We start from the raw sequence: 144179 nt of genomic DNA on the forward strand, positions 1-144179 counted from the left end.
TCCGGGTCTTCTGTGTCCGCCGGGGATTGTACTCTAGAGTTCCCGCTTTCTGGGAACCGGTTTTGCCTCCGCCCACTCCTACTTCCACTAGCTTGGGACTTGGTAATCTCCTCCCCTCGCCTCCTTTCCCCACCCCAGCGATAGTGTGCACTTTAATAAATAATATGGTCTTAAAAGAAAAAGAGAGAAAGAAAAAAGCTGAAAACTTCCCAGGGTTGGTCTTCGAATTGGTCAGTGGAGACAGACCCGTTCCACCACTAAATCCTTGTGAACTGTAGGCTTTCATTTGCCCCGAAGCTTGCCTCTCACCCTTGACCATCCGGGAACCACTCCCTGCTTCCTAGCTGGGGTTTCATGACATAAGCAACTTTCGCTCCCCCCCCCGCTCGTCTTGGTATGGCCTGTCCGGCGTAAGGCGTCCCCCCCCCCTTTCCTTTCAGGTTGGTTCAGCCCCCGTCTACTCCGGGGTGGTGCTTAGCCGGCGCCAGACCGACCCTCGACTTCGGAGAGGCAGTGCTGTTCCGCTGGGTGCTTCCTCTTCGCCTTCTTCGGCTTCTTCAGCCTCCTCGGCCTCCTTACCGTCCGCGGGGACCCGAGACTCTGGTGTATGCCCCACCCCTGACCCTGCTAGAGATATGTCTACACCGGCTCGGCGGCGCCTCATGCGGGACTTCAAGAGGTAAACCGTCAGGGACAGCGGAGGCCGGGGGCTGCCCGCCGGGGCACAGGGCGGGTCCTGAGGCGGACCGGGTGGGGTGGAGTGAAGGTAGCGGAGGGCGGATGCGAGTGCCGGACTCGGGGGCCCTGTCTCTCTAAAGGTTGCAGGAGGATCCTCCGGCTGGAGTCAGTGGGGCTCCGTCCGAGAACAACATAATGGTTTGGAACGCGGTCATTTTTGGGTGAGTCTGCGTTCCCGGCGCTGGCGAGGGATGGGGGGACACCAACCGCCTCAGTGTGCTCTCTGGGTCAGGCCCCTTAAGAAGGCGGGGGTGAAAGGGAAAATGTTTGGGTTTGGTCGGGCCTAGGCGCCTCCCCGGAGCCTGTGCCTCGATTAGTTTGGTTCCCGCTGCCGGGGGAACCGTTTGGAGTTCTAGGGGGGCGGGGTGGGCAGGTGGTGGTTAGGCGCGGCGGCCTGTACTGTGTTTCTGAGCCCCAAATGTGTACTTGTAGTGGTTTTTCAACCTAGGCAGCGGCGGTTGGCCAGAGGTAGGGGTGGCAGACCTTGGATGGCCAACCCCTTAAAATGAACCGGAGAAGGGAACCCTTTAAGCGGGAACTGACTGGTTTTCTCTGTGTTGCAGGCCCGAAGGGACCCCATTTGAGGATGGTAAGAGAGAGTTTCTTTACCCACCTTTCAGGAGCCTGATCAGCTGGGGAAGGGGTTCCCAATCGTCCTGCAAGTGCCTCCTACTTAGGAACCTGCTTCTGCCTAGCCTCTGTCTACTAAAGGCTTGAGTGGAATCCAGTGGGTGGCAGGTTGTTCTGGAACTTGTCCGCTTAACTAGAATTGCACCTTTTCTCTTGCTTTCTTCTTTTAAGAATAATCTGGGTAAGGTGATCACTTGTTAAAAGGAGCATCATATCCCTGGTACTAAGAATTTTGAGGTTTGGGCTGTGATCCTGACAAATTCAGCCCTTCACATTAGAAATACTGAGTTAATATGAAACCAACCAGTTACTGACAATCAGCAAAGACCCCAAAGGTCATCTGGTTCAGAATTCTATCCCAAGAACAGGAGTTGTGTTCAGCAGGTGCTTAAAATGTATTTGTTGGATGCTGACTGGATGCAAAAATCCCTTGCACATAATAATCTGTTCTCTGCAATCTGATATTGAATGCCTGTCAACCTCACTACTCTATGATCGTCTTAAATGCCTAATTTCAGTATAATATTTTCTCTTGATTTTAAATGAATTTGTGGTGTGTTCTTTCATCAAGACTTTATGATCACTACTCAAGCCAGCTTCAGAATTGTGGTTAGCCTTAATTGTACACTTTCGACCAGTGTCCGACCTATTTGAAGGTTCTACATATACCAATAGGTACATATTTTTTAAAGTTGTTTAGGTTTAATGTTCAAAAACACAAATGTTAATTGCTCTTTAAAAACTCTTTGAGGACTGGGGATGTGGCTCAGTGGTAGATTGCTTGCCTGTTATATGTGAGGCCCTGGGTTCAATCCTCAGCAATGCAAAAAATTTAAAACTTTCTATTTTGAGATACAGATTCCTATGCAGTTGCAAGAAATATTCCATACAGACCCTGTATATCCTTCACTTATCCCCCCAAACAAACCTCTGTTTGGTAACATCTTGAATGACTATATACAATATCACAATCAGGAAATAGTGATGATTATACTTGTGCTCAATTGTGTATGTGTGTTTGTGTGTTGTTGTTTTTGAAAGTTTAATACATTTAAAAGATGGGTAAGATTAAAAATATTTGAGCTCATGCAATTCTTTAATATCTTACATATTTTAAAAAGAGAAGAATCGTTTATTATTTTTTCCTCAATACTTTATCTTCCTTTGGCCACATAGCATTGTGCATGCACATGCAAACACAGACACACACCCTTCACTTTGAAAGTGGGAACAAAAACATTTCTGCAAACAGTACGTAATATAAACTTATGTTGTGGAGTCAGATTGCTTTTTGATGCTGCCAATCCCCAGAATGCTGTGAGGTAAGTAGAGATCAACCAGTTTGATAATTTGTCTCAAATACTGAGATTTCCTTAGGAAACTGTGGACAGTCATCTGAATACTTTTAGCTTCTGTTCTACCTTACCCCCAGGGTAAATTGCACTGTTCTAAAGTAGAACGATAAAAGATATGACAGGAGAGGGTGAGCCTAAGGACATATTTGGTGAAGCTAATCATTTGAACTGATTGATGCGAGAACTAGCTAGATTTAATTTTTCTTTACTAGATTAGTGCTTGTTTTGTTCGATTTTGTGCTGAGGTTTGAACCCAGGGCACTTAATCACTGAACTACATCCCCCACTTTTTTTAAATTTTGAGACAGGGTCTTGCAGGTGAGACAGGTGAGGTTTAGAACCTCACTTGAGTTGCTGAAGCTGGCCTTGAAGTTGTGATCCTCCTGCCTTAGCCTCTGGAGTCATTGGGGTTATAGGCATGCGCCACCACTCCCGGCTGGTGCTGATTTTTAACACCTAAGCTTTGCGTGAAGATTAACTGTGTATTTGCTTCAGGTCTAGTAGGCTGTGTTTTCATTGTCTTTTTTCCTCATTTTATTCAGACTGTTTTACGCTAGGCACAGCTTTATTAATTGTACATCACTTTGCTGGATGTTGGGTACTTAAAATTTCAAGGGTGCTTCTCTTGTTTTAAGTGGTATGAATTGAAAAGGTACTTATGGAATCCATTATCTACCTGGACTGCCCCTTTTGACATTACTGACTCTATTTTTGATGTTTTGTATCTCCATTATGGCATTACTGAAAGGAATTACTCAGGCTAAATGACAGTACCCTTCTCAGATTCATTCTGTCAAAGTGTCTGATCTCCACAGATGCCTAGAACTTGGTACAAAAAATGTTTGACCTGTATTAATAGTTGGGGAATTTATAGTTAGGGAAAAGACTGATTAGGGATAAGTGACATAGTTGACTTTACTATTTCCAATGTGTTATACATATTAAGAACTCTCAAACTACTTTTGCTTCTTCCTTGTAAATCATTCATGGTAGAAGTTTCTAGGAGAGCCAGGCCCTAAATAGAGGAAATCTTAAGGAATTCTTAAAGGTAATTTGACTTGACTTCACATAATTAAAGTAAGATGAATATGTTCTGAAGAACTTATACAGCCAAAACATTGAGTTGAAATACTTCCTTGTCAAAACATCTTGGTATATATTAATGAATACAAATCTCAAAATATAATATTCATCATCTAAAAATTGTTAATAGACATGGTATGGTACTGGATTTCCTTTCATAATAGATGTGTTCTTAAGAAGTTAAGTGTAAATCTTTATTTTTTATGGAGAGTTCACTCAGGGTATTCTTTAAATAAATCTTATAATGAAAGATTTTGGGGTATTATCTTAAAAATCACAATTTTCAGTCATCAAAAAAATTTTAAATTACATGTGCTTTACTTTCTCCTTAGAGGTCACAAAGTATTAGCCAAATGGCAGGAAATACCTGCAGAGGGGTTTTCTTTGGCCAAACATGGTATTTTCAAAATTTTGAATTTGTGTATGTCTTTGTGCAAAACATACATTCTCCAGTTCAATCCTCTCAGTCCTTATTGCCGTACACCAGTCATTTAACACATTTATACAGTTTTCCTGGTCTTTATGTATACATGGATTGTTACTTTCCCTAAACTGTTTTGACTTCCTCAGGGAGATGAACAAAACCAGTAGAAATTGGGTACAACAGTAGCAAGGGCTAAGTTTTCAGTTATTTTAAAGCCTAACCTTCTAAATATTCTGAGGGTAAGCTCTAGTCTCAAATTGTATGGTATTAATTCTGTGAGTCTTAATTTTTATGACATTTGTTTAGATCTTAGGAATTGCATTGAGGGTTGTACTAAAGAGGTTATGACATTAAACAATGTGACTAAGAATATGAAATACCTCCCTTTAATGTGTACACTGAATAAAAGTTTGGTCTTAATTTATATCCAGGTAGACACAAACAGGTTGCTTTACTTCTCAATATTAAAAGCTGCTTTAACAGATGTTTGATTAACTTTGGTAGCTAGGTAATCATCTTGTTGAACTTCTGGGCAAGTGTTAGGCAGAAAGCTCAAGTCAAGGAATTTGTGAGCCAACAACATATATACTCAACTCGAATTTAACTGAGTGTTTGATACGTGCCAGAAAGCAAGCACCATTTAATATCTGAATTCATTAGCTGTATATTTCTCCTGATTACTGGGCGAGCGCTCTCCAAGAGGAGCCAAGGCTTCATACCTTAGCTGTATATTTCTTACTGACAGTTAAGTTTGCATTTTTTATTTTTGTCTCCTTTAGTAAGGTCTACAGAAGTTAAGACTTTAGAATTCTAGTTAAACTAATTTCCCATATTTATGGAGCGCTTAATTTTGTGGCACTATGCATATTTGCCTTATTTAAAGTAAACCTCAATAATGCTGTGGTAAGTAGTGAGTACTACTATTAACCTCACTTTACATATGAAGAACTTCCAGTTTATTCTTTTTTTTCCAGTTTATTCTTATTTACTTTGGGGTACTGGAGATTGAACCCAGGGCCTTGTACATGCTAGGCAAGCACTCTACCTCTGAGTTCCATACCCAGTCCAAGGAACTTGAGGTTTAGTCAAGTTGAGTACCTTCCCTGAGGTTTCACAGCAAGTTAGTAGCAAGGCAAGGATTTGTGCCCAGGACTGTCTGACCACACATTTTGTACACTTATCCAACTGTGCTCTTCTATTGATTTTGCTTTTACTTTCTAATGTATTGTTTTACCACCTTTAGAGATTATATTGAATGATGGTCTGGATTTAAGGTATGCTGTGAAGGCTGTCCAGTTTTAGAGCAATTTCATGGTGATCAGTCACTTACCTATACTTTAATCAGATTTCAGCATTGATCCTGATGTCTTTACACTTGAGGTACAAAAGGAAGCTGAAAGTTTTGAACTCTCTGCCACTCCCACTTTTTCCTGCTTGTTATATTTTCAATACCACTGAAAAGGAAGGATTGTTTTCTTCCTCAAAAGGAAGAAGATTTATGACCAGGTGGTGATAAAGGTGGAGTATATATATTCTGATGGTCTATGGTATGTTTGTCCATTTCATAATATTTTACTTTCTAGCCTTAGTTATAGTACATAGTGTCTTCAGATCTGGCTTCCAAACTCAAATATTTTTTGAAATGATAACAGTTTGGGGAATATAACATGTCTCTATATATTTTATTTTACTTTATTTGCAGTGCTGAGGGTGGAACTCAGGGCCTTGTGCAGACATGCTAGGCAAGCACTGTTCCACTGAGCTACACCCCCAACACTAAGTTGCAGTTTGAAGTATTCTGAATTTTGGGAAAGGTGTTCATACCAAGTGTAACTTTGTTAGCAAATTGTTTCCTTATGAACTAAGTAATGAAAAACAAACTTTTTGGGATTGTTATGTAATAGATACAGCAGTAGAATGATGGTAATATTCTCTATTTTTTCTTAAACAGTAAACACTTATTAATGGGAGCAAGGAGAAAATAAATTGCTAACTCTGAAGGAACCAGTAATAAATTATGCTGTCTAAAGTAGGTCCATTGTATTATAATAAATAATTTATTAAATGGACCAGAGTGACATAGTAGAATATGAATTCCCTTATACCAGATAATAACTTGATTCTTTTTGTAAGTATACTTGAAGAGATTTTAGTTGGGTTGTCCAATTGTGTTCTTGAATTTATTTAACAAACACAATTTAACATTTTGAAGGACATGATCTCCCCAGATCAAAACATCATACAATTTTTGAATGAGATCCAGTTTGTCTATAACTTAGTATGCTTTAGAACCTTAGGGAGACACATATTCAAGAAAAGTAATTTATTTTCAATTTAGTAAACAAACATCACAAGAAAAACAGTTTTGTAGAAGTTATGAATGTGATATAAAGAAAATGTGATTTTTAAATGGTTTCTATCATTAATTCCCTACATTATTGTGAATAATTGAGTTGATTTTATAGTGAAGTACTTTGAGTCTTACTGAAGAGTTTTTGAGAGGGGCTATGAAGTCTGTTCTGACTAGATTCAATCAAATTTTCATTATATAGTCACTATTACATGAAAAAGGGACCAGTGAACATTTTTATACTTATTCCCTTTAATTTTAAAAGCATCTTGTTTTGCATTTCTAGCATTAGTTTTTGACTCTTTCTGCTTTTATTTTCCAAGTATATTTGAAATCACTGGAGAGTTAAAGATGGCAGCTGAATTTCTAAAGGAAAAAGGCAAAATTTGAGGGCCAGTTTTTTTTTTTTATCATTTCATTTAGGCATATTTTCAAAATGTGGTGATCAAAATTATCCTGCAGGCAGTAATTTTGAATTCATGATGGATGTGTTTTAGTTTGGGAGAGAATAATGGCAAAACAAAAAACTAACCACCTTTGGGTGGTGGTTTTTAGAATATCTGTCCTTCTGTAGAGCAATTACTAGAGATGTATTTCCTACCTAATCTGTCCTTCCTCTTTACATCTTTGCATCATTTCAATTAATACTTAAAAAAAACTCACACAGTATTAAATAAAGTACTATTGAACAAAGTGATAAATACATTTTTCTTAACCCTTTCTTTTCTAACTACAGGAACATTTAAACTTACAATAGAATTCACTGAAGAGTATCCGAATAAACCACCTACTGTTAGATTTGTCTCTAAGATGTTTCATCCAAATGGCAAGTATTGCTTTTGATAGTGTTTTAAATTACTGCAATGTTTATTATGGTGGTATTCTACATTTCCTGTTTATTTATCTATAGTACTTGGGTATTTGCTTAGGCATCTTGCTATTTTCTGAAATTTGAACTTGGTCCCTTGCCATCTTGATCTGTAGTCATAGAATTGGAGCAGTGAAGGCACTTTCCCTTGTTTAGAGGCTAAGCACCTCCTGATTTGGATGCTCTTTTGTCATTTACTTATTTAAAAAAAAATAAGGATGCTATTGAGGTTGCCTTTTAATGCTAGGCCAGGATGAGGTAACCATGTGTTGTAATTATCATTACTAGCATGTAGAACATTAATTTTCAACTTTGGATGCATGTCAGAATTACCATGGATTTTTTTTTTACCATGGATTTAAAAAATACAAATTCTCCAGTCCCCCTGCAGACCTATTGAATGTTAGATCCTATTATTGAAATATTGTTGGAAAAGTACTACAGTACTATAGGATTCCAACTTTGGCTTTTTTCCCCTAGTAGTAAGTTTAGAATAGCTTGCCTTTTAATTCAGACTAATAAAATATTTTTCATGGTATCAGATGTTTTTTATCTTTAAGACAAGATGAAATCTTGTGAACTCTGAGCTATCTTTTACGATTCACACAGGAGATGTAGTTTACTCTCACTGGAAAGTTAAAGATGGCAGCTGACTTAAATAGGCCTTTGAGGAATGAATGAATAGAATGAATTTCCTGCAGTTGTATGGCTGGCTATATAGGGACCCTTTTAGAAAATACGTATGATTTCCTGGATAATAGGGCAGTCTCCAGAAGAAGAAACATGAAGTTTCTTTCATCTTTGTACCAATCACTTTTGACATCCCCTGATCATCCATCTTTTTAGGCAGTTAGTTGGGAAGAAGCCTAGAAATCTTTTTTAAGCTTCAAAAGCAAAGTATTCTTGACTATTTTTGTCATGACAATAATGTTAAAACTTTAGTGGTCTTATGTTTACCATTCCTTTTTCTGTGCTTAGTCTATGCAGATGGTAGTATATGTCTGGATATACTTCAGAACCGCTGGAGTCCAACCTATGATGTGTCTTCCATTTTAACATCCATACAGGTGAATTTTTTTCTTAATATGACTGTGACCTTCGATGTGTTTACATTACAAGTTGTTTTTTGAAAGTTGTAACTTAAGACCTTTTTACTTATATTTGGTCAAAGTTTATTTTATAGATAAAAGGTAGGCTTTTTAAGACCCCAAACCACCAGAAACCACCCATGCGCGCACACGCATGCATATATTTGCCTAGCTACTCGTGTATTTGCTTAACTGTTCACAATTAATGTAATTCTAGGTTAGTATGGTTATGTTAAAAAGAAAAGCAAATTTAGGACAGTTCCAGTGTTATTACTTGATAAAATAGCTGTTTGTCCTGAACACATAACTGTTTGCATTAAGGAACTGACATTTAAATTTCTTTTCTCCATAGTCTCTATTGGATGAACCGAATCCCAATAGTCCTGCAAACAGCCAGGCTGCTCAGCTGTACCAGGAGAACAAGCGGGAATATGAAAAGCGTGTTTCTGCCATAGTAGAACAGAGCTGGCGCGACTGTTGACTGCAGATGGAGTACAAGAGGAGGCTGGGCATAAGAAAAATATATATTGATGTGTTTATCACCTTCTTATTCCTCAATGTCATTACATTTACTTTATAAAAGCAAAATAGCTGTTCTGCTGTTTCCATCTTCCCTTGCCAAGCTTTTCCTACCCCTTCTACTCTCTTGTTAAAACATCAGAAAACACCCTCTATGAAATCAAATGTACTGTACCTGGGTTACTTGCAAAAATTACTAACGCTTAATTCTTTTTTTTGTTGTTGTATCTCATCTCCAGCCTTCGGGCAGTTATTTGTGTTACTGTACTTTACACTAAGCTTTTAAGATGCATTGTTATACAAGTGGTTCTTATGAAGAGTTTGAAGGCCAGGATGTTATTTTTGACAGAATGATTGCCAAAGTGTTTCATACTGGCTGGTCCTTCCCTTGTGTTGAACTCAGATGTCAATGTGTTTAGAATATGGCCTGTAGAAAACAGGGAAACAAATCCATGTAAACAGTTTTGAAAGGGGAACAGATGCTACAAATTATTTGATACTAATATCTTGTAATAAGAATTACAAGACAGTGTTTACTGGTAGGAAAGAAAATGTTGGAAGGACTCAGCCAAGGGAGTGCAGCAATTGCAGGAACTGACACATCTACTCCTAGCAAGATACTGACAGGTTAGGTTACAGAATATTGGTCTTCTAAGGTTTGTTTTGGTATTTTTTTAGAGGTGTAGGAGCAAAGGAATGGAAACAATCAACAGTTTTTGAGCTAGGGAAAGTTGAAAATCCTTTCATCTTTTTAAAGGAGAAGCATTGCCCTAGAAAAACAAACTTACAATCCTCCATCTTGTTTTTTAGTTTTAATTCAAGGGCACATATATCTGTGGCAAACTATTTTCCACTCAAATCTTGAGTTATTGCTGCATGCTTTAGTTTCTTCTCTTTCAGTGTTACGGGAACCTGAAAGCCTATGTCTACAATCTTTCTTTGGATATTTACACTTTTAGATATACAAAGCTTATAAGTGATTTGTCTAATGTTTCATTGTTACCTTTTATGAATTTATTGCTCTTTGAAGTCTAATGTTGCACAAGTAACCCATGTAAAAAATGTACATTTTTCAAAAGTTGTAAATAAAAATAATCTTAAAATTTTGTTGTTGAGGTGTATTTTAGCTTAGTATGAACTTCTGGTATTAATTTCTTTTGGGATCTCATATATACTCATTTCCCCCTTTAAAATAAATATTATGGTATTACAGTATATTATTTCTGGGAGTGGGAAAAAGACAGTAGACACCATTGGAGAAAACCTTTTTTCAGTCATATTAATGCTTTTTAAAAACATTTTCACAGAATAGAAAATTATTCAGAAAGTTTCTTCAGTGTATATTACGGCCAACCAAGGAAACATAATTGTCATAAGGGAAAAGAATACACAAACCTGGGCATTTACCAGTGTCCTCAAGAGACTAAGATCTAACTTGTTGATTTTGACATTCCATCTCTTAAAAAGTCCTAGCTTAAAAACAAATAGTACCAAACTGTTATTTAAAATGGTGTTTTCAAACTTGTGTTAAGTGTCCTCTGTCATCATGTTTTAACGTAAATGCTTGTCTGAGCAACCCATTTCATTTTAAAGAGACAATGACTTCCTGAAAATACCATGTCTTAGTACTTCTTGGAGAGGTAAATGAAATTAAGTCTTTATGATGTATGTACCCCATTCATCACTTAAGACATGCATACTTAAAGCCTTAATATGGGGCAGTTCCATCTGCACTGAACACACTAATTGGACTAGTTCATCTAGGAGCAAATGTCCTTATATGTGCTTAATATTTTCCCTCAGGTTCATTTCTCATGTCTAATCCCCACCCAATTAGACTTTTATTTGGTGGACAGTTCAACATTTAATTAACTTTGGCATCCTGCTGTGGCTGGGTACCTTAAATACTACAGTTAATAATACTGGAAAAAATTTAGTATGAGACTGGGAATGGGCAGATTTGGTAACTATTTTGTACATCAGAGAAACACTATTCTCAATCTCTTTCATGAGATAATAATCCTTTTAGAACCTTACAACAGAGCCAACAACCTGACCTCCCAAAATATCATATCTGTGGTCAAAGGCATCATTACTACTCATTTGAACATTAATGCTAATTGCCTTTTTTCCTCTTTTCAATTGTTAGCACTAGAGGCTGCCTGTATGTAATATTATAACAAAGTTAACTAAAACAGACATGTGAGGTCCCTTATCAAACTGCAGTCAGATTTGAACTTGTCTTCCATTCTGCACCTGCTGATGTGGGGAAGTAAGCATAATGAAGAACCAAAGTTGTAATTAGAGTCACTTAGGACTCATTTTGAGCTTCAGGGGTTACTCATGGTAGTGAATACATTGTATACTACTAAAAAAAAAAAACCCCAATGAAATGAATGGTATTTCCACTCATTCTGCAGTCAGAGGTGGGGGGACCCAAAAAAGTAGATGTGAGACTCAGTGCTAAATGTATAAAACTGAAACTAGTTAGTTCTTCAGTACAACATATCTAAGCTATCCAAAATAAAACTGCTCATGTATTGTACATGTTTTATTTCAAGGTTAGTGGGTTAAAAATGACTGCTATTTCAAAGAAAGAGAAAATAAGGGTACTAACTAAAGGGACAAAATGGAACAGCAAGCTTGTCAGCTGCCCATTCCTGCCAACCCCATTTCTCAACATTACTTTATTCTCAAGCACAATTAAGTAACTTTGTTCTACTTCTGCATCAGCACCAAAGCTGATCTCAAAGTTAGGAAAGCTGGCCTCTCTAAATCAGGCATGAAATTCATAAATATTTGACCCCATTACTTGGAAGGCTTAACTGTAACTGCATTAATCTTCTGATCTGTTAAGGTTCATCTAAAGAAATTTGACTTATATGTAACATTTCCCTACCTTTTTCCTCTTAAAAAAAATCATTCTGGGAAGAAGAAAAGTGAAAAGAGAAGTTTTCACATCTTGTAATTTACAAAGCTTCTCTCACTCAGAGAATTGAACAGAGGGTTTTCTAACTTACTAACTGAACTACAGTTTTCCTAGGTTGGCATGAATCTTGGAGGTAAAATCTATAAAGATTTTTAGCTTAGTTCCCTTTGCCATTGTTAAAATATTAAATACCAAAATAAAATGCACACCTCATTTCTCCTACCAACGTTAGAAAAGGAAGACAGTGGAAAAGCAAATATCACATACTGTATTAGTCATGGTAGGTGCCTACAAGTTAGATCTAGGTGTAAAGTCTAATTTATATTTGATAACAGTCATTTAACTGAAGTCTCTTAGTGCAAAAAAATGCAAAAGGAAATTACTGTTTATTATAGGTCAATTACATGTCAAGCACAGTGCTAAAAGTTTTGAGACACTGTAAACAACCTAATCATCCTCAACATCATTTAACTGGAGGTGTTTAACTATCAATATTCATCTGTGTTGTTATAGGTGAGGTTATACTCGATGTATCTGAGATGCAAAAACAAAAATCTCATAAAAAGTGAACAGCTGGGGCTGGGGATGTAGCTCAGTTGGTAGAGTGCTTGCCTTGCAAGCACAAGGACCTGGGTTCAATCCCCAGCACCACACACACACACACACACACACACACAAAAGTGAACAGCTTATAATCTGGATGAAGCTAGCATGTCAGTACATAGGAATGTGATGAGTGACCGATTCCTATCAGTTCCCATCTGCTAAATCATTACATTCATCCATAAGTGCTCTGGGGTTGAAATATTTTGTGCAAACACCACTTCCCTTCTCCAAAGACCCAAAGTGTCGTATTAGGCTGCTGCCCAGAAATAAGTGCACCACCACTTTGACCAACTTTGGCTCCTTTTTATTCAGGAAGCATACACTAATTCTTTTTATACATTTTCTTTTTTTTACATTCCAGAAATAAGCGAAAATAGCAGTTTTAAATATGTTACAAAGTTGGCTTTGGGGGCTTAATAAGCTTTTTGAGAGAGGGACCAGCCAACTGACCTTTTCATCAAAGCACCAATGTATCTTCAGTCGTTTACCAAGTTCTACCACAGCTGTGGCTGCTCTGGATGTGTGGTACATCCAAACCGTGTGAAAGCTACAATGGAGGGTTGCTGTGAGTCTCTCTGCAAGGCACCAAGAACAAACAGTTCAAGCTTCCTTTCTTCAGACTGGATCAAAGTTTTTGAACCTTTTCAACTGCTCTCTCAAGTAGTGCTCTCTCAGCATGAAGACTAGAATTTGTTAAAACCCATATATCACAAGATACAGTAAATCACTTCCAATATTTTGGAAATCACATGATAGAAGTTATAAATAAATGAACACTAAAATTACTTTAAGAAAGTTTTACATCATTTAGTTGATAAGTACATTTACACATACAGCACAATTTACTATTAAACATTCTATAACTGGCTTCACACAAAGATGAAAATAGATAATACAAAATGATCTGACATTTCCAGTATGTCTGGAATTAAAACTGTAGTTTTACTGGAGTCAATATCGACTTTACATATTGTTGCAGATTGCTGTGCTATGCCCTTTAAAATGTGAATTTCTTTCTTAGGGTGAAATTCCATTTGGATATGTGTACTTGCTTGTATAAGCTACTAAAATCGGAGGGACACAGCAATATCAAAGACACAAACAGTAACTGCACAATATCATCAGCTGGAGTAAGCTACTGCAAGTGGACAGAATTCTTCAGATTCCAATATCTAATAAAGCACTATATGAAATGAACGAGATGAAACGTGTTAAGAATGAATATACTCTGCAAGGAGAACAAGTAGCATTTCTTTTAATTGATAAATCAGCCTCATTTGGCATTTACAAAATGAGTAAGATCTCAATTTGCCTGAGGCATAACAAGCTCATAATGCCCCACTTGGCCTTCCTGTTTGAGCTGGTCTAGTAGGTCTTCCTTCCGTCTTTTTCTACCTACCACCAGGTACCTATCATGGCCCACCCCATGAGACTTACTCTTCAGGCCGTACTTCTGAGCAATCTGATGTATTTGCTTCCGTTCATCATTAGTCAGCTCCGTAGAGAAAGTCAAGTCCGTGTGGCTCTCCGAGCGGGCGTAGTTTCTGATGATCTGTTCGATATCTCTCTTGGCAATTTTATTGACCCTCTCTACATCAAGACCAAGCCCTTCCCGCTTATGCTGCTCTTTGACTGAAATAGGCTCCCGGATGCCCTCACCAGATTTACCTAAACCACCACCCGTCCAGCCCATCTTTCTCAGCAGCTGATTTCCTATGTTATCTTCTTTGATTTGTTGTTTGTAAGCCTCTTCTGCCGAGCGGCCCTGAATTTCATTTCTTGAAATCACGTCTTCGACAGTTCCTTTCTTCAAGTTGTTGATGACGGTTGGCTGGGTCTTTTTGAGGGTTTTCACAGCTTCACCAGCAGCTTCGTATTTGACAGTTTTCTTCACCCCAACAGCTTCTGCAATAACTTCACTCTCGAGGATCACCTTGCATTTCCAGCGGAGGCCTGTCATCCTTTCATAGACGTACTCGACTGTCATTCGGTTAAACTGCGCCGTGTCATTCAAGGTGCACACAGGATTTGAAGAATTCTCATAAACCACAAGATCCTTTATATCTTTCTTCTTTCCAGATCCTCTGGGTGAAGAGCCCGAATGGCACTGAGAACTTTTGACAGATGGGTAAGTGGGCTGTGTTTTCTGAAGAATTTTTAGAGCCTCATCAGCAGCTGCATGCTTACTTGTTTTCTTGGTTCCATAACCTTCAGCTAAACAGTGGTCTTGCAAAAACACTCGACAACGCCAGGTGCGATTTGGCATCATCTCATATTTGTACTCAACTGACATTTTGTTGAAAGAGGCAGAATTGTTAAGGATGCCAATGGCATCGTTTGCATTTTCCGTAATGACAAAATTGGTCCAGTGTTTGGCAGAAGAATTAAAATGGTCTGCCCAGAAGCATCTTTACCTAGCACCACCAGGTCTTCCGGTGGTTTCAGAGCTGGAGGAAATTCATAGGAAAGCATGCCAATCTGACACACCACAAGGTCCTCTCCAATTGTGTGCTTGAATTTCCGCCGGACAACTCTAACCTCAATACGCTTCTGCAAGAGTTTTACCGCTAGCTCAGTAGCTCGATCCCTGGACCCATTCTTGCTGCCAGCATAACCTGTGGTTAGGTAGATATTTTGGCATCTAACTTCACAAGCGTAACCATCTGTTAGAAGTTTTTTATTTTTGGGGATATCAGCAGGAGGGATTTCTTTTAAAGGAGCATATATATACTCAGGATTTGTCTTACATGCTTGAATACAACGTGTTAACATGTATGTATAATTAATTTTATCTGATCCAGAAGTCATCTCTGGATTAGAAAGGTTCTTCCAGATAGTTGCTGTTAATTTTTCAATAAAATACTGCTTCTCAGCTACCACTGACTCAGGGTATGTCTGTGAAGGTGAAGGTGAAGGCTCGGGAGCTGACTGAGAGTTTGCCTGCTGTGATGTGCTGCTTGGGGCAGGGTTCCCACTGTCAAAATACATGTTGGTTGTTACAGGCTGGTCTTTTGTGAAAATAAATCCTGATGAATCGCAATACTGAGAATTCCCATCTTGTACACTGAAAGAGTCTTGAGTATAATCTTGGTAGATGTTTCTTGGCATGCTGGCAAAACGTGTTTGCTCATTTGCCTCTTTTGTTTGAGGGCCATAAGGATCTTCCTGTCTTTCATCTTTTGAACTACTAGCTACAAAATGGACAGGCTCAAAACGAGGTCTCGCATGGAATTTGGAACCGGCTTGCTTTTTAGTAGGATTTTGACCTATAGAATGAGTGAAATTTACAATTCATTAAAATGGGAATATTTCAAAAGAACCAAGCAGGAAAATAGTACCAACCATATTAGGTGCAAGCTGAACTGTTGGTACCAGATTCGTCCCATCACAAAAACTTCAAGTCAAGTCATTTGGGTGAAGGGACTTCTATCAATGTAAGATTCCACCACAAGAAGGAAGGCTCCCTGTCCTTCCACGTGTAAGGGAGGACTCTTGATAGGAAATATACATTGAGTCAAGTATGCAGGTCACCATGAGGCATGACTGGTAGATGATTCTGTATCAAATGAGCTAAAGCATAGGTGAGATGTACTTTTTACCTCTATTAAAAGGTGGAGGGTCCTGAAAGGGTGTTCTGGTACAAACTCTTACCACCTGTGTCAAAAAGCTCACTGAGGGACGGCAAATGGAATAGATAGCTCCAATGCAACAGAGATGATGACCAGAGGCATTTACAAAACCTTTCTCTTCTGTATCAGAGGTGAGTGACTGTGATGGTGCTTTACATAGTTGTGACCAAAATCAGAGAAAAAAAGTTATCAAAAAATTCCAAGGTTTCAATGTCAAAACTTTAGTTCTGCTGAGTGCGGTGGTGCATGCCTATAATCCCAGTGGCTCAGGAGGCTGAATCAGGAGGATTGTGCTAAGCAACTTAGTGAGACCCTGTCTCAAAATAAAAAAATAAGAAGGGCTGGGGCTGTGGCTCAGTGGTAAAGCCCCTCTGGGTTCAATCCCCAGTACAAAAACAAAAAAACAAATGAACCTTTAGTTCTGACCTGTTCTGTTCAACCATGTTTGCTATATTTTATTCCTAGAGCAAGCAACAGCTAGAAACTAATGATTTACTGGGGACACGAAACTGAAAGCTATGGAAGAACTGTGTTGAGGTCACAACCAGACCTAGTGCTTCCTCAGTAGAAAAGAGGTAGAAAGAGGTGCCCATCCTGGACCCATCCAAGAGGATTCAGTTACTCAGATGCTCAAATGATCACAGTATAAGGTTGTTCTATTTGGAGGGAGGTTCCATGGCATAGACTTCAAGGATAGCATTGTAGCGTAACTAGAATATGCTTAGTTTTCAGTTGTCTTTAGCATACTAAAAAACTGTACATACCAAGTTGAAAATATTTTACCTGAATGTAATTATCAGCGTTATTTAAAACCAGATACCACACTCACGTCATTAAAAAAAGAAGCCAGTGTGTTTCTTCAAATTCCACCTTCCGGAAACAGTATACTCACCATCATATGTTGAGAGGTGGCGTTTTTGACCTTTGGAAGGTTTGGACAGCATCAGATCATATGAAGGCATCTCTCCGATATCAATACCTTCGGCCATTTGAAGAATTTTTTCCATCAAGCGAGGGCTGTACCTATTTAAGTTAATATACCCTACAGTTAAAACAGGTAAGGATGTAATTTCTAAATTTTTAAAAAAGATTTTTATTAGTGGAATATAATTATACATAATAGTGGGATATAATCTGATATAATCATATATAGAATAGAATATAATCTGTTCCATTTCAGTCCCCAGTACTTCCTCTTTCCCGCTCCTCTTTGCTTCCCCTGTGCCCTTTCCTCTACTGGCCTTCCTTCTGTTTATTTGTTGTTTTAAAAATTGGTACTTTATAGATATACATAAAGGTGAAATTCACTGTTACATGAATGTAGTTTATTTAAAACTTGTAAATGAGTCAGTCTTATTGTTACTCCCACAAAACTTTACCGACAAGGTATCTTGGTTATAAAACCAGAGAATCAGCTCTAAAATATTTACCTATCAAATGAGTAACTATGTTACTTTTAGGAATCAAAATTTTTCAGCAAAAGACATATAAATATTAAATTGAGAAAGTTTAGCCAAGATTTTATCTGTAATGTGAATTGGAAATCATGAGTATAAACTCATGATTAAATGAGTTAAATCATGAGTATAAACTCATGATTTACTTTCCATTCTTAAATGTATTATATGTAAGTAATTATATTTATATATTTATAGATGTACTAACAGTGTTAAGAGATGTTGGGTGACTAACACCCAGATTGTGGTCACTGTTATTTCTCATGGAAAAAATCAGGATTCTTAGAGAAATGGCTGTTTCCAAGTCTGGAGCAGGAAATATCTAAGATGAGCCTAGGAGACCTTCTTGCACTTAAAAACAAGGAAGCTGTCAGAGACCACAGAGAGTTGTGTCAAATGGACTCAGAAGCCAAAATGAATAGATTCCTGCTGGTAACGTGAGCCAACTTGAGTATCATAAGAATAACAACTGATCGGGCGCGGTGGGGCACACCTGTAATCCCAGCGATTCAGGAGGCTGAGGCAGGAGGATCACAAGTTCGAGGCCAGCCTCAGCAACTTAGCAAGACCCTCAGCAACTTAGTGAGACCCTGTCTCAAAATAAAAATAAGAAGGGCTGGGGATGTAACTCAGTGGTAAAGTACCCTTGGGTTCAATCCCCAGTACAAGGGGAAAAAAAGAATAATAACTGCAATGAATTAAAATATATCAGATAGATTGGAAATCTACTAAGTTCATAATACTTACAAACCCATTATTGGTCACCTTTTGAGGATGGAGGGAATCAAGTCATTATTCTGCAAACAAGTAAATATTAAAGGAAGAAAGCAAGCATTTTTCCTGTATTTTCCTATACAAATTATATCTCAAAACAACCAAAGAGCTGAGGAGAATCTCTTTTATAGAAGTATTCCAGCTAATAAATGAAGGGAATGACAACTACTACCATTTCACAAGTCATAATAAAATAATAAATGACCATCAATAGCTATTAAATCTATTGATAAAAAGTTGATGGGAGAGAACCCAGAAAAAGACCCATACAAACATTCTAAAAGTAATGATTGACAAAGGTACCAAACAATTTAATGGAAGAAGGCTAGACTAAGCCACATAGGGTGCTGGAACAAGTAGGTATCTGTAGGCAAAAACAAAACAAAATAAACCCCAACCTAACCTTCACATCTTATGCAAAATTAACTTAAAATGCATTATGCACTTATATGTGAAACTTAAAACTTTTATAAAAAACATAGGAGAAAAATCTTTAGGATCTATGGCTAAGCAAGCAGTTCTTAGAACTCCTCTAAAATCATGATTTATAAAAAGGAAATAGTGGTAAAATGGATCTCAAAAGAACTTAAAACTTTTGCTCTTTCTGACAGATCCTGTAAAAAGACAAACTACAGACTGGGAGAAAATATTTGTAAGCCCACTTGAAAACAATCTGGTTTCCTCAAAGTTTGACAGAAACAAAAAGAAATTTTGAAATGAACAAAAGACATTAACAGAACATCTCAACCAAAGAGTACAGACAGATTACAAATAAACATATGAAACAATGTTGAACATCATTAGCCACCGGGGACATGTGATTTAAAACCATCATAAACCAACTGGAATGGTCAAAGTAAAACAGTGACAACACCAAATGCTGGCAAAGATGCAGAGAAACTGGATCCCTCAGACACAGCTGGTATAAATATAAAATGGATAGTCACTCTGGAAAATAATTTGGAGGTTTCATATAAAATTAAACATCGATCACCACACCACCCAGCAATTGCACTGTTGCACTGTTGGACATTTATTTCATAGAAATGAAAATATACACTCACACAGAATGTGTCCATGAATGTTCATAATAGCTTTATTTGTAACAGGTGTAACTGTGATCAACCCAAACATCCTTCAACAGCTAAATGATTAAAACTCTGATACAGACACACCATGGAACACTACTCAGCAACAAAAAAAATATGTGATACATGCAACAAGGTATATGGATAGGGAGATGGATGTGGTTATAACAGGACAACTCCAGAGATCCTTGTGGTACTGGGAACATGCAGTATCTTGACTGTAGAGGTGGTACAAAAGCCTACACATGGGTTGGGGGTGTAGTTCCGTGGTAGAGCACTTGCCCAGTATGCACGAGGTCCTGGGTTCCATCCCAAGCACGACAAAAACAACAGCAACAAAACACACCTAAAACTTACACATGATAAATTGAATAGAACTAAATACACACATATACTAATAAATCTCAGGGAATATGAGTATGATCCATTGATTATGACAATGTAATTATCCTAGTTGTGATATTACACAACAATTTTGCAAAACGTTACCACTGTGGGAAACTGGGTAAAGAGTACTGGGCATTACACAGCCAGTGTGATTCTACATCATGTACAACCAGAAGAATGAGAAGTTATACTCCATTTATATATGATGTGTCAAAATGCATTCTACTGGCATGTATAACTAATGAGAATAATTTTTTTAAAGTACTAGGCATATCCTTATATCTGCACATGAATCTACAATTATGTCAATAAAAACTGTGTCAATTAGAAATTTGGAAATTCCATAATGTTGAAAAGTTGAAAAAGTCATCTTAATATCACTGTGGGACAATCAAACATATGTTCCCTGATATGATACAGTGGGACATACACTCCTGTGTGTGTGCGGGGGGTACTAGGGATTGAATACAGAGGCCCTCTATACCTAACTATACCCCCAGCCCTTTTTAAAATTTTATTTGGAGACAGGGTCTCACTAAGTTGTCCGGGTTGGTCTCCAACTTGATGTCCTCCTGCCTCAGCCACCCAAATAGCTGGAATTACAGGCATGTGACATTATACCTGGCTCCTAGCACTATTTATGAAGTACTTTTGCCCTACAAATAATTGAACCTGAACTTAATCAGGTCCCTAACTCCCAGGAACACACTTAACACCATCACAAGAATATAACCAACCAAATCCGGAATGAGGGAACACTACATAACAACCCAATTTCCTCGAGTAAATAGTATGAAAATAAAGTGAGGGGCAAAATGATCATAGGTTAAGAAAACAGATCAATCAAATACATTGGCAGTCCTTATTTGGATCATGAATTGAACTGTAGAAGACATCTGAGATAAATGGACTGAATACAAACTAGGCATTGGATGATTTTAAATTACTATTAATTTTGGTGAGTATGAATAATGGTATTTTGATTCTATATTTAAAAAGCTTATCTGATTCAGATACATACTGAAGTATTTACAGGTAAAATGACATCAGAACTTTTGAGATATACTTCAGAGTATCATCCATAAAAAACTGGGGGTTAACAGATGAAATAAGAAGGGTAGAATGAATGACAAGGCTGTTCATCATTGCTCACTAAAGGGTACACGGGGATTCATTAAAGTCTTTTCTACTTTTGTGTGTATTTGAAATTTACCTTAATAAAAAACTTTAAATAATGTTTTTAAATTTTAAAAACAGCTCCTTATGAAGTAGCTTGGTTTTCTGACAATAACACTTTACGGCAGAGAAACAAACCCATGGGCTCAAGTGAAATTTTTGTTATCATGGGTACTAAAAAAGAGAATCCTGGCAGCATTTGGGAAGAAAGTTCTGAAAATGAATAACTATCATAGCTTTAGATGGGCAGGTAACATTCGTTTTGTTTTTTTTGTTTTTTGGTGCTGGGGATCGAACTCAGGGCCTTGTGCTTACAAGGCAAGCACTCTACCGACTGAGCTATCTCCCCAGCCCTAAATTCTTCTTTTTTTTTTTTTTTTTGGTGCTGGGGATTGAACCCAGGGCCTTGTGCTTAGGAAGCAATAACATTCGTTGAGAGGTAGAGATTTTTCTGTTTGTTGGTGCTAGGGATCAAACCCAGAGCCTCGAGCATTCTAGGCATGTGCTCTACCACTGAGCCACACCCCCAACCCAAGAGAGGTGGTGTTTTTGAAGAAGGATAACATTTTCCATTTTCAGCACAATAGGTTCCACACCCATTACATGTCTTTCCTCACAAAGTAGAAGTCAAGACATAGTGGACTTTGTAGACAGGTTACTAGAAATGAGCTGAGTAATAACCTGCACTTCCTACTGGTAACTGCTACTGCTAACATCAGTATTTAAATATTAACAGCAATTTTGTTTTTATTTTCTCTTATCTGAACATAAGAAAATATAGTCTAAAACACCATACATTCTACATATATCATTCCCATTCAGATGTGGGGGTCCAGTTTCCAAGGTATGCAATGAAATAAGACTATGAAAATGAGAGGAAGACTACAACTCTTAAAACTGGTAGTCTCACATTGCTACCAAATCTGGTAGTACATCCAAGCCACTCACCTTGAATTCCAGTTAAAATTCTCCAGGCCTTCAATTAGAACTTGAATCCAAGTATGTTGTATAACTGAAAATGGTATCCTGGTCATACAGTGCACATGAGCAATGCATTGGGGCTTACTCTATTCACACTTTTCTCTCAAGCTTCTTCCAGCACTGGTAATTATTCTACCTATTTATTGTTCCCTATTCATTAAAATTGTCACAAAATTCAACATTTCTCATAGGCTATAAAAATAAGACTTCATGTAGGCTGCCAACAGTCAGATTCTGTCCTTTACTAGTAAATGATGACACCAAATAAGCCTGGCTATCTTGAACAAGAATGAAAAGATCATACAGTATCTAACACCTGACTATTCAAAGAACAATGCAAATATTAACCTAGAATCTCTAATAAAATGACCATCAGGATTTCATCTCTATTTCTAAAATTATCCTGAGAATAGTTATCCCAAAGATAAAGAAGCTCTTCAAATCTGAAATAAGCCAAGACAATAAAGCTTCCATTACCCAGTCTTCCAGTGTTTTTTCACAGCATATTAGAAGTTACATCTTTATTCCAAAAATTTTAGAAAATCCTCCAAGAAAAGCACCTACAATTTCAACTACTAATACTTTTGATAACATTTTGGGGCTTATTTTTTTGTTTGTCTGTTTTTCTGTATTTTCCATACCCTTCCCAATCACTAACTGATCATCATCTATTTTGATTTGCAATCTGGTGGGGATTTTTGTTCTTAATCTACTATATCATAAGCTGTTTCTCCATATCACTACCATGTAAATTTTTTTTGTTTTGGCAGTATTGGGGATTGTACTCAAGGACTTGGGCATGCTAGGTAAGTACTCTACCACTGAGCTACACCCCCGCCCCACTACCACATGAGTTTTAAAGGCTATAGGGTATTCTACATTTTGAGATATGATGTAAAGTGTCATTAAGAAAATTTTAATGTAGTAATTTTAATGTTCATGCATACTATGTATTTACATCTGTTAGATCACCCATTTGGTTTTAAGTACTTAAAAAGAAAACCAAAGAACCTCAACAGGTTTTATGGTTCTCAAAGGAAGTTTTAATATACCAAGGTTTGGGAATTCAGGATACAAAAAGATGATTTATAGTGGACAGAAACACCTGTCTTCATGAAGAACATAAACCATTATAATTTACACAGTGGCACCTGTAATTTAACAAATATTCAGTAACGGATGCTTGTAAAATATTTAACAAATATATTAAACTGCTGTACTTAGTCTAAACCAAAAAGATGAGACCTGAAAATTAAGCAAAGATTAGGGTTTCACAAGTATAAAATTATTTATTCTAAACTATAAGACTCCTAATATTATGTTAATAACATACAATCAGATGACTGATAAATATTTCAAGTGCTCCCATTCCCACTTCATTAGCCAGTGATTCCTGTACTCTACCTACTATGTTCAAAGTTAGTTTCATAACGTAAATCCAGTTGATAGCTACCTTCCACATACCAGTCTCATTCCATATCAATGAGGAAGTAAAAAAAAGAATCAAGGGAGCACATTTGGTTTCATTCTAAGACATATTTATTTATGAATTAATGTCTCATATCAAAGATGAAGAGGCCAGGAATCTGCTTCTAGTCCTATTGATCAGGAGAGACTGAAAAACTAAATGTTCCAGGTAACCAAACATGCTGCCCTATTAAATATACATATGTAAGGCTGAGAGTGTAACTCAGTGGAAGAGCACTTGCCTAGAATACACAAGGCCATGGACTGGATCTCTAGCACTGTGAAATAAACAAACACTCTACAATTTATAAATTAAAATCGCACAGATCCATAGGCATTTATATGAACAATTAAGGGTCATATATGTAGTTGATTAGAAGACTGTACTAATGTTTTATTAGCCACAAAACATTATCTTAGAAATTGAAGAAAAAATATCTTGATGTAGTAGGTATAAAGTCATCTGTTACTTTGCACTTACATCAGTTCAGTCAATAGAAGAACTGCCATAAGATTATCAATTAGCTTAACTGAAAAGTAATGTTTGCATTATCTGATAACTTAAGATAGAGAAGAAAGGGAAGGGCACCTACAATCTCAACCAGATACCTTTGACAACATTTTGAGATTGATTTTTTTAAAGTCCCTTTTCTGTGTTGTTTACTTTCATGAAACAGACAAACAACAAAAGAGAAATAATTTCAGCTATTTGAGCTTCCTGGTTGCCTGGAGAATAAGAGAAAAATGATTAAGTGCAGACTGGAAAGCATATCTGCTTTATGTTATCTTACAAAGCAGCAGTTCTCAGTGTTTCTGGGGCCCTGGATCAGCAACATCAGCATCACCTTGGTAGAAATGTAAATTCTCGGGTAACCTCCTCAGCTCTACTGAATCAGAAACCCTGGGATGGGCCCTAGCAACCTGAGGTTTAACAAGATTAACAGGTGATTTTGATATACTCTTAAAAGTGAGAAGCACAATTAATATACAAACTTATTCCATGGAAACTGCCACTATCGCCAAAAGGAATGAAATATGGTCTGCCTCCCTGCACATCTGATTTTCTCTTCTCTTGTTCTTATAATAAAGGATTTTTCAAAGATATCCTTAAACTAGAACCATTTCAATCCCAAATCAAACGAAACCAACAGTGCTACCAAAGGAGAAAAAGGGCAAAGAGTTCCTATTTTGCTACTCTTCATCATGTATTCTAGACATCATATCACGAACCTTGAATAACAAATTAACAACTTAGGCTTAGGAAAGGTTATTTCGCTATGTGTTCTGCAGTCAGTTCACTTGACAGAAGAGTATTCTAACCCAGAAAATAAGAGCTCTGCCAACATCAACATCAAGTACTAGTATAGAGATTTTACTCACATGGAGAAAAGAGCTAATAAAAAGTCTGTCTATTGCACTGGGTCCCCAGTTTCCAAGATTATCTATTGGCCCTTTCATCTATTATCTAAAGTTATCAGATATAATGCAAATATTACTTTTCAGTTAAGCTATTTGATAATGCTATGGCAATTCTTCTAATGACTGAACTGACTTAACTACAACATTAACATGACTTTATACATACTATACATAGGTGCACACACAAAACATCCTGGATGTTTGAGCTTTTAATGCCAAGAACCACTGGTTTGGTTTGTTAATGCCCAGGTTATGTATAAGGCTGCTGTTTCTTGGAATGAAATCCTGAGATAAGCGATATGGCTTATGTCAGTTACTTGGTTTCATCTCTGGTACATCCTTCCCAAATATGACAGCTGTTTCTCAGTGGAAAGAGTATCATCCTCGACAACAGAATATCCCCAATTGTGGGATCTTAGAGAAGTCATTTAACTTCTTGGCCTCCATCAATTTAGCTGTAAAAATGAGACAACACCTAACCCCCAAGGTTGTTGTTAAATGAAATATTTAAAATGTGTTGTAAATTAAAAGCTGTATACATCCATTCACTCCCCACACAATTATTGAACACGTATTATGTTGCAGGCATTCTTATAGGCACTGAAGATAAGCTGTGAATAAGAAAGCAAAATCTCTTTCCCCAAAAAAGCTTACATTCTAGTGGGAAGGTAAGCTTTATAATTAACACGAAGAATGGTTATTCTCCTCCCCTACTTAAATTTTTGAAAAGATTCAGATTCCCCAGGTCTTCTGTGATATTGAGGATTATATGATAAAGATACATTTTCAACTGCAAGAACACTGTTCAAGGTGAAGGTCAATTGGGTTTATCTTACTTGCTTAATTACCAAGGTTTCCCAGTAGTAACCAGTTCCTCCAGTGAAATAATCATTATCTCTGGAGGTAGAAATTGAGAAGACGGAAAATATAAATTTCTGTGACAAGAGCAAGGTATCATGGTTGATTGCCATGTTCAACAATTAAGGGTAGGACTGGACAATCCTATTTTTCAAGCATGTTTTCCAGTCATTCCTAGAACTGAATTTGCTCTGATCGTTTTCCAGAATTTCTCTTCTAATAAAATATTGACTGTTAGGCAAGAATGTCAAAAAAAGAAGCTTCCCAGTCTATCAAAGGAATGATTAGTCAAGTATAAGGCTAATTTGGGGGTTCTGAAGAACAGAGGTCAAAATAGCCCGTTTCCAAGAGAAAAAAAACAACTGCGTTGGTACCATACTGCAGTCTCCATTGAATGCAAAGAGCTATCAAAGAGGCCTGTGCAGAAGCCACCAGGTACTGGGCAGAGGGAAACATACACAGACACACAAACTGCCCTTAAACCTCACCCAGAAGCCGAACATTAATCCTTCTTATGATACTTAAAGTAAAAGAGGGCAATCCATTTTTACAGCAGATATATCCATTTCTTTGTTTGAGTCCAGACACATTATGCGCAAATCTACAAGCAAAGCTGACGCTGCGTCTCAAAGACCTAATACATACCGCCTCCCCAGAAGACAGTAAGACCCAGGTGGGGGACTGCAAGTAGAGGGGGATGTATCTAATGGAGATGGAAGAAGAGAGTGGTCAGGAGGTGACTAGGATTAGAACCGCAGGGTCCCCTCCCCTCCCCTCCCCCCCGCAGCCCCATCGAATATTCTCTGCGGATACCGCATCCTTGGACAGCCCTACGCAGGTCCAAGATTCTGCTATTCAACATTTCCCACGTCCTCCAACATCATCATCAACCACAACGACCACCTCTCAATAATACTCCTCCAGATCCTACATTATCTTCATCCCTGGTCCTGGAGGGGCTGCTGATCTCTGCACCCCTGTTAGGTCATTCCCTGCCACCACGGTAGCCCACCCCCCCCAGACCAATAATTAAGCCTCTGGTATCCTCCCGCACCTCCAAATCTCCAGCCTCCAAATCATCATCCGCATCCCGCCCTCATTCCTATCCCACCATCACCGATTCTCCACCACCGCTGACCCTAACCCAACCTCCATCACCAATCTCTCACCCTCGTCCTTAATCCAACCCCTCATCACCCATTTCTTACTCGTCCTGGTCCCTCACCCAACCTTCCACACCTTTCTCACCTGCAGCCCAGGAAAACGTGGTTGGTCCAGGCAGCGGAGAGCGCGAGGAGCTGGTCGAGGGCAGCCCCAGGATAGCTGTGCAGGTGACGACAGATGAAGCTACGCCGCAGAGCCCACTGCCAGTCACTTTCGTGGCTATAGCGCCACTGCTCTAGCACTGGCTCAGGCGGGGGCGGCGGGAGGGGCGGCAGTGGCGGCGGCGGGAGGGGGGGCAGCGGCGGCGGCGACAGGAAGTCGCCCCCCAACAGCAGACGTCCTCCAGCCATCTTCTCCGCCTCCAAGCAGGGACCCTAGGGACGCAGCCGACCACTGTTCGCGAGCAAGCTAGCCCGCAGGAACAGGGGTCGGTGGGAGGGGCCGGGTGAGAAGGGGTGCGTTCAGGCAGGAAGACCAACTCTAGGGGCACTGGAGTGTGTGCGTGGGGGCTACCGTTAAAAAGAAAAGGGGAGCACGAGCTCCCTTCCCGACGCCGGGGCGCACGCCAGCTGCACTCCAACTCGTGGAGCAGAATTACCTCCGCACTCACACGCGCACTGTGGAGGTCCAGTGAGTCCGAGTGCTCCGCACCTCCTCGGACCCGCAGACCCACGCACTGCGCGAGGAGCGGAAAAACACACCAGCACGTTCTGCTCCCCCTCCTCTGGACTCTAGCCTACCTACCCGCGTGCCGCCCGGGGTTGTGAGGCCAGTGCGCAAGCGCCGCGGCTGTTCCCTAACTTCGAAATCTCGCCGCAGAATATCGCGCGATGTTTTTTTTTTTTTTTTTTTTTTTTTTTTTTTTTTTTTTTTTTTTACCCTTCCTATGACGACTACGGGCCTTTGACGCACTGTGGTGACAAGTAGAGGGCGGGGACTCCGGGAAGGGAGTTATGAAGGCTCTCTGAGGTTGGAGAATCTGGTTCCGTTAAGTCTCTGGAAGGTGCATTCAGGTGATTGTTGGTAACAATGGCTCACTTGATGCTTTCCCCCTGGATTTCTAAGCGATACGACAGTGAGACCATGTCTTTTGGAAGGGATTTTATACCTTTTTTTTGGTTAACGTTAGCTCTCTAAAGGGCCTCTTCTTAGGCAATAGCTTGAAAAAAATCTGTGCGTGGTACGTCATTAACTTTGTGAAAAGGTAGTGAAAATGAAACACTTGCAAAGAAAATTACTCACATACCACTTCTCCAGTCAACCCTTTTTATCGTCCTTACTCCATTCCAATTGTTAGGGTTCTAATCATGATTGCAAATAATTATGTATGCATCAATTTAAAACCTGGGGGCTGGGGATGTAGGCAAGCGATAGAACACTTGCTAGTGGGCAGAAGACCTTGGGTTCCATCCCCAACACCGCAAAAAATGTGCAAAATATTACAAAATAGAAAAGTGGTCCAAAGATGAGTGTTAAAAGTTGCACAGCAGTAAATAGCCAAATCACTGTGCAGATTATGATCTTGGTGGGAAAAAAATAGTCTGGCGTAAAATTAAGTGATACAGCAGCAGCAGGATTAGTGGATAAGGTAGTTTTTGCCCATTATCTTCTTAAACCCTTTAATGTCATATTTCTAACTGTACGCCACATGTGGGAGTGTATTGGACTGAGAAAAGCAGAGGATGCCAGCACTGTTCACACCATTTCATAATTATTTCCATGTCTATTTCTCTATGGTAAACATTCATGTTTATTGATCTGACAGCTCCTGAACCATCAAGTCAAAGAATACCATACTAGGAAGCAAGTTTAGATACAAAGTCAAGTCTTCATTGTATGAGTGGGGAAAATAAAGGCCAGAGAGGTAAGTTGCTGAAGGCTGTAGATAGTTCTTAATAATGATGAGATCAGAGTTTAGATCACCTGACTTCTTGTCATTGTATTGACCTGTTTTGTTCTCATGTGTCACCTTCTGGATTTAATTGAAAAAAGTTTGACTGCCTTTCTTACAATAGAGTGTCAGCTCTAGGAGAGCAGGGAACTCACTTATTTTGCTGTTAGCATCTACACGTGGCTCCCGTAGGCACTCCATAGATATTTGTTGCATTGAATAAATGAATGTTTCCTCCATTATCCCAATCTACGGAAATACATTTTCTTGGGGCCCACACTTTTAAGGTGACTTGTTATCTTATAATTAGATTAATTTCATTTTGCTCTGGTTATGTTCCCTGCAAAACTGAGGTGTTGAAACTTAATGGCTAAGGTAATGGTAGTAAGAGGTAGGGCCTTTAGCTAGGCACAGTGGCACATACCTATAATCTCAGCGACTCAGGAGGCTGAAGCAGGAGGATTGAAATTTCAAGGCCAGTCTCCGAAATTTAGCAATGCCTTAAGCAAGCTAGGAAGACCCTGTCTCAAAATAAAAGGGCTGGGGACTTATCTCCGTGGTTAGGCACTCCCGGATCCAATCCCTGGTACCAAAAAAAAGAAAAGAAAAGAAAAGAAAAAGAGATAGGGCCTAAAGACTTGAGGGCTACTCCCTCCCTGAATGGGATTAAGGGACTTATAAAACATGTTTCATGCAACATTTGGCCAAATGCCCTTTCACCTTCTACCATATGAGGACACAGTGTTCCTCTCCTCCAAAGTAAGCAGCAACAAGAAATCATCTTGGGGACAGACAGCAGTCCATACCAGACAAACCTGATGATGCTTTGATCTTGAACTTGCCAGCCTCCAGAACTCTGCGAAATAAAATTATATTCTTCCCCACACCCAGGGCCCAAAACTGAACTCAGGGCCTTGCACCGCTAGGCAAGAGCTCTGCCACTGAGCTAAATCCCCAGCCCCAAATTCTGTTTTTTATAAGTTACCCAGACTCAGATATGGATAAAGCACAAATGGACTAAAACACAGATTTAACCTGCCAGTCCTCAACCAAGCCAGAACTGTAATGAAATCACATCCTTCTGCTGGGTGTGGCGGCACACACCTGTAATTCCAGCAACTCAGGAAGCCAGAGGTAAGAGGATAGCAAGTTCAAAGCCAGCTTCAGCAACTTAGTGAGGCCTTAAGCAACTCAGTGAGACCCTGTCTCTAAATAAAAAATAAAAAGGGCTGGGGATGTGGCTTGGTAGTTAAGCACCCCTGGGTTCAATCTCTGGTACCAAAAAAAAAAAAAAAATCATCCCAAGAAAACAATCTGAGAAAAAGAAAACTACCTCCTCTCAGGTTGGATTAAAACTTTCCTATCATATAGAAACAACTAATTGCAATTCAACTTTTGGGCCTGGATTATAAAATGAAACATAATGAAACTGATATGAGGCCATCTGCTCTAGAACAGCCATACTGGATTCCATCTGTGATTCCCACTATGGAATAAACAGTTTCATCTATAGAAAACAAAGCAGAACAAAAATTTGTATGATTCTTCATGACCTTATCTCTCTGGTAATCCTTCTGATAGAAAAAAAAATTCTTTGACCAAGTTATTTCAGCCCATTCCTTTTTCACAAGCCACAGATGATTTCTCAGTGAGCAGGAGCTGAGGACACTCCCCACACAAACAGAAATAGATCATCTGAATAAAGATTGAAGAGATGTGCAGGAGAGAGAGATAACAAAGGCAGTCACTGCAATCCTAAACCAACCCAGGAAACTATCATCATTCAGCCTCCTCCCCTCCATCCTCCTTGCCTAACACAGGATCCTGCCACTGTCTTTATACTATACACACAACCCCTCTGGCTGCCCCCAGCTTCCTTCCCTGCTGTTTCCTGTGGGGGAGTCAGTAAGTAATGAAGAGAGGGAAACCTGGAGCCTGACCAAGCACCACTCCCACAAACTATCCCAGAAATTGGATCACCCAGAGTTCTTGACTATTCTGTACCACAGATGCTCTTGAGGAATGTTTACTCATGGATAAACAATAACTAGGAGCTCACACTGGCCAAACCTGGGTAACCTGAGCATGCAAATAATTAAGGACAGTAATGAATTAGAAATCATTGGAAAAATAGGAAGCCTTAAGTGCCACAGTGATACTAAGTAGATAAAGAAGTGAGAGTGGGGCATTGTGGTGTACGCCTGAAAGTCCCAGGGACTTGGGAGGCTGAGGCAAGATCCCAAGTTCAAAGCCAACTTCAGCAACTTAGCAAGAACCTCTCTCAAAATAGAAAATAAAAAAGAGCTGGGGATGTGGTTAAGTGCCCCTGGCTTAAATCCCCAGTACCAAATAAATAAATGAGAGAGGGCTGAGGATAAGGCTCAGTGGTAGGCTGCTTGTCTCGCATGCATGAGGCCCTGAGTTCTATCCCCAGCAACGCAAAAATAAGTGAGAGAGAAGGGAGGACCTTGTGGTAGATATGGAAGAAGTGCTAGAGTTGGAAAATCACCATTTCATAGATAGATTCAGGCAAGAATTATGAATAGATGCCAAATCTAGGGGGGGATTTTGATGAGGAGTAAGATATTTGTATGGATTTATAATTCTCCCCACAGGTTGTTTATTAGTAATAAGGAAGTAGAAGAAAGGCTAGTAACTATAAAATAGAGAAACTGAGCAACACCTTGACCCAAAACAAGAAGTCTGTATTTTTTAAATAGGGCTTCAAAAAGATCAATGTCATAAAAGACAGTTATATTCCAAATTGAAGAAGACTAAAAAGTCAGGATACGATGCCTGATCCTAGACTAGATCCTGTACTGTAAGAAAAAATGCCATACAAAGTGTTATTAACACATTAAAATATTATAACAAAGTGAAATTTACCAAAGTTGATAACTAGCTGTGGTTATGTCAAAGAAAATCCTTATTATCTGTATGTATGTGGAAGGCACAAACAAATGAGAAATGAATTGGGGCCAAATGTTATCAATTGGTTAATCTGGGTGGAAAGAATGGGAGTATACTTTGTGCTGTTCTTGTAACTTACTTTCAAAATAAATTGTTTGCAAATCACAAAAGTTCCCTGGGCTGGTAAAGAACATAAACCAAGCTGCCTCTTAATCACATTCTATTCAACACTTTAATAGGAACTCTGGAAGGCTATAAATCATGCCCCTACTCTTACTAAGTTTACCATCTCTCAAAGAGGGAAGTCCTTCAAACAAGAAGCAGAGAGAGTATACAAGATCAACCAGGAAGTTTAAAAATGGAGAAGAAATCACGATAGGTGTATGGGATTAAGAAAGATTTCATGGAGAGGTAGGGCATGAATCTTGAAGGGAGGATTTAAATCAGTAGAGCATAATTCATACAGAGACAACAATTTGTATAATTCTGGGAGAGGCTTGTGCAGAGATTAAATGGCCTGGAATGGAGAACAGGGGTTAGAAACTATTGGAAAATATGACTGAGTAGGCAGGAGGCGGCCAGTCTGTAAAATTCCTCAAGGGCAGTGTTTAACTAGATCTCATACCAAAGATTTGATTGAGACCCAGACCAAGGTAAGGAATTTGTCCCCAATTCTATGTGTTATAGTTGCCATGATTTTCTGTAGGTATTGTGCCTAGGGCAAGGACTTTTTCTTTTCTTTTTTTGTACCAGGGATTAAACCCAGGGGCACTCAACCAGTGAGCCATATCCCCAGCCCCTTGTTTATTTTCTTTTTATTTTGAGACAGTGTCTTCTAAGTTTCATAGGGCCTTGCTAAGTTGCTGAGGCTGGCTTTGAACTTGTGATCCTCCTGCCTCAGCCTCCAGAGCCACTGGGATTACAGGTGTGCACCACCATACCTGACTAGGGCAAGGACTTTCTAAAGCTCAAGTCAAACATGCTAAGAGGTAGTTCAAGACTTAAATGGAGGGGTTGGAGTTCTGGCTTAGTGGTAGAGTGCTTGCCTAACATGTGTTGAGGCACTGCATAAAAGTAAATAAATTAAAAAATAAAGGTCTATCAACATCTAAAAATTTTTTTCCAAAAAGACTTAGATACTGATGGAAAGTGGCAAAAATCACTTGAGATACTATTGTCCCTAATGTATAACTACATAAAGGAGTGCCCACATTTTAAAAGAATGGCCTTGCAAGAAAGCTATCCTTTTAGCAAAGGATAAATCTTCCTAATTAGGGACTTTCCAACAGGACACCTCAACATTTACTACTGGAGTCCTGGTTAGCCTTTTTGAGGGTTATTAGAGATTCAGTTTTCTCCTTAGAAATGAATAATGGCATTCTCAGCTGCTCGGCAACTTTCCACCCCAGGAGCCTGTTCTGGTCACCACAAGAGACCCATGCCCCCCGCCCCCTGCCGCCATCTACACAGTAGCAAAATTTTAGAAAAAATTTAGTAAATTCAAACAGAAAATACCTACAGAAAATCATGGCAACTATAACACATAGAATTGGGGACAAATTCCTTACCTTGGTCTGGGTCTCATTTCCCCCACCACCTTTTATTAAAACCCCAGTCATCTGTCTTCATTTCCAATTTCTTTTGGGAGGCTAGTTGCTTCCAACATTTTTAGGGTCAATGATGCACAAACTACAGCCCACAGGTCAACTCTGGCCCCATTGCCTGTATTTATCTGTATGACCCTTATGCTTACAAAGATTTTTACATTTTTAAAGGTTGAAAAACATCTAAGTAATTCAGGCTATGTGAAAAATATAAGAAATTCAAATTTCACCATCTAAGTAATAGTAAGATTTTACTGGAGCACAGCCAGGTTCATCATTTTACACAGTATCAATGGCTATTTTCCTGCCTCAGTGACAGGAGAATGGTTGCAGAGGTCATATGGTCTACAAAGCCCAAAGTATTTACCAACTGGCCCTTCACACAAAAAAAGTTTGCTGACCCTCAGACTAGAGTAATGGTTCTCAACACGGGATGATTCTTGGAAGCTTTTTTGATTGTCACAACTGTGTATGTGTGGCAAGGGTAAGGAGTAGATAGAGGCCAGGGATACTGCTAAATATCTTACCATGCAAAGGGGAGCCCCACACAATTAACTGCTCCCAAATGTCCATAGTGCTGAGATTGAGAAACCCTGGATCAGAGGACCCTAAAGTGAATACTTTCTACTACAGGGAAAACACCATCCTTAATAAGGGATCACATTTATTGAACACCTAAGTCTTTAACTTACGTTAGACCAGGTAGTCTTCATAACGACTCTACAAGGGAGTCACTGATATACTTCATTTTAGAGAATTTGCTAAAACAACTTGCCACTGAGCGTACAGCAAGTCTGTGTTTTTCCACACTTCAGGGCGTGACTCTGCTCTGTGACGTCACATGCGATTATGGCCTCACTCGGCTGCCCCCTAGTGTGCGAAATGCGCAGTCAGGCCAATGTCGTTTCTTCTGGTACCCTGCAGAGGCCTCCAGGCTTCCGTAACAAAGGATGAGAACCGCTAGTCCACTCTTCAGCATCTGGCTGTTAGGGAAAAAAGGCCTGAGGGAAATAAACCTCATCTAGCCTGCAACCAAATTCTGAAAAGTGGTCACTCTCCCTCTTGCCCACTTTAATGCCTGGGGGGGCGATGGGAGGCTTCCCTCTCTGGTAGACCTACAATACTACCTATTATCTATAGAATGCTTTCTAGGTCATAAAGAACAGTCGTATCCCTGAATTTGGGGAAATGTTCATATCACAAGACTAAATGCGTGAAAACATGCAGAGTTCTTTTCTTGTTGGAATTAAAACTCACCTGAATCTTGTTCTGTAGGATCAGGCACTCCACTTTCTTCATCTGTTATCCCGGGTGATAATTAGCTCAACTGATTAGTTAAACTCATGCTAATAAAGTAGCCAACTCCCTGCTCACATCCACCCAGTCCCTGGGAATTTGAGGCTCAGATGGAGGAAAGGAGATGGTGTGGTAGCCCACCTAGGAAGAGTTCATGGGTTCCTGGCTCCCCTGAGTCCCTCAAATCATCCATTTCGGAGGCAGCCACCCCACTCTTCCTAAGGCAAACTGTGGTGAGCCCCATCACCTAATAATTTAGGATCAGATCACAGAGCCATTTAGCATTTCTTTGAATTTTATTGAAAATTGACATGGACATTAGAAAGGTATCAAGCTAAACAGTGCTGGTTCTGGGATGTTTCTCTTGGAAAATGAAAGCCCCAGAGGGGTAGTGACTGGTCACACCTTTGAGCAAAAAGAACAAAGAAGAAAGGAAAAACACAGATTCTGGAAAACATGCAAAGAGGCTCTCTCAAGAGACACTGGACAGTGGGACAGTAGTGATGGTGGTAGGGATATATGGGAATGAGCACACTCACATGGTATTTTGATGCAAATTAAGCCAATGAATTCAAGGCAGATTTATCAACATCAAAGCTCTCCTTCCAGACCCCAGGTTGAACAGAAACCTCTTGCAAAGGCTGCAAAGGCTGCAAAGGCCCCAATAGCCTCAGAAGTTTGAATGGAGTAGTTCTGCCCCTACTAAGTTTAAACCTCCCTCTCTCCTTTCTCCACCTGAATATTAGATAGTGGATCCATTTTTCCCCCTTGCTGGGGTCTGCAGAAGACCTGTGAATGCTGGAGAAGATGCAAATGTCACTCAACTTTCTCTTCCATGTTCAGAAATGTTTAATAAGAGCCAAAGACAGTTAACCCATTGAACCAGAGGATTGTTTAAAAAGAAAAACATAAAACTCAAAGCCTTGTGAACAGCACTTCCGCACCCACAGCTGAGGTCTCCTGCCCCAGTCACTTACACTTGGGTGAGTGGTCCTGTAGTTGTCTCTCTGAGGTTACATTTGGTCCATTTTCCAGCTCTGATGAGTCTTTTCCTGCCTTGTTAGTTTAGGACAAGACACTTCCAATTTAAAATACCATGTAAGTCAAAAGAGAGCTTCTTGCCTGGACACAGGGACACATGTACACTTGTTGAGTGGTATGTGTGTGTGTGCATGTGTGCATGTGTGCACACAGTTTAGGGGAGAGGGAATTGGCCGATTTCTGGTTTGAGACAATATGGAACCCTAACTCTTCTATAATGGCAGTCTTCTCCTTTAGACTTAGTGCAGCTGCTGAAGACAAGATTAAAAAAAGCTGGAGAGGGAGAGAGAAAGAGAAAGAAAACATGAAATTAGCCAAAGAAAAAGGGCATTCAAAGTAAGATGGGGAGGGGAGTGGGCAGTGTGAGGTAGCACAGATTACACTTTGAGAAGACAGGTTAGAAATGGGGTCAGTGAGGGGCCATCACCATGGGGCAATCGGTGAAGAAGGGTTGAAGAACACCACACACCAGTTTAAAGCTTCTTGTTTTAATTAAAAACAAGCACATATTAACAGCCACATGTGAATGCTAAATGATGAAAACAAACAACAACAACATAAAACAAAAGCAAAAACCGTGATCCAACCTGCAGCTGGGGAAAGCAACCTTCTTGGGTTATAAGAAATGAAGTAAGTGCGTGTGTGTGCGTGTGTGTGTGTGTGTGTGTGTGTGTGTGTGTGTGTTTCAGGAAAGCCATTCCATTCCAATCTGGGAAAATAAAAGCACAGGCCATTTCTAATGACTGGTTTTGTTTCACCAGAAGTAAACAGAGAACTTAGGGTATTTTTAAAAAATAGGAACAATGGTACTAATTAACAAGCCTTTTCAGTAGAGAGGGGGAAAATATCTACAGTGAGAAAAGCTACCCAATGAAACAAGCACTTGGATGCTTTTAATAGGCCTGACTAACTTTCTAAAGGTCTTATATTCGCTCATAGGTTAGACTTTGGTGTACCAAACTTCCCTGATTATAAGGATCGTCCAGGGCACCTGTTAAATATACAGTCCCCTGGGCCCAGTTCCAGACTTACAGGAAAGCTGATGGGCTAACAGGCACCAGGAGGACACCTCTTGGCAGTAGCACCCAGTCCATGCCAGCCCCCACCTGCCCCATCCTCAGATGCTTTTCTATGGGGGAAAGAACCCTCCAGAACTGGGGTTGTGGCTCAGCAGTAGAGTGCTTGCCTGACATTTGTGAAGTACTGGGATTGAATCTCAGCACCACATATGAATATGAATAAATGAATAAAATAAAGGTCCATCAGCATCTTAAAAAAAAACTCCAGGTCTTCTAACACTGACTATTCAGTTTCTCTGAACATCAAAAGACCTTGTCTCCAGGAACACATATAAACAGACTGAATCCCTTGGCGAAATGAATGACAAGAAATTTAGCCTGATTTCTGCCAAGAAACAGCAGCAGGACTTTGGGTAAGTCCCTTTGCTTCTCTGGGTCTCAATTTCCTCTTACACGAACAAGTGGGTTATATCTGTCTTACCTAAATTTCTTCCTTTTATATAAAATTCCTGCTTACTTTCTAAAAGTCTCACAAAGGCAATGTGGCTTTAATACTTTTAAAGTATTTTGAGATCCTCAAGCTTCAAGTGGTCAATCTGTAAACAAATGCAAATGAGGGGGCCTCCTGTTCATAATGCTAGTAATTATCCAGGAGGATGGTGATTCTGGTTGGTAACCTCTAAAGGTGGATTTTGGAACATCAAAGCTGTAAATAAGGAGTCTCTCGCAAGGCGACCTGACATCCTTAACTCTGAGTTACTGCTGATGATTTTTTTGGTTTTGGCTTATGAGGGTTTTGATGGTGGTGGTTCGTTTTACCAACCAGCATAGGGTCTCCTAAAATGCTCTACTGTGACTTGAATTTTCCCAAGAAACTAGTGTGTGCTTTGGCAGCATTACCATCTCGCTGGCCTCTGACCACTAACCAATCCTTGAATCACCAACCAATATGTATCAGAAGTGAGTTCTTGCTTTGTCAACAAGACAAAGTCTGTGCCTTTGTCTGCTTTTCAGTTTTTCTACTTTCTGCTGTTTTTTTTTTTGTGTGCTTCCTACTATTATCTGTTATTGAATAAAGAAACCCCTTCCCCTTTCTTGACACTTCAAAAAGGCCTAGAAATTTGGCATAGCCTTCTTGACTGTGTTTTGAAAGGAAGTGATCACAAAACAATCCCACCCAAAAAAAAATGAAAAAGAAGAAGGTCACTGTCGGTGCCAGTGGGACTGGGAGGCAGGAGGAAGTTGCAGAAATCAAAAAGAAGTGGGGCTTGAAGTACACAGCAGGGGTGGGAGGCCCGGTTGCCTGACACCCCAAAAGAAAGCTGTCAATTAAAATAGGAACCTTCGCTTAAAAGGCTAAGTGGAGTCCAGTCCAGCTGTAGCAGGGGATACTATTCAGTACACAGCCATGGATTACTGCAAAGGAAGGGCAGAGAGACGGCATATTAGCCACAGATCGTTGCTAGGTCGCCTCCAGCACTCACTTTGTCACTGCCCAAACACCAAAGGTCATTGTGCCTCATGGCCCTGACAAGAGAGAGCTCCCTATTTCAGAGGGATTCCCAAAGCCACTATTAGATGGAACTCATTATAAAAATTAGGGCAGAAATATTCTTAAAATATCAAATTCTTGGACATAAAGTTAAGGACCTTTTGAGGCACAACAACTCTTTTCTTCCCTCCAGCTGACAGGCTTGCCTCTTTGTACTGGGGATGTGTACAAAACGTGCATTACAATCATCCTCATACGTACCAAAGAGACTAGAAGACTCATCGAAGCTCTTGAGTCTTTGACCAGTCAGCTTGCCAGTTTATGAAATGCAAATATTATCCCTGCTGCTTGCCCTACCATATTGGGATGGCACAGAGTTCCTGGGAAATGACCAAGGAGATGCTAGTATCCCTCAGAAGAGTCCTGTAAGTCTATTATTCAAGACTCTATGCTGGTAATAATATTCAGGTTTGTCCTCCCTTCTGCATTTGTGGTGTACCCAGAGTTGGAGAGGGGAAATTTATGCTATTTACTTCAGAAGTTGTGTTTTATGCTTCCAGGTTTGATGTAAATAAACTCATGGCTGACTTTTAACGTAGTAACTGCAGTTACTTTGAGTGAATGAAAACTGCCAAGGACTGGGCTAAGGGACCAGAAAAAAAGACATTAAAGCATCTCCTTTTGGAGCTCTCTGCAAGGGGACTGTGACTTCTCAGGTTAGTGGAGGGGGCAGGGAAGACAATGACTGGGACACAGGAGACTAAGGGGACAGTTTTGCTGACTGGTGCTTACCCAGTCATGGTGGATGCAAATACCTAAGGGAAACAAGGAGCGATGAGGGCTTGAACGGGAGAGCTGGTGGCAAAGAGTAGCAGATGGGACCTCTGAATGGGTCATAGTCTGGAGAGATGGGGATGTGGAGGGGGCATTGGGAAGAATGGATGTCTGGGGGTCCTAGGAGGGGGAACTGGATACAGCTCTGAGTCACATGAATGCTGGTTTTTTGACCAGATGCCAGAAACCACCCTGTGACTCTCAGGCTTCTAAAAACTTTCACAGAAGAGATGGGTGGACATGGTTCATATGCCCCGCCCCCAGACATGTTAAAGGGAAATTAGAGAAAGGAAGTCTCAGTTCTGTTGTATGGGAAAGGGTGCATCTATGGGAAGCCCAAACTGAAAATGAAAAGAGAAGCTGTATTAATGAATGGATGGATTAATGTACCAAAAAGGGGGGAAGGGGAGTCAGAAGAAAACTGTCATGATGACTAGTGGATACATTCAAATATAGCTATGTTAGAGTGTCTTGAGGTCTTAATGCACTGGCTCCCGGGAACACGCTTTCTCTCTCATACACCCACATGCCGCGGGATGGCAGCAGTAGTGGCATCAGATAGCAAAATAAGGATCAACAACCAGAAAAATATTTTTAAAAATCTCTTCTTAATTAGGTCCTAACCTAGTAATTATGGGCTTCCCACCACCCAGATACCTTCAGCCCTCAGACACTTTGCTAGGCACCAAGGGAGAGCTGCTGTTTAATTCTGGTCACCTAGCATAGGCTCTGAGACTTGCCTTTAAGACAGACAGTAAATCATTTCATTGCTTTTGTTGTTGCTGTTTTTAGATATACATGACATATTTCTTTCTCTTTTTTTTTAAGGTCATTTTGTTTGGCCTGGTTTCATGGGCCTTATGTTTCAGAAGCCTCTATGGACTTTCTCTTTGGGATTTCCTTGAAACTAGGATGTTTTGCCAGCTGCTTGAAGTTGCCAGACGAATAGCTACAGCAGTCAGTTTGGTGACTAACAGCAGGCTCTCCATCTAAAATCATAAACTGCATGGGTGAGCAGGGAGAAATCTTCTCAATATTTTATATTCCCCAATCCAAACAGACCAAACATACAAGGGCCTTTATGAGACAACCAGGGTACTTCAAACACCAAAGAGACATTTTATGTTAACTAATTATTGTTAATTTTGTAGGTGTGATAATGGTGGGAGTGTGGCTATTTTATTTTATTTTTTTGGAGTCATTATCTTTTAGACATACATACTAGAGTATGTACACATAAAATGACATAGGTTATGCCTTACAATAATCCAGCAGGTCTGGGGTAATTGACGAAACAGAAGTGACCCTATGTTGATGGTTTATTGGGTGACTGTATTGTGGGTACACAAGGCTGCAGTGTACTACTCTCTTCTTCTGCTCATGCTTGAAAGTTTCCATGGCAAGATTTTTAAAATAATAAGCCTAATTATGTTAAATTAAAAATATTTATATTGCACTTCCTCCATTATCTGAGTGTAGCAAAGTAGACAGAAAGTGCTTAATCACTGCTTTCAGTCTCCCTATGAGACTGACACAATGGACAGCTTTATTTACTTCTCTAGACACCTAGCTCTCAGGAATCCTTACTAAAGATTACCTCTTCCTTACCAGAGGTTTTCATGAAGATGGTACTTATAGAATTAAATGTAAGGCCACCTCTATACTACCTAGGTCTCTGTTTTCTTCCACTTTGATTATGGTTTGGGGGAAAGTCAAAAGGAAAATGGAGAACTTGAACTCACCAGAGGGAAACAGAATCAAGTTTACATCAGCTTTGCACATTTCCAAATCTGGAATCAATGCTGACTGTGCTACTGCAGGACAGTTTCTGGTATCACCACAGTTACTTTTGAAAGTAATGATTATGTCTCTTTAAGAAAAAATTGGCCTGTAATCCCAGCTGCTCGGGAGGCTGAGGCAGGAGGATCCCAAGTTCAAAGCCAGTCTCAGCAACTTAGGGAGGCCCTGAGCAACTTAGCAAGACCCTGTCTCTAAATAAAAGATAAAAAAGAAAGGGCTGGGGATATGACTCAGTGGTTAAGTGCCCCTGGGTACAATCCCCAGTACCAAAAAATAAAATAAAATAAAATGCCCTGATTGAAACCTCAAATACTGATCACATCTATGCTACCCAGCTGTTCTATCAGCAAAAGTCTGCAAAAGTCCCCCTTTTCATCAGGCAGGCAGGCAGACATTCCATGCATATGCTTGAAACCACTCCAGGCTATTTCTTCATATCATAAGACATAAGAGGAAATCAGCTAATCTAATAAAGCACTTTCTTTTATGATTAGATATGTGTGTTGGGGGTGTGGGGATTGGGGAGACATGTTCTAGAAGCCACTGCCAGTTCTATTTAGAGTTAATAAAGCTTACCAGGACCCTGGGTCTCATGCAGCATGCAGCAAACAGCAGAGTTAACTGTAAAACAGTAAGAGCTAATGAAGATGGAGTGAGCACGAGGAGAAATCAACTATTATGAGTTGACACAATGAAGAGTTAGAGATCAAAAGAGATTAGGAGTAGCAGGGAGGGGTAGGGGGAAGGGGGGACTGGTAGGCACCCCTGAAACACTGGTACTCTTTCTTAATCTCTTTAATGGCAGCCAAAGGATCTCCTGAATATGAGACTCTACTAGATCCAACTACCAGCTCTTAAGAATAAATTCTACTACCATCATTTCTATCCTCAAAACTCACTGCCACCATCACTATGGGAGCAGAGTGGCACAGGTCTAATGGTGGGTCTTCTAGAAGTTAATCAGTCGTTCATGGAATTACATAAGGAGTCCAGACCTGGGGCTACTTATACATCTGGAAGTATGGAAGAGGACAGGCTATTTTGTTAGGTCGTTATTGCTCACAGGAGATACCACATTCCAGTAAGGTTTTCACCCATCTCAGAATTGAAAATGGGCACCATTACCAACCCCAGATATTTCTAGAAACTGAAGAGGGGTGTTTCCCTATACATGGTCTTTTGCCTGGGGTGGGGGAAAGTCAGACAATCTGAGGCAACAAGGGGAATACCTGGTCTGAGAAGAGTTCTCACAAAACACTTTGAATAGGGAATATTTATTATCATTATTTATTTAGTGTCAGTGTCCTCTGTGCAAACTACATAATCTCCTAATTCCTGCAAGCAGGCTGGGAAACTGTCCAAGGGACTGAGTTAACGAATACCACAGGATCACAAAGGCAGCAGATTAGAGCTGAAAGGCAATTTTTCTGATCTTAAAAACTGGAAATGCCTGTAATCCCAGCTACTTGGGAGGCTAAGGTAGGAGGACTTCAAGTTTAAGGCCAGTCTCAGCAACTTAATGAGACCCTGTCTTAAAATAAAATTTTAAAATGGGCTGGGGTTGTGGCTCAGTGGTAGAGCACTTGCCTAGCATGTGTGAGGCCCTGGGTTTCATCCCCAGCACCACATACACACACACACACACACAAAGAACGAATCCATTTCTGCTGGTACAACTACATAACCATGACAGATAATATATGGTGTGTCCAAAGAGATTTTCATCTGGCTAGTTGAACTTGATCCATAAGGTAATATCAAAAAAGTTCATTAATCAGTGAATTTGACATATAGTATTAAGATTCAGTAATGAAATTCTCTGGATTTCAAATGACACATTTGTTAGTCAAATGTGAGAAAGTTAATACTGCAAGGGTGAGGGCCTTCAAATATGAAATATTTCACACCTGTACAAAGTTATTCAAAGTCACAGTTGTACAAAGTCGTACACTGTGTTATTTCTAAGTAATAAGCTAGGCACAGATGAAAGGAAGATGTTTCTTCCTTTTGGCAAGTATCTAATAGACAAGTCCAGGAATGAGTGGCTAAAAGTAGAAGGCAATGACCATGGACATCTTGCAGATCCTAAGGACCCTTTAGTAAGAACATTGCTAACACTCCATCTGGGAGCTCCTTGAGTTGCACTATACAAACAACCAGAGAGTATAAGTGCACTGCTGGATCTTTTCTTGGTGTTGTATAGGTCTTGCTGAAAATGCTCTTCTCTGGTTCTGAGATGAGGAATGGGTAACTTCGGCAAGCACTGACTACTGACCAGGACTACTGACACACCCTGTAACCTTGAGCACATGTTATCCTGCCTTACCAAGTACCAGGGGAGGCAGATTCATTTTTAAATCACTTTCCCAGCTTGAGGATGGGGCACACAGAGGACGTTGAAATCTAAAAGCTCTCCACTAAGTTCTCAGTACCCCAGGCTGGGCACAACTAAGCAGTCAGCAGAAAGGGATAGAAAAGGGTGGGAAATAGGGGCTGAACTGCAGCCTTCAGTGGAAGCAGTTAAATTCTGTTGGCTGCAGCTAGTGAGAACTGAGGCAGGGTGAAGGCTGGACTACAGGCATGGAGATGTGGGCAACATCAGATACAGGACTAGCCAAGCAGGCCTGGAAACATCAGGTACAACCTCCTTGTGTTGCAAAGCGGAGAGGAGGTGTCCAGAGGCATCTGCTAAAAGGTTCTTTCTTTCTTCCACCACCTTCTATCTGCCCTTCCTTTTCTTCCACTCCTTCTTACAACTTTGCATCTCTCATTGCTTCCTCCCTTCTACTCTCTCACATTCTCTTTGCTTTTCCTCTCCCTTCCCTTCCTTTTCATCTCCCTTGAGTTTGCAGAGTTTTTCTAAGTAGGCCAAACAGAGGGGCTGGAGCTCTGGGACTCAATCCTCCCCTACTGTCAGTTCTCCAAATAGGGAAACCAAAGGCTCCATGGGGACCAGTTATAGGTACCCAAATTAGTCTAACAACCTGTGGTTCATGCCTGCTCACCAGCCCTCAGCCCTCTCAGCCTCTGGGTCCTGCCCTGGGGAGATGAGCAGAGGAAGAAGGAGCTACCACCCCAGAAAGGCCTGCTACTTACTTTTTCTTCTCTTTATCTCTTTTCAGAGTCTGTGAGCCTCCAGCCTGGGAACCCTGAGACTGGAGCAGCTCGGCTGCCGTCTTTCTCTGTTTGAAGGCATTCACTTCATCATCCAGGGATTTCTTCTTATCTTCCAGCTTCTTCTTCTCATCTTGGTGAAGCTTCTTCAGACGGTCAAATTTCTCATGCAGCTGTCAAGGAAACAGAGGGAGATTAGAAAAAAGTCCCTCATGGCATCCTCCAATCCAATAGGGCCCAGTGTGGGTGAGGACTGGCAGAGATGCAACCTTGCAGGATCCCAGGACCTCAGGCAATATTTCTGCCAGGTACTGCCATGATGGTAGGAAAAGGCACACTGCTGGAAATAGTTCTCTCTACCTGTTATCTTATCTCAAAATCTCTGCTTCTGCAATAGTCAAGGAACAGTGCAGCCTGTGTAATCAAACATTATGTTTAAAAGAATCCCCATAGCCAGTGTCATGATGCACAGCTGTAACTCCAGTGACTCAGAAGGCCAAGGCAGAAGGATCACAAGTTCAAGGCCAGCCTTAGCAACTTAGTGAGACCCTGTCTCAAAATAAAAAATAAAAAGGACTAGGGATGTGGCTTAATGGTAGAGCACCCCAACCCTTTTTAATTTTTTATTTTGAGACAGGGCCTTGCTAAGTAGTGGAGGCTGGCCTTGAACCTGAAATCCTGCTCAGCCTTCTAAGTTGCTAGAAGTATAGGTATGCACTACCATACTCAGCTAATTATTATAACCATCAAGAGGTAGGTTCTGCTATTATATTCAATTTTATAAGGAAACAGGAGGCCTGAGAAATTAAGGCACTTGCCCAGACAACCCAAACTTTAGAGGATTATATAATGGGACCTCCCATATGTAAGGAGCCCCCACTTTTCTTATCCCTTGAAATCAGAGAGGATCACAGAGAAAACTTCGGCAATGAAAAAGGTGGTCCAAGGAAATACTTGGTTGTGGTCATGAAAGGAGATAAAAGGATTTTATAAAATGGAATGAATGTGAACACCCTAGTCTTAACCAGAGGTGAGGCTCAACTAGACCTGAACAGAACCACAGACCCAAAGAACCACAAGCATATTCTGGCATGCCACTGTGACAAACAGATCAGGAGCAAGAAACACAGGCTGTCACAAACTAGAATGTGGAAACTATCCTGTAAATTAAGAGCAGACCAAGAAGAATTTCACCTTCTTTGGAAGATTCAGGGGAGAATTTAGGATTCTATAGCACTTGCCATACATTAAGAGGGTCAGTACTCTGGGTCCTGTGGATACTTGGAACTGTCACTTAGTAAGGTGTGGTGAATGACAAACTTGCTGTCTAAAATGGTTTTTACTAGTCACTTGGAGTAAGGAGGGCACTTGGGCTGCCCATCAGTTTAACCTAGCTTTTGTTTATTGCAATTTTATTCATTTATCATTGAGATCCCCTCGCTTGTCCCCCTAAAGGTACTGTGCAGTATTTTTCTTCTTAAAAGTGAAACTGAAATAAAATCAATACTCTTGCCATAGGCTTGGTGAAAACCCTTGAAAGTCACAACAGATTAGACATGGAAGAGACTTGAGAATTAATGCTTCTCTTCTTTATGGTAGAGGATTTTGAGGCCCAGAGAGGTGAAGCAGTGACTGACGGGACCAAAACTGTACCTTAGACCAATTATCTGTCAGCCAGAGGTGGATTGATAGGGGAGACCTTGGAGGCCAGGCCATGGCTCAGAGAACTAACTGCATGTTTAGGCAGGATGATCAAACCTTAGTTTAGGAACTTGCTAAACCTGGACAGATGTTTCTTTAACTGTAAAATGAAATGGAACAGAATATCCAAGTATATAGGGAAATGCCCCATCTGTCCCTGTCTTAGGTTTTAGCAAAGTATCCAGGACCACCTGGAACCACCTTTCCCCATAGCCAAAAGAGAAGGTAGAATGGAGTAGGTGAGTCAAGAAAGTCATCAGTGGTTCCTATAGAGTTCTGAACTCCCAGGAAAAGGGGAAATAATCACTCCTGACCTCAAGGGCTGGACTCTATACCTGTTCTGCCCAACAGTACTTTCTATGATACTGAAAATGTTCTGTATCTGTGTTGTTCAATATAATAGTCACTAGTTATCAGGCACAGTGATACACACCTGTAATCCCAGTGATTCAGGAGACCAAGGCATGAGAATCACAAGTTCAAGGCCACCCTCAGCAACTTAGTGAGAGCCTTACAACTTAATGAGACCCTATCTCAAAATAAAAAGAAATAAAATAAAAAAGTCTGGGGATGTGGCTAAGCGGTTATGTGTCTCTGGGTTCAATCCCTGATACTTAATAATAATAATATCCACTAGTTGAATGAGAACTGAGCATTTGAAATATGGGTAATGAGAGTGAGAAACTGAGTTTTAAGCGTTACTGTATATTTCAAAGTTGCTAAAAAGATTAGGTTTTAATGGGCTTGGGCTGCAACTCAGCAGCAGAGCGCTTACCTAGCACATGTGAGGCACTGGGTTCAATCCTCAGCACGACATAAAACTAAATAAATGGAATAAAGGTATTGTGTCCATCTACAACTAAAATTTTAAAGAAAAATTTTTTTAAAAATTAAGTTTTAAGTGCTTTCAGCGCACAAAAAATGTAAGTATAGGAAGTGAGAGATTTGTTAAATAAGCTGATCCGATCATTCCACAATGTACTAAAGTATCACACTGTACCCTATAAATGTATACGATTATCATTTGTCAATTAAAAATGAAATTTAGATGTTCAAGAAAATTAAATAACCGCACATAGCTAGTGGCCACCATTACCGCATGCAAGGCTGCAGAGAATTCAGTAACACAGAATGAGAAAACGTCTCAGCCTTGGGGAATGAAGAATCAAAAAGACAGAGCTCATAGACCCTCTAGCCAGGCAAGGTGGGGTTTCAGAAGCTGTGCTCCATTCCTGCCTAGAGACCGCAAGGCTCTATCTGGCGGCTCTCTTGAGGGTGAAGCCCCTGCCATGGGCTTCCATGCCCTGATGGGCCTCCCTTCCTTTCCTGCCTGGCACCCAGGCTCCCATTTACCTCTTTCTCTGCCTCTTTGAGCTCCGCTTCTTTCTCTTTGACTCTCTGGACGAACATTTGTCTCATCTCCTCTTCCTTTTTCTGCAGCTCCCCTAGGAACTCATTCCTTTTGGCCTCATATGTCTCCTGTAAACTGCGAGCATGATCAGGTTAATCCCTCTGCCTTCAGAGGGGCTCCTTGATGAAAACTGTCCCCAACCATCCTCCCTGAGTTCCTTCATCCTCCCCCAATTTTAACAGAGATGCAAAAACAGAACCACAAAGTAGTGGGCAGTGGGCTTGGCACATGACAGTGGCTACTTGAGGGGAAAAGGGCAGCCTTGGCCAACTGGAGAGACTTAGAAAATCTGGTTCTATGGCTTCATTTCACACATGAGGAAACTGAGGTCCAGAGAGGTGAGATTACTCGCTCAAGATCACATGGCTAGTTAGAGACAGAGTTGGGACTAGAAGCTGAATCTCCTGTCTATGCATTTGGGCCCACCCACAGCACTATGCTGCCAAGCCCTGGTTCTGAAACTGACCACATTAATTCACTGCTTCAACAAATACTTCAAAAGATTCCACCATGTGCTAGACAAGGTACTAATTAACATTATGCTAGTCACTGAGCATCTAAACCAACAGCCACCATTCCTGCCCTCGAGGAACTTGGGATCTAATGGGAGATGCCTGGGCTAAGGCCCCCCTACCCCTGGCCTGAACTTATTTTGAAAGAAAAAGAAGTTAGTCTGCTGAAGAAGAGGAGCCCCATTCCTGCCCAGATGCCACAAGACTCCCCCTGGCTGTGTACAGCACAATGTAGAGAGAGAATCGAATTCTTGGGGAGCCAGCAGTAGTTCAACGTGGTCCAAGAGTATTAGGTGAACTGTGGACTAGTGGGAGATGAGGTTCCTGACTCTGGTAGGAGAGGACAGGCTTTCAATGCTCCATTAAAGAACTGGACGTGTATTTACTGCATGGTTTTATTTTTTTTTTTTTTTTTTTTTTTTGGGTGCTGGGGTTCGAACCCAGGGCCTTGTGCTTACAAGGCAAGCACTCTACCGACTGAGCTATCTCCCCAGCCCCTACTGCATGGTTTTAAACAGGAGAACTGACTGGATCTTTGAGAAAGACCACTCTGGTTGTTTTGTGAAGGAGAGACCTTCCAAAGATCCACGTACAAAATGGCAGGATCTTCATGTTAGGGGGGTGGTGTGGAATGGAGGGAGGTGCAGGAGCAGTAAAGGAAGCAGAACTCCCAGGACTTAGGAGGAGTCAAAAATGATTCTGGATTTGGGTTTGGGCACCCAGGTGGAAGGCAGTATCATAACTGCAACAGGGAACACTGGAGAAGGAGTATGTTTAAGAAGAAAGACAATGAATTAGATTGTGGACAAGTCAGGTGTCAGGTAGGCCTGTGTGGAATGTCTAAGTGGAAATGTTAGTTGGATCAATGGGTTCGGAGCTCAAAAGTAAGATTTTAGTTTGTGAGTCATCTACTTTGAGGTGGTAATTAGGGATGTGAAAGTAGAAAGAAGCAGCCACAAAGATAACAGAGTGAAAGAAGCAGAAGAAGGAATCCTGGGGAAACACCAACATGTAAAGGAATAAGCTGAAGAACAGGAGCCTGCAAATGTGACTAACAAGGAGTAGTGAGAGAAGGAGAGGAATTAAACCAGCCAGGTAACTACTGGAAGAACCAAAGATGGAGACTATTTCAAGAAGGAGAAAGTGGGGAATAGTATAAAATGAGATACTACTGAGATCAAAGAAGATGGAACTCTAAGGCCACAACGAATTTGGCTAGAAGTGCACGATTGCTGGCCTTGGAGAGAGACACTTCCGTGGGGTGTTGGGAACCCCTTTGACTGCATTGAGTTGAGGAAGTAAATAAGAGAAGAGGAAGAGGAGCCGTAAATATAGAATGACTCTCCTTCCTATAAAAGCCAACCTTTATTTTTAAATAAATTTTTTTAATTATAGATGGACACGATACCTTTATCTGAGGATTGAACCCAAGTGCTCTACACTTAGCCACAACCCCAGCCCCAGAGCCAACCTTCTTGACAGAGCAGGTGCTGGCTAGGAAGAGCAGGGCTAAGGGAGAGCTTCTGTAGGGTGGGAATGTTCACAGGCAATGTGGAAAGGGGCCAGTGGAAGAGGAGTAAAGAGGACGAAGACACGGAAACAGACATATTCAGGATATGCCGGGCATGGTGGTGCACACCTGTAATCTCAGTGGCTTGGGAGGTCGAGGCAGGAGGATCAGAAGTTCAAAGCCAGGGCTGGGGAGATAGCTCAGTTGGTAGAGTGCTTACCTTGCAAGCACAAGGCCCTGGGTTCAATCCCCAGCACCACAAAAAAAAAAAAAAAAGTTCAAAGCCAGTCTCAGCAACTTAGTAAGGCCCTAAGCAACTTAGCAAGACCCTGTCTCTAAATAAAAAATAAAAAGGGCTAAGGATGTGGCTTAGTGGTTAAGTACCCCTGGTTCAATCCCTGGTACAAAAAAAAAAAAAGGAAAGAAAGGAGGGAAGGAAGGAAGGAAGGAAGGATGGAGCAAAGGAGGAGAGGAGGGGACCGAACTGCCAAGTGGAGATGCACTTCCTACTCCACAGATGCAGATGAAAACTGTGGGAGGCAAAGGAGAGAAGCACTTAGGGAGCTTTCACCAGAACAGAAAGCCTTCCTCCACACCAGGGACTCCAGTGACCCTTCCTAGCCTGTCCCTGTTAGGAACTAAGGCTGCTGGGCTTCACCCCAGGTCAGTTTTCTCTGCAAATAGGTACTATGGGAACTTAGAGGCCATTGGAAAGCTGCCTTCTCTCACAAACATCCCCTGCACTTGCTTTTTGATGCCTGACATTTCCTGAAAGGAGACTGAGCCCCATAAAGGGCACCACATGGTAATTTAACACATGGGGCTTATGTCACACATCATGCATATAGATCAGACACGCTTCTACTTGGTCTATCTCCCCCATCTGCATAAAACACTGCTTTCAGAAACATTCTTCTCTGAAAGCATCTTAGATTCTGATTTGAGAAATAGGCCAAATGATTATTCATATCCTGTGGCCAAAACAAAACTTGCACTTGAATGCAAACATAAAGGGACAGTGAATAAAGAACCTGCATTCATCAATATGGGTAATGACGGTTTCTGGTCCTATCTGGTGTGTGTGTGTGTTAAGCACTGGGGCTGGAACCCAGGGCCTCCCACACACTAGACAAGCATTCTATCACTGAGCTACATTCCTACCCTCCTGTCTGGTTTTGAGAATGGCAAGGAGGGTAAAGAAGAGACAGAAGCCTGGGCAGCAGATGCCTGATGAAGACAGTTACTAACTGCCACCCTGTGGAACAGGGTCCCAGCTCAGGGATCCCATCCCACACAGTTGACTCTATGCAGGGGTAGGGAGCTGTGAGATCCACCAGGCTGCCTCTCTGGGTCCCCTCCCTTCCCTCACACCTATAAACAGGACCGCAGTGCTTCCCAAGCCTATCCCACCGCAGCTCTCTTGGCTGGTGCACAGAGGCTGGGAAGGAAGGGACAAGCAGAATTGATGAGTGCATGCTCCCTGTTCCTCCATCGAGCACCCACGTCTGGCCTCCCCGGTCAATTCTCCAGCGCAAGGGTTCCACACCACCCCGATGGGCTGAGCTGGGCTGGGCTGGCCTGGTCTGGTGGGGGCGGTACCTGAAGGGTTTGCTGTCAGGGTCGGTGTCCTTGAAGCCCATCTCCTCCAGCTTACAGCGGCGGTACAGTTCATAGTGCCGGGTGTGGGTCTGCTCCCGCAGATCCTCCATGTTGACCCGAATCAGCATCTCCCGCAGCTTCACAAAGTCGCAGTGAGCCTCGTTTTCAACTGCATAGCGGGGGTTGGGGTGTTGAGAGTATATTGAAAGGAAGGCCGGCAGAAGCAGAAATGGATAAAATGACAGGCAACAGGTCTAACAGTGACATCGCCTTGCAATCTTGTAGATAGAGCCTGTGAACTGACCTCCTAATTCACTTTCCTACTGAAAATGCAAATGAAAAGTTATGAAAATGGTAGTCATGGAAAACTGTAATGCCATAAAAGTATCAAAGGATGATCAGTAGCACCTCAACCCAAATTCACCCATCAGACTATCACAGGAGTATCTATCCTGTGCCACTTTGTGGACAATAGCATATGTACACCCATCCAATAAACATTTGTGGAATATCTGTTCCCAGTACTGTATGGGGCCCTGGGAATTCAGAAACAAAGTCATGGAGTCCTGTTCTCAGGAGCTTATCGTTTAGTGGAAGAATAGATGTAAATATACAATGCAAAAATTATAAAAATGGAGGTAGAGCTGAGGTACAATGAAAGCCCAGAAGGTGGAGGGGAAGAGATCCTAAAAACTCCCTGGAGAGTGTAGGTTTCACCAAAGACACAGCTCCTAAGATGACTCTGGAAAGAAGAATAAGAACTTATCAGGCAGAGGAGAAACATAGTCCTTGCAAGGTCTCCACATGGTTACGTAAGGTTATATAAGTAGTACATTGCAGAGTTAGGATACAAACCAGGCAATGTAGCAGGGAGGCAAAGGTGATGAACAGATGGCCAAGTCTCCAAAGAATAAGGGGGGAAAGCCAGGGTATCAGGAGATGATGGTGACAAGTAGGGGAGAATCTCAAGGATGGCCCATCTGGATGGCAGAAGCTTCCAAGGAGGTGTATGAATAATGGTCTGATGAGCAGCAATGCGAACTAGAAGAAAGTGGACCCTGCTTTCTGGTCTGAGTGAAAAAGCCCCCTTCTTGAGAGAGTGTGGCAAAGGTCCGCATTTTGGATAGTGGCTAAGAATGACAGATGTGGACCAAATCACAGCAATGTGGATTTATGGCTGAAACAGAAGGTCATGAGCAGTACTCTGTCAAGGTGTCTCCAGGCATGTCTCCACTGTGTTAGATGGTGGTGTTTGGCCTAAACATGTGGGGACAGTGGTGTCTGAAATGATGAACAGGATCAGTCATTCCAGATTCTGTCTTGCAGGGTCTGGGAGAGGGCAATGGGAGCAAAAAGGGGTTTGGGGGTGACAGGGTTGGGTATACTTGCAACAGACTGCCTTGTAGTCATCACAGAAATCTTTCCAAAGCCCAAATCGACCCACATAACCCTTCTGCTTAAGGTCTGTTGCTTTGGGAGTACCCCCTATTCTGCTGTCATAGAACATAAACTGATATTTAAAATCACATCAGTAAGGCAACTTCTTGGGACCATGCTAAATGCCACCTGCTTCTCCATCTCTGGACAGGAATCCCTGATGGTCAGTCAGAAGAACTCAGTCCAAGGCCCCTGTAAGCTGCCCAAGCACTATGCAACATCATCCTCATTCAAACAGTCAGGGTTGTGGGTGTAGCTCAGTGGTAGAGGACTTGCCTAGCATGCTCAAGGCCCTGGGTCCCATCTCCAGCACCACAAAAATAAAATACAAGAATTAAAACTGAACAGTCAACTCAGATTTACAAGACAAACATTCAAGAACCCAGTTTTGGTTAGGTGTGGGGTAGTCCAAACAGGAGGAAGTCATCAGAACCACATCTGCTGGCTTCCCTCTCTCACCTCAGGTTCCTGTCTCTCAGGCCACATACTCATTCCCAGGGTAAGACTCTTGGTCCAGAAACCATTTACCAATGCTCCTAGTGGGACACTCCCAGTCCCAACTGGCAGGGAAGAGCAAAACATAGCACAGTTCTGATAACCAGTCCTGTCCTACCTAGAAAAAAAAAAATCTAGGCTGGTGGCGTAGCTCAGTGATAGAGCATTTTATTTGGCTAGCATGCACAAAGCCCTGAGTTCAGTCCCCAGCAATGCACAAAACAAAGTGGGCTGAGGATATGGCTCTATGGTAGAGCACTTGCCTAGAATACACAAGGTCCTAGGTTTAATCCCTAGCATTAAAGAAAAAAAAGGAAAAAGAGAAAATCCAACTATCGCTAATGGGTCTCTGGCATGATCTAAAGCATGCTAGCCCTTGTATTTGATGCAGACACCTTACCACCCACAATTTTTTTTTTTTTGCCAAACAGTAGGGATGAGCTTACAGAGAATCTGCCACCCTCTCATACAGTGCCCCTGCAATCTGTGGTCCAATTTATAGCTGTCCACTCTGAGGACCAGAGACACCTCTTCAGTCCATGGCAGTGTCCTAAGGCCTTATCTTATTTACTGAACCAACTAACCCTGAGGGTAACTTAACATTTGTCAGGCAGACCACAAAAGGAACTTTCCTGAGTGTATATTGGATTGCTTTTAAATTGAAATAATCATGCATTAAACATGCATACCAAAGAGTGCATGGAATCTTTAAGTGTAATTTAAAGACCTTTTTAAAAATGGACACTGATGTCTCTATAACCCAGGTTAAATAATATCAGTACTTTAGGAGCCCCTGCATTCCCCTTTCTGGTCTCATGCCCCACTCTCCATTCCCCCACTTCCCTTTGCAATGAGACTTAACTACTATCCTAACTTCAGGGTTTATCACTCACTTGTTTTCTTTTATAGTTTACCACTTATACACAAATTCATAAAAATATATATGGCACTTAGTTTTGCTTACTTTTGGAATTCATACAAAATGGAATTCTACAGTATACATTCTTCTGTGATTGATTTAGCTCAACATTATGTTTCTGAGATTCATTCATCCTGATGTAACTGTGTAGTTCATTTGTTTTCCCTGCTATGATATTCAATTATATGAATAAGTCACAATTTATTCAGTCTATTGTTTTTGCAGTGCTAGGGATTGAACCTAGGAGTGCTCTGACTCTGAGCTACATCCCCAGCCCTTTTTCTTTTATTTCAAGACACAATCTCATTAAGTTGCCCAGGCTGGCCTTGAACTTGTGATCCTCCTGTCTCAGCCTCATGCCTGGTGGGATTTCAGGCAGGCATGATGCAGGCTATTCAGTCTATTTTTGTTTGTTTCTTTGTTTTTGGTACCAGGGATTGAACTCAGGGGCTCTTTACCACTCAGCCTTTTTATTTTTATTTTTTTTATTTTGAGACAGGATCTTGCTAAGTTGCTTAGGGCCTCGCTAAGTTGCTAAGGCTGGCCTCGAATTTGCGATCTTCCTGCCTCAGCCTCCTGAGTTGCTAGGATTGCATGCGTATACCATCACACTCATTCAGTCTATTTTTAAAGACTATCAGGTTGTTTCTAATTACTTGGCATTGGGCACAGCACCACTGTGAACATTGTTTCACATCTCCTGGTACCCCTGGGCAAGAACATGTGTTTTCTTGCCCACTCCCTCCTACCTTGATCCATGTCCATTTGTTTTTCTTTTAGGGGTGCTTTCTCCATGAGAAACAAAGGGAGACTGTTCACATCAGAAAATCCACATAGGAAGCCAGAGTTTGCCTGTTAGTGAGCCCTATGGTTTGAGACCCAAGTTGAATGAGCAGAGGCTGGGGACATGTTAAGGTCTTGTTATTCAGAGACTGGGGACAAGCAAAGAGACAGACAGAAGGGATTCCCTGAGTGCAGCCCATCTGCTAGAGACTCACCCTGCACTGTGCCCCAAGGATACTGCCGGGCCTTCATCATCTTGTTCCCTATCTTCAGTTCTTCCGTGCTGCCAATGACAGCAAAGGGCAGGTGGGCCTGAAACAGAAGGCAAAAACCTGCTCAGAACTCCAGAGGAAAGTCATCGAGCATCCCACAATACAACTACTGCTCATCTCTGGGCCTCATTCTGCAATGTCACTCACAGCTGTCATCATCAAAAGGCACTGATTAAGCCACTGAGCTGCGTGGGAATAAGAGGCCTCATCCTAGCCTTTGCTGGACCAAAATTCACAAGAGAAGATAACAACGGCATGGCCAAATGTCATAGGGAAAAAGAGAGAAAATAAGCAGCATAATGAGCAGACGCATGGATTAGCAAGTGTATTACTCAGCTTTGCAGTGCTGTGACCAAAATCCTGGACGAGAACAACTTAGAGGAGGGAAAGCTTATTTGGGGTTTCAGAGGGCCATAGATGGCCAAGTTCATTGCTCTAGGCCCATTGCTCCAAGTCCATTGCTCTAGGCCCAAAGTGAGATAGCACATTATGGTGAAAGGGCATGGCAGAGGGAAACTGCTCCCTTCATGGCAGCCAGGAAGTGGGGGTAGCACAGGGAAGATGCGTCCTTCCAGGGCATGCACCCAGTGACCCACTTCCTCCAGCCATACCCCACTTACCTCCAGTTACCACCCAGTCTATTCAAACGAGAATGGACTGATGAGGTTTCAGCTCTCACACACCAATCATTTTACCCCTGAATATTCATGCAAGAACCCAGAAGCCTTGGGGGACACTCATATCCAAACCATAACAGCAAGCTATTCATTTGTCAGTTGCTGGAAGGAAAAGAGCCTTTGGAAGGTGGTAAGTGGGAAGAGGAGGCCGAGTATGGATAGAGAAGAGAAGGGAAAACTAAGGGAGCTGGTTTCACTGGCCGTCCCCTCTCCCACAAAGTGAGAGCACCCAGAAAAGACAGGTCCCGAAACCACGAGGCTGACGGAGGTATACTGTCCTCCTTCTCATCCTTCCCTGGACCAAGAACTCACACTGATCCCTTGAGCCTAGAAGGCAAGTCACCAATTCACCCACATGCCCATGACTGCTGGCTTCTATTTTAGGTGCTGTAAGGTAAACAAAGAAGTAGACGAGGGGCTGGGGTTGTGGCTCAGTGGTAGAGCACTCGCCTAGCATGTGTGAGGCACTGGGTTCGATTCTCTGCACCACATATAAGTAAATGAATAAATAAAGGTCTATCAACATCTAAAAATATATTAAAAAAAAGAAGTAGACAACACATTCCCTTAACCTCTGGGAGCTTAAAATCTTGTGGGGAAAGCCTGCTTTACATACCTAAAATCATAGGAGACTGTTGGGGTAAACACTCATCAGTGCCTAGGAAAGCTTGTAGTTCCACACAGTGAGATGTGAGTGAGATAAGAAGGCTCTAAAGAACATGATGACGGAGGAAACAGACAGGGGAAACTGGCCACTTCCCCTTGTCTCCAATCTTTATGTGAGGATCAAAAAAGAGTGACCTTGGTTGTAAAGTAAAAGAATATACTCATAAAACATCTGAAGAAGTCCACAGCATAGTAGGCATGCACCCTACCCTACAAATTCCCCCTGCTTATAGGTACGGGCCGGTTCTCCATTGTACCCTAGCCTGTCATTGCCAAAGAGCATGTGAGTAATAAAATGTCCAAACCCTCTCTGTTGATTCTTCCAAGTTCTTTCTTTAGGATCGGAAAATAGTACACTGGAGTCTGCTCGGCCCCGGGGATGAACAAAGGTGATATGTAACCAAGAGCCCAAATGTATGATCTGGGTCCCTGAACATAGTAGGTGCTTAATAAATATTCCTCGAAAGGCCATGGTAGGGTTGCACGAATAGGAGAGAGGAAAGAAGGCAATGTAGAGTCAGGGGTATGAGCTCAGTGTACGCAGGGGAGATGAGGAGCTGGGCCTGGATAGCAAGGAGTCTTTGTGGTCAGAGAAGAGGGAGCTGTCCCAGTGTGGGGCCTAGGAAACACTCTGGATGCCCCATTCCAAGGGAACCAGTCAGCCTGTAGGAGTCATCCCTAGCCAAATGGAACGGCTAAATAACTCTTGTTTACAAACCAGGTGAGCCCAGACAAGGCTCTACCCAAAAGGGCTTTATACCAACGGGTAAAAGACCCACTGGAGCAAGCTTTCTTAGCCTACTGTCAGAAACAGGCTGTGATCTCAGATGTTTTCACCTGTTTGTTCTACAAATATTTACTGAGTTCCTACTATGTGCTGGGCCAACAGACAAAAAAATGTTGAGCCAGGCTTGATGACACATGCCTATAATCCCAGCAACTTGGGAGGCTGAGGCAGGAGGATCGGAAGTTTGAGGCCGGCCTGGGCAACTTACTGAGATCCTGCCTCAAAATATAAATAAATAAATAAATAAGTAAATAGGATGAGGGTTGCAGTTCATTGGTTAAGCACCCCTGGGTTCAATCCCAGTACTAAAAAAAAAGTAAGAACAAAAGAACTCACAACATTAAATAAGCAAAGAGCCCGCACCTGGAGAGCCTGGAGGGTGCCCGGTGTGCTGGGAGAGAAAGGCAGATCAACCATGGTAGTATGGTAGGTAAGGGTTGTACACTGAGGCTCGAGGGCTGAAGGAACGCAAAGGCCGGAGTAACTAACTTCATGGGAAGCCAAAGAAGGCAGCACAGAATAGTGAGTCGTAGCACTTATACTAACAGTATGAGCTGCTACAAAATTAGTGTTGGTGGTGGCAATTTATTAAACTCTATGCACTGTGGGTCAGATGCCTTGCATTGCAATATCTCACAGGATCTTTACACCACTATGAGGTAGATAGTCTTATTACTCCCATTTTCTGGATGAGGAAACTGAGGCCCAGAAAAGCTGGCTTGCTGGCAGGCACATGATATTACGGAAAGAGCTAAAGGTGGAACCCAGATGTTATGGTTTAGATATGGGGTATCCCCAAAAGCTCATGTGTGAGACGATGCAAGAATGTTCAGAAGTGAAATGATTAGATTATGAGAAGTGACCTAATCAGTGGAGTAATTCAGTGGTTACTCCCTAGCATGTGGCTGGAGGAAGTAGGTCCACTGGGGATGTGTCTTTGGAGTATATGATTTGTTCCTGGTGAGTGGAACCCTCTTTCTGCTTCCTGGTTGCCATGTCCTGAGCTCTGTGATGTTTTGCATCAACTCAGGCCCAGAGGTATGGAGCCGGCCCACTATGAACTGAACCTCTGAAACCATGAGCCAGCCAAACTAAACTTTTCCTCTAAATTGTTCTCGCCAGGTCTTTTGACCAATGAAGCAAAACCTGACTAAAACATCAGGTCTCTCTGGCTTCAAAGCCTACCCCTTGCTTACTTTCTGCTCCACTTAAAGGTGAGAGCTCTAAACCTGGAGTAAACTAGTGGTAGGCCGGATCGTAAGAGGCAGTCCAACTCTGGGAAACCCGCAGCCAATCTATTGCTCGTTTGTTTAATCTGCATGCTGATCCTTTGTTTCCACTGTTTTTTAGCTCTTGACCCTAAGAATGTTCTTCAAAGCAGGAAAACACAGGATCTCATTAAGAGCTCTGCTCCAGAACAACCACATATTCCCCAAGGTGCTCGCCAGCTGTTGAAGCTGTTCTTCCCTTACCCTGTCCCTCTCTCAGCTGCCCATCTCAGCAAACCCCCAGCCCCTTCCCACTCCACTGACTGTTCCCGAAATAGGGACACAGGAAAGAGGGAAAGAGGAAGTCACAGATATGGAAGGTGGGTGTGGGCTGGTGGTGGAAAATATTTCAGCAACAACAATGTAAGATATCAAGGAACAAATTTAACAAAAGATGAACAAGAATGGACTAGGGTGTTGTGTGAGACCCTGGGTTTTATCCCCAAACTGCCCAAAAAAAAAGAAAAAAGAAAAAAGATGTGCATAAAATTTTACTGGAAAAACCACTTAGGTAGCTGGGTACACACCTGTAATACCAGCAGCTCGGGAGGCTGAAGCAGGAGGATCAAGAGTTCAAAGCCAGCCTCAGCAACTTAGTGAAGCCTTAAGCAATTCTGCAAGACCCTGTCTCTAAATAAAAGATAAAAAGGGCTGAGCATGTGGCTTGGTGGTTAAGCACCCCTGGGTTCAATTCCTAGTACCAAAAAAAAAAAAAAAAAAAAAAAAAAACAACTACTTAAGAAAACAGTGTGACGAAACATGGTAATTGAGCATGAGATCCCTGAGGAATTAGGGGAGCACGAAATTCCTGAAAATGCTACCCTGTGGTCTGAGTATCTCCAACCTGTACCATCTGGCTTTTGGGGGAAGGGGGATCAACTAGACATAATCGATCCCTATTCAGGGACCCAGAGATATCAGGAGCTTCAAATCCACCCCCACACACTTTCTGGGAAGATGTATCCCTGAAGAGATCCCAGAGCTTTAGCAACATGACAAAGGTGCCAAGGGGCAGGGACTGCAGAGGGCTAGATGGAGGGAGGAGGTGAGAAAGAGAAACCACATTATGTCATCCATTCCTTCATCCGGGGCTCTCAGCTCTAAGTGATTGAGGAGGAAGGTGTGTGAAGTGGGAGGCACTTCTCTGGGCTCAAGAAAGGAGGAGGAAAAAACCCAAGAAGAAAATAGAGGCACAGAAAATGTCAGCCTTCCCTTGGGCCTGTTATTTTTAATCATCAAGAGACATTGTCAGTCAGAATGACAGGGTCACTTGCTTCCCTTCTTCCTCAAACTTCTGTCACTTGATTCTTCTAACATCCTGTCTGCTCTCAAACACACAGCCCCCACCAAACTGAATTCAGAGGCCTCCCAAGACCCCCCCACACACACACTCCTTTAAAATTGGCATTAGACTGTTCCGGTAAGTATATGTGAGATCATTTCTGAGTGCTGGGCCACGATTATAAACTTTATTTTTGATCAGTGGGAACTGGGATATAGAGAGGTAAATAAGTTGCCCAGGTCCCAAACCCCCTCGCCCAGGTCTTCCCAGGAATCAGCGAGGCCATGGCACTTTGGCTGCCAGCCTCCCCCAGACACCCAGGGTGGCTATGCTCTAGCCTCCTGGCTAGATGGCATCTGTTGGAAATTAGCCAAGCATGACAGGCAGGAAATCAAGGGGGACCAGGCTCTGACTCTCTGTCCTGCTGCTCTTGAGAGACAGATGGCTATGATAACCAGAATGGAGTCAAGCAGGGTGGGGAGGAGATAAATCCCCTAATCAAACTCCCAGATCCTACCCATGGGACCCAAATCTGTAGCCAGGCTTTCTCATCCTCTTTTTTTATTTTTTTTTCAGGTTCCTGCAGGTGACTGACAGGTAACATTTTTTATGTGTGGACCCAGGAAGAGACTCCGATAATGGCAAGGCAATACTGCTGCTGACACACAGGCTCAGGAGCCTGTGTAACTGTCACCCAACCTCTGATGAGGTGTCACCAGATGTCAGATCTCCCAACCAGAGAACTCCAACAAGAGACAGTCTGAAGTTTCCCCTTTGGAGACTATTCCCAGATTCACTGTCTTAGTTTCTTTTGTGCTGCTATAACAAAATACTTGAGATTGGGTAATTTATAAAGAGCAGAAATTTATTTCTCATGGTTCTGAAGGTTGGGAAGTCAAGATCAAGGCACTGGCTGGTTTAGTTGTCTGATGAAGGCCTTATTGTTGCATCTTCACATGGCAGAAGGTGGAAGGACGAGCTAGCTGAATGTCACATGGAACACTAATGAGAGAACAGCCCCTATGACCTAATCACTTCATAAAGGCCCCATCTCTCTCTTCTCCATCTTTTCTGAAGTGTTGGGGATTGAAACCAGGGATGCTTTAACACTGAGCTTTTGACACAGTCCTTTTATTTATTATTATTATTATTATTTTTTTTTTTTTTTTTTTTGGTGCTGAGTACCGAACCCTGGGGCTCATGCATGCTAGGCAAACACTTAACCACTGAGCCACACCCCGGTCCCTTTTTTAAAAATTTTGAGATAGTATCTTGCTAAGTTGCTGAGGCCGGCCTTGAACTTTTTAATCCTCCTGCTTTAACCTCCTGAGTCACTCATCTCTTAAAACTATCACATGGACAATACTTTGTTTTTCAGGGGACACCTTCAAACCATAGTGCTGCCCTTATGGTCACGTGTCTACCTTTGGTATATTTTAAAGTGTTTGATGATCCACCTGGCATGACTTATTTTATTCTCATTCCACCACATTCACTATGTTTGAAAGAACAGAAAAATGTTCTCTTTAGCCCCATACAATAGCATCAGGCTCTTGTATAATCTCAAATGGGACTGGCTTCCAGCCTGAGTGGACAGTTTCCTTGTTGTGTGGCTGGTTTTGCTTGCCCCTGTTGAGGGCTGGAAGCTGAACAAGACCATTGCTTAATTTGTTCTCAAGTCAACTCTTGATGACTCCTGAAAAGGTACATGCAAACAATGGAAATACCACTGCTGTCTCAAAAGGGATGGGCTTATGCCTGTAGCTCTCCCTGTGACCCCATTGGTCAGTCATGTGCTCTTGCTGGACCTAAATGCCAAATGCCTTTGTGGAAACCAAACCCAAGACCTCACAAATGGCCAATTAACTGAACTTAGTCCAATAACAAGGCCTATTCCTTGGTCCCTGGCCATGGTTTGAGCCGTTCAAAGAACATTAAGTGGGCTGGGGTTGTGGCTTAGTGGTAGGGCACTTGCCTAGCATGTGTGAGGCACTGGGTTCCATTCTTAGCACCACATAAAAATAAATAAATAAAATAAAGGTATTGTGTCCATCTACAACTAAAAATATTTTTTAAAAAAAGAACAAGTTTAAACATCACAGCAATTTTTAGTATGAACGTATCTAACCTTGAGGTAGATCAAAGCACGGATTGAAAGTAGCACGCAATGAGATCTCTCTCTCACTTCTCTTGCCCTGTCAATCTGAAATAAGGCTTCCCAGGGCCACCAATAAGTCAAGGGGAAGCCCAAGAAAGTCCCCAGTGGTGAGCAAAAGGACAGCTGTAAGATCTTCTCCACTTAGACAAAAGGTTTCCTCCACTTCTTCTAATCCACTCCCCATGACAATTGGTTGTGGTGGCTGAGACTGTGGGGCTGGGGTGGAACCCAGGATTGAAAGGACAAGCCCAGGACTGTGAGGATATAGCTTCAAAAACAAATGGTTTATCCAAAACCTCTGGGTGCTTTTGACATGGTTGCTCCAGGAGCATGCAGGCTAAGCAATCCTGTGTATGAATTTTGTAGTGGTGACTCCTTCCTCTTTTCCCCTGCCCCAGCACTATGGTAACACAGACAAGTCCCACGTAGACCCCTCCCATGGGCGTGCCCAATTCCAGGCACACTAGTGGAAAAGCGACCCCTCTCTTTCCCACTCCAAAAAGCAATGGTGGAATGTCGGGAAGTGAGTGATCAGCAGTTGTTATAGGAATAGCCCTGAATCCACTCAAATTTCGTTTTTCAGAGTGAAACACTGGCAAATACCAGGCCGTTATGAATACCAGGGAACCCGTAACCTATTCACAGTCATAACTGCCTGGTTGAGGGCTAAGGGCGTAGTGCAGTGGTTGAGCGCTCGCCTAGTATGCACAGGGCTCTGGGTTCCATCCACAGCATTGAAAAAAAAAAAAAAAGCCTGATTTAGAACTGCTGCTTCATAGCATAGGAATTTTCCAGCCTTGAGGATGAACCTGCCCTAGGCTCAAGCAGAGGGCCAGAGCTGAGCTTTAGGTCCCAGGAGGACTGTCACTCCTAATCCATTAATCCACAATATAGCGACACATGGTTTCACGTGATACTTTGAGATTGGTGAGAAATTGTAGGTCCTATTTGTTCTTAGCAAAGCAAACCATAAGTCTAAAGGCTGCTTGGTGACTTTGGGAATCAGAGTTTGGAACACACCCATGGGGGCCAATGTCCTCAGGTGACTACATGCTTCCAGACACCAGCACCAATGATACCCAGACAATACTTCTCTCCAGGTTCCTACTTTTCTGCAGGCTAGGCGCCTGTTCAGATTTTCTCATCATAACAGAACCTAGTTTTCATCAAAACGCCCTGACTGCTTGCAAGGACAAGCACTAATCTTTTCAATTTTTTCCATGCCCACAGCAGGTCACAGAGGACACAGCTCCACCTACCAACAATCCACATGGCCTTACCCTTGAGCCAAATTTGTCAAAGATGATGAGGGACTTCTAATAACAAACCTATCTCGGGCGTACTGATGGACAGGAAGTCAGGCGAGACAATGACTCGCAGCCCTGCTATGCTAATTTGTTGGCCAATTCATAGGAGGTGGCAGCTGATGCTGTAATGATAACTTACAGGGCAGTGGCAACAGGAAAGTTTTCTAAAAATGGTTTTTATTACAAGGTTTTCCTGAGTTTGGCTATCCCCAGGCATTATGTCATTAGGAAAAACTGATGACTCTCAATAGAGAAAAAGAAATCTGTTCCCGAAGCAGAGGCTTTCTGAAAGCTATTAGCTGTCTCCTTAAAATCACAACATTGAAGCTTTCACGGCAACAGCATCAACACGTTGTAAAGAAGCATGAGGAGCTGTTTGACTTTCCGCCTCTATTACTCATTTCTCTCGTAGGGGGAAGTGGGGGAGGAGAAAAAAAGGACAGATTTTTTTAAATTATTCATTCACACTTAATAAAGCAAAGCATAACCCTGATATTTAAAAATAACATCTTCCTAGTCACCAGCAAAATTGGAGGCTAGCTATCACTCTTCTTCCCGGGGACAGAAGGCTTGACTATCTGAGTACAGATTATCCCTGAGTTTCTGAAACCAGTCAACTTCTTCTTTTGTTGCATGCATTTTTTGGTCAGAGACAAAGACTGTCTTTTCTGCAGTCCCATGGGGGCTGCCTGGCCTAGACCAGAGTGGCATCATGAAGGTGGGCTGGGAGGTCTGAATTCCCTGCTCCACACGCCACCCAGAGTCAGTCTTTTCCTCTCCCTCAGACTGGCTATTAATCACTGCATCTCTGAGGCTTTAAAAGAACCACCACTAGGAGAAAGAAGTTGACTTGGTTCTGAATTTTCTCACAAATATCCGAGACTCAGGTCATCAAGGGTTGACTAGACTAAGATGGCTGGTGAGGGTACTTCACTGTTATTTTATTTTTTCACTGTTATTTTGTAAAATAATAATAACAGAGCCCAAAAGACCAGAAAGTTGAACCCCAGTGCTCCAACTCACATTCATGGTCCCATTGATCTCTGCCACCGATTCGTCATCTGTGGGGAATTGATAGATCTGGACCCCGTTGCTGACAAGTTCACTGGTGATTTTGATTTTGAACTTTGTTAGCTCGCTCTTAGAAATGGCGTCTGATTTGGCAATGATGGGGATTATGTTCACCTAGGGAAAAGAGAAACAAAGTGGAGTCGTTAGTAACTGGCAACTGATGGCCACATGACCTAGGCCTTCCACCAGCTGCCAGAGGGAGCAGCGCACCCACTGGTCCAGGACAGGCCACCTCTGTAGCCATATAACAATATATTAAACAATAATGAGTATTTACTAAGTGCTGGGGACCGAACTAAATACTTCATATGGATTAACACAATTCATGCTGACAATAACCCCCTAAGGGGTATAATTATGACTTTTACGAATGAGAAATTGAAGCATAGAGAGGTTAAGTGACCTGTCCAAGGTCACAGAGCAGGTAAATAGTAGAACTTAGATTCAAATCCAAGTTCAGTCTTGTTCCTAAGACCATAAGTGTCAGCCAGTTCAGGTCCAAGTTGAGCTATGTGATATCTTAGTATCAAGGTCACTGCTGGGGTAATTTAAAAGATGACAGTTGGGAATCTGTGATTGACAAAGGGGCGTGGCCACTCCTTCCTAGCAATAAATCGTCCCAATCCATCCAGTCTAGGATAGCCCCAGTCAGCTATGGACCTAAATGAGACCCACGTGGAAGATGGCAGGTAAGGGAGGCCAGGGCAGTGCTTGGTAAGGATGCACACCTAGCTCTCTTTATGGCAGGAGCCCAGTTAGGAGAAGAAAACTCTCCTCATTATCAATTTGATCTGATACTTATGCAAAAAGTATACTTTATACTGCTTTATACTGCTTGAATCCCATGATTAATTTTGGGGTAAAGAAAAAAGATGTAAACCACAGTAACGGGAAGTTATGCTCCATGTAGGTATGGAGTATGTAGGGTATGTATGTAGAAAATACATTCTACTGTCATGCATAACTAACAAGAACAAATAAAAAATTCTAAACACACAAAAAAATTAATTATTCTACCTTGTAATTGACCTAATTATATTTACTTGAATTACGTGTTCAAACACACAAAAGTAGGGATTAAGTAATAAACTTGCATTAGTCAATCACAATTCCACAATGGCAATAGGTGATACCTCGAAAGTGCTTTGGTCTAGTGATATAATTTAATTGGAAGGCTATCAAATATTTCATAAATGTTTACTTATATTCAAAGATTATTGAAAATACTATGTGCAGTGATGTCATATGATAATTATTTTCTTTCTGTAGTATAAAAAATGAAAAGGAATCACCAAGTCCAGGTCTGAAGGATGCTATGTACAATAGCCATATTAAACAAATTTTGGTAATTTGTTTAACAATTTTGGTAATTTTAAACAAAATTTGGTAATTTGAAAAAAAAAAAAGAAATCAGATGTAAGCCAAGCACAGTAATGCACACCTATAATCCCAGCTACTCAGGAGGTAGAGGCGGTATAATCACAAGTTCCAGGTCAGTCTTGATAACTTAGGGAGACCATATCTCAAAAGTGAGAAAAAGGGTGGGGGGCTAGGGATGTAGCTCAGTGGTAGAATACGGCTGGGTGAAATCCCCAGAAGAAGGAAGGGAGAAAGAAAGAGTGAGTAAATGCCCAATTTCAGATAGTAGGACAGACCTAATGCCACCCCAAAGTTCAACCCATCTGAACCCTGATTGCTGAAATCCCCCCAAGAAGGCACAAGGTTTTTACCATCAAAGATAAAGATACTTAACATGTGCATGGTTTGTAAGGCAGAGCACACCTAAGGTCAGGTTCCCATGAAGAGCATAGTCAGTTGGGCGTGGTGGCACTCACTTGTAATCCCAGTGGCTCGGGAGGCTGATTTCAAGGCCAGCCTCAGCAACTTAATGAGGCCCTAAGCGATTTAGTGAGATCCTGTCTCAAAATAAAAAATGAAAAGGACTGGGGAAGTGGCTCAGTGGTTAAATGCCCCTGGGTTCAATTCCTGGTACAAAAAAAAAAAAAAAAAAAGAGCCAGTAGATACCAATGGGGAGGTATCTGGGCTCTGAACAGGGGATCTGGGTGCTCTAGATATGATCTGGAAGAGAAGTCCTATCTCCTTTGCACTTTGGCTTAGGAATGCTTCAGAAGGCAGGTACCACACAGAGTTTCAGGTGCTGAGCCAAAGGAAGATTGGACCTTAGAGGCAGCTTCTTTGAAGTCTCTGATGGCAGGAGGGTGCCAAAGCCCTTGCCAAAGTGGAACCACAGGCAGAGCCAATCCTCCTTATCGCTTTTTGCCAAGTTCCCATTGGTACGCTATAAACAAATGTCAGAAACTGCTTACTTAATGCAGTCCACCTACCAGGCTGCCAGCCACATGGCTCACTGCTGCCCTATACAGGGGCATGCCCGGCATGGCGACATTTCCAGAGCAGCTTATTATTCATGTGCAGTGAGCTCATTGCTGTGAAAAATGAAAAAAAAATTGCTCCTATTCTGATTATAGCTGAAATTCAGTTTTTCTTGTGGATATGCTACCAAATGACTGCATTTAAATTAGAGTTTTGTAAAATAAAATACTTTGGAGTCAGAGAGATCTAGGTCCAAACTTCATTACAAAGTTGTCTGACCTTGAGCAAGCCACCTCTGTACCTCAGTTTTCCCCTTTATAAAATGGGAATAATAGTACCCACCATGCTAGAGCATTAGAAAGATGAAATTAATTCATGCACATAGAGAACTCATCACAGTATCTGGCACATACTAAATGTTAGGAGAAAGCCTAGTAATTGGGCTTTTTAAAGAATCCTGTGGTCAATTCATTGGTATAGCAAATAATCCTTTAACACAAAGAATCATCCAATTTACATATGGTGTGGGATTTGCATTTTGCTGTTTCTCTTAAAGAATTGCATGCCTCAAGCCGGGCATGGTGGCACACGCTTGTAATCCCAGCAGCTTGGGAAGAGGATCACAAGTTCAAAGCCAGCCTCAGCAATTTAGCAAGGCTCTAAGCAACACAGTGAGACCAGACCCTGTCTCAAAATAAAATATGAAAATGGGCTGGGGATGTTGCTCAGTGGCTAAGCACTCTTGGATTCAATCCCTGGTACCTCCATCCCCACACACAAAAAAAAGAAAAAAGCAATGCCTGCCTGAAAAAGAAAAGAAAAAGGGCATGACTGATTCTCATGGCCATCTTTCTAAGGCACGAGGCAACATAACAGTACCACAGATCTGGGTTCAAATCTAGACTCTTCCAGTAGCTAGCTATATGACAACAGGTAAGTCACTTCAACTTGGAGCCCCTACTTTCTCTTCTATGAAATAGGATGACGGGCCAGGTGTAGTGGTGCACATCTGTAATCCCAGCAACTCAGGAGGCTAAGGCAGGGGGATCACAAGTTCCAGGGCAGCCTCAGCAATGTAGCAAAAACCTGTCTCAAAATAAAAAATAAAAAGGGCTGGAATACAGCTCAGTAGTAGCATACTTGCCTACCATGCCTACTGGGTATGATTCCCCAGCTCTGCAAAAGAAAAAATTATCTTCTATTACAATATCAGCTTTCAAAGTCAAGTTTGCATATTTAATTCAAGCACAAGCTGGTTAATATTGGGACGTTGAAAAAGAACAACTATCCATGGCCAAAGCCTTTGCCTCTGGACCTGGATAATTGTTTGCCTTGCATCGATCCTGATTTCCAAGAGGGATCAGAGCAGACAGAAAGCTCAGGACAAACCCACCCTTGGTGCTGGGAAACCAGATGACAAAGCATTTGACAAAGGTGTTAGATCAATAACATCATCTTTTTGGAGGAACAGGGAATGAGAGAGAGGATAACGATGCCACAAAATCTCTCCTGGAATTCAACATCCACTGTGTATAAGAGATTGATATAAGTGAATTCAGCTTGCCCAGTCTTCCACCTGCCTCCATACCTTGCTGTCCAGCTTCTTCATCGTCACTAGGTCCAGAGACTTCAGAGAATGACCTGTGGGGGCGATGAAGTACAGGCAGGCATGGATTCGGGAGTCATGGTAGGTGTGCAGCACTCTTCGGATCTTCAGCTCTTCCTGCAGGTAGGCCTCAAACTGCGCATCAATGAATTCCACAATGGGCTTGTAGCTAGAGGAGAGAGTAAGGAAATAGTTGGACCCCTTCAAAAACTTGGATTTGACACTGTTATGATTTGGGTGTGAGGTATCCCCTAAAAGCTCACGTGTGAGACAATGCAAGAAGGTCTGAAGGAGAGATGATTGGGTTATAGCCTTAACCTAATCAAAGAATTGATCCCTGATGGGATTAACTGAGTGGTGACTGGAAGCAGATGGGGTGTGGCTGGAGGAGTGGTTCACAGGGGGCGGGGTTATGGGCATATATTTGGTATCTGGAGAATGGAGTCTCTCTCTGCTTCCTGATCATCATGTGAGCCACTTCCCTCCACTTCCCTCTTCTGCCATCATGTTCTGCCTCACCTTGAGCCCTGAAGAATGGAGCTGGCCTTCTATGGATGCAGACTTCTGAAACCATGAACCCCTGAGTAAACTGTTCCTCCTCTATAATCATTCTAGTCAGATATTTTAGTCACAGCAGCGAAAAGGCTGAGTAAAACAGACACCATTCCTTTTAGAAATGTAAAAGACCTCTGTAATCTGTAATCTCCCTCATCTAGCTGGATTTCTCCATCTCTCTTCAGTGGGTTTCCAATCCTGTCTGCCCGGCCACCTTCTTGATCCCTGCATGAGCTCAATTTATGCCTTCCTGTATACCTTCACTCTGGAACACCTGCTTCTCTCTCTTCATCCCAATTCTGCCATCCTACACCTCAGGGTTCAGTTTAATGCCTATCTCCTTCCTACAAACTTCCCCATCTATGCTAGAAACCCTTCTGTGACCCAGTAGCTTTATAAAAACCATGGTACTGGATTGCCTGCCATTGCTTCACAAAGATTTGTATTCTCTCAACTTAACTGTGTCCTCATGAAGGGGCAGGGATTGTGAAGGACACTTCCTCTCTCCTATGGGGTCCGAGGCAATGGGAATCAACTGGTGGATTCCATGAGGGGATTAGTTTTCCTCCATGCTGGGCCCATGTCTGCTTCCCGCATCTGCCCTCATTGAGCCTGTGATGGGAGTTGAATTCACATATTCCCATGATGAGGAATTTTGTCAGAACATTGTGGGATTTTTGCTCATTTTTGCTAGGTTAAGTGGAGTAGCCCAATCGGCTCCCAGATCCACTTCTCATTTCCTCCAAGGTTATGATTTTTAAATCTAAGTATTCAGGGCTGGGGGTGTAGCTCAGTGTAGAGCTCTTGCCTAGCATGTACAAGGCCCTGGGCGCAATACCACACACGTGAATCTAAGTATTCAGGCAAAATTTAGTAAAAAGACTCCCCCACTACGCACACACCATCCAGCATGGCCCAGCAAATTGACTCTCCATGCACAGCACCCCCAGGTGATCCCCATGTCTCATCAAGACCCACCCCCTTTATTGGGGATTGAACACAGGACTTTGTGCATGCTAGACAAGCACTCTACTACTGAGCTGCATCCCCAGCTCCTTTGTAAATTTTAAGACAGGATCTGGCTAAAATTTTCAGACTGGCCTGTAACTTGCAATCCTCAGCCTCCAGGGTAGCTGGGACTACAGGCATGAGCCACCTTGCCTGACTCATCATAGGTTCTTAAACAGTCAGCCCTTTACTTCTCCCTGCCCTGGGCTTTCCTGGATGCTTCCCTCACTTCCTGCCCCTAGCCCTGCCCAGGCCATCCCTGCCATCTCTATAGCCCCTTTCTGCTCTACTTAGGTCAGCATAGCTTCAGCCACACCTCTCTTCTCAATCCCCGTTTGGGCACTGCCTCTCTGTCTGAGGGGCTGCTTCCCTTTAGGGAAGAAAGGGTTCATTCCCTGGGCCTAGGGCAAGGACTTTGCAGATACCACTGCCAGAAGGGAACATGATCAGAGGAGGAGCTAGGTCCAATCAATGCCTCCCACCTGCAGCAGCCTCCAACCAAAGTCTTTTTGAAAGAGCCCCCTAGTAGGGAAGGGAAAACAGTGTTTAAAAAAAAAGAATCACAGGGCTGGGGATATAGCTCAGTTGGTAGAGTGCTTGCCTTGCAAGCACAAGGCCCTGGGTTCAATCCCCAGCACTTAAAAAAAAAAAAAAAAAGAATCACAGAATCCTAGATCCTGAGAGCTGCATATACAGGTGCAGGGTATCTCTGAAGCCTCAAAGAAAAAATCTAAAAATACAGTCTTTTCTTTCTTCCTTTGATCCCTCTGAGCTGACATGGTTCTGAAGGGTAATAGCATCAAAGGATCTCTTGGTTGCAGAGATCCTTAGACGATTCCAGGAGAATTTCAAGTGAGGATGAAGGATGCATTCCCTAGGCTTATCTCATTTTAAGATGATTGGCTGGTTTGAATTATCTGATCATGGCACTGCTTCATCTTTTTCTCGATTACATAACTTTTTTTTTTCTTTTTCTTTGTTTTACTGCATCTTTTGCTTCACAAAAGGAAACAGAGGAAAGAAAAGAGGATTTTTAAGCCTTTTCCCCCATGAATCTCTAGTGATACCCTGTGTCCATCTTACAGCCATTGCCTCTGGCTCTCAGTCTCTGAAGAGGTGCATGGATCAGATCAGCCCAACCAGCAAATCAGCTACCAGGATTTGGTTTAAAGGAATCTGACATGGGTGACTCATCTTTGTCTTAATCATCTTTGCATCCTCAGTGTCTGGCCTGCTGTCTGGAACATAGTAAGGGGTCCACCACCGCTCTGCACTCCCTCGAGCCACCCCCCAAGTGGCTCACCTGCCCATGGTGGCCATCTCTGCCCCCATGCTTCCCTGTGCTCAGTGGACTCCAGTTCATGGTTAACAAAATCCTTATTCCCACAGGCAACTTCCTCGCCAACTGCTTCCTTCCTCTAAGTGATAGCTGACAGTCTTTCAAAGATGACACTTTTCTCATATCCTTCTCGACTGCACATTTCTACATGTCCCACACTCAAGTTTCATGACCAGAGAGAGCATCTTTCTTCTAGCTCTTTATTTCCTGATCTATGATTTTTTCCATCTCCAACAGAACCCAGCTCCAACAGACTCTGCCCCTCTCCATCACTACTGTTCATCTTTTCCCTTATAAAACATGAGTTCATAACCTGGGGTTCACCTGCCTCCAGGGGTCTGTGGGTAGAATTCTGAGAATCCATGAACTTGGATAGGAAGAAAATACATCTTTGTCACTAATCTCTAATTAAATGTAGGTAACAATCTGCAGTAATGTTGCAGTATCTATCTGTGATTTCATAACCAATAGAAATCACCGATGTTTATCATTTGTATTCCAGTGGTTGCAAGTACCTCAAGATAGCCTTTATATTCATCACAACTCCTAAATTCTGATAACCAATAAGGCTGCATATAGATGTTATTTCAGAAATTAATGCATAAACACATGGATTACTATATCACCATTTTAAAATAGTTTGGTAACTGTACTTTCAGTACAACCGATATATTTTAAGCATTTAAAATTGTTAGTTCAAGAATGAGCCCAAAGGCCACACAAGATTACTAAAGGGACCAAGGGTACAAATAGCCTCTGGTCTACACAGTATTTCTTATTTATTTCAGATAGTGATATGTACTACAAAGACACTACAGCAGGATATTGGAATAAAAAGCAACTGGAGGTTTGGCTATTTTCAATACAGTGACCAGGGCTGGGGTTGTGGTTCACTGATAGAGAGCACTTGCCTAGCACATGTGAGGCACTGGGTTCAATCCTAAGCACCACCTAAAAAAAAAGTAAATAAAATAAAAGTATTGTGTCCATCTACAACTAAAAATGTTTATAAATAAATAAATAAATAAATACAGTGACCAAGGAAGGCTCCTCTGAGGATGTGATACTTGAACTATAAAGATGAAAATGTGATGCTAAGTGAAATAGGCCAAGCCCAAAAAACCAAAGGCTGAATGTTTTCTCTGATAAGTGGATGACGATAATAAAAAGGGGGGTGGTCGGAGGCGGGAAAGAGAAGAATGAAGGAAAGTTGGATGGTGTAAAGGAAAATGGGGCAGGAGGGGGTGGGGGAAGGAAAGATGGTGGAATGAAACAGACACTATTACCCTATGTATACGAATGGTGTGAATCTACATCGTGTACAACCATAGAAATGAAAAGTTGTACCCCATTTGGGTACAACGAATCAAAATGCAGTCTGTAAAAATAAAAAAAAAATTTTAAATAAAATTTTTTTAAAAAGGGATGAGAATGTGAGAGCCATGGAGAGGTCGAGAAGAAGAGCATTCTATAAGGAGAGGGAATAAAAAATGTAATAATGACCCTGAGCAGAAACCTGCTGGACAAGTTCAAGCAATAGGAAGAAGGCCAGGGAGCTGAGATTTAGTGAACGAAGGACAAATAATCAACTATTCACGGGTGGGGTTGTAGCTCAGTGGTAGAAACCTTGCCTGGCATGCGTTTGAGGCACCAGGTTCACGCTCAGCACTGCATAAATAAAATAAAGCTATTATGTCCACCTACGAACAAAAATAAATAAATAAATAAATAAATAAACTATTCACAATAGCCAAAAGGTGAAAACAGCCCAAATGTCCATTGACCAATGACTAGATGAAGAAAATTTAGACTATTCATACATCATTAGCCATACAAAAAACAATTCTGATAATGCTGCCACATGGATGAACCTTAAAAACATTATGCTAAATGAAATAACCAGACACAAGGACAAATACTGTATGACTCCACTTATATGAGGCACCTAGACTAGTCAATTTCATAGAGATAGAAAATCAAATAGTGGTTAACAGGGACTGAGGCAAGTGAGGGAGTGGGGAATGACTGATTAATGAGTTTCCTTTCAGGGTGACGAAAACATTTTGGAACTAGATAGAGCTGGTGGCTGCACAATAGATAGTGGTGATGGCTGTCAACGCATTAAATGGTACTGCATTGTTCACTTCAAATAGTTAATTGTGTTATGTGAATTTCACCTCAACAACAGCAGGAAAGAATTATAAAAGATGAAGCAAGCAAGGTAGCAGGAGCCAGATTATGTAGGGTCTCGTGGGTAGACTATAGTAAGGAATTGTTTTCTCTGTGAATTGGGTCTTCTGTTCCATAATGCTTTCTAATTGGTTATTGTTGATTTTTAAGTCTATACCTTTCTGGATTGTTTGTTTTGAAACTGGCTACCTATGGAACTGCTATTTGCTTGAATTGTTTTTTCAGCTGACTGCCTAAATATTCTATTTGTTATGATTTGGATCTTTTTTGGGGGGGCAGGGGGTACCAGGGATTGAACTCAGGGGCACTCAACCACTGAGCCACATCCCTAGCCCTAGTCTGCATTTTATTTAGAGACAGGGTCTCACTGAGTTGCTTAGCACTTTGCCATTGCTGAGGTTGGCTTTGAATTCTCGATCCTCCTGCCTCAGTCTCCTGAGCCACTGGGATTATAGGCATGTGCCACCATGCCCAGCAGTTTTATCTTACACAACCCCAAGGGCCGATATGCTAAAAGTATGACTGCCAGCCTGTGACACTTTGGGGAGGTGATGGAACCAGTAGGCAATGGGGCCTAGGGGAAGGAAGTTAGGTCATAGGAGTGTGCCCTTGAAGGGGATGTTGGGACCCCAGTCCCTTCCTCTCTCTCTTTGCTTCCTGGCCACCATGAGGTAATCAGCTTTTCGTCACCACGCACTTTGGACTGTGATGTTCTGCCTCACAGACCCAAAAGCAACAGAACAGACTGAAACATTTGAAACCATGAGCCAAAACAAACTTTTCCTCCTTTTCAGTTGATTTTCTCAGGTATTTTGTCTCAGAGATGAAAAACCAACCAACATGATATTATGGAAAAATAATAACTTTACCTCTCAATGAATATTTTTCAATTGTCATCTTTCTTGAAAACATTGATCCTTCTTAAATGTCCTTTCTTAAAACACTGTCCCCTGGCTTCACTGATACAATTACCTCTTACCTCTGTAACTCTTCTTTCTCACTTGCCTTAGCTAAATTCTTGGTCTGTCCCTGAGGTTTTATCTTCTGTTGTCCTCCTACATATTACATACACAGTGTCCCTGGGTAGTCTTACTCATTCCCATGACCTCAGTCATTACCATCTTCCTTTCATATTTCCTAGTCACATGGAAGTCATATTAATCTTCCTCTCCCTTGTGCCAGTGTCCTCTGCAGACACAACTACCAGAGGCCCCCCCTGATGGAACCCCACATGGCCTGGTCACAGACACTGTATTCCAACACAACCATCTTAGAAACCAAAGCCAAGAGACCACATGGTCAGATCTACCGGAACAGAGCCCAAAGTGACAACAGCCAATTTACCCTCTCCCCCTCTTCCAGTCACCTCCTCTCCTCTACATGCATCCCTATTCTACTATCTGCCTTGGACTCCTTCTCCTTGGGTTCTCCTCCTTCCAAACACATTCCACTAGGCCCTACGAAGCCCCTGTACCAAGATAAACAAAATTGTCTACATCTTTGCCACTCAGAGTATGGTCCTTGGGTCAGCAGCACCCACATCAACAGACAGCTGGTTAGAAATGTAGAATCTGGGATCCTCAACCCAGACCTACAGAATCAGAATCTGCAATTTATCCAGAGCCCCAATGGCTTATATGCACATTAAAGTTTGAGAAGTGTTGGTCTATGACATCTGCCTTTTCAAATATGCCCACCCTGACAAAAACTTAATGCTCTCCTGAGGATGCCATGACCCAGCAGCCATCACCAACACAGGCTTCTCATTCTCCAAGAACCCTAACCCTGAGGGCCGCTGCAGTGGGCATGCGCATAGCTCCTCAGTTCCCTCCTCCACCTCAGTGGAAACACCTTTCTTCACCAGAGACCTTTGCCACCTTCTTCTGGCAGCACCTGGTTCAGTCTTTCTCCCCCTTCTAGGCGACTCCAATGTGTCTGTAAAGTTCAGTCACTGACATTTAGACTCTATTCTTTGACTGCCTCAACTTGACTGCCTCAGTCTTCAGTTCCCTCCACATCAACCACCACCTTATCATTAGCCAGACCAGCTCCACCTAAGAAATCCTCCATCACCCAACTCTCCGACCACACTGTACATCTATCCATCTCTCTCACATCTTCAATCCTAAGTCTGACCTTTCACCTCATAGAATCCTCTGGAACCTTGTCCCTTCCATTATCTCTCAGAAGATCAATGCTTTCCTGGTCTCATCTCCCTCTCTGCCCAAGCTGAATCTCATAATTGATCATTAAAACCACTCTTTTTCTTTTCCTTTTTTTTTTTTTGGACAGGGTCTTACTATGTTGTCCAAGCTGGCCTCAAACTCCTGGGCTCAAGCAAACTTCCTGCCTCAGTCTCCACAGCAGCTGGGACTATAGGTGCATGCCACTATGCCCAGCTGCAAACCATTCTTTTATCAACACATTCATCTTCATTTAACCCATGTCCTTCCACCCTATTTACCTAGTGAAATTGCCACACTGAAAGAATATCTCTGCTGCTACATCTCTGATGCTGGATAGAAGCGATCATAAAACTATGGGTCTCAACACCATTATAAATTCATGGCCTCCAACTTCATATGGGCCTCTACAGCAATATGGCAGTCCCTTTCTTGGCCTTGATTGACATCCTTTCCATTTTCCTCATTGACATTCCAAACTCTCACCTACAACTCCAAAATTATTCCTGACCCTTTCACTCTCACAAGATGATTTCACTGCCTCCTTTACCAACAAATTCCAGGCCACCAGGCTCACCAGGACCTAAGTTTCCTGCCTCCCTCCCTATCTTCTACAAAGGAACCCACCCTTCCCTGCTTCCTTGTAGTCTCTGAGGATGGAGCATTTCTCTTCTATTCATTGTCCCTGTGCTCTTGATTTCATCCCTTTCAGGCTCTTTGGGATCCTTGGTTCATCTACCAACTCATCGCTTCCTACTGAATCTTCCCCCTCAACCTATAAACAGGCTTAAGTCTTCCCTTATCTCCAAGAATGACCTTTCTCAACCCAATCCTCCCCAACCACCCATCTCTCTCCAACGCCTCCCCCATGCCATCAAGTTTGTCTTCTGCAACTAGCACAGGTTTTGTCTGGCATACAGTAGGTACTTAATAAATATTTAAGGGGTGAATGGAAATTTCCTGAAAGAACAGTCTACTCAATTTTTTGAAATGTCTCATTCACTCTTCAACACATTGTAAAATGTTTTCTATCCACACTAGTTAACACATTCAATGGATACCTTCAGTTTTAAATGATGACAATATATAGGTATTCTCTTTATTTTTCCCACCAATGTATATTTCCTTCACTCACTCATTCTAAAACTATGGACCCAATACCCCACTGCTAGCCATTTGGTTCTCTGTACTCCTCCTGCAAGACTACAGGACTTAGCTCAGCCTTTCCTGATCACCTGCTCTCCCCTCCCAGCCAACCCAACCCAATAATCCCACCACCAGGCTTGGTCAATGGTGCCCTTTCTGTTCCCACGGTTCCCCTCCACATACCTTTGTTATTGTACAAGCCAGAGTGTGTAGAATCTGTGTGCATATTTATCCCCTTCCCTAAGCCTCAAGTTCCTTCACTACAGACTGCCTTATTTCTCACTGTCTCTGGCGCCTTACAATATACCTGGCATGTAGCAAACATTTAGTAATTGATAAACTGAACTAGATCCTCCACACCAACTTGGTGACTGAGCCTTGAGGATGTTTTCTCTCAAATCTGCCCCCTCTTCTCTGTCTTCGAAGTTTCTGTTCCTTCTTAAGCCCTCATCATCTCTCCCATTCTCAGGAGGAGTTACCCCTGATCTCCCTGTTTTGCCTCTACACGCTACCTTATCTCTTTTTTCCAGCTCAGACAAGCTTTTTAAATGAACAGTCTACACCCACTTTATCTGCTTCCTTTTTGAAAACTTCATGCTTTTTAATTTATTTTTAATTATGCAAGTGATACATGTATATATTCTCCCTGCCTCGGAGTAATCACTGTTTTCAGTCTGTTGATTATCCTTCCAGACCTTTTCTATGCATATGCATACAGAAAAAGAGAGATGCAGCCGGGCGTGGGGGTGCACACTTGCAATTCCAGCAACCCGGGAGGCTGAGGCAGGAGGACCAGCCTCAGCAACTTAGCAAGGTCCTAAGCAACTGAATGAGACCCTATCTCGAAATAAAATATAAAAAGAGCTGGGGATGTGGCTCAGTGGTTAAGCACCCTGGGTCAATCCCTGGTCAAAAAGAAAAAAGAAAAAGAGAGATGTGTGGGTTGTTTTATTGGGAAGAGGAGGACAGATTTATACAAATGGCAGTGTCATTCCACAACTTCTTTTCTTCACATAACAACATGACCTGGAGCTCTACCCATGTGAGTTCGAAGGGAATCTACCTCATTCTTTTAAACTGCCAAATACCATCTCACAGTTTGGTCAGGCATGATGGTGCATGCCTACAATCCCAGAGACTAGGGAGGCTGAGGCGGGAGGATCACAAGTTCAAGGCCAGCCTCAACAATTTAGCAAGGTCCTAAGAGACTCAGCAAAACCCTGTCTCAGAATTGAAATATAAAAAGGGCTGGGGTTGTGACTCGGTGGTTAAGTGCCCCTGGGTTCAAACCCCACTACAAAAAAAAAAAAAAAAACAAGTTGATAATCCTATGGTATGATTGAACCACAGTTCATTTGATTGCACTATTGATGGAAATTAGAACTTTTAAGGTTTTTTTAAACCTGGTAACCAATGCTGCAGTGAACATCCTTTCTGTATGTTCCTAATGAACATGTACAATTGTTCCTCTAGACTGTACACTTCAAAGTGGAGCTGTTGGGTCATAAATTATTCATATTTTTAATATATACTACCAAATTCGCCCTCCAAAAATTCTGCATCATTTTACATTCCCACCAACATGAATGAAATTACCTCTTGTTAGTGGATATTATACCATCTTTTATGTTTGCAAATCTGATGGATAAAAAAATTCATTGTTTTATTTTGCATTTCCCTAAATCACTGGGGAAATTGAATGAGCATCGTTTCATATGTTGATTGGTCATTTGTATTTCCCTCTGTCAATTACCTGTTTATTTCTCACTGAATTGTAGAAGCTCCTTTACATTTTAGAAAAATTCTCTGTGTTGTTATGTAGGTTGTAAATATTTTTGCCCCATCTCTAGCTTGTTTTTAATTTTGTTTATGATATCTTTTGACATATGAAAGTGCTGAGCTGAGTATGTAGCTCAGTGATACAGTACTTGCCTAGCATGTGTGAGGTCCTGAGTTCAATACACAATGATCCCAGAGGCTCAGGAGGCTGAGGCAGAAGGAATTCAGATCAGCCTCAGCAACTTAGCAAGGCCCTAAGCAACTTAGTGAAACCCTGTCTCAAAATAAAAAGGGCCGGGGATGTGGCTCAGTGGTTAAAACATCCCTGGGCTCAATCCCTGGTACCAAAAAAATTAATAAGAATTTAAAAATAACTGAAAGTATTTTTAATGAATTTACATTTGTCTTTTCTTCTATGACTTTTGGATTTTGTGTCATGCCTAGAAAAGACTTTTCTACCCACAAAGTTAAAAAAATATTCTGACATTTTCTCCTTACTTTTTTTTCTCCTTACATTTTTAGAATTTGTTTTTAGTCCAACGGGAATCTATTTTTGTGAATTATGTTTGTGTGAGAGGGTCTCATTTTATTTTTTTCTAAACAGATGACCTATTTTCCCAGCATCGTTTCTTGAATAGTCCGTTCTTTCCCTGCTGACTTACATATACTAAATTTCCATGTAAATATGGATCTGATCTTGGACTCACTTTTCTCTTCTACTCTTTCTTTTTGCTATTCTGATGTCTTTATATCCTTACCTCATTTTCACTCAGCAATCATGGAAACCTAGCTTATACCTACAATTCCCCTGGAATGATTATTCCTACATATACTAACGACCTTCCTATCGCCAAACCTTTCACATTGCCAAAATAAGAACTCTTTGGTTCTTATTTTCCTGGACACCATTTATCATTCTCTCCCATATGCTACATAATACAACTCGCCATCCATTTCCCTATCAGTAAAAATCATGATCATAAGTCAGGCACAATGACACAGGCCTGTAATCCCAGTAGCTCAGGAGGCTGAGGCAGCAGGATCTCAAGTTCAAAGCCAGCCTCAGCAAAAGCAAGGCACTTAACAACTCAGCGAGATCCTGTCTCTAAATAAAATACAAAATAGGGCTGGAGAAGTGGTTCAGTGATTGAGTGCCCCTGAGTTCAAACCCCGGTTACCCCCCCCCAAAAAAAATCATGATCATAGCTGTATGCAATAGCACACACCTATAATCTCAGCAACTTGGGAGGCTGAGAAGAGGATCACAAGTTTGAAGCCGGTCTCAGCAACTCAGGGAGACCATGTCTCCAAATAAAAAATAAAAAGGGCTGGGTATGTAGCTTAGTGGGAAAGCACCTCTAGATTCAATCCCCAGACTACCAAAAAAGATCATGATCATAATATCTCTGTTATTAGGTAGTTACTCTGAATCAGGAACTGTTTATTTCTTTTTTTTTATTTTTTAGTTGTCAATGATGGACCTTTATTTTACTTATTAATTTATATGTGGTGCTGAGAATCGAACCCAGTGCCTCGCAAATGCTTGGCAAGCACTCTACCACTGAGCCACAACCCCAGCCCACTGTTTAAGTATTTCTTATGCACACATGTCAAGAATGCTTCATCATAATCCTCTAAGGTAAGTATTATTATCATCATCCCCACTTTACAGGTGATTTGAAAACTGAGACATAAATTTAAGTATCTTGCTCTAGGTCCTTGGGCAATATGGCAATAAGGGCTTTGAACCCAGATCTGTCTGTCAGCAAAGCCTAATAAGTTCCTAGGCACTCCCTCTCCAGCCTGTCTTCTGCAGTCTTCTGATTGGGTTCCTTTTTCTCCACAATTTTTTGGGAGTACTGGGGATTAAAACTAGGGGCTCTCTATACCACTGAGCTACATCCAAGCCCTTTTGATTATTTTATTTGGAGATAGGGTCTTGCCAAGTTGCCAAGGTTCAAATTTGGGATCCTCCTGCCTCAACCTCCAGAGTAGCTGGAATTATAGGCATGCACCACTGTGTGTGACTCCAGCATTCTTTAAATGGTAGTTTTCCAAGGATCCAGTCCTAGTTGCTGTTCTTGCCATCTTAAGCATGTGCCCTGGATAAAGCAGGGCATTCTGATGTGCTGATTCAATGTAGCTACACTGACATCTCTGTGCTAAAATGGTCCTAATGGCATGTAGAAAACACTGTTTTTTATTACAAATCCCTGTAATTTTGTTTTTACCCTGCTTCCCCAATTTCAGGGAAGGTTTTCATTTCTACTTATTTGAGTTTGTATAGTTAGATTTTTATGAGTATGTATCACACTTATAATCAGGAAAAATAAGAAAAAAATTTTTAAAAATATGATGGAAAAAAAATATATGATGGAAGGAGATTAGCCTCTAAGGGACAGTATCCATTCAGCCCTTCCAAGCCATCATTATCAAGGCATTGTCCACTGTTAGATACATATAACTGAAAGAACTGTGAGAAATTTAATTGAGCTGGGTGAGGTGGCGCATGCTTGTAATTCCAGCAACTCCGGAGGCTGAGGCAGGAGGATCACAAGTTCAAAGCCTGTCTCAGGAACTTAATGAGGTCCTATCTCAAAATAAAAAATAAAATGGGCTGAGGATGTAGGTCAGTAGTTGAGTACCCCTGAACAAAACAAAAAGGAAGGGAGAGGGAGATAGAGATAGAGAGAGAGAGAGAGAGAGAGAGAGAAAGGAAGGAAAGAAGTTTAATTAAGGAGTTCCTGAAAAAAATCTGCCCTGAGATTAAGAACTCAGATTGTGATCCAAATATTCCCTTTCCCTCTGGATCTAATTTATTCTCAACCATACTAGATTAGCACAATAAACAAGCCTGTAAAAAACAGAAGTGTCCTTTTAAAATTTTAAATGAAAAACAGAATTCACTCCAATTTTAAGAAACCACATCTATTTGTTCATTGTAAGGACTGGAGTATGGCTGTTGTAGCTTTAAGGGAGAAATAGAATTTGAGATACAGTTCATCTAAGAAACAAGAGAATCCTCAACAAATGAGCATACACTACTCAAAATGATGAATGGTCTCTTCTGAGATGAGCACATGTGATAGCCACATGACTTCCAGTTAAAAGCAGATGGTGCCAACCCATACCCTCTACCTGACCCTAGTCCTCATCACTGAATGTCGCCCCACCCCTCACGCACACACATTCTCGAACCCCTCATTCTCTCCAGGCTCTCCTGCCTCTCCTGTTTTGACCCTTTCAGGGTCTTTTCATTCATCCACAAAACTTAGCCTCCTAGGGTTTTTTTTATCTTTAGCCCAGCGTCCTTCTTGCTCCACTCTGATTCCTGGGCATTCTTACACATGTCCACTCTTGGAACATAAAATGTATCCCCTGATAATCCAAATCTATATTTCCAGCCTAGACCTTCTCTGGGTCTCCAACTCTGTATACTGCTAACCCTGAAGGCCATCATGTATCTTGAGATTCCACAAAAAGGTTAAACTTAACATGTCTAAAACAGCTATAGCTAATTATCTTAAAACCTGGTTCTGTTATCTTCTCTACCTTATGAAGACCACCACCATTTATCTAGTCTCCAAAGCCAGAAATTCAGGCCTCATTCTAGATTCTTCTTTTCCCTTCACAACCCCACATCGAGTCTCTACCAAGTTCTTTTAATTTTACCTACACAATGTTTATCAAATCTTTCTCCTGTTCCCCACCTCAGCAACTATCTTCCCTTTTGCCTCAATCTCATTGGTCTAACAGTCCCCTAATATTTCTCATATTATCCCAAATGACTTTTTTCAAAGGCCCATCAGGCTATATCATTCTACCTCTTTTTTTTTTTTTGGCAGGGGGGGTACTAGGAATTTAACCAGGAACACTTAACCACTGAGCCACATCCCCAGACGGTTTTTATTTTTTATTTTGAGACAGGGTCTCACTGAGTTGAGTAGGGCCTTGCTAAATTGCTGAGCCAACTTTGAACCCACGATCCTCCTGCCTCAGCCTCCTGAGCCACTAGGACTATAAGCATGAACCACCACACACAGCTCATTCTACTACTTAAAATCTTTCAATAGCTAGGCATGGTGGTACATGTCTGTAATCCCAGCGGCTCAGGAGGCTGAGGCAGGAGGATCATGAGTTCAAAGCCAGTCTCAGCACTAAGCACCTCAGTGAGACCCCATCTCTAAATAAAATACAAAATAGGGCTGCGGGTGTGGTTCAATGGTTGAATGCTCCCGAGTTCAATCCCCATACCAAAAAAAAAAAAAAAAAACTTTCAGTGGAGACTGGGGTTGTGGCTCAGTGGTAGAGCGCTTGCCTCGCACTGGGTTTGATCCTCAACATCACATAAAAATGAATAAATAGTGGGCTGGGGATATAGCTCAATTAGTAGAGTGCTTGCTTCACATGCACAAGGCCCTGAGTTCAACCCCCAGCACCACCAAAAATAAATAAATGTACTGTGTCCATCCACAACTAAAAATATATTTTTTAAAAAAATCTTTCAATGTACTCTCCATAATTCCCTCTGGGTCTGACTCCCACTTTCCTTTTCAGGCTCACTTCTACTTTTCTCCTAGTTCACTTCAAACTGATGGCCCAGAGGCAGACCCAGGGTTTGCAGGGCTCTAGCTTATACAATTCAAAGAGCCCTCCAAAAAAAGAATGCTACCCTATGAGTAAAAATTACTTACACAGCCCTGGAAGGGGCCTGTGATGTGAGGACCCTGAAGCTTAAGCTTCACTAGCTTCACAGTAACTTTGCCTCTTGTCTAGCCAAACAGAGCAAGCTGCAGTTCCCCAGAACATACCAGAATCCTCTGCATCACTTTACCTTTGCACAAAGTTACCTCTTCCTGGAATGCCCTCTCCTCCAACGCTTATTTATCGGGCAAAGCAGTTTCTCCTTCAAGAGACAGTACAGGAAGTACATCCTCTGTTGCCTGACCTTCTCACACGGAATTGACTGTTCTCACCTTTTTGGTCTCATTTAAACTTGTCCTTTACCTCTCTGTACCCTGTCCTTTACGAAGATACCATTCTCTATGGAAATTATTTGCTTAAAACCAGTCTTGCTTGTGTGTGCCTCAAGGGCAGAGACAAAGTTACTCCTTTTTAGATTGTCAGAGCCCAGCAGTGCCTGGCACAAGGTAGGAGCTCAATAAGTGTTTGCTAAATGACATCAAGACCTCTACCCCATACACTGGGAAAACATCCTTTGGCAAAGTGTATGGAGTGGAACAGTTACTATAGACAGAGACCATGGACAGGGGCAGTCCTTGTGAGGGGCCTGCCACCTGCCCACTCCATTCTGAAAGAACAGGCTGAGCCCCAGCATCTACACTTTCTCCAAGACCCCCAAGGAAAGTTCCTCCCTGTGTCCCCCCACCAACCTTCCCACCCCACTCACTGCCTTCCTTACCTGTCCTCCTTGTTGATCTGGTCCCCAAAGCCCACTGTGCTAACAATTGTGAGCTTCAGCCCCACGTTGCTCTCTTGGAGGTCATAGGTATTGGACCGGAGCTGGACACCAGGTTGAGTGTGGGTGGCTGGCTCCCCCTCGAACTTGGTATTGAACAGAGTATCCATGAGGGTGGACTTGCCCAAACCTGTCTCTCCTGAAAATTGAAAGGATAAATTAGGGTCCATTCACACAATAACTATGCAGATGTCCACTTATTAACATGGGGAAATAAACATGATGCAATACTAAGTGAATAATAAATAGAAGTACATGGACCGTATGATCTCAGTTAAATGAAAAAGACCTAAAGGAATGCACCACAAACCAACGGTAGTAATTTCACAATAGTGGAATTGGGGGAATTTTCTATTTTTTTTCTGTTATTGAAATTTTTACTTGAAATTTTTATCTTGAGTATGCACTGCTTTTATAGTTAGAAAAAAGCAATTTATCCCTAGGAAAAAACTGGAAAGAAATACAATAGACACTTACCAATGGTTTTCTCTGGGTGGTGGGATTGTGTGTGGTTTTCATTTCTTTATGTTTTTCTATATTTTACAGGTTTTTTAAGTGGTTTTTTCTTTTGATATTGGGGATTGAACCCAGGGCGTTCTACCACAGAACTATACCTCTAGCCCTTTTATTTTTAATTTTGAGACCAAGTCTTACTAAATTGCCCAGGCTGGCCTCAAACTGACAATCCTCCTGTCTCAGCCTCCCAAATTGTTGGATTACAGGCATGCAACAGACCTCCCAGCTATTGGTTTGTTTGTTTGTTTGTTTGTTTTTGGTGGGGTACTAGGAATTGAACTCAGGGGCACTTAACCACTGAGCCACATCCCTGGCCTTATTTTGTATTTTATTTAGAGACAAGGTCTCACTGAGTTGCTTGGTGCCTCACTTTTGCTGAGGCTGGCTTTGAACTTGCCATCCTCCTGTCTCAGCCTCCTGAGTCACTGGGGCAGCTATTGTTTTATAATAAAAACTAATAAGCTATTTTAATTTTTTTTAAAAAAAGGGGACACAGTCCCTTGTCAAACAAATATCCTCCCCTCCCAGACTCTGCCTCATCTCCCTGAGAAGTCCAGAGCTCTGTGGGTGTCCTGGGTGGGGAGACTGTATGGATCCTCAGCTTTACCATCCTCCCAGCCAGGTTGAGATTTCAATAAGACCATTTTTAGCTAATGGAGAGGGAACTTAACAGGCCACAAATTATGATCCTCCTTATATATCAAATAAACCAGCCACTTGTTTGTTTAACTAACAGGCTGTGGGATACTAATAAATTAAACACTTGGAATTCCAAAAGTCTTGAATTTCAAGGGAGATGAAGCAGGGAAGGGCTGTGGCAGATTGGTGAAGGTTTGGGAAGGTTATTCCTAGGAGACCAGGGGATATCAAGCCGCTACCTCAAGCCAAGACATCTTTAGGGAATGAGACATCACAAGAAGCCATAAGCTGTGGGGGAAGTTGGTGAAATGGGGTTTAGGCAAGAATCTGACATGAAACCACAAGCAGGGTTAGGCACTAAAACCACTCATAATCTCCATGGATCCAGACTATACTTACCCCCCACCTCACGCCAAGCACTTCAGGAAAACCAGGAATAAAAGCCAGTAGTTAATTATCTGAAGTGCCCTTTGAACACCTAAGACTACCATACTATTTTGCTAAAATCACCCCACTTCTTCCCACCTACCTCCCCAAGCTGGGGGCGGGAGAGGGTAAGCTCTGACTTCTCTTCACAGTCTGAAGTGAGTTTGTACTGGGCACATCCTGGCCTGGCAGATCGCCCTTTGGGACCAATAGCACACATTTGCAAGGCAGTCTAGGGCTTGGGTTAGAGTTGCATGATTGGAAACGAAAATGCTCCATCTCCTCTCCACCCTCTGGGTGTGTCTAGCTTTGCATCTTCCAAGCCTCTTTTATCCTGAATAATGAGCTATGAATGCAGGAGATGCTTTTAAGGTGCTTTTAAAAGTGTCTATGACCAGAGCTTTCTATGGGGATCGGGGGAGAAAAAGAGAACAAGAACATTCAATTCAGCCTGGTTATCGGATCCCCAGCCCAATTTCATAGCCAGGTCTGACTAACATGGTGGGATTGCCAGGGAGGCAGAAAAAGTTGCTCACACAGATCATGTCTCCAGCCAGGGTCTGCTATACCCATTAGCAGCAAAGACTCTCCAAAAAGAGGCCTTTTTTTCCCCTTCCTTATAGGAACAGGTTAGTTTGGAGGCCCCAAGAAGAATTTGGTGAGGTGGGGTCTTTGCTATGGGGGGCAGCAGAATTGGGCAAGCAGCAGAAAATATCACTTCCACCCTGCCCAACGTAGGGAGGTAGCTCAACTGGAAATGGGGCCAGCACCTCTGAGGTGGGAACACAAGGGTGGCTTCCTCACTACACTTCCCTCCCCCTGGGGACTGAGGTTTGAGGTACATTTGAGCCCATCCTTGTACCCGCCTAATGAATTTTCCATGTCCACCCCTCCCCACCCCTTCTTCTGTCCCATGAGCTCCTTGCCGAATCCTCTGCAGCTCCTAGACAATGATAGGTCCAGTCTCCCTAGCATCCACGGTGGGCTGGCTGGCTCCCCAATCCCAAGAATTCTCAAAGAGAATCTTCCTGTACTCACAAGAGTCCCTACGCCTGGCCTCACACAGAAGGCCTCAGAAGCAGCACTGCACAGTGAGGGACCCACCCTGTTTGCACAGCTGGAGAAATGGGGGCCAGGCAGGGCAGAGCAGGGCAGGGCAGAGCAGGGCAGGGCAGGCAGCAGGGAGGATCCACAGGGGAAATGACCACCCAGATGCCTGCCAGCACAGAAGGGTTGCGAAAATTAGATGCCAAATAATGAAGGTCTGGAAGAAAAGAACTCATGAGTGTCTAGGGAATCACAATAAATTCTGTATGAGAAGAGGGCAGAAAACCAAGCCAGCTCTCTCTGTGACTATCAGGTGCTCTCTTCCAGGTCACCAGCAGAGCCTGGGGGTAGAGGGAGGCTCTCCCTTAATGGCTGGCACAGACCCAGGCTGAGCCTAGGATACTGTCCCCTCTCATGGCAGCCCTGGGGATCAGTATTGCAGGCAGGGTGGGGTTGGCTAACTGGGATCAGGTCAGCAGATTCCACGCCCCTGCAGGAAGATGAGAATTTGGCAATTAGCTTCCAGCAGGAAACCTGAGGAGTCCCGAGGGGTCCATTGCCCCCTCCTTTCCCAGCCCTTCCAGAACATCTCACAGTAGACTGTAGGGTTTATTAACCAATTTTAACTCCTGCTCCATCATCCAAGAGGATTTTGTCTCACATTGCTTAATGTAGATAGTGTGGTGGAAACAACAGTTTTTTTAAATAAATTAACTTAAAGCATGTAATATGAAACATGCTTTTTCAAACTATATTCCCTGGGACAGTGTGATGTTGACCTCCCCATCCTGGGTTAAAAACCACAGTGATAAAGAAAAGTTTAGCCCCTTTCCTCAGTTGCTGTTAACATCTGCACCCTCTGGCACCTTGTGCAATTAAGTCCTTGCAAGTTATGAAATGAAAGGTCCCAGCCAGGTTATCACCAAATTACCATGTGACCTGAGCTGGCTCAGCCCTTTCCTCTCTCTGGTTCCCAGGCTCCTTTCCTATAAAAGGAGAAGTTTGGAGTGACAATAATAGCTATTGTTTATGGCGCACTTAAGTCTGTGTCAGGCACTACTGTAAGTAAATACATATATTTTCTTTTTTGCATTGCTCAAGATTCTATCCTGAGCCTCAAACATGCAAGGCCAGAGCTCTGCCACTGGGCTATGTCCCCAGCTTCCATATATTTTCTTATTTATTCCTCACAAGTCTATAAGGTAGATAGTTTATTTTTGCAGTGCTGAGGATCAAACTCAGGGCTTCTTGCACGCTAGGCAAGTGCTCTACCATTGAGCTACACCTCCAGCCCTGAGCTACTACAACTTATCCTCAAGCCACTCACCAGCTACAGTTTCTCAGTCCCTCTGCATCTTATTTTCCTATACAATGTGGAGGAATTAAACAGTTCAAGGTCACAAACTAAAAAGTAGCAGAGCCACAATATGCATCCAGGCAGACTGACACTGGAACCCATGCTTTTAACCAATATGCTCTAGTGAGGCCCATAGGCATAATATGTTTGTTCATTTAGTCATTCAACAAGTATTTTAAAAGCCTCTAATAGGAGCCAGGCATAGTTATACAGCAATGAACAAGATAACCACAATCCCTGCTGTAATGGAGCTGAAGTCGCTTCCAGCTCTGAATGTTGGGCTAAACCAAGAGAAATGTCTCTGGATTCAACAGGGAGGTGTCCAAAAGGAAATGCTCCAGGAACTCCAGTTGGCCGGGGGAGCCTATGAACAGGGACAAGGCCATGCCTGACTTTGTGACCTTGCCCTTTTTTCCTTCCTGATCTTGTAGAGGCCTGGCACACTGTGCTGTGCTGAAGCCAGCTCGTCTGGCTTCCTGCATCTTTTCCCAGACCCACATGCAGTGATGTCATGTTGGTAGCTTAAAATCAGGTATGCTGGGAGTAATGACACCAAAGACATCAGCAGATGCTACAAACCACAGCATGTTTTTCCCTGTGATAACCTGTTAGATGATCATTGCCAGGCGTGGTGGCACACACCTGTAATCCCAACAACTTGGGAGACTGAGGCAGGAGGATCGTGAGTTCAAAGCCAGTCTCAGCGACTTAGCAACTTAAGCAACTCAAGAGAGATTGTCTCTAAATAAAATATTAAAAAGGGCTGGGGATATGGCTCAGTGCTTAAGTGACCCTGGGCTCAATCCCCCATACCAGAGGAGGAGGAGGAGGAGATCATTGCTGGGTTGGGGATGTAGAGTGTTAGGATGTTAACTGGGTTCAATCCCCAGCATTGCAAAAAAAAAAAAAAAAAAAAAAAACAGTTGACCCCTGCAGGCAGCCTGTCACAGACAAGTGAGCAGTTGTCTTTCCCAGAATTACAGGGACAAAACAATTGGCCCCTGAACTTGGTAGAATGCTAGCTGTTCTTTCCCTCCTCCCATAGCAAGGGAGAATTCTGCTTCTCTTGTGTGTTTTTTCCAAATCCAGCAGAGCCCAGTTGAGTCTGGAATCCTGAGCAGCTTCAAAGTAAATATTATCTTTATGACCTTTTGTATTCCTCGCAGCCATTACTGTTGCTGGCTCATTTGGATGGATGAATCTCTTTGGGGCCCTTTCCCAGCAGGGCAAAGCAATGAGCCCCAGAACATTCGTATTGCTGGCTCTAGTGGTTCTTCTAAGGCCTTTGTACTCAATCTGCAATCATGGGATCCTCAAGATTTCCAAAGCCAAGGGACTTATATATAATTTTTGGTAGGGGGAAGGGAACTTCACCCCACTAAGTAATTATTGTCAACTCCAGCAAATCTATTGGAGAGGAGTCAGAATATGTTCATGTCCGTGTGTCTAGTCAACAATAATAACAATTGTGGGAGCCATTTATTGGTACCCCTTACATATAAATTAGGCTCTGGATTTATAAAAATTCCCTCTCAATCCCAACATACACACATGCACATTCAGACACATATGCACATATGTATGGAAAATAGCTACTCTGCTGGGTGTAGGCCTACAGTCAAAGTTCAGTACCAAAGCAAATGATAATATGAAAAATATCCTAGGTCTCAGTTGATAAGCAAAGGTAGCACTATCATAATTTCATCCTGAAAATGTCCTATCAGAAAAAAAAGGAAAATGGTTTAGGGAACATGTTCTACGAATTGTTTTATAACAGTCATTAAAGAAGTAAACCCAACAGTCACCCACAAGCAAGAGGATAGATCACCTTCAACAGCCAAGCTATGGACTCTTCACCAAGTCAGTAGCAGGACTCAGCACTATGGCTGGTTGAGAGACTGCAGCCTCAGAGTCACTCTAAGCCGCTTGTGACCTTGGCCCCAATTGTGGGTTCTCTGAGCAATGACAGGGTCACAAGCACAGCAAGAGAGTAAGATGCAGGAGTCATAGGCTTTTTTGGATCTGGGATGGGGAATGAAATTAACCGAATCCAGGAACCTGCAGGTCTAACAGGAAATACTGGGGCAGCCATATCCTGAGACTTGACAAGTAGGGACTGAAGAGAAGGTGTGACTCCTTACAGGTGAGAGGGTACTCTTTCCCACTCTTCCCCTCTTGAAGGAACCATCCCGGCACCGGAGTGATTCCATCCCAGCAGGCACATACTGAAGCAGTTGGAACTGTACGATGGCTGGGTGGGAAATAGAAGACAGGGGTGTACCATTTCTCCCACTCACTTTGTCTTGAGCTTGGCTCTTCCTCTGAGCTCCAGGGGAGCTGTGATCCACATGTCAAATTTCCCTACACTTCTGCCACCAAAAAGCCATTCTGATTCACATGGCCTCCCTCCCAAGGCTTTACTAGACCACCCAGCAGCTTGGTTGAAAGGTTGCTTATGGTGGGTCTGTCACTTCACTTCTCATCTCTCAACACAGGTCACATGGAGCTCTGGGAGGAATGCCAAGGGAATCTGATACGTCTGTGCTGAAATATTTTGATAATCCAATATTACGTGAAGTAAGTTGTCCATCATCTGCCAAAGATTGGAGATCTTGTTAGTTAAATAAAGATTTGGCAGTGCTAATATTGAATGTGAGAGCATTTGCTCTTGATGCCAATCACTGCTACTTCTATTTATTTTGAATCCTTCTCCTGACATCACCTAAACGTGAGTTAGACTTTCAGCATTTAAAGGGTTAACAACCTCGATCTGGACCCTAAGTCCCCTGATATGTAATTCCGTGAAGCACATATTTTCATCTCTAGGTTCCAAAGCTGATATGTGGGAATGAGTCATTCAGCGAGTGAGCCTAGCTGACTGCCTGTCATCCAGAACAGAAGTGGCTTTTTTATTCTCTATTTGTCCTTGAGTACGCAGTGATTCTCTTACAGAAAATGAGCTGGAAAAGAGTGCTGGGGCGAGGCACAGTGGCACATACCTGTAATCCCAGCAGACTGGGAGGCTGAGGAAGAAGGATCTCGAGTTCAAAGCCAGCCTCAGCAATTCAGTAAGGCCCTAAGCAACTCAGCAAGACACTATCTCTAAATAAAATATATTTAAAAAGGGCTAGAGATGTGGCTCAGTGATGAAGCACCCCTGGGTTCAATTCCAGGTACCAAAAAAAAAAAAAAAAGAAAAAGACTACTGGGTCCAGGAGAAGCAAAACTAAAGAGTTCAAGGAAAAAGAATAAACTTAGTGAGAAAAAGAATTTTTAAATACATTAAAGAGTAAAATATCCAGTTCGGTGTTGGTTCAGATCTACAACATGAATGAGTTCCCTAGACACTCTATACAAAAATAAGAAAAGGCAATTAACGAAAGTGCTTGAGTGTTCCAGCCAGTGTGAAAACTGACTTTATTATGGTGTTTATACAATCATTAAGGAGGTCACTGAAAATATGCAGGTATACTTTCCTGCACTGTGAAGTGAAAATTATAGTTTACGATTGTGTTTGCAAATTTTGGATTTTTAAAGAATATCAAGAAACTGTTGTCCCTTTTGTTTGTTCAATTGGTGCTCAATGGTTTCCAGAGTGCTTCCGTGTTCTCAAGAGATGTTGCAGGCAACAGTTAAAGAGCAGTGGGAGGGATAAGGGATCGGTGGATATTATGCCTCTGCCACTTTTTCCCTGTTATCTCAGGCAAATGCCTCATCCTCCCCAAGTTTCTGGGTTTGCATGTGTTCCACGAGAATACAAACACTACTTGCTCTGCTCACTTTGCAGAGTAAGGTTCAAAAGTGCTCATGTGAGAACCTATTTGGGAACTATGATGAATGGCTGCTGTGGAGTTAACTCATACATTCATTCATTTCACAGACATTACGGAGTTCTCTTTGTGCCTTGATTAGCATATGGAGGGGACTAAGAGGCAGCTCCCACAGTTGAGATTAAAGGTCTAGACAGAGATACAGATAAGGGGAACAGAAGACCTTGCCTGCAGCTGTGTGAGCCTGCGCTTGAGCTCAAATTCTACCAAGCACAGAGAAACTGCAGAAGGAACCAACAGATCCAACCCACTGCCGGCAGCTGGTGGGCAGGTGGCCCCTTTCTTTCCTCAGCCATCACCTCCCTCCCCATTCTGTCCTGGTTCCTGTCTTCTGCAGTCAAAATGAACTTGACAGCAGGAACTGAGCCAGCCAGCCCCCTTGCAGAATTTCCACTGGGTCTCACACAGTTCCATTTCCCCCCAAAGTATGGCCCCAGATTCTGGTCCAGCCAAAGAAAAAAAGTAATTACAGCTGGCTGCTTACAAAAATAAGCAGATGGATAAAAGAAGAAGGTGGGGTGGGGGGAGAGGACCACTCTTGCAACTAGATCCGAATAACACACTATTTAACCTAATTACCTGCAAAGCCACATCCAGCCATTAAGGATCCATATTCTGTAATAGAATTTCCTGCAATGGAAATACTCACCCACGCACAGGATGTTGAAGCAGAAGCCCTGGCTGACTGACTTATTCACCAGCTGGTCAGGCAAGCTGTCAAACCCCACATGTCCAGCCAGGGGGACAGTTCGGCAACCTTCACCCTAATTTGGGAGGGGAAGGAGGGAGAAAATGAAAATGTGCTTAAAATTAATCTGGGTCTCAGTTCTCCATCCAAATGGTCTCTGTGCTAGCAAGTAATAACTATTCAGGTCCCAGGTATCATCTTTCAGGTACTCCCTGCCTCAGAGCAAAACAGCCTGTCATGGATTCAAGAATCCAGGCATCTTCTAGGCTCAATGCTGAATGTCACCATAGTTCCACAGTCCCTTTTGTAGAGCAAACTACAGAGGGGGCTTTTTGGGGTGGGAGGGCAGGATCAGGGGAAGAGAACACTGGCCCCAGATATTCTCAGACTTGGGTTAAATCTGCAATCAATCGCTTATGAGCTGGGTAGCCTCTCTGAGACACAATTTCCTTCCACTTCTATCATATGAGACAATCAGTTCTATCCTAGAAGTGACTGGGAGATGTATATATGCTAATTAATACATGCAATGAGCTTAGCACGTGCATAAGTAGTCAGTAAATACCTCCCAAAACCTTAGAAAGCCATTAATCCTCTTTTTAGAACCTACAAAAGCAGCATGGCATAGAGGTTAAGGGGGGGATAGACTTTGAAATCAGGCAGGTCTGAATTAGAGTCCTAGTCAGCCACCTTCTGGCTATGTGACCTCTGACAGGTTATTTTTCTCAAAGTTTCCCCATCATAAAATCAGAAACTAGTAGCTGGTGTGCGGGTTATATAGGAAAATGCCCCTCGAGCACTTAGTGTGGTCCCTGGCATGTAGTAAGTATTAAGTCAACAGTAGCTGCCCTTATCATGGCACTATGGGGTTATCCTTAGACCCTGGGCTGACCAGTACTGCCATGGAACACCGTGACTTTCTCTAGCTAGAGGAAGATGCCTCCAGGTTCCCTCTGGTTCCCTTGACTCCGTAGGTGTCAGCCAAGCCACTCCCAGCCCTGGAAATCAGAGGGCCTTTGCTTCGCCTGCAAGGCCCAAAGCTACTTACAGTTAATGGCTTTACCAAACAGAAAGTGCCTCAAATTAAGGCAGGTTTCCAAGGACAGAAAGGGCCTGAATGTAGTGCCAACTGCCAATGGCCACAGTGGAGAGGAGGGAGAGAGAGGGGAGAAAGGAAGAGAAGGGAAGCTGGAGACAGCAAGCTCCGAAGAATGATGGGCTATGGGAAGAGTCAGCATTTCTGTTGGGTGGAACTGCACCAGGTTTTCTGTAACCAGAAAGATGCCAAGAGCAATCCAAAAGGTCAGGGTTCGTGCCAGGAGGCCTGCACCAGCATCCCAGTCTTCACTAGAAGGCAGCTCTTACACTGACTGGATCTGCTAGCAGACTAGGGTCCCTAATAAGTGCATGCTTCACACTGAAAGGGATGGGCTGTGATGGTGGAGCAGCCTCTCGGTCATCATCAGAACTGGCTCCCAGACAGCCCTTCACCCAGCTCGGGATCCCACTTCCAAGAGCTAGTGCCGGTTACTGCCATCTGGTGAGTTCATTATCCTCACACACCTCGCCCCACACACTCCCAGGGGAGCATTCTTGACAGACGACCATATGCCATCATTCAGTCAGGTTGGTGTATTCTGTGCCCCAGAGGGGCACCTGAAGACAGCTGAGTTTCATGAAGGACCCTCATCACTCAGGGTTTTGTTCTACATTCACCCCTTTTTGCTTCCCCTTCTCCATTGCTCCTTCTTCTCTTCCATTAAAGCCAACAGGAAGATGTAAGATCCCCAGGGTTGGTTCTTAGTCCTCAACACGGGAGGAGAGAAGGGATTTAAGAGAGAATATGGTTCCTCCATGGAGCCTCCCACATAGCAGGCCTTGGAAGTTGGGATGAACTCAAGAGTTGAGGTTTCCTGAGCCATATTTTATCATCTCTGGCTGCCTCTTCCTGTCTCCAAATTCAGCACCATGAAACGTCAAGTGCTCCAAAGCCCTAGGTCCAAGTGCCAAAAGAAGAGGAAAGGAATTCTCAAACAAAAGACAATGGAGGGCAGTGGGGAAAGTTCCCCACCTTATTCATTGATATATTTCATTGTCAAAACGTACCAAACACCTCCTATGTGCCCAGCATTATCTCCCACCCAGCACAGTGCTGTAAAGAGCCCTGAATAGCAAACTGAAGAGTACAGGCTGTATTCCCTAGGCAAGGGGGTTTGGGGTATTTCAAGTATATTTAAGCAGGGAGGGCCATGATACAAGTAGGGCTTATGAAAGATCATTCCAGCTGCAAGGTGCTTGACTGATTGGAGGAACAGGAGATTAGGGCAGGGATACACATTGAGAGAGGGTTCCAATAATGTTGAACTGGCAGAGGGACATCCAAGCATTGTGACAATAAATTCTGGTTGAAATGAACTGACCTGACTTGGGACTCAAAAAAGAAAGATCTGAGGCTGGGGGTATAGCTCAGTGGTAAAACGTGTGCTGAGCGTGTATGAGGCCCCAGAACCACATCCACAAAAAAGGAGCAAATTTGAGAGATCTGCTAAACAAGGGATGAGATTCCATGAGTGGCTGGGCAGGAGTGGGAACAATCAAAGCCAACTTCAAGGTCTAAATTTGATGGATACCAGCAAGGATAGAAAGAGAGAGGCCAGGAAAGGAAGGTTGGTTAGTGGGGATGTCTAAGAGTCTGGTTCCAAAACAGCTCTTACTAAAAAATTTTACTTATAGGTTTTATGCTTCATAAAAGTAATCAAAGTAATCAATGTTCATTGCAGAAATCTTAGCACAGAAATCATAAAGGAGAAAACAAAAATCACCCACAAAAATCTCTTTCTAGAGATAATCACTTAATATTTGTATGCATTTTCCTCCAATCTGTATGGTCTTTTTTTTTTTTTTAAGTACCAGGGATTGAACCCAGGGGCGCTTAACCCCTTAACCCCTTAATTGTTTAGGGTCTTGCTAAGTTGCTAAAGCTAACTTTGAACTTGCAATCCTCCTGCCTCCGTCTCCCAAGTCGCTGGAATTACAGGTGTGCACCACCGTGCCTGGCTTCTATATGCCTTTTATTTTTTAACAAAATAGGGCTACTCCTGTATATTCCTTTTTGTTACCTGACCTATTACCACTTTTGTTACCTTACTTAATATAGTATGGATTTTTTGAGTAATTAAGCATGCTTCTAAAAAAATGTTTTTATTGGTCATATAGCATTCCAGGGCAGGAATTTGCCATATTTTCTCAACCAATCTTCTACTGCTGGACGTTTAGTGTATCCCCAAGTTTTCAACATCATAAACAACTCTGGTTCTTCTAGGTTTGCATATATCTCTGATTATATCCTAGAATTGAAGCCTACTAGATCAAAAGGTTCACACATTTTAAAGACTTTGGTACATGTTGACACACTATTGAATAGAGAAGAGTACAAAATTTATGTTTCTACCTCTAATATGTGAGTGACTATTTACCCACAAACAATGAGTTTCATAAGCTTTTTAACCATTGTGAATTGAATCACTGAAAAACAGCATCGCGTTGCTTAATTTGTATTGTATTAGTGAGGGTGAACATGTTTTCATTGTTCATCTGTGTATGTGTATTTGTGTATGTGAATTACCTAGTCATGTCTTTGTCCATTTAAAAAATGGATGTTTGTCTTTTCTCTTAGATTTGGAAAAGCATTTTATGTGTTGAGGAAAATAAGATCATTTTGATTTTTATGGTAAGATATTTGAGAAAAGAAATCCAATAAGTAGTTAGCAATATGGGATTGTAGGCTTCGAGAGAATTCAGGACTGAGTCATAAATTTAGGAGTGAGAGGGATAAAACTGAATGTGCTCTCTGAGAGAAGTACAGGAATCAAAGAGCTAAAGACTGAATATAGGAAATGTTCATGAATAAGGAATGGGAAAATGAAGAGGATTCTGCCACAAGAAGGAAATGATCAGAAAATTAAGAGATGACCCAACAGTTCTCTATTGCTAGAAGCCAAAGAGAAAGCCAAGAAGAATTACTTCATTGATTTGGATTTCACGAAGGTCACTGGTGACTTTTAGAATCCTTACTTCTTCTGCATCTTTTACCCAGTGTCCATTACACCTAAATTAACTGAAGAGCCTGGGGAGTAGGGAACATAGGACCTGGTTAATGTTTTTCTTTCTCTTCAAGATTTAAGCAGCAAATTTTTTGTCTCAAACCCTGTAGTTAAGCTTCAAAAACATATTTGTATAGTTTCTACTTTAGGAAATCCTGTCTAATGAACACCATGCACTCTTGCTTTGATGACTCTTATGATATGTCAAGGTCATCATTATGAATATCTGTCTTCATTGTTCATAACTAAATATGTGGAGGTAAAAAAAAAAAAAACAGGACATGGGACTGGAATGTACATTGACCCCTGGACAGCCCCCGGAAGTTTCTTTTCTCCTCTCTCACTAAACCTGATATCTTATCTCTTTCCTCTTTCTCCTTAAGGTGGCCTAATTAATTGAGGTCCTGATTACTTTGATTGCAGTTAATTGAATGCTCCCTTGACTATGATGTACATAAGAGGAGATGAAACTGGCAACTTAGCCCAGCATGTCTGATGCTAAACCTTCAAATTGTCATCTTGAATAGCAGGTGATGCCATGTTCAAAGCTTGAACTGAGAAGTCAGAAAGGCCATAATCACCACAATTGTAAACTGCACATCTCCCATAACCTTACAACCTCCTCGTAGAGTCTATTCTGCAGAAACTCACGTATCTGTACAGAGATCTCTGTACAAGAAAATCCATTACAGCCCTGCATGTAATACTAAAAAACTAAAAAAAAGATCCTAAATGATTGTTAATGGGAAAATATTTAACTAAATTATGATACATGCACATTCTGGAACATTCTGCGGCCATTAAGAGGAATCACAGTGAAACCCACTAATTTGTACAATAAATATGCAATGATAATCATAATTTTAAAAGTTCCAAAAAGAGGAATGTGGTAGTTCTATATGTACTGATGTGAATATCTCCAAGGCATATTTTGAGAAAGAAACAGAAATTATAGAACAAGAAGCACAGGATGAACCTCTCTATACTCAAAAAGCCTGTATATTTATCTTTTCACATAAATGTATGGGAGTGCACAGACAGAAACTGAAAAGACACCTGCCCAGCCAAAGATGGTGGCTAGCTCAGGGGATGAAAATGGAAGCAGGGGCCTAGTCAGGGAGTTAGTCAGCATGTTTTGCAGTGTTTGATTCTTTTATAGCACAAATTTATTCACACGTTACCTGTATAATTTTAAAGCATTTTTAATAAAAGAAAGGAGAGTTCTTGTTCACTGGGCTTTGCAGCAGGGGTAATTAGGATGCAGAGAGTCTGAGAGGAGCTAAAAGGAAGGCAAAATGAAAGAGTGCGCCTGAGAATTGGGGGAGCCCCTGCGCCCCTCCCCAGCTACATTTCCTGTTTTCTCCTCATCTGCAGTCACCTGCGGTTTTGAAATACGTTATACCACATTTCATATCACAGGCAGAAACGCGGCTCTTGTTCCCCTCCACCTCCTCCCCTGAGGGCACACCAATTTCGTTTTTTAATTGAATATTCGTAAGATTCATATTAAGAAGAACGAGCCATGGTGCTTCCAGCTGTGCATCTTTCTCCCATTGCTGTTATTCTGAAAATAAAGAGTCCCAGAAGCACCCAAGTAAGCAACTGCTGTCCCCCACTCCCCACTGTGTCTCTTCCAACATTAGTGGTAGAGTAAGCAAGCAGTATTTGAGACCTCTGGGAACTACGGGTCCATCTGTGTCAGTAGAGAATTTCCTGCTCTCTTTAGGTTAGTAACTGTCCTCCTGAAGAATAGATGAGAGCAAAATGCTGGGAACTCATTACCCATGATAGAACTTTCCTTAAACTTTTTCCTCTAGCCTTTTGCAGAAATATGGAAGTGGATTTTCTTCAGTAGCCTCAACAATCTTAGTGGTGGACCCAATTTCTCACACCTTCCTTTTCTCCATCACCTTCTCTAGTCCTGAATACCAACCTATTATGCAAATTTCCAAGCCTTTCAAAACCAACTCATCCCAGGCTTAGGAGGCTGAAGCAGGAGGACTACAAGTTTGAGGCCAGCCTCAGCAACTTAGCCAGGTCCTACACAATTTAGTGAGACCCTGTCACACACAAAAAATAAATAAATAAAAATGAGCCAGGCATGGTGGCACATGCCTGTAATTCCAGCGCCTGGGAAGCCTGAAGCAGAAGAATCGTGAATTCAAAGTCAGCCTCAGCAAAAGCGAGGTGCTAAGCAACTCAGTGAGACCCTTTCTCTAAATAAAACACAAAAATGGGCTGGGGATGTGGCTCAGTGGTCCAGTGCCCCTGGGTTCAATCCCCAGTACCAAAAATAAATTAATTAATTAAAATTAAAATTTAAATTTAAAAGGACTGGGGATGTGACTCAGTGGTTAAGCACCCCTGGGTTCAATCCCGAGTACCAAAAAAGAAAAAAAATCATCATTTCAATGACACATGATAGAATGTTAAGCAGTTAACAAAATGTTTTCAAGGAATATTTAATGACACAAATAAAAGCTCACCAAATGCTGCTCGTCAAAGCAAAGCAAAACAAAACACCTAGACACAGGAGCATCCCAATGGTCAAGGGAAAGTGTGATGACATTGGTTACTTCTGGGTAGAAGGCTTATAGGTCATGTTGTTATTTGATCTTTTTCAAATTTTTTATAATAGGCATGCTTTCATTTTTTGGTTTTTTGTTTTTTTACTTTTATTTATTTATTTATTTATTTATTTTCATTCATGCTTTAGTTTTATAATCTGGAAAAACATTGTTGGGTTTTTTGGGTTTTTTTTTCTTTAAGATTCTATGACACTACTTTTGCAGGCAGGAAGTGGCCTCAGATACTCTAGAACTTCAACTACAACTAAAAAGATACTTTACATACAGATAACCAGAAAATTTGGTTAAGCAGACCATTTAGCTCTCAAGCAGTTTTACTGTATATAGTACATTTATTTTACCAATGATACAATAAAACCCTGTTATTCTCCTAATAAAAACTTAATACATGTAATAGATGTAACTTAATGTTTTACAGTGCACTTATTACTGTAAAGATTCATGTAAACCAGAAGTCAAATCATATGTCCTAAAATGTGTAGTAAAATGTCCTAATAAAACAATCAGGTGGCTGAGAGCCCCATCTGCTGCCTCCAATATTATCATAAGAACCACAAAAGCACCAATAAGTTCCCAGAAAATTTTTAAGAAGTAAAAACCTCCAGTGTAGGCCAGATGCAGTGGCACATGCCTGTAATCCCAGCAACTTGGGAGGCTGAGGCAGGAGGATCTCGAGTTCAAAGCCAGCCTCAGCAATGGCGAGGCACTAAGCAACTCAGTGAAACCCTGTCTCTAAATAACATACAAAATAGGGCTGGGGATGAGGCTCAGTGGTCGAGTGCCCCCCTGAGTTCAGTCCCCGGTACAAAAAAAAAAAAAAAGAAAGAAAGAAAGAAAGAAAAACCTCCAATGCACCCAATACTTCAAATATTAGGATGTCCATTGCACTGATTAAGCCAGGTTAAGAGGAAACAGAATAGTCACAATGCCCTGTACTGGGAGAGAGAAATTTGGGGGCCATTCCCAGGAGAAACCAGGCCTGCAAAAGCTGGTAGCTGGTCCTAAGGGACCTCAAAAATGTCCTTCAGTGGGGGAGCAGCTAGCTTATGGGACCCTGGGGAAGCACAAGGGAGTCCATCCTTACCATACAGGGGGTAAGGCCCATTTTTGGCGAAGCCAATAGATGAAACTGATTTAATACACAAGATAAATTCCAGAGTGGCTTTTCATTCTATAAAAGGATCCACAGCAGGATTCCATTAAATAGCCAGCTCTTCTAGTGCATTTAAAGTGGGATTCCACAGACAAACATTCAGCTGTCATGGGCCTTTATTGGAAGACAATAGCTATATATACCTACATGGACAGACAATATCCAAAGAGTTGTTTCTATTCTACTTACGGAGACCCTGCTGAGCTAAAAGCATGGACTTGCCTTCTCCACAATTCAATTCTCTCCCCACCCAGCTCAAGGAAGGAGTCAAAGCAGGGAAGGGGTGGAGTTCAATTCTGCCACCTCATTCGGAAGCAGAAGGAGGCAAAGAGCTAAAAGAAATTAGGCTAGAGAACAAGGAAACATAAGAACCAAACGGTACAACGTCAGAACTGGAAACGCCCTTAAAGATCACCTAATTCAACCCACTCTTTTTACAAAAGGGGAAATAGAGACTCAGAGAGAGGAAATGACTTGTCCCGAGTCACAGAGTGATTTAGTGGCAGCAAGTGGTGCTAGGATCCAGACCCCTGTCAAGCAGACTGCCACTCTCAAATGGAAAAGTTGACTTAAGTGGCAGATGTATTTATTTCTGCTGCTAAAATTCCAGGACATGGGGTTTGTGACTTGATGCTGGTCAAGAGTGAGAAAGGTCAAGAACATGACCCGGAAGCCTGTGGGCTCACCAAGGTGGCTCTGGCCCGTAGAAAGCAACTGAGGTGGTCAATGCCGTAGAGAGCCTATTCCCCTCCTCTCCACTGTCTCCCCCACTTTTCTCTTTTTTCCCTCTCTTCTGACTCCAGTCTAAGCCTCAACCTGGCCAGCTGCCCAGCTCCACTCAAGAGTCCCAGGACTAAGAAGCCTACCTAACTCAACAAGCCATTGTCTGGATAAAATATCTCCACCTCAGGCCAGGAGTGACCCTGCTCATGGCAGTCAACTGTCTCACAAAAACCAGATTCCCTTCAAGCCAGGCCGTTTCCACAGTTTTCTAGGTGTTCTGGATATTGTTAGCTCCAATTCATTTAAAAAAAAAAAAAAAAAAGAAAAGAAAAGAAAGAAAGAAAAGGTTTACCCATAGGCCTCTGGGTGAATGCCCAACTGCCCTCTGGGGAGCCTGAATTGCCTCTGCCTCCATCTGGTCTCGTTTAATGGGGATCTGGAAAAAAAAAACCCAGTTCCTGTCTCAGGACCAGTGTTCAGAGCTGGGGGCCTCTGCTGTGAAAGGAAACCGAACACCTCAAACACTACCTCACACCTCATCAGGGCCGTGAAAGCAGAGTTCTGCTCCTGTTACCCCAAGGCCTTCTTTAGGGGTCAGAGAGGGACTTGGCAGGAGAAACCTGAGGCCTGTCCCTGAGAAGGCCTGCAAATCTTTTCCTGGTCAAAGGGATGTCCCAACTCCAAGGCCAGCTGAGAGAATACTGCACAATTCAGCAGATGGTTGTCTCTGACGAGAAGACACTGGAAGAGAGGATAACATTATTTCTCACCCTCCTGAGCATGTGGTCTCCTTCCTCTGTGCAGGCAGTTGAGAAACCCACGATTTTAAATCCTGGCAGCAGAAGCCTCCTCCTGCCAAACCAAGGAGGAAGGGTCTGTGTTTCTAATTTATTCTGCCCCCCCTCCAGTTGTTACTTAAAATAATCCATCATTACATGGCTGGTGGCTCCAAGATTTTTATTTAAAGCAATATGTAGAGAAAAAAAAAAAAGAAAACCCACACAACCCGTGACTATGCTATCTTGGATTTAAGCTAAGAATCTTTTTAACATCAGTCTCCAGATCACTCAAGAATACTCTTCTCTGACCCCTGTGAGGGTACTGAGGGGTGTAGGGAGAGAAGAGGGGGAAGAGAGGGCATGGCAGGATTTTAATTTCTTAGAAACATCTGGAAAAGGCCAACATTTTTAAAAAGGGAATCTGTGTCATCTAGCAGGTGTTCCATTGTTTTGTCCATTGACCAGCAATAACACTTTGAACTAAGTCAATTGATCTCCTGACATGCATAAAATGAAGAAAACGGTAATACTTTTCTAGAAAGCTGTTGGAGAAAATGGTATCATACAGATGGAAGCATTTTGAGATTGTTAAAAGAAACATGTACATCTACCCATGGTGTTTTTTTCTTTCTTTTTCTTCCTTCCTTCCTTCTCTTTCTTTCCTTCCTTCCTTCTTTCTTCCCATCTGTCTTGAATGTGGTTTTAAGGGACATGCAACTAAAAACCCTTCTCAATTGTTCATGCTAATATTAAACCATGGCCCTGCTAATCCAGGAACACAGGCAAGTCCAGAAATCAGTTCTATTTAGTTTTGGAATACCTTTTTCCAGGGACTTATCTCCCTAATTAGTTTTGCTCAGGCTAATACAATGGGTTTGTTCCCTTATGCCACGCAAAGGGAGGGGCCGTGCTGGGTAACAAAGCCAGCAATTAATAGAAAATGTACAGCAGAGACTCCACAAAGTAAATGCTATGCATATGACTGCAGATCAAAATCTCATTACACTATGCAGACAAATCACTCTACTGTAATGCAGTTTTGTAATAAGCACGCTGCTAACACATTTCCAGGATTTAGAATGTGAAGAGGAAACAGGACTTCTTCCTACCTCTCCTCTGGAAGCTCTGGAGGGCAGAGTTCCTGCTTGCTTTGGCCACTGCTATATCCCCAGCATCTGGCATAGGGCCTGACAGAGTCAGTGCCCAATAAATAAATGTTGAAAGAATGAATGAAAATAACAGTGGGTGAATTAACAAATGATATGTTCCCAACCTAGTGGCAGAAGTGTGATCTCACCCATCTTCGCACCTGCCCATTTCCTATTCCAAGCCTTGCCTGTCACCCACCTCTTCCTCCACACTGCTGGGTTAAGACTACTTGTAATGAATCCTCATGGCAGGCGGTAGCTCTGTGCAGCACTTAGCACAAGGATAATTATATAGATTTGTGTCTCCCTCTACCACTAGATGTGAACTCCTTGAGGGAAGAGGTCATGTGCATTTGGGGGGCACTATAAAGGTCCTCCATTATTTTTTTTTTATTTTGGAAAATCTCAAACACACGGAAAAGTTGGAAAATGACATAGAGATCACCCATATGCCTTCGACTTAGATTGAACAATTTTTTATTTGGAACCATGTAAACTTTCTTCAGTGCTATATCCCTAGTAGAGTTATAGGTGAATGTTGGGGTTTTGTTTTCCCTGCTTGGAGAACAAATATTACTTTTAGTGAGTAGGGCCGGCTGAGGCAGGAAGCTTCAAGGAGAATCAAAGGGTAACTGCCACCTGATAGCAAGACCAGAGTGCAGCAGCAAACTCCTCCTCATTGGTGGGTTGTTCGGGGGACAGTAGCCCCAGGCCAATCCAGGTATATTTACACACACACACACACACACACACACACACACACCCGTGCTGGAGATTGAACCCAGGGCCTTGTGCTTGCAGGGCAAGCACTCTACCAACTGAGCTATATCCCCAGCACTCTCCTCTACTTTTTTTTTTTTTTGTTGTTGCTGTAACCCAGGTAATTTTGTAGGGCAAAGTTTGGCCCTGCAAATTCTTTCATTATGGAGAAAGACTTTTATCTGGATTGTCACTGGGGAAAGCAACATTGTTACATTGTGGGATTGATTCAAGCCAGAATCAACCAGACTCTTCTTTCTGTGGGTCAGGATCTACAGTGTGAATCCCAATATGCAACCCTGAAAGAAATAACTCAGTATACAGCTAGAAGTTGCTGCTCTTGGAACCTGCACTGTGCCTTGTTAGATTACCTTGGATGAGTCATGTGACCTCTCAGAGTATATATTAATAGCAGCCCGAGCCACCTCAGGCAGAAGGTGGGGGTGCAGCACCTCAAGGATCTATTATAATTCTCTAATTATCTCAGTAGCCACAATTTGTCTCTCCAATTAGACTGGAAGCTACTTTTTTTGGTAGTCTACTACTTTTTTTGGGGGGGTATAGTTGACAAGGGCCACCCATCATGTTAAGACACATTAGTCATACAAATAAATATTCATGGACACAGCAGAGAAATAGCACTGTCATACAGAATCCTTTATGGTGCTCATTCAAATGGGATGGAATTGAATTATGCACACAAGAATTGAACAAGTTGCATGCATGGTCAAATAAAGGTGCTATCCAACAACTCTCGGTCAGCCTGTTTAATCATGATGACCCTCGGTTGACCCTGGAAAGAACACCCAAACACATACACACACGTACACACCAGGGCACTACTTACATGGTACCATGTCTCACGGCTATTAAAAAGAGAACTTCTAAACTAACTACACTTAGGCTAATTCTCTAGTCTTTTCTTCCTAAACACTAGATACATGTTCCTTGGAAGCAACCAGCAGCCCAAGGTCTCTTGAGTTAATTCCATCTTCCCCTGGTGAATTACAACTTCTTGCAGACACAAAAGGGAGCAGAGAGACAAATGACACATAAATAAGAGCTTCACTGGCTTGGGGGGGGAGGGAGGCATGGAGAGTGACGTCAGTTTTCCCAGAAACCCATTTATCACGATAACAAGGTCTCAAGTGCTTGGGCTGCTCTTTCAGCTTCAGAAGCTGGCATACAATTATGTTCTCCAGTTTACAGTATGGCAAGGCTGGCCAGAGCAAACTGGAGCCATGCAAAATAAACCAAGTGGCTAGTAAACTACCCCCTACCCACTCCATCTGCAGAACAAAGGGGACCTCTGGAGTGCTTGAGTTGGTGCCTGAGGTGAAACAACCTTCTGGAATGTTCCCCTTTGCAAAGTCTGCCCCGCAATCCTAATCCAGGCAAGGCAGACTGGTGAGAATGTATGGACAGGTCGATGCAAATTCATTATCTGATAAGAAAAAAAAGTCATTAGTGTCAGTTTTGGTCACTAAGGATAGAACAAGCCGTTATCCAGGAAGCTAATTCCTCTACTTAAACTATGCCATCTCTAAAATGCATGTAACAGGGGGCAGAAAAGCACTCTAGGAGGCCTCAAAACACTAAAGCAATAAATATTACAGTGCCAGTCTTGTGGAAAAGAGAATTCTCTCAAATTCCATCATCACAGAGCACTGTCTTCTATCTACTCCTCAATCTTCCACACCATGACTGCATAAAGAGCTCTATTCTGGGGTATGCAGCGGGTAAGGGAGGTTCCAAAGAAATGATCCTGACCTTCCAAACTGGGACAGAGGTGGAATAAATTTATTCCATCACATTCTGGATTCAGATTTTAAAAACGAATCAATTTCAATTACACCACATACCTAGAGGCTGGTGGTTTCCTTTGTTTTTGTTTTGTTTTGCACTGGAACTGCATTGCAAGGAATATTTCCCTAAATAAGGTTTAACAACATTTTTATGTGGTTCAGAGATTTTCGTCATGTAATATTTAGTGTCATGGGATTTGAGCTACCTTTACCTCATTCTCCTACCTCATCTCACGGTGCTAATGGGCTTCTTAAAATCCCAGATACCCATGGATGAATAGAAAAACTAGATTGTCCCCCTCAAATGGAATCATCTCCTTTCACAGCCAAACTTCTGATCTAAAACAAACAAACAGACATGGAGCCTCACGTCACTTCAATATGATTTCTCTGCACATCCCAGGTTGGAAAACTTTAGTTTTTTAAATGAAGACTTTTTTTTTTTTTTTCCTTTTCCCAGAGTTGGTTGCCAACAAAAAGAGAGGCGGCACTGCTTTTGCAAGTCTCACACTTATTTTCCTGAGTCCCCATAGAAAGAAGCCAGCTCCACAGGTTTTGGCACACAAGCCCAGTTACACCGAACAGACACCCGAGACAGACCCCCAAGAGGCCCGTTCTGAAACACGCGGCCAGCCACCTACAGGCCAGCGAACTGCACCCCACACAGACGCCAAGTGGGACCCAGAGGCACACAGCGCAAGCGGACACTGAGGCATCCGGACGCATGGACACACACCAGAGGTGAGCACACTCACAGAAACAGGCAGACTCATCTGGGGTCACAGAACCCGGGCGCCACTGCCGTCCGCCCGGGGAAGGCACGAGGGCGCGCGCGTGCACACACACGCGCACACACCGATACACACACAGACGCAGTCACATATGTAATGCATATGGAGAAACCCTACTCCAGTCAGTCACCTCCCCGCCCCCCTCGCCACTCCGCCTAGTGCCCCAGGCTAACCCCAACCCCGCGCCCCTCTTCCTGAGCTAGCGGGAGTGCCAGCGGGCGGCTGCGTGCAGGGGCGCGGCAAGGCCAGGGGGCCAGGGACCCTGAGGGCTCAGTGGCTAGTGCGGCCATTCATTCGGCAACGCCCCAGCCGCGGGGCCGCAGCTGCGGCGAGGGAGGCGGCGGTGCTTACTGCAGCCCTCTGGCGATGCAAGTTCGGGGGCCCGCCCGCAGGCTTCGCCAGCCCCCCGCCCCGCTCCCGCCACCACGGTTCTCCAGGATAGGCTAGGGGACTGAGCCGCTGCCCTCGGGAGCAAAAGTCCCGCCATGCCTCGGCTCCTGGATGCTGCCCGCTGCCCTCCTCGAGGTGGAGGTGGCGGCGGCCAAGTCTCCTCAGCCCTCCCCAGGCCCTCGTCCCCCGGCCCCAGCGCTGGCACCCAAGTCCGGCACTCACCACCTGGCGAGCTATATCGGTCGCTGCCATCGCTCCTGCGTCCGCCAGGGCTGCCACGGGCGCCGCCGCAACGGGAGCTACAGCACAGGAAACAGAGGAGCTCCTCCGACAAAGAGAAAGTGTTACACTTCGGGCGCGACCAAGTCCGGTGGGGGGAGGTGCAAGGGAGGGGCCCCCTCGCTGCTGCTCCAACCCCAAGCTCCCCTCTATCGCCCACCCCTTCGGAAGTAGGGTGTGGGGAGGGGGCGGATTTAACGCGCCGCTTCCCCCTACCGCTAGCCCAGTTCCAGTTCTCCCTGCAACCCTAGCCGTAGGCCTCTGCGAAGGGGGGCGGGGGCTCCCCTCCCTGACCACGTCCTCTGCCCCCCCCGCCACTGGGCTCCGTGGTACGTCCCGACCTCTGCTGAATTGTCACACCCCCCTGCTCTCCCTTGCATCCCCGAGTCCCCAGACCCTGGAGGCTGGAAGGGAGCCCCCGCCCCTCCCCCCTCCCGCGCTCTGCACAGCAGCTGAACTCTGCAATCCTCCTCTCCCTCCTCCCGGCCCCCTGTCTCCCCTCTTGCTCTGCGCCGAGATCCCAGGGTGCTTGGATGGGAGCGCTGGCCGCTGGAGTCTCAATGCCCCACTGTCGTCCACCTCCCTCCATGACCCGGGAGCTTGCCTGAGGCTGAGGGAAGGGGGTCTGCGGCACCTGCAGCTCCACACTGGAGCCTAGAAAGGGGGCGGTTGGGGGCAGCCGCACTGCGGACCGGCGACCGAGCTGTGACTTGTGGAGTCTGAGCCCAGGGTCCTGAAACTCCCCTCCTCCCCCGGGGTTCCCAAGCCTCGGGTGCTGTGGGCTGTAGTTTCCTGGAGCGGAGCTCACCACCACTGGGGGCTTACTGCCAACGGACCTCACGCCTCTCTTTCCCACCCAGCTCTATCTATCTAGTCGCTCAGCTTAAGAAGAAGCTTAAACTACCCATCCTTCTGTGTCTGGGGTCACAAAGGAGTCTCAGAAGAGGAACTGAGGGTCCCCAGGTCTGTAGAGTGGGCTGAAGGGGCAGGTGAAAGGGAGCTGCCCTTGGTCGCTCTGTCCCGCCCCTGATTCCTCCTTTAATTCTAATTTATCCCAGGACCACGTGGCCGACATTGCGCAGAGGGGAAAACCCCCCGAAGTCAGGGACTATGCCTGCCTGCGCTCCTTTTCCTCCTGGCCAGCTGCCACCGCGGCTTCCTCTCCCCTGATCCTGCATCTCTCCAGCCCTGAAAGTCCTCCCCTCTCTCCCGCGATTGGCCCCTTGCAAGCTCCCTGTGACCCGAGAACCGTGGCAAATTTGGCATGCCCAAAGCCCAGGATGGCAAAACACTGTACTTCACTCCTCAGAAGGATAGGATTCCTGGTCTCAAAGAGGGACCGGGGATGGAGGGTAGGCCTAATGGAGGAAACCCTGGCTGCCAGGGGGCCCTGTGCGGCGTGGAGATAACACTGAAGACACCCAAGGTTCATACAGCTGAGAGAGAGGCAGGAGAAAGGAGAGAAGAAGGACGCAGGGAGAGGAAGAAGGGAACGGACTCAGAAGTGGGGATCTGGGAGAAGGAGGGGAGGCAAGGAAATGGAGTGGCCACAGGAAGAGCTTGCCTGGCACTGGATTCCACTGGGCAGTGCCCTCACACCTTGTAAGTGCTCTTATACCTCTGGAACGAGCAATTTGCAAAATGCATCCCCAGCTCCCAGCACAGAGCTGACATCCATGAGATACTGGGTTGTTTTTCTGAACAGTAGGAAGACCATTTGGATGTGAAGCAAAGGGGACAGAAGAAGAGACACAAAGAGGAGATGGCAGTAGGAATAGTCATGATGAGCTACGTATGCAGAAGGTGCCCACTGTGCTCCATCATTGTTCTGGAGACCCAAGAGTGGCTAAAGAGGAGCTTGGCCAATCAGGGACCAGTACAGGGAAGTTCTGTGAAACAGATGGCACAGGCCCACAGATGGTGGTGACAAGGAAAGGGCCAGATGGAGTCTCAGAGACCCTCTGCAGCACTGAGGTAGGGTGGGGGAGGGGATGGGTCCCAGATTGGGATCCCTGTGACACCAGGGAGCAGGGCTAAATTTGAGGAACTACTGCAAGGCTTGGGCCCCAACCGGATGGGGGTGGGGAGTCAGAGGTGACTGGCTGCTTCCAAGCTGGGCCTCTACTGGGGAGAGGAGTCTTCCCTGGCAAAAGCTGGAGCGTAGTAGATGGGAAAGGGCCCCAGGCCACTAGTTCTGATCTGGGCCTGGGGTTTGGTCGTGGGTGGGAGGAGAGCTACTACCCCAGGAGGGCAGAGCTGGAGGTGGCCACCAAGCTGTGGCACTTCCTAGGTATCCTGTCTGTGGTGCCTCCCAATGCTGCTGCTCTGCCCTGAGCTCCTTTGCACTCCCAGCGTACTGAAGCCTGGTACTTTCCTGCCTGGAACTGGGGACAACAAAGCACAGAATCCTTGATGGCCCACTCAACCCACCTGTCCCTAGAGATGATCAGAACCATGCCAAAGTCATCTCCTCCAAAATGCTGAATCTGGCAGACTGGGGACAAATGTATTATTATGTCTAAAAAATTTTTTAAATACTTTTTTTTTTTTTTGGTACTGGGGATCGAACTCAGGGCCTTGTGCTTGCGAGGCAAGTGCTCTACCAGCTGAGCTATCTCCCTAGCCCTTAAATACTTTTAATTGTAGATGAACACAATATCTTTATTTTATTTATCTATTTTATGTGTTGCTGGGGATCGAACCCAGTGCCTCACACATGCTAGGCGAGTGCTCTACCACTGAGCCACAACCACAGCCCCCAAATGTATTATTGAAGTCTCCTGCAAAACAGGGGGCTGAGGTTGTGGCTCAGTGGTAGAGCACTCGCCTAGCATGTGTGAGGCACTGGGTTCGATCCTCAGCACCACATATAAATGAATAAATAAATAAATAAAGATCCTTTGATATATATGTGTGTGTGTGTATATATATATACACACACACACATATATATTGTGGCTTGATTCCTCCAAGACCTGCTGTCTGCTGTGCAAAACATTCCTGGGATCTCCTGGTTTCCATGGGGTGTGGGGCAATATGTGTGCTGGTGTTGATCTGTGAGTAGGTGTGCATTTGCATATATCAGTGTATGTGTTGGTATGCTTTGTCATTGTCAGCTGTGTCTGTGTGTTCATCTGTGTGTCAATGTGTGTGTGGGCATGTGCTTATTCATACGTGTGTTTATTTGTTGGTGTGTGTCTACCAGTGTGGGGGGGTAGGTATGGGCATATGCAAATGTGTGTACAAGTTGGTATGTCAGTATATTTGTGTGTTTCAGTTGTGTCAGTGTGTATTTTTGATTTGTGCAGGTATGTACATAAAGGCTTGTGTGAACTGGGTGCCATGTCACATGCTTGTAATCCCAGCAGCTCAGAATGCTGAGGCAGGAGGATTGTGAGTTCAAAGCCAGCCTCAGCAACATAGTGAGACCCTAAGTAACTCAGTGAGATCCCGTCTCTAAATAAAAAATTAAGAAGGCTGGGGATGTGGCTCAGTGGTCAAGTGCCCCTGGGTTCAATCCCTGGTACAAAAAATAAAATAAAAGCTTTGTGTGACAGTAGTGTGTCCTGGTGTGTATCAATGTGTAGAGAGGCTTTAGCTTTTTGTGTTCTGGGCTGTGCATACCTTAACTCACCCAATGCAGTGGGCCAATGACTGAGAAGTGACTCATTTCAATGAAGAGATTTGGGAACTCTTCGGATCCATGCCTACCAGTCTTTGGTCCAGGGTCACCTCCCCAGGTACAAGAGAGACAGAAAGACAGAGGAGACAAGAAGTCATATAAGTGGTGAGTTGATGGATTTTCTTTGACTATCTGTTCCAGTTAATGAGTGGAGCAAAAACTCCCCTTTGTGAAAAGGTGTTTTTAAACTCTGGTACTGCCATTAACAAGCATCTTTGAGGTGTTTTTGTGGGGCCCAGCACAGTGTCTGGCAGGTGATCAATCAATGTTTGTTGAGTGAGGAATGGACGGAAGCATGTAAATCAGACACTTTCAGTATTTTCACTGTCCCTAAGGAAACTGGAGCAAGCAGCAACTTCCCCACAGTCAGCAGGTGACTGTCATTAGCTTGCTAATGTTGTTTGTGGAGCCAGACTCCCTAGCCTGAGAGGGGAAATGGCTACCCCTGCTAGACAGGACTGGGGCCTAATTGAAGCCAAGCTTTAGAAAGGTCACATTGTTGAGGTGGGGCAGGTACTAACACCGGATAGGATGAGGGGGACAGGGAGGGAGAAGAGGGCAGTGAAATGAAGCTGAGAGCTCAGGAAAAGCCTTTGTCCTGAAACTGTGACTTTATAAAAGGAGAAAGACACTTGGGACAGTAGAGTTGGTCTCAAATGGAGAGACCCAGAGAACAATGAAAAGACCAGAAAGTTGGAGGAGGAAGAGAAAGCAAAGCTGAAAAGGAAATGATTTGGGATTAACTAAATCTGGACAGCACCAATTGGCTGTGGGTTCCATTCCCAGCACCAGTGGGGGTGGGGGGATGAAACTCAGTTAGGGGCTGAGCCAAAATAAACTAAGGATTCCTTTGTGCATTATCACCTGCTGCCCCTGGTTTTAGTTAGTTTATCCCAGTGGTTCTCAAAATGTGGTCTATGCCTAGTGGTATCAGGAAAATTATAAGAAATTCAAATTCTCTCTGAGTGGTGGCACACACCTATAATCCCAGCAGCTCAGGAGGCTGAGGCAGGAGGATCACAAGTTCAAAGCCAGCCTCAGCAATTTAGCGAGGCCCTAAGCAACTTAGTGAGATCCTGCCTCTAAAAAAAATATTTAAAAGGGCCAGGGATGTGGCTCAGTGGTTGAGTGCCCCTGGGTTCAATCCCTGGTACCTGCCCCTCCCCCCCCAAAAAGAAATGCAAATTCTCAGCATTTCCCCTGCCCCAACTCTCACCCCCCACCAGACTTACTGAATCAATTAGAAACTCAAGGACTGGGATCCAGGGATCTGCATTTTAACAAGACCTCCAAGAAATTCTGGTTTACTGTAAAGTTTGACAATTGCTGGTTTATCTGAAAATCTAGCCCCAGTTAGACAAGACACAGGACTGGTAAGTTTTGATAGGTCAAGGGGAAAGTTGGAAGTCTGGGTCATTGCCTATAATGGCAGATCCTGATGGATTACTGCTATGGGCAGCATGAGAATATGAAGTGCTTAGGGTCAGGGGAGGGGTGCCAAAAAGAAATAGAGGGACCTCTGTCGGGAGCTAGAAGGATTCTGAAGATAAACTTTGCCTCCTTTCCAAATTTGCATTCATTCCACAAATATTCACTGAATCTCAACTGCACATTAGCGACTGTGCTCAGTGCCAAGAAAGAATGGGTGTTGAGAACCCTACCTCGACCTTAAGGAGCTCCCAGGCCAGGTGCCAGAGAGCTCTATAAATAACCAGTAATATGATAAGTGATAATCAGTCAGGAGCAAAACCCTGGGGAGGAAGAGACCCTCAGAGGTGAGGGAAGGCATCTCAAAGAAGAGTCATTCCGACTGAGTCTCAAAGGAAGAGAAATGGCTTATTTGACAGTCACTGAGAGAGTGGAGAAAACAGCATGTGTAAGATCACAGAAAGCAAGGGCAGGGCTGGGGATGTGGCTCAGTGACAGGATGCTTGCCTAGCATGCAATGAGGCACTGGGTCCCATCCCCAGCATCGCAAAGCAGGGAAAAAGAGAACATTCGGGGAATTCTAAGTCTTGGTCATAGGGAATGGGAGGAGGAGGAGACAATGGTTATAAACGAGACTGAAAGATGAGACGGAGCCAGATCTAAGGGTCATGTTGGTCGTAGTAACTTGCTTAGGCTTTTTGCTTCAGAGTAGGGGTTTTCAAGCTATGCCCTCCAGGCACATTGCCTACTCAGTCAGTTCCTGGAACTCTGCCCGGTACAAATGGGAGGCTCACAGTTCGGAAAAAAAAAATTACTTAATGGGTGGAAATTTCTCTATTTTAACTTTTTTTAACCATAAAGTTTTCCTAAATCTTTGACAGATGCTCCTGCTTATCTGCTAGCAAGCAACAAAACGAATGAACAAGTAGCAAATGAATATTAAACAGACAATTCCAGTACTGATCATGCTTAATTCAACAGTTTATTTTTTCATGGACATCTGTGCTTGTGGCTATGATTTTATATTGCACACACATAATGTAGACATATTTTCTGCTAGCAGAAGTGTTCTTTTGAAAAATGTTTTATTTCATATGGAGCAATTTAATATATCAATTATTTCATGGCATTCTGGAAAGAGCACCATGATACCCAGATGCTGTGCCACCTGAAACAGAGAAACTGTCCCTTAGATGATGAGGAACTGCTAAAGAGTTTTGAGCAGGGGAGTGACATGAACATATTTCAATTTTGAAAGGTCACCCTGGGGCTGGAGTTGTGGCTTGGTGGTAGAGGGCTTGCCTAGCTCTATGTGTGAGGCACTGGGTATGATCCTCAGCACCACATAAAAATGAATAAATAAAATAAAGGTTTGGGTCCATCTACAACTAAAAATATTTTAAAAGAAGAAGAACATTCACTCTGGTTCCTGCTTGGAAAAACACTGGAGCAGAGGGTAATTAAAGCAGCTAGGACTTGGGATTCAGGACACTATTTACTGTGGTCTGATTATGGTTTGTCCCCTCCAAAAACTCATGTTGGAATATAATTGCCATTGTGAGGTATTGAGAGGGTATAAATGTAATCCAACTATGGCATTTAGAGATGGGACCTTTGGGAGGTGATTATAATTAGGTAAAGCCCCCCCACCATTGGATTACAGGGGCTTTAGAAGAAGGAGAGAAGCCAGGCATAATGACACATGATGTAATCCCAGCAACTCAGGAGGCTGAGTCAGGAGAATCAAAAATTTGAGGCCAGCCTCAGGGAAAAAAAAGATAGAAGAAAGGATTTTGAATGTTTTCACCATAATGAAATGATAAATGTGGAATTAGATATGTTTAGCTGGATATAAATATTATACAATGTATACATGTATCAAAATATCACATGGACCAGGTACAGTGGTGCAGGCTTGAAATTCCAGCTACTTGGAAGGCTGAGGCAGGAGGAAAGCAAGTTTGAGGCTAGCCTAGGAAACATGGTGAGACTCTGTCTAAAAAAATCACATGACTCTCCATTGCTATAGTTTGAATCTTAAGTGTCCCCCAAAGGTCAGTGTGTTAAAGGCTTGGTTCCTGGTTTGATGCTATTGGAAGGTGGTGGAAACTTTAAGAAGTGGGGTCTAGTGGGAAGTCTATGTCATTGGTCAAATGTTCTCCTATGGAATTGTGGGACCCTGGTCTCTTCCTCTTTCTCTTTGCTCCCTGGATCACCATGAGGTGAACAGTTTTGGCCTACCACACGTTCTGATCATAATGTGCTGCCTCATCACAGGCCCAAAAGAAAGAGAGCCAACTGATCGTGGACTGAAACCTCCAAAACTATGAGCCAAAATAAACCTTTCCTATTTATAACTTGATTATCTTAGGTATCTGTTATAGTAACAGAAAATTGTCTAACACCCATTAATATGTATCATTTTTGTGTTTTGTCACTTTAAAATTTTTAATTTTAATTAAAAAAATAATCACCTGGGGCTACGGTTGTAGCTCAGTGGTTAGAGCGCTTGCCTGGCATGTGTGAGGCACTGGGTTCAATTCTCAGCACCACATATGAATAAATGAATAAAATAAAAGTATTGTGTCCATCTACAACTAAAAAGACAAGTTGAAAAGAAGAATCACTTATGGTTCTTCTTACAGATATAGAGACCTAGAACTCACCTCAGAACTGCTAAAGCAGGATCTCTACGAGCAGAAGCAATGCAGGTTTGTAACAGACTCTTCAGATGGTTCTGAGGCACCTCAAAAGTGGAAAACCATTACATGAATGGTTATGGAGTGGTGGCATCACATAGTGAGATATATGTTTATGCAGATCATCGTGTCGCCTCGTGAAGAACAGATTGAATGAAGGCAAGGAGGCAGGGAGACTAGTTAGGAGGATTCCACAATAGTCCGAGGCTGTTATACGTTGGACAAGAGCCAGAACTCAAGAGAAGGTTGGGTTTCCCACCCACGACATGGTCTACTAGTTATTCTTACACCTGGGTTGTACACATTGATTTAGAAATTATAATTTTGTATTTAGACAATATGATTTTGTATTTCCTCAATTACTTCTTGTTTGCCAAAATTAGCCCTCAGCAGTCTTCCCAGAGTCATGTAGTACAATCGTGTAAAGTGAGCAACTATCATATGTAGAGCACTGGACTAGACACTATGGGATGCATTAAGAGATATAAAGTATGGTTTATGCATATGTGTGTACATAGAAAAATAAAGTATGGTTTATATACATACAAAAAGTCAAATACAAATCTGTTATTAGTAGTGTAGTATATTAAAGTGTAGTATACATAATAAATGCTAATGTTTTATTTATTTATTTATTTATTCATTTATTTATTTATTTATACCAGGGATTGAACTCAGGGGCCCTCAACCGTAAAGCCACATCCCCAACACTTTTTTATATTTTATTTAGAGACAGGGTCTCTCTGACTTGCTTAGTGCCTTGCTTTTGCTGAGGCTGGCTTTGAACTCCTGCCTCAGCCTCCAGAGCCACTGGGATTACAAGGTATGTCCCACCACACCCCATGGCATGTTCTCCTTGACTTGGAGGTAGTTACATGGGTGCATGCTTTGTAAAGATCAATTCTGTTCTATTTTATGCTTTAGAAACTCCTCTGGATGTGTGTCATATTTCACATGAAAAAGAGGGTTAAAAAAGCATAAGTTTTGTGAATTGAGTGACATTAATCAACAGCCCATAAATATACAGAATCCACAGAAACAAAGTCTATCCGGTGGCTTTATAGTCCTCCACACATGAGTCACAAGGACAGAAATAAAACAGATGGAAAAGACATTAATGACACCTTGGTGAGAGGCTGACTTCCAACTTCACCACTGCTTGTCATGATTAAGATGAGATGGATCTCTGAGCCAGGTGCAGTGGCACATACTTGTAATCCCAGCTTCTGAGACAAGAGGATCAAAAGTTCAAAGCCAGCTTCAGCAACTTAGCAAGGCCCTCAGCAACTTAGTGAGACCCTGTCTCAAAATAAAACATAAAAGGGGCTGGGAATGTGGCTCAGGGGTTAAATGTCCCTGGGCTAAATCCATGGTACCAAAAAAAAAAAGAAAAGAAAAAAGAAATCTGTTTTGTATCACTGTCTCAACACTTTGCATTTATGTGCTGGTGTGTAGTCATATGCATATACACACATGCCACAAGCACACACAACCATCTTATTCCAGAATAGATTTTATGGGTCAATAAGACAAGGATGGTACATAAGGATCAAAAGAGAAACAGAGGGCTGGGGTTGTAGCTCCATGGCAGAGCACTTGCCTAGCACATGTGAGGCACTGGATTCGATCCTCAACACCACATAAAAATAAATTTTAAAAAGGCATTCTGTTCCTCTACAACTACAAAATTTTTTTTAAAAAGAAAAGAGAAACAGAACCAATAAAAACATATATATATATATATGTGTATATATATATATATATATATATATATATATATATTTAGACATGCACCCCAAACAACATTTCATCCATGATAGACTACATATATGATAGTAGTCCCATAAGATTAAAGTGAAGGGGGCTGGGGCTATAGCTCAGTGGCTGAGCACTTGCCTAGCATGCATGAGGCACTGGGTTCCATCCTTAGCACCACATAAAAATAAACAAATAAAGCCATTCTGGGGCTGGGGAGATAGCTCAGTTGGTAGAGTGCTTGTCTTGTATGCCCAAGGCCCTGGGTTCGATCCCCAGCACCGCAAAAAAAAAAAAAAAAAAGCCATTCTGTTCATCTATAACTACAAAAAAATTTTTAAAAGATTAAAATGAAATTGAAAAATCCCTACCATCTAAAGACATCATAGCCATTATAGCACTGCCAATTGTATAAAAGTACAGCACATATCAATCATGTACAGTGCATAATGATAATGATAATAAAGACTATGTTACTGGCTTACATACTATACTATGGTTTTTATCATTATTCTAGAATGTACTTCTACTTATATTAAAAAATAACTTCTGGGCTGCGGGTTCAGCTCAGTGGTAGAGCACTTGTCTGGTGTATGCAAGGCCCTGGGTTCAATCCCATGCACTGCAGATTTTTAAAAGTAACCATCACAAGCTTCAAATATGATTCTTAGCTTTCTGGAAGCCACAGCAAGAGGAGAAATACTAGCTGGAATAGTTTTATACGTTTTCTATGCACAAGATCACTATGCGATTCATAAATCCCACCAATATTTATTGAGTACCCACTGTATGTCAGAACTTACACTAGGTGCTAGACATTCACGGTAAGTTAAAATGGACTGGTTCCCTGGTTCATGGAGCCTACAGTCTAGCAGGGAAGACAGACAACAATCAAATAATCACATAGAGATAATGCAAAATTAAACTGTAAAAAGAGCATTTAAGGAGATGTTTATGGTGCCCTGAGAGCCAATAATGGCAGTGGGAGGGGTGAAGACATATTCAACTTCTTCTGACAGTTTAGTGCGTTAGTATACTGGGGGGTTCATGGAGGAAGTGATGTCTGAACTAAATAGGATTCTGCAAGGTAAAGGGAGGAAGAGTGGGAAGAATATTCCAGACTAAGGGAAGAGCATGTATGAAGTCTCTACTCAAGAAACACAAAGAAGGTTGGTGTGGCTAAAGTGCAGAGGGACCAGAGCAGTATGAAATGAGACTGGAGAGGTGGACACAGAGCAAGATTGTGCAGGGCTCTAGACCATTTTAAGGGGTCTATTTTTAGCCTAAAAGTAATGGGAAATTACTGAGGAACAGGAGTGTGACATGATCAGATGGCTGTTTTGAAAACGTCCCTTGCCTTCAGGGTAGAAAGTGTTTTAGTTTGTTTGTTTTTGTTTGGGGGGCTTTAGGGGGATTTTGGTTTAAAATTCTGAGACAGAGCCTTACTATGTTGCTGAGGCTGACAATTATAGTTGCTAGAATTACAGGCATGTGCCACCATGTCCAGCTGGAGACTATATCAAAAGGAAGAAAGAGTGGAGGCAGGAAGGTCAGGTGAAAGACTTGCAAACCAGGTGTGCTGGTGCACGCCCATAATCCCAGCAACTATAGGCAACTATAGGTTGAAGACTGAGGCAGGAGGATCGATAGTTGGAGGCCAGCCTCAGCAGTTTAGTGAGACTCTAAGCAACTTGGTGAGGCCCTGTCTCTAAATAATATATAAAAAGGGTTGGGGATGTGGCTCAGTGGTTAAGCATCCCTGGGTTCAATCTGTGGTATCCCCAAAAAGGAGTCTATTTCAATGGTCCAGCTGAGAAATCATGGAAGCTTGTACTAGGCTGGTGGAAGTGGAGATAGAGAAAAGAGAACATATTTGGTGGACATTTAGAAAGTAAAGACAACCCAGACTTAGTGACTTAGGAGATAAAGAAGATAGAGATGCCAAGAATGACTCCTAGGTTTCTGATTTTATGGTGGTACATTTTATTGAGGCAATTTCTGATTTAGGGAATAAAAAAGTTTTGGGACTCCAGTCTGGGATACATTGTATTTGAGATGCTTTTGAGACATTGAAGTGGAAGATGTCAAATAGGCAATTGTAGCTCAGAGGAGTGATGTAAATATAGAAGTCATTGGCATGTAAGAGGTATTTAAATCCATGGGAATGGAGGAAATTACATAGGAAGAGAGGAGAGAAGAGAAGAGGACTCAAGACTAATCCCTGGGGCTGGGGTTGTAGCTCAGTAGTCGATTGCTTGCCTAGCACGTGGGAGGCACTGGATTCCATCCTCAGCACCACATTTAAAAAAATAAATAAAGTTATGTCCATCTACAACTAAAAAATATTTAAAATAAAAAAGACTAATCCCTGGAAAATACCAACATTTGGAGGTGGAAAATGGGAAAAAGAACCTGAAAAGGAAAATCCAGGGCAGCTGGACGACAATCACAATCATGCATCTTTGAAGCTCAAGGACGAGAAGATTTCAAAATGGCAATGGTCAACACAACTGAGCATTATCAAGAGGCCAAGGAGGACTGAAGGAGGACTGCGGGTGTGCTCAGTGGGGCCGAGTGTGGGTAAAGCCCTGGGTTCCAGTCCCTGCACTGAAATAAAGAGGAAATGAAAACCGTTCATAGAATTTAGGGTTCGTGGAGGTCATTCAGCTGAGCAAAAGCTGCATTAGGAAAGTGGCAGTGGCCAGAAATTGGTTTAAATGGGTTGAAGAATGATTGGGAAATCCATCATTGGATTCAGCAAGTACAGCCAGGTCTTTGAAAAAGTTTGGTTATGAAGGGAAACAAAAGGGGTATGTTAACTGGAGAAGGATGAAGGGATTGGGGCTTATTTAATGATGCAGAGAAGACTTGATTTTGTTTAAATATAGTTGGAAAAGATCTAGGTGAGAGGGCTGGGGTTGTGACTCAGTGGTAGAGCCCTTACCTGGCATGTGTGAGGTACTGGGTTCAATCCTCAGCACCACATATAAATAAATGAATAAATAAAATATAGGTATTGTGTTCATCTACAACTAAAATATATATGTATGCACATATATACATATATGTGTTTGTATATGTATATATATATTTTTTTTAACAGATTCAGGTGAGAGACAGTGATTCAGCACATGCAGAAGTGTGCCAGTAAATATTTAAGCTGCTGAGGTTGGCCTTGAACTTGTGATCCTCCTGCCTCAGCCTCCTGAGTCACTGGAATTACAGTAGTGTGCCATCGCACCGGGTCATGGTAAATGTTTAATAACTAGGTCTCTAAGAAAAAAATCATAATTTGCCGATTTCCATAGTATAAATACTCTTACCACAACTGATTTCGAGCTATCAATATGACATTTAAAACCCTGAAAATAGGCTGGCACACCACTGACAGCAGAAAGGACTCAAGTATTCAGTTATTGGCCAACTTATTTTTCCTTTTATGAATTTCCTGTACATTTCCTTTGCCCCCTTTTACACTGAGACACTTACCTTTCTCTTGTTCATTCATATGCTATCTTTATATATGGATGTTAATCTTTTCTCATTAATTTTATTTATGTGAATTTTGTATAAGGAAATTTAAAATATTTATACACTCAAATCTATCAATATTTCCCTTTATGATTTTTGCCCTTGGTGTTCTGCATTTTATTGCAAATTACTAAATTGGCACTCTGATTAATGCAAAATTGGCTAGCATGAATTAGCTTTCTGAGGCTGAGGGGTTTTAAATTGCAAAGGTGAAGAACTGAATGTAGATCTTAGTAAACTCATTGTGAGGTCTCTTGGTGGCCAGCTAATACCCCTAACCTCATTTTTTTCAACTAATATCACAGTAGAACAGAAAGCACTTACAAAAGGTCTGTCTCCTTCTTTTTAAACTTCTATTCCAACGATTTGAATCCCTGTTTCAATCACCTGGACAGATATCCTCCCTGCCTTGGCAAAACAATTCAGGCACCATTAGTAAGCTGGTGACATGGCTTTATCATTACCTGCCAGGAAGGGCCTCAAAAGATAATCAGTCATGGTATTTTGCTCTTGTTAGAAGTAATTAAGATAAAATTGTAACCATTGACTTTGACACATATTTTCTGTAATTCAATTGGTCAATATTAAATAACTTTATAAAGTAGGTTCCATCACCTGGGGGCGTATTGACTTGCAGGTAATTCAACCAAGCAGACTCATGGGGAAGTCATGTTACTTAAAATCAGCCATTCTAAAGTGTCAATCTCCAGCTGAGGGAACAAGTCAAGGATGCAGCCAAGCCTTAAACGGGGAAATAAGTAGGGAGGATTAATTCACTTATTCATTTACTTTTGTGTGTATGTTGCTAGGGAATCAAACCCAGTGCCTCACACATGCTAAGCAAGTGCTCTACCACTGAGCTACATCCCCAGCCCCTCATTTACTTGATAAAGGTTTAGAGAGCACCTTCTATGTGCTGAACTCTGTACATGGCATTGGAAATAGAGCAGTGAAAAGTGTTGTTATGGAATTTAGAGTTTGGGTAGGAGTGGGGGTCAGAAAAACACACAGGCTATTACAGTACAGAGTGATAAAGAGAAGATGTAGCCTGGCACCGTGGTGCACTACTGTAATCTCAGAGACTTGGGAGGCTATCAGGAGGATCACAAGTTCGAGGCCAGCCTCAGCAACTTAGCAAGGTCCTTAGCAACTTAGCAAGACCCTGTCTCAAAATTTTAAAAATAAATAAATAAAAAGGGCTGGGGATGTGGCTCAGTGGAAAAGAGCCACGGGGTTCAATCCCCAGTACCAATAAATAAATAAATATGCATGCTCTGGGACCCTTGGGAATGGGTACTAATTCAGACTCAGGTAATTAAGTAAGGCTTTATGGATGTAATGATAGCTAAGTTGAGACCTGAATGACAGTAGAAGGCACTGGGTAAATAAGCAAAATAAATTGTTGGATTATTCAAATGAGGTTGAAAAATAAAACACTAGTAACCCTAATTGGGTTTGGAAATGGCACACAATAAAAAAAGACACAGGGGTGGGTTCCAGTGGTGTGAACCCATTAACTTGAGCTGGAGGCAAATACTGAGGGTGAGCATGGATGTGAATGTGGGGTGAGGGGGCAGGTTTGCAAACTAAAAATTCTTAGTTTCCCCTGCAGCATTGGCGGGGTGGGGGGGGGGGACTTTTCAGAGATTTCTAAAGTAAGCAAGGCAGAAATGCCTTGCCTCAAGTGCAGATGGGATGTTGTTAGTTAAGATAAACACCCTTAATCTAAGTTTGCTTTTGTGCAGGAAGCACCACTCCAACTCCTTTAAGGGGTCCTTATGTAGCCTTTATGGTGCTGGAATAGTCGTGAGGTTTTTCTATGACCTTGCAAGTGACTGGTTAATGTTATGCTCTGTATTGTGGAACTTGGGGGCTCAAGGGACTCACTTTTTTACAAGCTGGCAAAAAGTCAAATTTGTTTCATAAGAAAGATTTGAACTTCACTCTGAGTAGCCTGATGGCCCACATCCATCAGAGGTTCTATGACTTCTCATTCAGGTGAGGCCAGAGACCAAGCTTCTCAGTATTCATAATAGAATATCTGCAAACTAGCTGGGTGTGGTGGTGCACACCTGTAATCCCAGCTGCTCAGGAGGCTGAGGGAGGAGGATGGAGAGTGCAAAGCCAGCCTCGGCAATGGAGAGGTGCTAAGCAACTAGTGAGACCCTGTTTCTAAATTTAAAAATACAAAAAAGGGCTGAGGATGTGACTCAGTGGTTGGGTACCCCTGAGTTCAATCCCAGGTACAAAAAAAAAAAAAAAAAGAATATGTGCAAACTTCCTCCTCTACTGGTTTCTGAAATAAAATCATTAGCCCTCAATAAGTTATAGAGATAAATATTAGTTCTCTAAGCCCTTGTCAGAGATTATAGAATTAAATAACCTGCCATGGGGTTCTAATGGCAAGACACCTAAAATTTCGGGAAGGTTTGTTTAAGGCCAAGCACTCACATATTTTTTCCTTGGAGGTCATGTAATAAAGATTCAGCTATGTACAGCTTGCATAAATTGATAACAAAATGGGACTTGTTGTCCATTCAACGATATGTATTATAAAGACAGTAAAACAAAAATATCCCCAAATCTTTAATCATCTATATTCACTCAAAATTACACATTTTTACACTGATAGCTGCTGCTTAACATTGATTGTCCCAATAATAAGAACAGAACATGGTATTTATCAAAATGAAGTGGGACAGCAGGAGCTATTCAATCTGGGTCTATACCATGCTGATTCCAGAGACAGACTTGTGGTGGAGGCTTCAATTTGTAGATTTTGAAGAAAGACCAAGCACTTTCATCTGCATCAGGAAGACCCTAACCTTGTCTAGAACTTGGCTGTCCAGCCAGAGAGCTTTGGATAATGTTCACCTGTCAAAGTCTAGGGATGGCATACTTCTTGGTAGATCCAGTTCACAGAGCAGAATGTTGACAGATGGATACAGGGTTCGATCATTTCATACCAAGCAGGACAGAAATAAATGAAAAATGTATACTCCTAAGGCAATCATAAAATGTCTTTAAAAATGTATTTTTTTTCTGTTTATGAAAATAAAAGATTGTTTATATTCATCAGAACCTAGGAATGTGCCAGACATCACGGTACACGCCTGTAATTCTAGCAACTCGGAGGCTGAGGCAGGAGGATCCCAAGTTCAAGACAAACCTCAGCAATTTAGTAATGCCCTAAACAACTTGAGACCCTGTCTCAAAATCAAATATAAACAGGGAGTGTAGCTCAGTAGTAAAATGCCCCTGGGTTTAACCCCCAGTTCCAAAAAAGAAGACTAGGAGTGTAGCCCACACTTGCCTAGCATATGTGAGACCCTGGGTTCAATCTTCAGTACCACAAAAACAAAAAACTACAAACAAGGCAAATTTCACGGCACGTGAATTGTATCTCAATAAAGTAACTGTATTAAAAGAAAAAGGGCCAGGCACAGTGGTACATGCCTGTAATCCCAGTGGCTTGGGAGGCTGAGGCAGGAGGACCATGAGTTCAAGGTCAGCCTCAGCAACTTAGTGAGGCCCTAAGCAACTCAGTGAGACCCTGTCATAAAAATACAAAAAAGGGCTGGGGTTGTGCTCGGAGGTTAAGCACCCCTGGGTTCAATTCCCAGTACCCAAAAAAAAAAAAAAAAAAAAAAAAAAGACCAAAATGGCAAGCTTCATGTTATGTATATTTTATTACAATAAAAATTATTTATATACACTTTAAAAAACCTATGAACCTCTTCTGATCATCCCATCACTGTACCTTATACTCAATTGGGCCTTCTGCACTCTACCATTATCTACAGGACAATCAGGGGTACCCAGTTTCTGCCAAACATGGCCCCTAAGACTCCAACCTTGCTGTTATTGCTCTGGGTTTTGGGGCTTGCAGGTTCCTGGCTCCACATGTCTAGTAAGAGACTCTTTCCTGTGACCCTGGGCTCTTAGGAGCCTTTAGTCTAAACCTTCCTCTGCACTCCTCCCAGACTGCATCCAAGGAGGGGAATCCTGCAACTGTGCCTTAATTCCCACCAAGTACAGTGCAGAATTCTTCAAAATCCATGAATGCATTGAACTCAAGACAGCTCAGCAATGAAAAATGGTAGGTTTGCAGTAACCATCTGTCCAATCCACATGTCCAGTTGGAGCCTGCATTTCCATGAATGAATAAAGAGCTTTTGTTTACCCCCTACAGTTTTGAATTCAATGTATTCAGATATATTGTCACATCTATAAGAAAATACGATCTTGTGAATCACTGGAGTTCTAACAAATTGGTTTTAGGGACTGTTTTATTTCAAAATGTCTTTGATTGGAGATGGCAACTCAGTCTATTTCCGCATTTGGTATCATCTCCTCCAAATAGCTCATAAACTGGTTATGGCTAAGGTGTGAGTACAGAGAAAATTCAAAACCAGCATTGATTTCGTCATCACTGATTTCCCCATCACACCATATGGTAAATCAGACGTGCAAAGTTCATGGTACAAGGTATGAGGCAATGACAGCTGGGCTCACCAAGTTTCTTTTGGCTTGAATACATTGTTTAAATAGAGCCAGGAGTGGTGGTGCATGTCTATAATCCCAGTGATTTGGGAGGCTGAGGCAGGAGGACCTCAACTTCAAGGCCAGTGTCAGCAACTTAACAAGACCCCATCTCAAAATAAAAAACAAAAAGGACTGGGGATGTAGCTCAATGTAGAATGCCCTGAGTTCAATTCCTAGTACTGCAAAGAAACACATGAAGACCTGCTCAACCTCACTTGTAATCAAATAAATAAGTAAACAAACAAATCTTGTTTCCCTCTCCATGAAGATTCCATGTTTGGCACTTTTTTTGGCGGGGGCGGGCACCAGGGATTGAACTCCAGGGCACCTAACCACTGAGTCGCATACCTAGTCCTTTTTATTTTTTATTTTGAGACAGGGTCTTGCTAAGTTGCATAGGGCCTCACTAAGTTGAGGCTGGCTTTGAACTTGTGATCCTCCTGTCTCAGCTTCACGAGCCTCTGGAATTACAGGTGGGTGCCACCATGCCCAGCTCCATATTTAGAACTTTGTAAAGTTCCTATTTTGAGGAGATTAGAAATTGCCGGTAGCCAGATCATTACCTTGAGAGTCATATTGAGGAGACTTCTCTATCCTGTGATATGTGACACGAGAATCCAACATATCCAAACAGAGGAAGAACACAATCAAACATGGATGCTAAAAATATCTCTGTGTGCACTTAACAATAAACCCCCCAAAGAGGATAGATAAATAGGTAAAAGGTTTTTATGAAGGAAACATAAAGCAACATTATAAACTAGTTAGACCTAACAGACATCAATAGAACACTTCATCCAACAATAGAAGAAAGCACATTTTTCTCAAGTGTTCATGGAACATTCTATAAGATAGGCCACATAGTAGGCCACAAAGCAAAGCTTAGTAAATATAAAAGGATTAAAATTATATGAAGTATGTACCCCAACTATAATGGAGTGAAATTAGAGATAAATAAGAGAAAATTTTGAGAAATTCACAAATATGTAAAAATTAAACAACATACTCATATAATGGGCCAAAGAGAAATCACAAGATAAATTAGAAAAAGGTCTTATATGAATGAAAATGATGACACAACAAACCAAAAAAACCTTAAGGAATAAAGCTAACATAGTGTTTAGAGGAAAATATGTAGGTATAAACACCTATATTAAAAAAGAAGAAAAGTTCTCAAATCAATAACCTAACCTTCCACCTTAAGAAACTTGAAAGAGAGTGAATTAAACCCAAACCACCAAAAGAAGAATTTATGAAGATTGGAGTAGAAATTAATGAAGTAGACATTAGAAATACCACAGTGCTGCAAGAAATCAAAACATGCTGAAAAGCTGGTGGACAAGGCATTTACTTCTGACAGAAGGGTGAGTTACACAACCTGGCCGGCAAGCGCACCAGGGCAGATGGTCTGCCGTTTATATACCTAACTGCATGAAGGCCCTTTGCCCTGATTGGAGGACTCAGGGGTACAGTCTACATGATTGGCTAATCCAAAACACCACATTGGAACAACAGCCCAAGTCAGGATCATTTAATTTCCCTTCTTCTCTTCTAGGATTTTCTTTGGCACTTAAGATGAAGACCAAAATCCTTAACCCATATGACCAACTGTGTGTGTCCTGGCCCCTGTCTACCTCTCTGAACTCTTCCTCACTCTTTTCTCTGAATATACCAGCCTGCTTTCAAATGCCGCCCCATGCTCCCTCCTACCCCAGGGTCTTTGCACACGCTCCTCCTCTAACAGAATGCTTCCTTCCCTGCTTCGCCTGGTGACGCCAACTCTCCCTTTGGTTACCAGCTTAATCATTACTTCCTTGGGAAAGCATTCCCTGATGGCCCAAGTCCCCCAATTTTATGCTCTCTCGGTCCTTAATCACAGTTGAATTTTTACCTTCACTTATGGTATCATTTCATTGTTCTCTCTCTCTTTCATTAGATTACGAACCCCATAAGATCAACATCTGTAACCATTTTTGTTCACCATTATGTGTCTATGCCTAATACAGTGTTTGGCACACAGAAGGTTCTGAATTATATTTGTTAAATAAATGAATAAACCTCAGGAGCAATTTAAATGCTAATTAAAGCAGCAATGACCTATCATTGTACCCACAGATTGGCAAAGATTAAAAAGATTGAAAATACCCAGCATGGGCAAAGATTGAAGAAAATGAGCACTCTCATATTCCAGGTGTCGGGTGTGTAGATTGATATGTCCTTTGTGGAGGCCAATTGGACCTTCAAATGTTCACACTGTTAGATCCCACAATTCTACCCCTGAGAATTTATTCCAAGAAAATAATCACTCATACGCATAATGGTATACCCAGGGGATGTTTATTGAAGCACTATTTGTAATAGGAGAGGGTCAGAAACAACCTAAATGTTCAACAATAAGGTATTATTTAAATAAATCATAGTGCATTCACACAATAGAACACTGTGAAAAATGATAATGTAAATTGTATTTATTGACATGATAATCCATTCATGATAGAATCTTGAGTAAAAATAGTTACTAAAAAGTACAATGGGGGACTGGGGACGTGGCTCAGTGGTAGAGAGCTTGCCTGACATGCATGAGGTCCTGGGTTCAATCCACAGCACCACACACATAAAAAAGTATGATGGTAGGATCCTGGGCTGTCTATTTTAATAGTGTATAATATAGATATCTAACTGCTTAGAAGAAGTGTAAGAATAAATACAAAGCTCTTTCTGTGAGTTACTTTTGGATCTTTCCCATTTTATTCTATATAATGCTATCTGGTATTAAAATACTTCATGGAAAAGTACTCACAGCTGGGTGCCGTAGTGCATGCCTGTAATTCCAGCAGCTCAGGAGGCTGAGGCAGGAGGATTCCGAGTTCAAAGCCAGCCTCAGCAACTTAGTGAGGCCCTGTCTCAAAATAAAAATATAGGGCTGGGGATATAGCTCAGTTGGTAGAGTGCTTACCTCTGAGCACAAGGCCTTTGGGTTCAATCCCCAGCATCACACACACACACACACACACACACACTATATATATATATATATATATATATATATATAAAGGGCTTAGGGATGTGGCTCAGTGGTTAGGTGCCTCTGGGATCAGTTCCCAGTATCAAAAAGTAAAAATAAAAATAAATAAACAGGGGCTGGGGAGATAGCTCAGTCGGTAGAGTGCTTGCCTTGCAAGCAGAAGGCCCTGGGTTTAATCCCCAGCATCGCAAAACATAAATAAATAAATAAATAAATAGGGCTGGGGATATGTCTCAGTGGTTAAGCACCCCTGGGTTCAATCTAAACTCATGTATCAGTTGATTAATTAAAGAAGTTTTAAACCAAACACAGAATACCAAAGGCAAATATGCTTATGATATGTGTGTGTTGCAGATAAGTGCACATATATAAAGGATCTGAACTAATAGGAAGTCTTGGTAGTAGATGTTCTGGGTTGTAGGATTATGGGTGATCTTTATGACCCCTTTTTACTTATCTATAGTTTCTTTAATTAGCATATATTACTAATAAGAGAGAATGATCAAATATATTTCATTTTGAAAAAAAGCATTATAATCAGAAAAGACTGAAGAGAGAGAGGGACTCTTCTAATTGCTGGCCATCAGCCCTTTATGCCCCAGTAGACCAAATGTGGGTGTTCATGTTTAATCAGGAGGTTGCTTAATGACCATAGAACCAGAGCAAAGAACTTAGCTGGATGACTCTAATGTCTGAAGACAGCAAAGCAAGAAGAGCCTGATACATCATCTCCACTGCAGTCATAAACTGCCAGGCTTGAATACAGTCTTTATCTTTATTATTGATTTATTTGCAGTGCTGGGACTTGAACCCAGGTCTTTGAGTGTGCTAGGCAGGTGCATCTACACCTGACCTACAATCCCAGCTCAAATACAACCTTTGAAACAGCCCAACAAACCTACTACCCCAGGAATTCACCCCAATATTGTTCAATGCCATTGCCCTGGATCCTCCTTGCTTATATACAATTTACCCTCACCTGGCTGTGTCCCTGGCTAACAATAAACTCTAGGATCCACAACCCAGTTATGCACCATATATGGTCTGGTGTCTGAACCTCTGTTTTAGCATTTGCCCTTGGTCTCCTTGAGGCTTAATTTACTGCCTCTGCATGATGCATTTCAGTTTGAACTTGCTCTTGACTCATCTTGCTAAGCTTCCCTAGCTATAGAACTGCTGGTAAGGGTCCTGCCTCTCTTCGTCCCACTCGTGAGGTAAGAGCAGGACATGGGATTCAGACATACACCTGGCAAGGGTAATTTCAGACATTTCAAAAAGCTGAGGGAGGTTCCCAGGCTCCACTCGCTGCACTAGGTGGGCCCTGGCAACTCTTCTTCTATTTCCTTTGTCTTTGTCTCTAGGTCTCACGTTGACTGACCTCCTTCAGATGGATGCATTCTTTCTAGAGCTCCAACTTTCAGTTATGGTACAATCGATTTCTTCTTCTTTCTGCTTTGGGCCTGGGAAATATTTTGCTCCTAAAGTATTTGTTTAGTGTCAGATCTTATACATCATATGCTAATTGTGTTACTTTGAGAGAAGATTACCTTCTCATTCTCCTTATGCATGTAAAGATGGCAATCAAATCACACCATATTTTTAGTTTCTCATATACCCTCAACATCTAACACAATGCCATGCGTGTAGTAAGTGCTCAATAATAACTGAATGAAAGAATGAATTGAATGAATGCAGGTGTGAAGGGTACGTACACAACAGGGTGGGAATGTTGAATATATCAGTCTGTTAAAGTTTCAATTTTAAAATATTAATGTTACTAACTGCACAAATAACGCATGAATCCATTCTTTTGTGTTTGTGTGTGAGTGTGTGCGGTACTGGAGATTGAACCCCGGAGTGCTTTACCGCTGAGCTACATACTCAGCCCTTTTTTTTTTTTATTTTGGGACAGGATCTTGCTAAGTTGCTGAGGCTTGCCTCAAATTTGTGATCCTCCTGCCTCAGCCTCTGAGTCACTGGGATCACAGGCGTGCACCCAACTAATACATGAATAATCCATTCTTTGTGTGTGGTGGGGTAGGTACTGGGGATGAACCCAGAGCCTCGTGTATGCTGGACAATTGCTCTACCACTGAGCTCCAGCCCCAACCCTGAATGCATTCTTATAAAAAAGAAAAATTTCCCTTTTATTAGCCCCACCTCCAAACTGAATCCTTCCCAAGAGGTAACATCTACTTGGCATACATCTTTCTAAAGTACTTTTTCTATATGTATGTTTATGTGTACACTGACATGGAGCAAACTCAAATTGTTAAATGAAAAAAACATTGTAAAAGAGTATATAGATAGAGATAGATAGATAGAGAGAGAGAGAGAGAGAGATTTATTTTTTGGTACTGGGGATTGAACTCAGGGGTACTCAATCACTGAGCCACATCCCCAGCCCTATTTTGTATTTTATTTAGAGACAGGGTCTCACTGAGTTGCTTAGTGCCTCGCTGTTGCTGAGGCTGACTTTGAACTTGCAATTCTCCTGTCTCACCCTCTGGAGCCGCTGGACCTACAGTTGTGTGCCACCATGCCTGGCTACAAACCAGTATTTATAGTCTGAGGCACATTTTTTGTGTGTGTGTGTGGTGCTGGGGATTGAACCCAGGGCTGAGACACATTTTTAAAAACCTCATTAGCTATGGATTCTAGATCTCCCAAATGACATTTTTGATACTGAGTTTTCTATTCTTGAACATCGTATGTCTCTCCAGATAGTCAGATCTTCACTTATGGCCCTCAATAATAGTACGCACATTCACCATGCTTAACACAGTGTCTTGTAAATAATTGTCATCTTATAAAGGCTTATTGTTGATTATTTGATAAGGATATACTGGGGAATTGAACATCAAGGAAGACAGGGCCTACCTTCTGTAAGAGTATGCCCTATTTAAGTTTTTTGGTCAAGATTTAGGTGTTTCACTTCTAAATTTTCATCCTTAACTCAGTTCAGTGTCCCACATACACCCACACTCTCTTGTCTGCACAACCCAAGCCTAGGGCAGAAGTGACAGGCTGGATGTGCTAAATAAACCCTTGCCAGTAGATTTCAAGTGGCCTCAGAGTTCTATGAAGAGTGGTTTTCTATTGAGTCGACTTGAGGACCACTTACTGGGGATGCTATGTCACTAAACTTCATGGGCTTGTTCTGCGAGGAGAATGATTGCCAGAGACCCTAGTCTAAAAGGGGCTTGCTGAGCATAATGGTCACTTTTTTGGTGTTTACCTGCTCTGGAACAATCCCATTCCTTGGAACCACCCACTAGGATGAGCCCAGCATTAACTTCCTAAGGCTCGCATAGCAAAGTACTACACACTGGTGACTGAAAACAACAGAAATTCATTGTCTCATCATTCTGTAAAATCAAGGTGACAGCAGGGACATGATTCCTCTCAAATCCCTCCTTGCCTCTTACAAGTTTCCGGTGTTTTCCTGGCAATCTTTGTATTCCTTGGCTTGAATCACTCTAATCCTCCATCTTCACATGATCATCTTCTCTCCCCATGTGACTTCACATCATTTTTCTGTGCATGGCTGTCTCTGTGTCCAAATTTCCCCTTTTTGTGAGGACACTAGTCACACTACATGAGGACTCAACTTATTGACTTCATTTTAACCTGATTATCTTTATAAAGACCCTATCTCCAAGGCCAGGCACAGTGGTGAACACCTGTAATCACAGCAGCTCAGGAGGTTGAGGCAGGAGGATCACAAGTTCAAGGTCAGCCTCAGCAACTCAGCGAGGCCCTAAGCAACTTAGCAAGACCCTGTTTCTAAATAAAATATAAAAAGAACTGGAGATGTGGCTCAGTGGTTAAGCACCCCTGGGTTCAAGCCCCGGTACCAAAAAAAAAAAAAAAAAAAAAAAGACCCTATTATCTCTAAATAGCATCTGAAATACTGAAATACTGGAGGTTAGGACTTCAGCATATCTATTTGGGGGGATGCAGCTTCACCCACAGCAGGTCCCCAGGCCACTACATTTAGCTGGGCTTCACCCTGCCCTCCTGCCCCCTTCTTTCCATTATGGCTAAATGGTCTAGAGATGGATACCTGACCCAAGGTGAGTCAATCAGGCTTTTGCTGTCAGGAATTTGGATTTAGGACTGAGAAACATTTAATCCCTGGTTGTGGCTGGAACCATGTGGACTGTGAGTTGAAAAGTGCTGTTTTTCACTCTATGGATCAGAGAAGCAGAGAAAGTCAGTCTGCAGATGGAAGGTTGAAGCAAATGCATATAAAGAAATAGAAGAGGAAGGTTTTTATAGGCTACACAATTCCCAGTTACAGAGGTACAAGGTGCTGAGCAACTGCTTTATATCCATTAGTTCCCTGCATCATTTTTTGAAATATTTTTAGTCGTAGATGGACAAAATACCTTTATTTTATTTATTTATACATGGTGCTGAGGATGGAACCAGGGCCTCACACATGCTAGGCAAGCCCTTTACCACTAAGCCACATCCCCAGCCCTTTCTTGTATTTTATTTAGAGACAGGTGATCCATAAGTGGCTTAGGGCCTTGCTTAATTGCTGAGGCTGGCTTTGATCCTCCTGCTTCAGCCTGCCAAGCTGCTGAGATTACAGGTGTGCACCACCATGCCTGTCTATCCTTGCATCATCTTAATATTTATTATCCCCATGTTAGAGATGAGGAAAGTGAGGCTGAGAAAGTGTATGTTGCTTTCCCACAGGCACCTGGTTATTAAGTAACAGAGCCAGGTTTCAAATCTGCCTAAATTCATAGTCCTGTAATCCCAGTGATTACTGTTCCTGGCTCTAGTCTCATCTAGGGACCCACATGCATTATTTTCTTTGACTTCATGAGACATTCTTGGAACATTACAATAAAATACACACATCTAAGTGGATTTCTATGTATTTTACACATACTCATTTATATGTACCCAATTTATGATACCAGATAATTCCAACCTCCAAGAAGGTTTCCTCCTGATGACACCCAATCTTCCCCAAAGGTAACCATTTGTCCTCTCTACCGCTGTAGATAAACATTTATTTACACTAGTTCTTAGGAGTGTTTTTTTAACCTACAATCTAAGAGTATTAATTCAGTGAGTTTTGAACTATAAGTTGCAAGCTAGTTGTGACTTTTTGAATCAAGCATTTTCTTTTTTAATAAAACAGAATACATCAAAATGTATCATGTGTAGTATGTAGTAACAAGTATTATTTTGAGACTTTTAAGATAATGTTATGGGTATGTGTATGAATGTGTCTGTACTGGATCATAATGGAAAATGTATTCCTTGGCATGGGTAGTGGCCTTCAACAGATGAATGTATAAAGAAAATGTAATATATACACACACACATACATACAATAGAATATTATTCAGTCATAAAGAAGAATGAAATTATGGCATTTGCTGGCACATAGATGGAGTTGAAGAATATCATGCTAAGTGAAATAAGCCAAACCCAGAAAACCAAAGGCCGAATATTTTCTCTGATAAGTGGATGATGATACATAATGAGGGATGGTTGGCAGGGGTGGGGGGTAAGAGAAGAATGGAGGAACTTTGGATGGTATAGAGGGAAATGGGGTGGGAGGGGGCAGGGGGTAGGAAAGATGGTGGAATGAGACAGACATCATTACCCTCTGTACATGTATGATTACACGAATGGTATGAATCTACATTGTGTACAACCATAGAAGCAAAATGATGTACCCCATCTGTGTACAATGAATCAAAATGCAGCCTGTAAAAAAATAAAAATAAATAAATAAATAAGTAAATAAATAAAATTAAAAACAATGAAAAAGATTGGTGGGTATTGCTCAGTGGTAGAGGGCCCCTGGGTTCAAGCTCCAATCCAAAAACAGAGAGACTATGTAAATCAGAGTTAGATGGGAGTTCTTTGTTCAAATCTTACAGCTTTTCTGCAAACTTGAAATTACTTCAGAATAAAAAGTAAACAAAGTTAAAACAAATAATTACCTTCTGGCAACTTCTTTCCTGTGACTAATGGGTAGGGGTTCTTCTTGGGAGCACATGAGGCCTGAGTTTTCTTCATTGTTGCTGAGTTATCTCCACTACACACTTTGAGCTTTTAGATAAATCCAGCATTAACCCACTAAATCAGAATAGACCTTATGCCAGGCGTGGTGGCACACACCTGTAATCCCAGCAGTTTGGGAGGCCAAGGCAGGAGGATCGCAAGTTCAAAGCCAACCTCAACAATTTAACAAGGCCCTAAGCAACTCAGTGAGACCCTGTCTCTGAATAAAATATTTTAAAAAGGCTGGGGATGTGGGTCAGTGATTAAGCACCCTTAGGTTCAATCTCCAGTACCAAAAAAATATATATGTGTGTGTGTGTGTGTGTGTGTGTGTGTGTGTGTGTGTGTGTGTAGACCTTATCACTCTAGTGTGTAACAGTGGCTTATTTCCAGAGAAAACATCTCACAGATATGTGACTGCTCCCCAAAAGTCTACCTTCTAAATTGTCCCTACTCCCAGTGTCTGACTAAAATGCACCTCCCTTTGTGGGTCTAGGTCCAGTGTGACCTCAACATAGCAAGTGAGGGAACTTTCCAAACCATGAACATGTCATTCACCTGTGAAAAGCACTGCACTAAGCCCTTCTCATTGCCTTGTCATAGTGTCCCAGCCCCTCTGTGATAGGTCTACGCCTCACCTCTCCAGCCCTCTTTTTTTTTTTTTTTTGGTACTGGGGATTGAACCCAGAGGCATTCAACCACTGAGCCACATCCACAGATTTGAGGTGGCAGATGCAATGGTAGAAGTTCAGGAAAAAAAAACAAAGAATGTGTTTTCATTTCTAATGAACAAACACTCACTGAAATACTGCTATGTCCCCAGCACAATGCTAGGAACTGGGGATACAGCTGTGGCAAGGACTGGTACCATTCTAGCCCTCATGGAGTTTACAGCCTAGTAGAGTTCAATAATCAAGAATGGTATAGAGGTAAGTAAAGTCACAACTGTAATCAGGGCTAGGATGCAGAGAAAGGGGAACTCGAACACTATTGGTGGGAATGTAAATTAGCACAGTCATTATGGAAAACAGTATGGAGGTTCCTCAAAAACTTAAAAATGGTTGAGGATGTAACTCTGTGGCAGAGTGCTTTCCTGGCATGCACAAGGCCCTGAGTTCAATCCCAGTACTAAAAAAAAAAAAAAAAAAAAAAAAAAAAAAATTTAAAAATAGAACTACCACATGACCCAGCGATCTCACTCCTGCTGGGTATATATCCACAGGAAATGAAATCAGTATTTGAAGAGACATCTGCATTCCCACGTTCATTGCTGTGCTATTCACAGTAAACAAGAAATCAAGAAATGGAAACAATGTTAAGTGTCCATCAACTTGGGCATGTCATTTAATCTCTCATCTGTCACTTGATCACTTTAATGATTCGAAGTGTGTGGCACATAATAGATGATAGGTATTCAGTAACGGTTTCCTTAGTTGTTTTTTTTTTCAAGGGGGGTTGGTTTGGGTTTGTTTGTTTTGTATGGGGGACCGAACCCAAGGGCCCTTAACCATTGAGCTACATCCCCCCAGCCCTTTTTATTTATTTGTTTATTTTATTTTGAGACAGGGTCTTGCTAAGTTGAACTTGGGATCCTCCTGCCTCAGTCTCCCAAGTTTTTGAGATCACAGGTATGTGCCACCCGCCCTGCTCCTTCATTCTTTATATTAGTAATAATAATATTTATATGAACACTTACGATCAACTGGGCATTTCACTTATTACTTTGATCATCCCAGTTAATTATCAATACCACAGTGTGAGGAAGGTGTGATACTAGGAAGCAGGTATCCCTTATTTATTGATGAGATAATTAAGGGTCAAATAGATTGCAACTGGACCAAGGATATATACAGATCTGTATGGTCTGTCATTAAAATTCCTCTTTTTCCAAGTATTGACGCTGGAGTGGGTGATGGTCAGTTGTTCATAAATCCAGCGGTTGGTCCTTTTTTTGCCACGTGGCTTAAGACCTGCTCTTGGTATTAGCTGGTGATGAAAGTCTAACTTTCCCCTGAGTTGGAGCACTTTGCTGCCCCCTTGCGACTCACCAAGTTCCTATCTCCAGATTCTGGTTCACATAAAACAAGAAAAAATTAACCCCCTTTTCTGCTACAAAGATTTCCCTCCAGGAAAGGAGTTACCCTAAGAGAAACAAAGGAGCCCGGCAAGGTGGTTCACGCCTGTAATTCCAGCAACTTGGGAGGCTGAGACAGGAGGATCGTGAGTTCAAAGCCAACCTTAGCCATGGAGAGGCGCTAAGCAACTCAGTGAGACCCTGTCTCTAAGTAAAATACAAAATAGGGCTGGGGATGTGGCTCAGTGATTGAGTGCCCCTGAGTTCAACCCCCAGTACCTCCCAAAAAAGGGGGAGTTGGGATGTGGCTCAGTGGTGCCTTTGGGTTTAATCACTGGTACAAAAGAAAAATGGAAATAGATGGTTGAGATTGGCTTCTAATACTGTTTTTTTTTTTGTCTAGTTGTTTTTTAATATAGAGCAAAAAGTATAGGTGAGTCTTACAAGTTGTGTCTTTTTTTTTTTTTTTGTACCAAGGATTGAACCCAGGGGTGCTTAACCACTGAGCAACATTCACAGCCCTTTTTATCTTTTTATTTACAGACAGGGTCTCACTGCATTGCTGAGGCTGGCTTTGAACTTGTGATCCTCCTGCCTCAGCCTCCTGAGTCGCTGGGATTACAGGCGTGCACCAACTGTGGCTAGTGGGTCAGGTCTTAGGGGACAAGTGAGAGCTTCCCAGGCAGACTAGGAGTGCAGGGGCATTTTGAACAGGGGAACGGCATGAGCAAAGGCAGAAAGATGTGATGGAACATTGCAAGATTTTAAGCTAGGAGAGCAACATGACCAGATTCATTAAGTTATTTTATTTATTTATTTTGGTGGGGTACTGGGGATAGAACTTAGGGGGACTCGACCACTGAGCCACATCTCCAGCTTATTTTGTATTTTATTTAGAGACAGGATCTCACGGAGTTGCTTAGGGCCTCATTAAGTTGCTGAGGCTGGCTTTGAACTCACGATCCTCCTGCCTCAGCCTCCTGAGCAGCTGAGAGTACAGGCATGTGCCACCGTGCCCTGCCCAATTAGTTATTTGATTCAATATGTGTATGGCACCTGCTGTGCTAGGTGGTGGGGATGACAGCAGTGAAAGAAACAAGTCCCTAAACTCATGGAGCTTACATTTCTGCTGGGGGCGGGTAGACATGGAGGCAATGAATATATGGTATGTCTTTGGATGAAAATAAAGTAAGGGATGGGAACAGAAAGGGAACAGTGCTATTTTTGACAGGGTGGTCAGTGAAGGCCTCCTACCAGGTGACATTTGAGCAGGAGTGAACAAAGTAAGGGAGCAGGGCTCACAGATGAACAGGGAAAGATTACTCCAGGCAGAGGCAACTGCAGGTGCAAAGGCCCTGAGGTAAGAGCATGTTTGGTGTGATCAAGGAATAAGAGGTGGGGTTGGGGTGTACTGGAGCAGCATGAGTGAGGATAGGGTGGGGCGAAGGTGATAGAATCCAGCGAGTGAGGTAGCAAAGGACTCAATCAGGTTTTCATATAAGGCCTTGTGAGCCAAGGCAAGAAGTTGGAATCTCATTCTAAGAGGAATAGGAAATGTTTGCTGACATTGCTGCTGGGATATAAGAGGAAAAGGAGGAATTAGAATAATTAGAAGATTTTTCTCCAAGCAACTGGTCATGCTAAATTTAAGGAGTCTATTAGATCTGCAAGAGGAGCTATTGATCAGGCAGCTGAACAGCAGGTATTCGTGCAGAGGGAACAGGGATCTGTTATAAGATCTGAGATCTGATAAGACCTTAAGACCTGCAAGCGAGTGAGTGCACAGAGAGAAACAATAGGAAGACAGAGCCCAGTGGCTCTCCAAGCCCCAGACGCCAGAGGATGGAGAAAGCAGGAGCGAGAGAAGGTACTGAGAAGTGATGGACTGGCTGGGGATATCAAAGGAAAACCATGAGCTGGATCTCCCTTAGCCAAGGGAAGCAGGTGTTGCAAGGATGGAGTCATCGATCATGTCAAATGCTGCTGAGGCCCAGAAAGATGAGGGCTCACAATCCCCCATTGGATTTGACAGCTGGAAGTGAGGCCATAGCTGGCCTTAACACACTGTCGTTTCATGGGTATGCCACCTATGCAGTCGAACAAGGTCCCACTCTCAGCAAGGTCCTGCAATTTGTCTAATGCTCATCCTTGAAGTCTTGAATTCTTTTTTTTTGGGGGGGGGGTGCTGGGGATCGAACCCAGGGCCTTGTGCTTGCAAGGCAAGCACTCTACCGACTGAGCTATCTCCCCAGCCCCGAAGTCTTGAAATTCTTAAGAAATTTTTGTTGTGAGTTAAATATGGTCAGAAGATCTGACCACTCAGAGCCAGGCATGATGGCATACATCTGTAATCCCAGCAACTCTGGAGGCTAAGGCAGGAGGATTGCAAGTTCAAAGCCAGCCTCAGCAATTTAGCAAGACTTTGAGCAACTTTTATAAAAAATAAAAAGGACAGGGGATGTGGCTTAGTGGTTAAGCACCCTTGGGTTCAATCCCCAATACCAAAGGGGGGCGGCAATGGAAGGTGAGGAAATAGAGATTTCAAGAAAAGGAAACTTGAATTTCATGTGTGTGAAATACAAAGTCTGATGGTCCATTTTCAAAATATTATTGAGCCTTAATTGAATCCAAAGTAGCCCTTTCCCTTTTACCCGCCCAAATTCTAAAATTAGCCAATCACGGAGATTGTACCCCCGAGTCCTCCAATCAGGGCGAAGGGCAGTGCAGCCTTAGGTATATAAACCGGGGTCTGCCTGCCCAGGTGCGCTTGCTTGCCAGGTTTTGTAGCAAAGCGTCCTTTGGTCAGAAGTAAGGATTTGCCTCGCCCACCCACTTTCCAGCACGCGTTTGGTTTCCTGCAGCACCTCGGCATTTCTAACACAGGAAGTTTAGCTGCAAAGGAGGATGCAGCAATGGGATGGTGGGTAGATGGGGACATGGCGTCCAGAAGGCTGTGGTTTTTTTTTTTTTTTTTTTTTTTTTTTTTTTTGGTGGTGGTGCTGGGGATTGAACCCAGGGCTTTGTGCTTGCGAGGCAAGCACTCTACCAACTGAGCTATATCCCCAGCCCAAGGCTGTGGTTTTTGAAGAGAGGAAACATTGCAATGTGCTTGAATGTGGCTAGCACTGCTGTGGGAGCTGGAAAGAGTGTGGGATGGATAACTCCAGAACGGGATGGGGGGGCACTTGTTCAGGCAAAGTCCTTGAGTACTTAAGAGGAGAATCAGTAGCAAATGGTATCTGCTCCCACGAAAATACAACAGCCTTTTGTATCTTAACTGAAATGCTGCCCTCATGCCACACAGCAGCAGCAACTCTGTCACCACTGTGCTCACCAGCACTGTCCATCCATGGTCTTGTCTGAACCTCACAGAATACCTGTGAGGTAACAAAGTCATTCTTTTCGTGTACATTTTTCAGATAGGAAAAGGAAGCTTGGAGAGATAACGTGATTACCCACGGTCACCTAGCCAGTGACCAGCCCACCTAGGACTTCAGTCACACTGAGGTCTTTCCCACTGTCCTTGGTTGCCCAATTTAGTCAGCTTTCAACACTCAAGGGGAGGAATAGCAAATCCCTGAGGCGTGTCCACTCACAAGTGTGGAGATCAATATCTCTGAGTGGGGGTGAGTGTTCCTTTGGCACCAGTGATCCAGACCAGTTCTTGGCTGGACTCCCTCCCCAGAGTTGGCCAGCTGGCAGCCAGCCAGATTCACAGAGTGAACCCATTTGGAGCCAAGAGCCCTGCAAAGAGAACTGCAGGGCATGGGGTCCAATGAGCTCAGGCTGTGTGCTTCTGTCCCAGAGAAGACAACCATGCTGGAAAAGACAGAAACCATAGTCAAGGGCTGCCTCGAGAAGCACTGGACTCCTCAATTGGCACAATAGCACATATCTGTAATCCCAGCTACTCAGGAGACTGAAGCAGGAGGATCACAAGTTTGAGGCCAGCCTTGGCACCTTGGTTGAGTTCAAGGTTAGCCTAGGTAACTTAGTGAGACCCTGTCTCAAAATACAATAAAATGTAGCTAAGGACTGGGGTGTCACTCAGTGGGAGAGTGCTCGCCCACAATGCACAAGGCCCTGAGTTCAATCCCCAGTACTACAGAAAAAGTGACACACTAGAATCCTTAGCCCGGCTGCTGGACAGGATAGACAAAGGGAGCAGGTGGAAGAGTGCCCAGGGGCAGCAGCTGTCTTGTTGAGGCTACATCTGTGTGGCACTTTGAAGCACTTTTGAAGGAGGGAAGTGACAGGCTGAGCTGAGCAGCAGGAATGGGTGGGAGGGCAGTCCAGGCTCTGAAGAAAATAACACATGAACCCATCTTTTGTGACAGTGAACTAAGCAGAGAAATGTCACTTTCGGGCCTGGAAATGGCCAGGGAAGCACAATTGTTATTCCTGCTGGGATCCCTTCTTCATCTGGTACTACGGTACAAGGTGGCCAGACTTGTGCTAGCTCAATAACTTGGGAACAAATATTCTTGACACCAAATCTATTTGGTGGTGTTTAGCCACCAAAGTCAAGAGTAGGAGTCCCAGAGTCTCCTCTGCAGAGGAGCTGAGGTGCCCAGATGCTAGCTAGAAAGGGGGGCCAGAGGATGCGAGGGGCCAGCAATTGCCCTATGGTGCACCTGTCACAGTGCATCAGGCAGGAGAGAAGAGAGCCAGGAGGCTAAGTGGCTCCGTGTACAGGAGAGGAGGGCAGGGGACGGCCCCCTGAATGGCAGCTGAAGAAAGCGAGCTTCTGGGAGAGGGGCAGGTGTACCCAAGGCCAGCCAGGGAGGTCACAGCCAAATTAGAATTTAAAAAACAAGACCAAACCTAGCTCCTGTTAACTGAGGTTTGGCAAATGCGGGCTTTGTGCTTTGTGCTGTCCTGGGAGGAACTGCTTTCATTCCCAGGACAATCCTAGCATCAGGTGTAATTATTATACATCCTCTGTATAGATGAAGAAGCTGGAGCCAGAGAGAAAAGAGGGCTTACATGGGTAAGCCTGAGTCCAAAGCCCATCCATTAATTCTCCCCCGCAGGGCTGTCATAGCCATTAAATGAGACAATATATATGATAATGAAAACAATAGCCTCTTTGTATTGAGCACCTACTATGTGCCAGGCGTTGTTCTAAGAGCTTTTATCACAACAACTAACCCATTTAACTGTCCTTACAACCCTGTGAAGTAGGTATTATCTCTCTCTTTCTCTGAATGAGGCAAAGGGCAAGGCTTTTGCAAATTGCCCAAGGTCATTCAGCTGGTAAAGTTGAAACCTGAACCCACACAGGTGTCTGCAGTGTTCTTAACACTTGGCCCCACCCTGCAGAGAGACAGGCCTTCTGAAGAGTCTTTTGATGTGGCAGGAAATGAGGAGCCATAAGCCTGGGACACAAGGTTCTCCAGAGTGCCCTGCAAGGGGGCTGCACTTTTAAATCAGCTCTGCTATTTAGAGGCCTGTTCCCAACTGTTGAGGCAACTCTGCCTTGAGCTAAGGGACCATGGCAGGAGCCCAGGCAGCCAGCAGGAGGACACAGGCACCTGAGCAAGGACTAGGTTGAAGGTCATGCAGGCTAGTGGGAGAGAGAACCAGGGCACAACTCCTCTCTGTCATCACTTTGCTAAAGGCCTTCCATGCACCCCATCAAGGAGCATCCCCCAGGGTGATGACTTGAGGCATTGACTTGAAGGAGAAGAGGGACAGGAGTTGGGGAGGGCTGTCCAGGCTCTGGAGAAAATGGGGCATGAGCTTGTCCCTTTTTTTTTTTTTTTTGGTGGTGCTGGGGATTGAACCCAGGGTTTTGTGCTTGTGAGGCAAGCACTCTACCAACTGAGCTATATCCCCAGCCCGCGCTTGTCCCTTATGACCATAAACTGAACAGAGAAATGCCACTTCTAAGCCTCCAGTAGAGTGAGCTGGAGAGATGGCAGGGGCAGTTCATGGGCAGCTTTGACCCCATTGATGAGAAGAGAATGCAAGAAGTGAAGCACCAGTCAGAGGCAGGAAGGTCCATCTTCTAGGATCTGTTGTCCTCACACTGGCAGAATAAAGGCTCCATCAACTGGACCTGAGGGGGCCTGGTGCCTGAATGGTAGGTGGAGTGGGAAATGTTCCAGATAAGACTCCCAGAATCTGGAGTGGTAGCGCACGCCTGTAGTCCCAGTGACTTGGGAGGCTGAGGCAGGAGGATCACAAATTCAAAGTCAGCCTCAGCAACTTAGCAAGGCCCTAAGTAACTTAGTGAGACCCTGTCTTTAAGTAAAAATAAAAAGGGCTGAGGATGTGGCTCAGTGGTTGAGCACCCCTGCGTTCAATCCCCAGTACCAAACAAAACAACCAAACAAAAAGACTCCTGGAAGGTTCATTGTATGTTAACTCTGATCCATTGTATTCCATGCCCAGTCCTAATCAAGTGAGAAGGTGGTTTATTCTAGTCCCTAGGGGGAAGGATTTCCTGGACAAGTCTATGTGACCTGAGGCAGCCTGGGCCTGAGTATCAACCCTCAATGTCACTGTTCCTGTAGCTGCAAAATCCAGAGTTTAAGTCACGAAGTGTTCAGCCTCCCCAGCAGAAAGTCACCTCCATGAGGGACACTCTGTTTGTCGCTCTAGTTACTGCTCCGTCCCCAGCTCCTACAAGGGTGCCTATGCTGTGTAAGCATCCGGTGGAATGTTCTAGCCTCAGCCCCAAGAATGGCTTTTAGCATTTACTGAGTCCAAACTTGTTCCATTCACTTCCCAGAAATTGTTAGAACATGTAATTTTTTTTTTTTTTTTTTTTGGTACCAGAGTTGAAACCCAGGGTGACTTAACCACTGAGCCATATCCCCGGCCCTTTTAATATTTTATTTAGAGACAGGTTCTCACTAAGTTGGTTAGGGCCTCACTAAGTTGCTGAGGCTGACCTTGAACTTTCCATCCTCCTACCTCAGCCTCCAAAACTGCTGGAATAACAGGCTGCACTGCTGCACCACAGCACCCAGTTAGAACATATAATTCTTAATTGATTCACTTATATCCTTTAAGTCCCACAAAAATAATATGAGAATACATTTTCCTTGGAACAAAATGAAAACATTACAGATATGACTAAAGTCTCCTTTTACACCCATCTCCCATTCCTAAGCCCCTTGGAAAAGCCCTAGTAGCTATAACCCGAGACCCCATTCCATGTATTTACATCCCTATATGCATATAGAGAGGGGTGCTTTGTGGGTTCTTTAACATAAGTTAGGTCACAGTGTACTTTTTAAAACATTTCTTTTACCTTTATTTTATTTATTTACATGCGGGGCCAAGGATAGAACCCAGTACCTCACACACGCCAGGTAAGGGCTCTAGCACTGAGCCACAACTCCAGCCCAGGTCATGGTCTTCTTGTTCTGCAACTTGTGTTTGTCTGGGAGATTAATGTTGATGGAGCACCTCACCAGTGCCAAGCACTGTTCTAGGAGTTGGAGACACCCCAGTGAACAAAACAAACCAAATCCCTGCCCCAAAATAAACAAAATAAGCACACATAAAACACATGGTGTGACAGGTGACGACAAGAGCTAAGGAGAAAAATAAAGCAGGGACAGGAAAGTGGGAAAAGGGGGAAGGCAGGGAATTGCAGTCAGAAATTGGATGATCAGGGCAGGCCTCACCAAGAAGACCTGAGTGAAGTGAGGGACAAAGCCAACCAGATATCTAGGGAAAGAACATTCCAGACCAGGAGCTTGCCTGGTATGTTGGAGGAAAAGCTGGAGAATTAACTTATGCCTAGAGCAGAATGTGGTGGGGAGTAGTTGGTAATGAGGACTTTGACTTTTGCTTTCAGTAAGGTGGAGCCATTCGGCAGTTCTGAGCACAGAAGTGACACAATTTGATTTATTATAATTACTATTTTTTCAGAACTGGGGGTTTAACCCAGGGGCACTTTATCAACTGAGCTACAACCCCAACCCTTTTAATTTTTTATTTTGAGACAGGGTCTCACTAAGTTGCTGAAGCTGGCCTTGAACTTGTGATCCTCCTGCCTCAGACTCCTGAGTCACTGGGATTATAGGCTGATACCACCATGCCAGGCTTGATTTATGTGTTAATGGGATTCCCCCAACTTTATATTCAGAATTAATAGTAGGGATGGCATGGTGAAATTAGAAAGGCTTGTTGAGAGGATGTGAAGCTACCCAGGTGGGAGATAAAGGGGGCTTGGATTAGCACAAGAGCAGTAGAGAAGGTCAGAAGAGGTTGGATTCTGGGTACATATTGAAGATACAGTTGACGGGATTTGCCAACAAATTGGATGTGGAGTGTAAGATGACCCTTTTTGGTTTCTGGCCTTGAGTGACTAAAACTATGGAATTGCCATTTCTACAATGGTGAAGATTGTGGGATTGTGGGAGGAGTAGGTTTCTTTTTGTAAGAGGAGGATTGAACACAGGGGTGCTTAACCACTGAACCACATCCCCAGCCCTTTTTATATTTTATTTAGGGACAGGGTCTTGCCGAGTTGCTTAGGGTCTCACTAAGTTGCTGAGGCTGACTTCGAACTCGCAATCCTCCCACCTCAGCTTCCGTAGCCTCTGGGATTATAGGCATGTGCCACTGCACCCAGCCTTTTTGCCTTTTTTAAATACTATTTTTATTTATTTACTTATTTACTATTATTATTATTTGCAGTGCTGGGGATGAAACCCAGGGCTCTGCACATGTTAAGGCAAGTACCCTACTTCTGAACTACATACACCCCTAGCCCGGCAGTAGGTTCCAACATCAGGGATTGGACGTTGAACCTGATATATATGACATGGCTACTAGGCACCCAGATGGCGATGTGAAGGAGACCATTGATCATACAAGTCTGGAGTTCAGGATGGAAGTCCTGACTGGAGATATGAATATAGGAGTGATCCGGTAGATATTTAAAGCTGTAGGTCTC

The 144179-nt window shown here is 42.7% G+C and overlaps 3 protein-coding genes and 1 non-coding gene across 7 annotated transcripts; 1 reads left to right on the forward strand and 3 right to left on the reverse strand.

Moving 5' to 3' along the window:
* Positions 1-444: 444 nt before the first annotated feature.
* On the forward strand, positions 445-10156 carry Ube2a (ubiquitin conjugating enzyme E2 A). Its single transcript, XM_047536568.1, has 6 exons — positions 445-679; positions 819-899; positions 1302-1327; positions 7317-7406; positions 8427-8515; positions 8889-10156. The coding sequence occupies exons 1-6, from the start codon at positions 636-638 to the stop codon at positions 9015-9017; spliced, it is 459 nt and encodes a 152-aa protein (XP_047392524.1). The 5' UTR covers positions 445-635; the 3' UTR covers positions 9018-10156.
* A 2726-nt stretch (positions 10157-12882) lies between these two features.
* Positions 12883-27743, reverse strand: Nkrf (NFKB repressing factor). Its single transcript, XM_047536416.1, is given in 5 exon segments — positions 12883-14981; positions 14984-15856; positions 17112-17242; positions 27075-27364; positions 27589-27743. Coding segments are annotated over 4 exon segments (2358 nt in total). The 5' UTR covers positions 27341-27364; positions 27589-27743; the 3' UTR covers positions 12883-13893.
* A 7596-nt stretch (positions 27744-35339) lies between these two features.
* Septin6 (septin 6) lies at positions 35340-106720 on the reverse strand. Of its 4 annotated transcripts, none has more exons than XM_047536045.1 (11): positions 106431-106720; positions 91931-92045; positions 83410-83605; positions 67770-67956; positions 63799-63960; positions 54574-54670; positions 50725-50893; positions 47046-47178; positions 43974-44164; positions 41454-41498; positions 35340-36005 (listed from the first exon to the last, which is right to left on the reverse strand). In XM_047536045.1, the coding sequence occupies exons 1-10, from the start codon at positions 106458-106460 to the stop codon at positions 41495-41497; spliced, it is 1284 nt and encodes a 427-aa protein (XP_047392001.1). In that variant the 5' UTR covers positions 106461-106720; the 3' UTR covers positions 35340-36005; positions 41454-41494. The 4 variants fall into 4 exon arrangements, with proteins under 4 accessions (XP_047392001.1, XP_047391999.1, XP_047392000.1 ...); XM_047536044.1 differs by lacking the exon at positions 35340-36005 and adding an exon at positions 36205-38167 and having other exon boundaries at positions 106431-106719; XM_047536043.1 differs by lacking the exon at positions 41454-41498 and having other exon boundaries at positions 106431-106719.
* A 2448-nt stretch (positions 106721-109168) lies between these two features.
* Trnaa-agc (transfer RNA alanine (anticodon AGC)) lies at positions 109169-109241 on the reverse strand. The gene has a single exon. It is a non-coding gene; the product is annotated as a tRNA-Ala (tRNA).
* Between the last annotated feature and the right edge of the window lie 34938 nt (positions 109242-144179).

The sequence above is a fragment of the Sciurus carolinensis genome, chromosome X (assembly GCF_902686445.1).
Source record: "Sciurus carolinensis chromosome X, mSciCar1.2, whole genome shotgun sequence".
Taxonomy (NCBI): domain Eukaryota; kingdom Metazoa; phylum Chordata; class Mammalia; order Rodentia; family Sciuridae; genus Sciurus; species Sciurus carolinensis.

Bases quoted from the DNA above. Each gene is read 5' to 3' on its own strand.
- Ube2a (XM_047536568.1), top strand. From the start codon at position 636: ATGTCTACACCGGCTCGGCGGCGCCTCATGCGGGACTTCAAGAG. The intron at 680-818 runs GTAAACCGTCAG...GTCTCTCTAAAG, and splicing joins CTCATGCGGGACTTCAAGAG to GTTGCAGGAGGATCCTCCGG. The intron at 1,328-7,316 runs GTAAGAGAGAGT...TTCTAACTACAG, and splicing joins AGGGACCCCATTTGAGGATG to GAACATTTAAACTTACAATA.
- Septin6 (XM_047536042.1), bottom strand. From the start codon at position 106,460: ATGGCAGCGACCGATATAGCTCGCCAGGTG. The intron at 83,606-91,930 runs GTGAGTATTTCC...TTCAATTTTCAG, and splicing joins CTTCAACATCCTGTGCGTGG to GAGAGACAGGTTTGGGCAAG. The intron at 67,957-83,409 runs GTAAGGAAGGCA...TCTCTCCTCTAG, and splicing joins CAGATCAACAAGGAGGACAG to CTACAAGCCCATTGTGGAAT.